The 121896-nt window shown below is 33.8% G+C and overlaps 6 protein-coding genes, 1 long non-coding RNA gene and 3 other non-coding genes across 10 annotated transcripts; 3 read left to right on the forward strand and 7 right to left on the reverse strand.

Annotated features, from left to right (window-relative positions):
- The first annotated feature begins 36475 nt into the window (after nt 1–36475).
- LOC125829603 (monothiol glutaredoxin-S6-like) lies at nt 36476–36850 on the forward strand. Its single transcript, XM_049508809.1, has one exon. The coding sequence runs from the start codon at nt 36524–36526 to the stop codon at nt 36830–36832; it is 309 nt and encodes a 102-aa protein (XP_049364766.1). The 5' UTR covers nt 36476–36523; the 3' UTR covers nt 36833–36850.
- A 6964-nt stretch (nt 36851–43814) lies between these two features.
- Nucleotides 43815–51050, reverse strand: LOC125829539 (4-alpha-glucanotransferase, chloroplastic/amyloplastic). Its single transcript, XM_049508754.1, has 17 exons — nt 50500–51050; nt 49499–49561; nt 48869–48957; nt 48691–48751; nt 48308–48386; nt 47888–48024; nt 47639–47797; nt 47460–47536; nt 47100–47239; nt 46983–47014; nt 46826–46900; nt 46190–46262; nt 46001–46089; nt 45853–45897; nt 45597–45749; nt 44617–44782; nt 43815–44146 (listed from the first exon to the last, which is right to left on the reverse strand). Exons 1-16 carry the CDS (start codon nt 50851–50853, stop codon nt 44678–44680), a joined length of 1731 nt encoding a protein of 576 aa, XP_049364711.1. The 5' UTR covers nt 50854–51050; the 3' UTR covers nt 43815–44146; nt 44617–44677.
- A 7393-nt stretch (nt 51051–58443) lies between these two features.
- LOC125829608 (stress enhanced protein 2, chloroplastic) lies at nt 58444–59986 on the reverse strand. The gene is made up of 2 exons (XM_049508812.1): nt 59629–59986; nt 58444–58911 (listed from the first exon to the last, which is right to left on the reverse strand). Exons 1-2 carry the CDS (start codon nt 59941–59943, stop codon nt 58639–58641), a joined length of 588 nt encoding a protein of 195 aa, XP_049364769.1. The 5' UTR covers nt 59944–59986; the 3' UTR covers nt 58444–58638.
- Nucleotides 59987–61782: 1796 nt separating this feature from the next.
- LOC125829609 (uncharacterized) lies at nt 61783–75459 on the reverse strand. The gene is made up of 4 exons (XR_007443103.1): nt 75423–75459; nt 64802–64837; nt 64521–64546; nt 61783–61894 (listed from the first exon to the last, which is right to left on the reverse strand). It is a non-coding gene; the product is annotated as an uncharacterized LOC125829609 (long non-coding RNA).
- Nucleotides 75460–84391: 8932 nt separating this feature from the next.
- On the forward strand, nt 84392–84552 carry LOC125829618 (U1 spliceosomal RNA). The gene has a single exon (XR_007443104.1). It is a non-coding gene; the product is annotated as a U1 spliceosomal RNA (small nuclear RNA).
- Nucleotides 84553–87984: 3432 nt separating this feature from the next.
- LOC125829564 (F-box protein At1g30790-like) lies at nt 87985–89082 on the reverse strand. Its single transcript, XM_049508778.1, has one exon. The coding sequence runs from the start codon at nt 89080–89082 to the stop codon at nt 87985–87987; it is 1098 nt and encodes a 365-aa protein (XP_049364735.1).
- Nucleotides 89083–101981: 12899 nt separating this feature from the next.
- Nucleotides 101982–102053, reverse strand: TRNAD-GUC (transfer RNA aspartic acid (anticodon GUC)). Its single transcript has one exon. It is a non-coding gene; the product is annotated as a tRNA-Asp (tRNA).
- Nucleotides 102054–105185: 3132 nt separating this feature from the next.
- TRNAD-GUC (transfer RNA aspartic acid (anticodon GUC)) lies at nt 105186–105257 on the forward strand. Its single transcript has one exon. It is a non-coding gene; the product is annotated as a tRNA-Asp (tRNA).
- A 6851-nt stretch (nt 105258–112108) lies between these two features.
- Nucleotides 112109–112978, reverse strand: LOC125829606 (protein MIZU-KUSSEI 1). Its single transcript, XM_049508811.1, has one exon. It carries the CDS (start codon nt 112813–112815, stop codon nt 112114–112116), a length of 702 nt encoding a protein of 233 aa, XP_049364768.1. The 5' UTR covers nt 112816–112978; the 3' UTR covers nt 112109–112113.
- A 1210-nt stretch (nt 112979–114188) lies between these two features.
- LOC125829565 (uncharacterized) lies at nt 114189–116150 on the reverse strand. Its single transcript, XM_049508779.1, has 3 exons — nt 115439–116150; nt 114524–115383; nt 114189–114464 (listed from the first exon to the last, which is right to left on the reverse strand). The coding sequence occupies exons 1-3, from the start codon at nt 116148–116150 to the stop codon at nt 114189–114191; spliced, it is 1848 nt and encodes a 615-aa protein (XP_049364736.1).
- Nucleotides 116151–121896: the final 5746 nt, after the last annotated feature.

The raw sequence follows: 121896 nt of genomic DNA on the forward strand, positions 1-121896 counted from the left end.
ATTCTTTCTGCAAGGGGTGGCATATGTACCGTTGTGCTCCAAGAGTCTGCAACGGGTGTTGGCATTGCGACATATGATGTGTGTATTTGTTTTAGCTTAGACATACTTACTTTTTTTTTTGCCTTTATGTTGAGGCATGTGTGGTAGTTTATGCTTAGTTAGTTTATGACTCTATTTATATGTTTTTGTCTTCTCACTAGATTTTGTTGGCTATGTGATCTAGAAATTTGACTTTTGGCATTTATTTAAATGTATATTGATATGACAATTGCTTTTGACTTGAGAGAAACAAAACGATAGAGTACATCCTTTTAGATGTACTCTCCCATTTATATGTCTATTACCTTTAAAGAATCGGCATTTTCTTAACTACTATTTTTCAAATCAAAGTTTAATTCTAAAGAGAAATGATCAAAAACACATTGAAAGTATCATTGTTTTTATGATTACGATTTTCTTAGCTAAACAATCATGTCTTTTTCTTTTCTACCTAAACTATCACTAATTATGTATGCCACAAGGACATGTTTTATCACTCTTTGTCAATATTCTTATAGTATATCATGACTCAGCCTAGTGGATGTTGATGTTTTAGTCTCAATGTTAGCATTTAGATTCAGACTTGAATCATTACATATTAACTAAATACATTGCATGTTTAATAAAATAAGGTAGTTCAGTCAAATTATGTACCATCAGTTCAATTTAGGATTTTTCTTGACAAACTCATTTGCAGTTATAAGATTTCAATTTTATAATTTTTTAATTTTAAAACGGTTATTTCAATTATTAATAATTGTGTTCTAGACTTAATATGCTATTTCAGCAAAATCTAATGAATTTGGCCGACCCATATGGACTTCAAGCTCCACTTCTAATGATAGCCAGTTAGAGGCGGGCATGCCAATCACGTGGTCTAAATATCTTATTTTAGTTTCTCAACCCCTAGTCCTTTTTTTCTCTTTAAATTGTTTTAGTCATAAGTATATTGAATGTATTTGAAGGGAAACGAAACACAATAAAACCTTTAACAGATGGTGTTAAGCCCATATTGCAACAAATTGACTTAGTTGATGCTTCATTTTCCTTTTTTTTTGTTTCTCTTTCTGCACTGATTGACAAATACTTTTCTTCCTTTATATGCACCCTAGTATTTTAATTTGAGATACATGAATTAGTAGTAGTTAGGTGATAAATTTTGGGTGTATTCGATCATGTTACTCTATGAAGGATTACTCTAAAAATTTCTGTAGGTAGTTTTTATTATTGAACTTATTTGGAACGAGTTATGATATCAATTGATTTTGCTTGTTTTGGTGGTTCTAACTTATATACTATGCACAAGTAGTTAGATGTATATCTATTGGAAATGTTGTGAAGTTACGTATGTATATTAATGCTTGAATTTTGTAAAGGTGATAACCGAGTGTACATTAATTGTCTTCTAGCCTACTTATTTTGCATTGCTCATCTAGTATGCATATCTTTTGTTATTTGTATGCAGGGTCAGTTTTTCATCATCTCATTATCAGGGCCAGTCATGTTGTCAGAAAGTAGTAGAACATGTGACCTTAACGTGATGCTATCTAGGCCAGATCATATTCTTTTCGGGGGTTACGTTACTGGAAAGCTCACAGCTGCAAAACTTGTAGCCTTGGGATGTTCTTACCCTTATTTTTGAGTGTTTATTGTGGACTTGCTAACGTTTTTCAGTTCACTATCAGGTGGTTGTGAGTAGCCCCATTCCGGAAAAGAAAAAGCCCGAGTCTAAGGGTGATGATGATGCTCCCAAGGGTATTCAACTCGTTGATCCCCCACAAGTGTGTAGGCAATTGAATGCACATCAAGGGGCATATACTTCTACTCCTCTCAACAACGAATGTGTTGTTCAAGTCGGGTTTTCTTATTGTCCCTTTCAAGACATTTCTTCTAAAGTGTGGCTTATGAGCCAGATTGAGAAATTCATTGCCTTTGAGGTTTGAAGTTTGTGATTATGAGTTGAGGAATGCATTGTATTGATGTCTGTTGCATTTGAAAATTTATAGATTTTATATCTTAAAATGAGATGTTTAGAAAGACTAGAATTAATTGAGAAATTAATAGAAGTAGTTTATTTGTATTGATTACAATGGTAATGAATGTTGTGTTTGAAATTGTGTATTACACTGAAAGAGAAATTCTCTCCACCCTCTAGAACCTAACAGATGGCCACATCTTTAGCTTTTTCATCACACCCTCCTAAACCCCAGATGGGGATGCTATGGAATTGGATACAATAACCTCTACTAGGACATCACCTTCCTTCAAGGAAGCGCTAAACTCCCCTGTTCCTCAGAACGACTTAAGGGGGAAATTGACACCGGAGGAAGTTTCCGCACGGATGAATATCTGTACAAATGAGGTTTAAAGACAAATACAACAAGGGGACCCCAGTGAGAATGGACTAGATGGCATCTCGCTATCCAGCGAGGAAAAAATCAGAATATACCAACCCTGGGCTTTCTCTACTATAATCAAACTACTGGGGAAGAGAGTACCCCACCATTACCTCCATAGCCGCCTAAAAGCATTATGGAAAATATCCGACGAAATAGTCCTAATTGACCTAGGATATGACTACTACATAGTCTAATTCCTTAAGGAGGACAACTTGATCAGAGCACTCCAAGAAGGCCTCTGGTTCATCAACGGGTACTTTATATCAACGAAACGTTGTCAACCTAACTTTGTAGCATCGGAAGCCATAGAAACTTACTCCTAAGTATGGGTAAGACTACCCGAGCTCCCTACAGAGTACAATGATCATACCATTCTAGCGAAGATTGGAAATAAGATCGGTAGGCTGGTTACAACAGATGTACGTACATCGGCAACCCTTCGTGGTAGATATGCACGAATTTGTGTAGAGCTACCAGTGGAGAACCGGTGAGATCACATATCCACATAGGTAATCTAAAGCAGAACATCATTTATGAAGGGAAAGGCATCTTATGCCTCAGGTGTGGGAGAGTTGAGCACACCTCAAATGTTTGTGACTATTCTAAGCAAAACAAGATGGACAAGGTCACAACAACCAGTAGAAAACTAGAACAATCCGAGATAAAAAAGCCCACTGGGGGAGTTACTAATAAAGAAACTTCAACAGAGACTCTTTGGCAAACAGTTTCCTTCAAGAAGAGGACGTCACATATACATGGAACAAAAGTTGAAGGTAATTCAGACAAAAGTGAGCAAAAATTCTTCAACTACAAATAAAGCAGGTATCCCAGTCAAATTGTTTGACGCCAAAACAGGTAAGTATCTCGATTCCCAAGTTTTTATATATAAAAGTAAAGATGCCAAAGTGGGACTGGGATCTACATTAGGTCAAAAGGGAGACATTACCTCAGGAAACCAAGCTGACAATCCCAAAAACTAGTAAGAGGAAATAGTACAATCTTTGACCCCACAGATATCGTCATGAGTGACGCAATAATTACAAATAATAATAGTAACAATAATAAAAATCCTAAGGCGGCAATTTTAACTAATAATAGGAACCCATATTTGACCCCTAAATCTCTAAAAGGTAACCTAGCCCCTACCCCTGCTTACCCCTTAACCCATTCATTAAATGAATCCGTAGTTCCCCACCCCCAAGTCTGGAAAGCGTACAAGGGAAGCCTCTCTGCACTAAACCAACGCCAAGTATTTTAGAAGCTCCAATGGATTGTGTACACGTGGATAAATCAAACACCACTTTTTTAGAAAACAAATTTCCAGTTGTATTCAAGACAACCGAGATGGATTTAATAAATATTGCAAACGATATTATTTTTCTCTCCAGTTCACAAACTAACCTTCCAAATTTGGATACTAAAATAGAGGATATTGGTACCGATATTTCTAGTACCATTAACTCCAATCCACTAAATAGATTGCATATTCCTATAGATTTCATAAGTATAGAACTTCCCATTAAAAGCAATAATGCCAAGACTTCCCTTTTTCTCATAAACTCGACGACAAGCTGCAATAAGACAAACTCTCCAAACCAGCTTCCAAACTCACTTCCAAACAATGTCGAACAACCACCAAAACTCCACCAATGCGAACTAGAGTCACCCTCTGAACAATACTCCAATTTACGCTACTCTTGCTCCCCTACCAAACACAGTACCATCTTCTTGGTTGGAACTAATTCTATAGGGTCACTCTCTTTCTTTCAATATGGTGATCGAAGGGAGAGAAGTGGCCATTGTAGTTAGGCGAAGGAATGAGGTTGGCTATGGAAGCCTACAATACCCATGTGTGGATAGCATAAATACTCCAAACTCCAACTCTCTATCAATATCCCCAAACTCATATGTTCCACATTCTAACTTGGGAAAGGCTAATCCTCCAACCTATGAAGCAGAACCAAGCCGAGATGCCATTCATACCCCCGACCATGTCAAACTTAGGGATGGATCCTCTCTTCAATCCTCTGCACTTGTTCCAACAGGGAGCTCCTCCACTAGTGTTGGTGCCAATGGGATTGATGGAAAACTCAAACCAGGGTCCAACCAATGTAGCTTCGACGTCTCAAGTACCAAACATCACCCCACTACCTCAAATAGTTCAATTACAAATTGCGAACTCGTAAGAATTGGGGAGGCCCTAGAGCTAATGAAGGAAACAAGAACGGAAATAGTAGTTCTAATACAAATAAAAATAATGGTTTAAAAAGAAAAATTCGAAAAGAAACTAATCCTTATTTGTCATCTGAATCTCTTAAAAAGCTCGCTAGACATCAGACCACCAATAAACTCATAGTTAGGGAACTATGTGCTAGTTATGAATCCAACGTTGAGGAAAATAGGAGAGCAGTTTGTCTCGAGGAGGACACTGCCATTAATGGTTCCACCCAACATGAAAAGATCAATGAATTTAATAATATGGAACTGTAGAGGGGTAATGGTCCAGATTTTAGGAGGAACTTTCGCTCCTTATTAGATTGGCATAAGCATCATTTAGTCACTCTATTAGAAACCAAAATGAAAAACCATAGAAGTTTGTTAGAAGACTTCCCATTCACTAGAATGATCGAAGTCCCGGCAGTAGGTAACTTAGGAGGCATTGTGGTTCTATGGGATTACGACATCTTGGAGTTGGTTGAAATTACTACTACTACGTTTGAAGTCCATGCCATCATCAAGGTACACAATTTAAATATTACTTTGTTGTTTATCGTTATTTATGCTAGCACACATAGGTATATGCGTAAAATTCTTTGGAATAACTTGCGTAGTATAAAGAATAACTATAATGGTAAATGGCTAATAGAGGGTGAATTTAATGAACTTCACAATTTGGAAAAAAAAGGTGGAAATCATCTCATGAAGCCTCCAATCATTCTTGTTGGAGAGATGCGATACAGGAAGAAATCAATGCCCAGGAAAAAAATAATAAGACTTAGTCTCATTGCCTGCAGGGAAAGAAGCCATTGGCTACAAGTGGATTTACAAGATCAAGCATAAAGCCATCGGACTTTCAAGAAATCATCAACCATTGTGAACTCATAGACATGGGTTTTAAAGGGAGCCGATATGACTGGTTGAACAAAAGATTTAAAAATAAAAAAACTCTTATATTTGAGCGCCTAGATAGATTTATAGTAAATAATGATTGGTTATTGTGCTATCCTAATGCGCAGGTACAAAACTTACCCATGACTCATTCTGACCATTGCCCATTGCTATTGTCTTTATCCAATAACTACAACAACACTAGGCCTAGACCTTTTAGACTAGAAACAATGTGGACGTCTCACACAGATTTCATAGTAATCGTCGACCAAGCGTGGCTTAAAAATGATACCTTGTTGGGAGCGCTTTGTCAATAATATATCGTGAGTTTACGGTATTTCTAATACATTTCACTTACAAGTTGTGGGTGTCTAGGGTTTTATTTGTATTTTTTCATGTGTTTTTATCATATTTTACATGAAAGATGTTCAGGCGCGGAATTAAAAAGACAGCTGACAGAATTGCAGAAAAGGGTATCTACGGAACGTAGATCCAATGACGCTCCGTAGATGGTAGTCGTAGATCAGTAGCCAAGGCATGAGGGCAAATCAGGGAAATCTGACCAAGTGTGGAACCACGGTGCCCATTGACAGTCCATAATTGATCTACGGACCAAATGTTGATCCATAGATTGATACTGCGAGGGTTCCAGTACCTGATTTTTGAAGATTCAAAGTGTGGAGCTACGGAAGAGGATTGACAGATCGTAGATCGATCTACGGTCCGTACTGCAGTTCCGTCGTTTGCTTTAGAAAAGTTGATTTTTGGAAGTTGAAATATTTTCTAAGTCCTGGCTGACGGAAGGGACTCATGGACCGTAGATCCATTGACGGTCTGCGAGCCAGTCTCGTGGAATGAAGACGCGTGCCTGTAACAAACTTTCCTTATTTTGTTTCCCTTTTTATTTAGGACTTGTTTTCTATAAATAGGGCATGTAAACCTCGTTTTTGGGGGTGAGACATTATTATTCTATTCTAGTTCTTGACTTGGGAGATGAACTTGCAACTTTAGCAATTATTAATTTCCTTAGATCATTTTGAAGATTTTGGAGTTGCAATTCAAGTTGAATTGCTGGGTTTATTACTCTTGTTGCGTAAGTTTATAATTCTTCCATCTAAAACAATGAATTGTAGTCATATGATTATGGATAACTAAACTCCACAACTAGGGTATCCGTGTTCCCCACAAGCTCATAAAGCAGTAATCCTAATAATAGCAATCCTTTCTTAGTGTATTCCATGCAAAGTGATAAGTTAGGTATCTCTAAATCCTTAGTCCGGTCCTTGGACATGTGCACCTCGACTTATGTCAAAAGCCTAAGTTGAGGGTGGCTAATGTAAAAGGTAACTTCAATCTTGGCCCTGACCCGATATTGGGTATTGTGCACCTCGATCAATGAAAAGTCCATAAGTTGAGGGTGGCTATGAAAGAGGAAACTGAAAGAAAAATGGGTATGAAAAGAGTTTGATGTTAAGAAAAGAGAGGAATGGATGTGACTTGTTGAAAACTAAAAAAAAAACATAAAACGCAAGAAAGAAAAAAAGTGAAAAATAGAGATATCTAACTTATCACTTTGCATGTAATACACTAAGAAAGGATTGTTGTTATTAGGATTACTGCGTTATGAGCTTGTGGGGAACACGGATACCCTAGTTATTTCACTCATCTTGATAACAACCCAAAATTGACTTTTGATTACTGATTATTTATTGAATTCTTACAATTTGTTCTACAAAACCCCCCTTTTTTTATTACTTGTTTTCGGAAGTAATTAGACTAATTGAATATAATTGTTGGTTAAAGTAAAGTCGAAACCATTTTCCTCGTGGGATCGACCCCAACCCACAAGTTGGGTTCTTTACTTGATAACGATTGCTTATGCTTCTTTAGGGAGGTGTAATTTGAGCATGTCAAATTTTGGCTCCGCTGTCGGGGAAATTTAGATTTTAGATTTATTTTAACTACATTATTGAACATTAGTCAAATATTTCCTAATTTTACTTTTTCTCTTTGTTTTCGTCTCTCTCAGGTTCTGACTCTAGTGTATGCCAACTACACGGAGCCAGGGTGAACCACTTACTCCTTACGATCCAGAGTTGAATCGCACTTTGCGAAGAATGAACAATCCAGGAGATCCAGTTAATCCTAACGGAGGAAATCTTGGTGATGCAGTTGAGTTACACCAACCGAGGGTAGTTGGTAGGGACAATCAGATTCCGGCTGACAATCAATTGGAAGATGCATTGAGGGTGCAAGATCCACCAAGCCCACGACAACATGACCACTATCGGGGCAACATCAATATAGCAGACTTAGATGGACCTATTGTTCTACCTCCTCTACCTCCAGGGCACACATTTGTAGTGACTAGCAGCTTGATGCAAATGCTTACAGCAAAGGGCTAATTCTCAGGATTGCCATCCGAGGACCCACATGCACACTTAGCCAAGCTAAGGATGGTTTGCAAAAGCTGTGTAGGTAGACCAGATTTGGATATGGATGCCATCGGATTACAAGTTTTCCCTCTATCACTGACAGGCGATGCTACAGTATGGTTCACTGAGCTTCCTTATAACTCAATCTTTACATGGGACCAACTGATGAATGTGTTCAGAGCAAGGTACTATCCAGTGTCCAAGAAGCTAAATCACAAAGATAGGGTCAACAATTTTGTAGCATAACCTGGAGATTCTGTGAGTAGCTCTTGGGACAGATTCACTGCCTTCGTAAGAGGTGTCCCAAATCACCGTATTGATGAAGGAATATTTCTATCGAGGTCAGGATAATAATAATAAAGCAGTGCTTGATACTATCGCAGGAGGTCCATATGGAGAGTGCACATATGCATAGATTTTTAAAAAACTGGAGAAGATATCGCGCAATAATAAAGCATGGACTATTAGGAGGTCAGATACTGGTAGAAACACATTTGCCCTTCAGAATACAAACACCCAGTTTGCGGATGAGATTCGTGAGGAGATGGCGCAGATAAGGACCGAGTTGGGGTTGGTATTGAAGCATGTGAGTGGAGGTGCAGAGAAGGTAAATGTTGTGAATTACTTGACTAGAACGCCACCACCAGATGAAGAGTGTTACTATGGAGAGGATTCTTATGCAGTGAATAATCAGACGAGGGATTTCCGACCAAATGCCCAAGGATCCAACGTGGAAAATTGGCACCAAGGTCAAGGAAACCAAGGTCGAAACTATGGAAATTACAACCGAGAGGGTCAATATGTCCGGGATGGGAACTTCAATCGTGACAACAACTACAACAGGAACACTTATGGCAACAGAAACGATCGGGTTGGACCTTATGTTCCCCCTCAAAATCGGGAATTTGGTACTAGGGAAGCTGGAGGCAATGTGGCATGTATTGATTATATGATGCAGAAGATAATGAGAAGGTTTGATGCAACTGATTAGAATGTGAAAGAGATGAGAAACGATTTGTCTGGTATTAGTCAAAAGGTTGATGCCAATGCAGTGTCAATAAAGCACCTAGAGCAGCAAATGGCCCAGTTGTGTACTACAGTGAACCCACGCCAACCTGGTACTCTTCCTAGCAATACCATTCAGAATCCAAAGAATAACGGTCATTGTATGGCAGTTACTACTCGAGGGGGTAAGCAAACCATAGATTCACCTAGGCCGTCTGTGGTGGAAGTTGAGATTAGAAAAGAAGACGATGTGATAGAGTTTAGAGAAGAGTCTAAGAATGTGACAGAGAAAGAAGCGGAGATATCTCAGAAAGTGGTACCCATACTTAGACCTTCACCACCCTTTCCACAGAGGTTAGTGAAGAAGACTGAAGATGGTAAATATCGCAGGTTTATTACTATGTTGAGGCAGTTTTCTATCAAAGGAAAAGCTCTAAAGCAAATGCCTGGGTATGCGAAGCTTATGAAAAATATGGTGACAAAGAAAAGGTATGTGAGTTTTGAATATGATGATAGATTGCAGCATTGTAGCGCTATTGCTACAAGATCTCTGGTACAGAAGAAGGAAGACCCTGGAGCTTTCACGATCCCATGTACTATAGGTTTGTTACACTTCACTAAGGCATTGTGTGATATGGGTGCTAGCATCAACCTCATGTCATTATCTATTTACAAGAAGTTGGGCCAAGGGGACCCAAAGCCCACTGCAATGCGGTTACTAATGGCCGATCGAACTGTGAAGAAGCCCATTGGTGTACTCCATGATGTGCTAGTGAAAGTAGAGTCTTTCATTTTTCCGGAAGATTTCGTGATTCTTGACTGTGAGGTTGATTTTGAGGTTCCCATCATCCTTGGTAGACCATTTCTTGCCACAGGGCGTGCATTGGTTAATATGGAAAAGGGACAGATAAAGTTCAGACTGAACAATGAAGAAGCAACTTTCAATATTTGTAGGTCCATGAAGCAGAGTGGTGAGCTTCAAACAGTATCTGTTATAACTCACAGAGTGGAGAGTGGGACAGAAGTGCAAATTGAATAGCGACTAGGTGCTGAGGCATTAGCAACAGTTATGATGAATTTCGATAGTGATGGTATTGAAGAGTATGATGAGTTGTTAGTCGCACTCGATAAGTGTGACTATCGGTCAAAACCAAAGAAGTATGAGTTAGACATGAAGATTTGCGAGTCCCCACCCGCAAGACCATCTATTGTGGAGGCACCGAAATTAGAGCTTAAGGCTCTACCATCGCATTTGAGGTATGTATACTTAGGTAGAGAAAATACTTTGCCGGTCATCATTGCGGTAGATTTGAATGCGAGACAAGTTGAGTGCTTAGTTACTGTGTTAAAGAGGTTCAAGTGAGCTATTGGGTGGACTATTGCGGATATTATTGGGATTCCTCCCGGTATTTTCTCTCATAAAATTCAACTCATGCCCAATCATAAGCCTAGTATCGAGCACCAAAGAAGATTAAATCCACCTATGCAAGAGGTAGTTAAAAAGGCAATCATCAAGTGGCTGGATGCGGGAGTTATTTACCTTATTGCAGATAGTAGTTGGGTATGTCCTGTGCAGTGCATGCCTAAAAGGGTGGTATTACTGTGGTTCCAAATGAAAGAAATGATCTTGTTCCAATGAGGCTCGTTACTGGATGGAGAGTTTGTATGGATTACCGAAAGTTGATATGTTGATAGAAAAGGACCATTTTCCTATGTCGTTCATAGACCAGATGTTGGATAGACTTGTAAGAAAGGGTTGGTATTGTTTTCTTGATGGGTATTCAGGCTACAATCAAATTTCTATAGCTCCAGAAGACCAAAAGAAGACCACTTTCACTTTCCCTTATGGGACTTTTGCGTTCAAACGGATGCACTTACGATTATATTCGTTTAGTCAACTTATTTTCAAGGCAAGTAAGTAAGGGGGGAAGGAGGAGGGGGGATTGTGTAACAAATAACTGATGGTTGTTAAGTAACAAGTGAGCAGGATTCAAACTTTGGTTGTTATCAATGATAGAAAGTAACTAGGGTGTATGTGTTCCCCATAAGCTCATAACGCGGTAATCCTAACAATAGCAATCTATCCTAATGTATCACATGCAAAGTGGTAAGTTATGTATCTCTAAATCCTTAGTCCGGCAAATAGAGAATTTCACCCCGCACCTTGGTCCGGCTACGTGTGTATAATTTACTAACCCTTACCTTTACCTCATATTAGACATCACATCGATGTATGGCTTAGTTTTCACCCTTGCACCAATTGACACTAGACTATTAGATAGTATCACACTAGATAAATGTTGATAATTATTTTCTTATTAACTACCTCCTTGGTCCGGTAAGTAGCAACAAGGCGAGTACTAACGTTGCGCACCGTTAAAAAAACTTCTAGACGAAAGAATTATCAATGCATGCTTCAACACTATTCAAAAATTACTTAGTTGTTATTCATACTTTGTAAATCGCTCATGGTTCCCACAACCCTAGTTATGGATTTAGTTACCCATGCTAGCAAGAACACAATTCATATTATTAGAAGAAGAATTCATGAACTTACGTAATGAGTAGAAGAAATCCAAAAAACCAACTTGAATTTCAAAGTTAAAATCTTCAAAACGAACTTAGGAAATCAAGAATTGCTAGAATTGCAAGTTAATCTCCAAAGCCAAAAACTAGATCTAAAGTAATAGTGTCCAACCCCTAAAAATGATGTTTACATGCCCTATATTTAGAAAAACATGTCCCAAATAAAAAGGAAACGAAATAAGGAAATAAAGTTTTTAGACGCGGTTTCGATCTACGACACTGACCTACGGACTGTGGCCTGACCTACGGTCCATAGATCCCTTCTGTGGTTTGGTACTTAGGCAATTTTCCAAAACTCAAAATCTCCAACTCTCAGTAACAATCGACGGATCAACAGGACGGACCTTGGTTCGATCCACGGTCCATAGATCCTCCTCCGTAGCTCCATACTTAAACTTTTGAAATCATGTACTAGAACCATCTTCTCTGAATCATTTGACGGAACTGCAGGACGGCCCGTAGGTCGACCTACGGTCCGTCATTTGTAATCGTGGTTCCACACTTGGTCAAGAATTCCCTGATTTTGCTTCAATCCTTGCCTATCCATCTACGCCTACCACCTATGGAACATGACTGGATCTACGGTCCGTAGGTCACATCTGTAAATGCCCTTTTCTGCCCAATTCTTCAGTTGTGTCTCTCTACTTCGACATCCGAACTTATATCCAGCAAACATGATAAAAACACATTAATACCAATACAAAATGGCTCAAAACACACACAAATCTAAAGTGAAATGTATTAAAAATATCGTAAATTCACGGTATATCAACACCCTCAAATTAAATTTGTTGTTTGTCCTCAAGCGACACACTAAGACTCTAAACGACACTTGTGTAGAAGCATACATTAAAGCTCGAGCAATCACATGGCTTTCTATCCCAACTCTCTTTTCTAGTGCAAATCGTTTTTCTTAGACTCAACAAGCTAACTCATGCGGATCAAAATATGACAAAGATCGACCAATAGACACATAACATATATTTTTTTCACAATCACAAAGGTACCAACTTTTCGACAATGTAACTCGTGCCCTTACTTCAAATGAAATCATTTTTCACATAATGAATCTGATTTTGAGTACAAGGATTCCTTCAACACTCACGCTCAGAAGTAACTTCAAGTACATTTAGTGCTCAATACCATAGGCTTGCCCTTATTTTCACTACTTAGACTCTCCAAACTAGTTGCTAGGATCACTATAGGACTTTCTTAGCATGTAATGTAGGCTCAGGGCCAGGTGTGGTACATTTGGGTACTTTTTAGTGACTTTCTGCCCTCCTTGACATTACATTGGCTTTTTTACCTTTTCCTTGACCTACTTTTTGCAACTTTTCATCCCTTTTTCTTTCTTTTCTCTTTTCAACCAAGGATGCGACTTTTGACTTTGTGACACTTGTTTAACTTTTCTTTTTCAATTTCTTCTTTTTCTTTCACTTTATTTTGCTTTCTTTCTTTTCACACTTCCACTTATCTCATTCTTTTGACTTTTTCACACAAAGTCACATCCTATTTCTTAGTTTTTCACTTTTCAACACTAAACTCTTTTCATACCTTTTTTTTCATTTGGTTTCATCTATCATAGTCACCCTCAACACATGCATTTTGCATTAGTTGAAGTGCACAATGTCCGATGTTGGACTAGGGGGAAGATCAAGGTCACTTTTGACTTAGCCACCCTCAACTTAGGCTTTCAACCTAAGTCAAAGTGCACATGTCCAAGGAGGGACCAGGGCCAAGACAATTTTAAGGGAAGGTGAGTTAGGTGAATCAAAAGAAATAGTCAATTTTAGGCTCAAATATTTGGATCAAAAGGGAACAATGCTACCATTTGGTTAGATCATTTTAGGCATAAGTGGATTAATTTGAACAATGGTCATGATCACTTCCCAATTTCTAGCCTAAATTATCCTAGCAGGACCAACGGGGCAAGTTCTAGATTGGCACAAAACTGTCTGAACATTCAACTATCCTCACACACTCTTGGCACCTTGTTTCATTACCAGATTATCAGATTACCCAGTTCAAGTTTTTAGCTTAAGTCATGGGGTCACATCGATTCTTATCATGTCACATTCAGAGCAAACACATTCAACTCATTCTAGCCTATAGATTTTAGCACATATCACAATTTTTTTTGGATGGGTATCATTTTCTTCTTTCATGCTCATGCCATCATGCTTTTATTCTTTCTCATGCTCCCACACATACAATCATAACAAATACCGGCTCAATAGAAATAAAAACAGTCTCTTGGGGTAAAAGAACACATGCAAGAAAACCACAAGAGAGGACTATGAGTTGGGTTACTCAAACTTCACCTTATCACTCATAATCTGTTTACCCCACCCCCAACAAAATAAAGTGCTATTGTCCTTAAAGCACACAAAAATAAGCAATAAAGAGTAGGGTGAAGGTGAATGAAACTTGTGGTGCAAATACACCGAAAAACTCAACAAGCGGGTGGGTTCGATTTCTCGGAGCCCACTGGATCAACATGGGGAACACCATCAGTAGCGCTCCCATCTATCATCACAGCACCATCAATAGTGCTCACATCATGGGGAACGCCATCAGTAACGCTCCCATCTATCATCTAAGCACCATTAGTAGTGCTCACATCATCTCTCACAGCAGCAACAACCCCAGTAGCGGGAATAGAACTCGAGGCCCCAATGGCACCTTCACGCACCCTCTGCCGGCGCAACTCCTCAACCACAATAGAAGCTCTCCTAGCCTGCGTAGTCTGCTGGCGCTCCCTCTTATTTGCCCTCGCATCCTCAGTGGAATCAGAAGTGTAGCACTACTAAAAAAATGTCAAAAAAGATGGCCAAAAGTGACAGACTGCGTTGCTTTTTTTGTCAAAATCGACGGAAAAGTGACACAGTCACCTCCGTCGCTTTTTAGCCCGACGTTTTTCAAAAATCGACGGTCGCTTGTTGACTTCTTTTTTTTGAATTTTTTTAACAAAAGCGACGAACTCCATCGCTTCATTTTAATTTTAATTTTTTTAATTTCTAAAAAGCGACGCAGTCCGTCACTTTTTGGGAAATTTTATTTTTGAAAATCCCAGAAAAGCGATGGACCAAAGGACCCTGTCCGTCGCTTTTCTGAAAATTTTATTTTTGAAAATCCCTAAAAAGCAACGGACAAAACCATGTTGTCCGTCGCTTTTCTGAGATTTAAAAAAAAAAAAAAAACCCAAAACAGCGATGGATAAAACCACGCTGTCCGTCGCTTTTCTAGGACTTTTAAAAAAATAAAACCCTAAAAAGCGACGGACAAAACCACGTTGTCCGTCACTTTTCCTGCAATATTTTTGAAAGCAAAACCTAGCAGTTTCTGCTGCCCACCTGCAAATGCAATTCAATTCAATTCTACACTATTCAGCCCAATTAAACACACACAATTATAAACAATCTAAACAAAACATAAAACAACAAACTTAAAATAACATTAAAAAGTATCTAAATCACAAATTAAAGACTTATAAAGTCTTTCAAATTTCGTTTTAAAATTACAAAAAGTTCATAAATGTCTAGAGATCTAAACTAGGGAGTGGATTATACATAATCATCATCATCACTCTCGTCGTCGGTGTCATCGGGAGCCGAAGTAGAAGGTCGACGAGCAAGGTTCATCACTTGTTCTTTGATTTTCTGAACGGTCTCACTCATGCTTTCTTGTTCAGCTACTCTTCTCCGCCGAATCTGCCAGTGCTGCTGTAAGCTTAGTTATTTGAGCCGACATAGCAGCAATCTGAACACCGTCAAATGTCTCGGCTTGACGTGACGATTCACTCCTTCTAAGCCTAACTAGAGGCGTCTTACATCTTTTCGAGAGCCTAGACAATAGACTCTACCCTTGTGTGTCCCTCCTACCACTTTTTCTTTCCAAATCTGGGTGGAAAGTTCAGGTGTCAATTGGATCGAACTACCTAAATTCGTTGCGACGTACTGATGAAAGTCATTCTGCAAATTAAATATAAAAATTGACATCAGTAAATATACATATCATAAATATATTCACTATTAATATATATTATTCATATTAAATAACTTACAAAAGTTCGTTCAGCCCTTTCCTCCACCCACACATGATCTCATTTTCTTTCTTCGTGACATGAGTCTTCTTGAAAACCTCTGGTTCAATGGGAGTGCGTCCCAATTCTTTTTCCTATAAATAAAAATTGAAATTTATAACAATATATATGAATCAACTAATTATTTATTTAAAAGTTTGAATTAGAACTTACCACCAACTAAACCACATTATTTATTTTAACTTATTTAAACAACTTAACAAATTTTTAACTTGAACTAGTTTAGTTTTGAATTAATTCCAACAACTAAATCCACCAACAAAACCACATTATTTAATTTAGCTTATTTAAACAACTTAACAACTTTATAACTTTAACTAGTTTAATATTGACTTAATTCTAACAACTAAATCCACCAACTAAATCACATTATTTATTTTAACTTATTTAAACAACATAACAACTTTAACTAGTTTAGTTTTGACTTAATACAACAACTAAATCCACCAACTAAACCACATTATTTATTTTAACTTATTTAAACAACTTTTTAACTTGAACTAGTTTAGTTTTGTATTAATTCCAACAACTAAATACATCAACAAAACCACATTATTTAATTTAACTTATTTAAACAACTTTATAACTTTAACTAGTTTAGTATTGACTTAATTCCAACAACTAAATCCACCAACTAAATCACATTATTTATTTTAACTTATTTAAACAACATAACAACTTTAACTAGTTTAGTTTTGACTTAATACAACAACTAAATCCACCAACTAAACCACATTATTTATTTTAACTTATTTAAGCAACTTCACAACTTTTAACTTTGAACTAGTTTAGTTTTGAATTAATTCCAACAACTAAATCCATCAACAAAACCACATTATTTAATTTAACTTATTTAAACAACTTTATAACTTTAACAACTTAACAACTTTTTAAAGCTAAGTGTCAACACTAGATGGACACAAATCGATCTTGCAAGAAAATCAATTTTGTCATCAATAGGATCAACTAGTGTTGGTACTTATGCTTAACAAACAATTGATGGACACAAAAAAATTATCACAAAATTAAAGCTAAGTATTAATACTAGATGGACACAAACACATCATTGAAAACAATTGTACTTGAACTTAAGAAATTTAGAAGCACCAACCTTATCTCCAACTTTGATGAAAGAAGCAATATAGTCTTGTATCAGCTTTTTTAGATGTTAAGCTTCCTCAGTTGCCTAGCACGAAAAGTTCTTAAATTAGTTAAATATAAACTTCAAATCCAAGAATATTAGTTTTATATATATAAATATATATATATTCAAGTTTTAATAAGTTCAAGTTTCAATTCAAGTTCATATCTAATTTCAAAACTTAATTAGTTATATATTCAAGCTAATTAGTTCCAAGTTCAAGTTCTAATTTCAAGTTCATATTCCTAATTAAGTTCAATTTATAGTAAATTCAAGTTATAATTAATTATAAGTTCTAATTAAGTTGTAATTCAAATCCCTAAAATTCCAAATTCAAACTAGCTAGCTAGTGTCCCAAATTCAAACTATTAATTAGGCCTAAAATATCAAATATAATTCAAACTATTAGTCCTTAATTCCAAATTCAAACTAGTCTTAAAATCACAAATTGAAAGTACTCCTAGAATTCAAAAATCAAACTATAGTGCTAAAATTCCAAATTCAAACTATTAGTAGTCCTAAAATCTCAATAATAATTCAAACTAGTCCTAAATTTAAAATTCAAACTAGTCTTAAAATCACAAATTCAAACTAGTCCTAAAATCCCAAAATCTAACTAGTGTTAAAATCCTAAATTCAAACAACTCCTTAAATACCCTAGTTCAATCTAATCTTACAATTCAAAAATCAAACTAATTAACTCAAGAAATACCAAATTTCAAACAAATCCTAAGATACCCTAATTCAAACTAACCCCAACATTAAAATTTTCACAGAATATGCAATAATTTTCTCGGAATATGCAATAATGATGTAACGAGATCAAACAGAACATTAAAGCTCAAATTCTCGAAATATTCATCTCATAATTGCCAGAGATGTAATGAAAACTTAAAAAAAACTTTTAGATTAAAACTTACTAAGACGGATCTGTTGAGATTCGTCTTTAAACTCAAATTTCTTCGAAGATGAGAGGAATGGAGATGTGAGGATCTCGCTCGTTCGTTGTTGCTGGTGCGCTGCTGTTTCGCCGGTAGCTCGTCGGAGTTGGCTCTCGCGTTCGTTGATGTTGGTTGTAGATGATGTTGCTCTCCTCGTCGGCTGCAGATATCATTTTCTTCCTTTTCTCTATGTCTAGTTAAAACCCCAATTCTTGGGGTGTGATTTTGTGAATATGGGTTAAATTTATTGTTGGGTGTTGCTTATTATTGGTATATTCGTTGTTTAAATGTGATTTAGTTTAGTAGTTGTGTTTGAACTTAATGAGATTGTAGTTGCAAATACGATTTCATCTTTGTGTTTTTTGCTTGCTCGAGAGAGAGGTTTTAAAACTAAGACTACTAAATCGATAGCCGGTGGTTATTGGGTCGTCATGAGTTCAGCTCAAGAGAATGAATCCTAGGCCCTCTCCCATAGTTTCAGCTCGAGAGAGTGAATGGGCTAAGGTGGAGGATGTGCTTAAAAGCGGCAACTCGATGTTCGAGAGAAACCAAGTTGATTCGGGATAAGTTTCTCAAGAGAGAATTTACCCCCACTAAAGTCTAGCCTAGTTACAAATATTCAGCGATGTACTATCAATAGCATTTACCCGATAGTGTCTTTTATCCCATAATTCTATCACATCCCAAGAATCCCGTCTCCCTATCTCGTGTCCTTATATTTTTGTCATTTTTGTTGATTAGTTAATACAAACCCCCCTTCATAATTGACATTCGTGTCACCCCTTATATTTATTATGTTCGTATTCGATAATGTTTATAGCTATGACTGATTAGAACTAAATTTTATTTTTTTATTAATTCTCGAAACCACTTCATGTGGGAACGATCCCAACCCTCGGTTGGGTTATATCTCTACACGCGATCATTGGCACTTGAACCAAAGTAGTGTCCTGATACGTGAAGTCAAAATGACGTCGTTGCCGCGGAGTGGTGTTATTTGAGAATTAGTAGTGTAATATAAAAACTGTTCTTCTTAGTTATAGTTCTACTTACTTAATTTTTATCTTGTATTTTGCTTGTTTGAGCTTTGAAACATAGGAGGTGAGTATGTCAAGCAGTACTCATAAGCAAATGGAGTTTTCTCCATTAGAAGTAATGATGTTCAAGAATTGCATTCTAACCTTCAAACAATTGGAAGGTGAACAGATTCATGAGGCATGGGCAAGGTTTTAATCGCTTCTGATTTGATGCCCCACTCATGAAATTTCCGATATAGTCCTCCTAGACTGCTTCGACAGAAGTCTTGGTCCCGAAAATAAAGCATTGGCTGACCAACTCATTTCGGGTGGTATTACATAGCAGCCCTATGCGATAGCAGCCTACCTGCTTGATCACATAGCTGAAGCAAACCAAGAAGTAGAGAAGGACTTCATGTTGGCCGCACTGATGAGTCAAATGGATGAGTTGGCCAAAAAGATAGTGGAGATTAAAGTCCAATGCAAAAGGAAGGACAGATACGTCCCCCCTCATGAGCGAAGAAAGCCCAAGGACAATGAGGGTAAATGTGTTGAGGGAATGCTCTCAATCATTCTCAACAAGGTAAGTGAGCATGATATGGTGCTGGAAGAATGAAGGAGAACATCGAAGAGATGAAACAAATGACTGGTTCTCATTCCATATCCATTCAGCTGCTCGAGAACCTTACGGGTCATATGATGCCTCATCTCCATCAGGCACAAAGCAGGGGGTTGCCAAGTGATATTCTGTCTAAACCCACAAGTGAAGTTTAGGTGTTAACTCGCGTCGTGCCACGACGTTAACTAATGCGTTATTTGGGAGGCAACTCAAATCCCTTTAATGCTTTAATTTTATTTTAGAAATAATAGTGTTTTGATTTTGCAGGTTGAAGTGTGGATAGTGATTGAAAAGTGTATGTTGGCGATAATAAGTCCAGTCGACAAATCACCGAAGAGGTCGACGACGCCGATCCAGACCGCCGTTAGACTCAAGAAACTCTCACATCAGAGTCTGTAACAATCGGCGAGCACAAGAAATTAGTGTGAATCGCCGACTAGGTCGGTGAACCTGATGTAAACCGCCGTTTTGACCCTCACTTTAACTGAAGGTCCTGTAAAGCTCGGCGAGGTAACTATCGATTTGGCGTGTCACCGAATTCTCTCTCGAGTGCAAACTGGATGGTTATTAATAGCTAAAGGTTTTAATGTCTCAAGCTCTTCACCTCTCCTCGATTTCAAACTTCGCAAACTCACACCTAGTAAGTATTTTCAATATTTTTGCATTCCGAGTATTTTGATCATTGATTTGTGCTTGAAGTTGGATTACATCGCCGCCTAGCTCTTCAAATATCATTTTACTCGGCAAATAAGATTGGTCTTCTGAACCCCAAACTTATTTTATTTGTTCTTGTAGGAAAATAAACTTATCGTATTGCCGTATGCTGGGCCTCTCTGATAAGATTTGATTGTACAAATGCATATTTTTAATTTGAATCCCGTATGCTTGCACGTTGAAGTGATTTAAATGTTATGTGGGTGTGCGTGCATGTTGTCTAGATTGGCAGAACCGGGAGAAATCTGAGTATCCTGAGATGATAGGTGTTATGGGTCCTAACTTATTTTAACTTGTGCATGCTCTGATTTTGTTTTCGGGGGTTGCAGGGTTAAATTCGAGAAGTTGGGTTGAGAAAAGGTACGTTAGGCCGTTTGGCGAGCTAGGTCGAGCTCGTCGAACTACTCGGCAGTTTGCCTAATGTGCCCATCTCACCTTTAAATTCATGTTATATATGTCGTTGGTTTCTGTAACTTTTGGCAAGATGCCTGAGGTCGCCAAAAGCACTCGGTGACTCACCGAAAGTATTCTTAATCGCCCTTTGTCTACACTCCTGAACCCTTGTTGCATTTTAACTTTCGGCAGACAAACCCTTGCTCACTGAAAGTAGTCGTCGATTCGCCGAAAGGTCTTTCCCATCGCCCATTTGTAATAATATTTAAGCTAATCCAGTCGGCGAGCCCAACCTAGCTCGCCAAAGCGATTTGGCGACTCGCCGATTAATTCAGCGAGTCTTTCTGCATCTATGTTTACATGAATTTGATTTAGTCTGTCTAACTTTCCCCACTAAGATTGCAGACATGTCTAGGTCTAAAGTTGCTGGGAGAAACATGCCACGCCTCGAGAAAGCAAAGGGAATTACACTGAATGAGGATGAAGATACGTCGAAAGGCAAAGCTACAAAACTACCCACAACTACCGGGAAAGGCAAGGTCAAGAGGACCACTTTTTTCAGAAAGACCATTACCCTAGACCCTAATTTTCCTTCATATGCCCGGGGATTCTGCAGGGCGGCGCATGTCTTTCTAGCAGACTCACACTAAACAGAACTTGGTGAATCTAGTACTGTTGTTCCTCCTGAGGTGACCTCAGGCACTGATGCCCAAGCTCAGGTGAGGCATCAGGAACTGATCCCTAGACAGACAGAGCGACTTTGTAGACAGGACCCCCTTTTTACCTCCCTCTCTGTCACTCTTTATTTTAAATTATGGATATTATGTTAGTTGCATTTGAGGAAAAATATTTTTATTTGTGATGGGGTGAGGCCCACCTTTTGTGAATATTGATGTTCGTGTTTTGATGATCTATTTGGGCTTTGTGCTTAATATTATGTTATCCACTACTTTTTGTGGAAGGTTTGAGCTTGTGGCTCCTTGTTTTTAATTGAAAATATTTTTTGACCCTTCTGAAAAAAATTTGCCACCTCTTGTATGTATTGAATGTGGTTGTCTTCAGTAAATTTAAATCTCGGTTCTGATCAATATCGATGACTCAAATAGTGCTCATAATCGAACGAACATGAATGTGTGGATAAAATGAAACCAAATGAAGTTGCATAGACAATATGTGAACTCTTTGCATCTCGTTGTAACTAGTCAGTTATCAAATCGAGTCTCTTGTGATGATCGTTGCACACTAGCAAAAGTGTGGAGTCTTGTTTGACTTTGGTGGCAATGCCTTGTGTGATGAGCTTACTGTGAACCATGCATGATAACACCTAGAATTTGCCCCGCTAGTTCGGTCGACTAAGTAAGGCTATCTCTTGATATGATCTTAGGCAACTTCGAAGAGTGTGAGCCAATTTGACATATACCTCTTTTGTGGCCTACCTTATGAGTGTGTGAACCTCTTTTGAACACCCCTTGAGCCTTACCTTTCTTTAGAAGAAACCTTGATGAAAACATGACCTTTCTTAAAATCCACTACCTATAATCCTCGTGATTAGTGGTTGATTAAATAGCCAACTTAGGCTAAAAACCTAAGTTGGGGGTGTGGTGAAAAGAGAAGGCAAGTTAAGAAGTGCTAGAGAAGTATACTTTAACCTATGATTTTGAGAAAAATGGAACCCCCTCCATATAAAAAAAAGAGAGAAGGGAAAGAAAAGAAAGAAAAAGAAAAAGAATGAAAAAGTTGTGGAATAAAGTACAAAAGAAATAGGGTTTCCGAACAATCCATGGAAAGTGAATAATGGGATGACTTCTGAGCACTAAAGAAAATGATGAGAGAAGAGGAAATGAAGTGTTGTGACCACCACATTTCATGAGTATGGAAATCACTGAGCCTAAATGACCATACATTTGCACTCAGCCTCATTACAAGCCTTGAAAAGACCTTTTTGATCTTGAGTGAGCTGAAACAATTGTTGATTGGAAAATACGGGAAAACCTATGAGTGAAAGCATGCATTGTGTTCTTCTTTATGAGTGTGAGCGTTGCATTTGATTTCGGAACTTTAAATTGTTAAACCATTATGTGTGAATATGGAATCATTCTTTTGTGTGAGGGAATTTGATTTCCTTTGTTGAGCTTGAACTTGCATTTAAAGCAAGTATAGTGAGCTTAAGAATTTTTGATAATGATGTGTCACAACTTGAATCTTTGAATATACAACTGATCCTTGCATGAGTAATTTGAGCCTTGTTGTGTACATATTTCAGATCATAGAGGTCGGGCATCAGTTGAAGAACTTTCTCCCTACCTTCCACCGATAAAACTACTCTTGCAAAGTCATTCGTATAACCTTCCTTCAAGTCGAATAGATTATATGAAAATGATTGAGTCTTGCGTAGCACTATTTGAGACATCCTTTTTGAACTGCTGAACTTGAGTTTTACTTGAGGACAAGCAAAAGTTAAGTTGGGGGTGTTGATGAATCCACAATTTGGACTCATTTAGGGCTATATTTTGATAGAATTAGTGTCCTCAAATGCATATTTTGTCTCAATAACTGATGTAAACCCTTAAGTTTCAGGTATTTGGAGTTTGAGGCAAAGCATAGACACTACTTGGCAAAAAGGAACAAAACGGTTGAAAAGACAAAGAAAACAATGCCTGAGTATCGCCTAATGCATTCGACGAGTCGCCGAGAGGCCTTAACCTCGGCCAAAGTTCCAGTGTGCTGAGCCCTGAAGGAAAAGATCAAGTCGACGATGAAAAGGAGTAGTCGGCGTGTCACCGAACAGTTCTGCGAAGCAGTACTATATCGCCCAATGATTCAGAACGCGAAAATATTGAAGGCAAAAGCTGAAAGGCAATGAACCAAACCAAAGGGCGGATCGCCGAGTGCATCGGCAATCTAGACTAACTGCGTCGAGTGATCCTTTGCAGCACACTTTTTTATAACTATAAATACTAGTTTGAATTTTTATTTTAGTATGCAATTTCAGATACAACATTTCATTTTTCTAAGTTTTCAAGTAGAGAATATTTTGCTTAGCTTTTGAAGATTTGAAGACTTCCAATTCCAAGAAATTGGAAGTGGGTGTTGAAGATTCTTCATCTTAGACTCGTTTAAAGTGAATATAAATCATACTCAGTTGATGTTACTTCGATTTGGTATCATTCTTTTCCTTTTCTCTATGTCTAGTTAAAACCCCAATTCTTGGGGTGTGATTTTGTAAATATGGGTTAAATTTACTGTTGGGTGTTGCTTATTGTTGGTATATTCGATGTTTAAATGTGATTTAATTTAGTAGTTGTGTTTGAACTTAATGATATTGTAGTTGCAAATACGATTTCATCTTAGTGTTTTTGGCTTGCTCGAGAGAGAAGTTTTAAAACTAAGACTACTAAATTGATAGTCGGTGGTTATTACGTCGTTGTGGGTTCAGCTCGAGAGAGTGAATCCTAGTCCCTCTCCCATAGTTTCAGCTCAAGAGGGTGAATGGGCTAAGGTGGAGGCCGTGCTTAAAAGCGACAACTCGGTGTTCGAGAAAAACCGAGTTGATTCGAGCTAAGTTTCTCGAGAGAGAATTTACCCCCATTAAAGTCTAGCCTAGTTACAGATATTCAATGATGTACTATCAATAGCATTTACCCGGTAGTGTCTTTTATCCCATATTTCTATCATATCCCAAGAATTTTGTCTCTCTATCTCGTGTCCTTATATTTTTGTCATTTTTGTTGATTAGTTAATACAAACCCTCCTTGATAATTGACATTCGTGTCACCCCTTAAGTTTATTATGTTTGTATTCTATAATGTTTATAGCTATGACTGATTAGAACAAAATTTTACTTTTCTATTAATTCTCGAAACCACTCCCTGTGGGAACGATCTCAACCCTTGGTTGGGTTATATCACTACATGCGATCGTGGGAATTTGAACCGACGTAGTGTCCTGATACGTGAAGTCAGCACCCAATACATGTTCATCTGGAAAAGCATCATTAATTTCTGCCCTATCACCTAGCTTGAGCATAGCTTCTTCCTCCAATCTGGACATGTGATCGGCAACCTGATTTTATGTCCCCTTTCTATCTTTCACCACAAAGTCTAACTCTTGCAGCAACAACACCTATCTAATCAACCTCGATTTTGCATCTTTCGTAGCCATAAAATACATCAATGCAGAATGGTCAGTTTGCACTATGACCTTAGTACCAATCAAGTAGGATCAAAATTTCTCGAATGCGAAAACCACCGCAAGAAGATCATGCTCAATCACTGTATAGTTCTTTTGAGCCACATTTAGAGCATTACTGGCATAGTAAATAGGATGAAGAATCTTCTCTCACCTCTGTCCTAATACCATACCAAGTGCCACTCCACTCATATCACACATTACCTAAAACGGTTGCCCCCAATCTGGTGAATTAATGATAGGTGCGGAAATTAGCTTTTCCTTCAACTCCCCATATGCTCTCAGAAAAGCATCATCAAACTCAAACCTACACTCTTTTTTGAGCAATTTGCACAATGAATGTGAAATTTTGGAGAAATCCTTGGTGAACCTCCTATAGAAACCTACATGCCCAAGAAAACTTCTAACACCTTTAACAGAGATAGGTGGTGGAGGCTTTTCTATTACCTCGACTTTCGCTCTATGAACCTCAATACCCTTCTCATAAATCTGATGAGCCAAAATTATCCTCTATTTCATCATAAAGTGGCATTTTTCCCAATTGAGCACAAGATTGCACTATTCACACTGTTTCAGTACTTCGGCCAAATAGTCTAAACAATGATCAAAAGAGTCACCTACCACAGAGAAATAATCCATAAATACCTCAATAGTGTCCTCCACTATATCAGAAAATATCAACATCATACAACGCTGGAAGGTCGCTGGAGCATTACACAACCCAAATGGCATTCGTTTGAAGGTGAAAGTCCCATAAGGGCAAGTGAAGGTGGTCTTATCTTGGTCTTTCGGAGCTATAGAAATCTGATTGTAGCCCGAGTAACCATCAAGAAAACAATATCAACCCTTACCCGCAAGTCGGTCCAACATCTGATCCATGAACAGCATAGGGAAGTGGTCTTTCTTCTGTCCAAGCATTTAATTTCCAGTAGTCCATGCAGACTCTCTATCCAATCACGGGCCGCATCAGAACAAGCTCATTTTTCAAATTTGGAACCACAGTCATCCCACCTTTCTTGGGCACACACTGAACAGGACAAACCCAATTAATAACTGCAATGGGATAAATAACTCCAGCATCCAACCACTTGATGATTTCTTTTTTCACTATCTCTTGCATAGGAGGATTTAGTCTTCTCTGGTGCTCAATACTAGGCTTGTGATCCTGCATAAGTTGGATTTTATGAGAACAAATGCCAGGAGGGATCCCAATAATGTCCGCAATAGTCCACCCAATAGCCCGCTTGGACCTCTTCAACACGGAAACCAATGCCTTTACTTCTGTCACATTCAAATATGCCGTAATGATGACCGGTAACGTACCATCTCTCCCCAAGAATACATACCTCAAATGTGATGGTAGAGCCTTAAGGTCCAATTTCAGAGCCTCTTCAACAGACGGTCTTGCGGGTGGAGAATCGCGATTCTTCATGTCTAACTCCAATCTCTTTGGTTTTGAACGGAATTCGAACCTATTAAGTGCGTCGACCAATTCATCATAGTCTTCAATACCATCACCCTCAAATTCATCATTACTGTTGCTAGTGCATCAACACCCAACCTCACTTCATGGATCTACAGATGTTGAAAGTTACCTTTTCATTATTCAATTGGAACTTCATCTGCCCTTTCTCCATATCGACTTAGGTACGCCCAGTGGCAAGGAATGGTCTCCCAAGGATAATGGGAAGCTCAAAATCAACCCCACAATCAAGAATCACAAAATCCATCGGAAAGATAAAAGACTTCACTTTCACTAGTACATCGTGGAGCACACCAATTGGCCTCTTCACAGTTCTATCGGCCATGAGCAATCGCATCGCAGTCGGTTTTGGATCCCCTAAACCCAACTTCTTGTAAATAGTCAATGGCATCAGATTAATACTAGCACCCAAATCACACAACGCCTTCGTAAAATGCAGCAACCCCATGGTACAAGGAATAGTGAAGGTATCAAGATCCTCATTCTTCTGCAGAAGGGACCTTGTAGCAATAGCACTACAATGTTGCAACCTACCGTCATCTTTAAAACTCACGGACCTCTTTTTTGTCAGAAAATCTTTCATAAACTTCGCATACCCAAGCAAATCTCCAAAGCTTCTATCAACGGAACATTGATGGAAAGTGTTTCAACATAGCGATAAACTTGCGGTATTTCCCTTCTTCATTCTTCTTGATTAACCTCTGTGGGAATGGAGGTGGAGGTCTAGGCACGGGAACAACCTTTTGAGTTATCTCTACTTCCTTCTCTGTGGCATTCTTGGATTCTCCAATAACCTCAATCTCTTCATCATCATTTTCAACCACATTTTCAACCTCAGACGGCATAGGTGGGTCAATGGTCTGCTTACCCCCTCGAGTAGTGGTTGCCATACAATGCCCATCATTTTTTGGATTTTGAATGGTGTTGCTTGGAAGTGTGCCAGGCTGTCGTGGATTGACTGTAGTGGACAACTAAATCATCTGCTTCTCAAGTTGCTTGATCGACACTACATGGGCATCAACTTTTTGATCGATTCCAGACAAGTCATTTCGTATCTCCTTCACATTCTCATCAGTTGAATCAAACCTCTTCATCATCTTCTGCATCATATCCTCAATACGTGACATACTACCCCTAGCTTCCCTATTACTAGATTCTCGATTGTTAGGAGGAACATATTGCCCAACCCTATCATTTCTATTGCCATAGTTGTTCCGATTGTAGTTATTGTCGCGATTGTAGTTCCCATCCTGGACATAATGACCCTCTCGGTTGTAGTTGTCATAGTTCCGACCTTGGTTTCCTTGACCTTAGCGCCAATTATCCGAATTGGAACCTTGGGCATTTTCTTGGAAACCCCCTGTCTGATCATTCACTACATAAGTATCCTCTTCATAGTAGCACTCCACAATCGGTGGTGGATTTTTATTCAAATAATTCACAGCATATCTCTTTTCGGTACCTCCGCTCACATGCTTCAACACCAACCCAAGTTTTGTCCTCATCTGAGTCATCTCCTCATGAATGTCATCGGTAGATTGACTAGGTGCAGATTGAACTGCAAAAGTGCTTCTTCCAATGTCTTACTTTCGAGTACTCCGTGGTTTATTGTTTCGGGAAATCTTCTCCAATTTCTCAGTGATCTCCTCAAAAGTGCACTCACCATATGATCCTCCTGCGATAGTAGCAAGCACAGTATTACCATTGTCATCCTGGCCTCTGTAGAAATACTTCTTCAATGACTCATCATCAATACGGTGGTTTGGCACACTTCTTATGAAAGCAGTGAACCTGTCCCACGAACTACTCACGGACTCTCCAAGTAGTGCTACGAAGTTGTTGAGTTTATCTTTGTAGTTCAGCTTTTTTGACACTGGGAAGTATTTTTCCATGAACACTTTACGCAATTGATCCCATGTGTGAATTGAGTTATAATGAAGCTCAGTAAACCATACAGCACCATCTCCGGTCAATGATAGAGGGAAGACTCTCAACCCAATGACATCTATGTCTAAATCTGGTCGACCCACGCAACTCTTACAAACACTCCTCAACTTGGCCATGTGCCTATATGGATCCTCTGAAGTCATACCAGAGAACAAACCCCTCGTTGTAAGCATTTGTATCAGACTACTCGTCACCACGAATGTGTTCCCCGGAGGTAGAGGAGGTAGAACAATAGGTCCTTCAAATTCAGCGGTATTGAAGTCGACCCTATAGTTATCACACAGCCTCGATTCTAGTGGATTATGTACCCTCAATTCATCTCCCAATAGATTACCACCTTGATTTTCAACCTTCTCATTATCAACCCTAGGAGGCTTCAACACAACTCCATCACCTAGATTTCCTCCGATAGGATTAGCTGGGACCCCTTGATTATTCATCCTTCGTAAAGTTTTGTTCAATTGTGGGTCGTAAGGAGTTAGTGGTTCACCTTGACTCAGTGTACTTGGCATACACTAGAGTAGGAACCTGAGAGAAACAAAAACAAAAGAAAAAGTAAAATTAGGAAATAATTGACTAAAGTTCAATAATGTAGTTAAATTTAATCTAAAAGCCTTATTCCCCGGAAGCCGCACCAAAATTTGATACGCTCAAATTACACCTCTCTAAAGAAGTATAAGCGATCATTATCAAGTAAAGAACTCAACTTGTAGGTTGGGGTTGATCCCACGGGGAATATGGTTTAGACTTAAACTTAACTTACGATTATATTCGTTTAGTCAACTTATTTTCGAGGAAAGTAAGTAAGGGGGGAGGGAGGGGGAGGGGGGGTTGTGTAACAAATAACTGATGGTTGTTAAGTAACAAGTGAGCAGGATTCAAACTTTGGTTGTGATCAATGAGAGAAAGTAACTAGGGTGTATGTGTTCCCCATAAGCTCATAACGCGGTAATCCTAACAATAGCAATATATCCTAATGTATCACATGCAAAGTGGTAAGTTATGTATCTCTAAATCCTTGGTCCGGCAAATAGAGAATTTCACCCCGCACCTTGGTCCGGCTACGTGTGTATAATTTACTAGCCCTTACCTTTACCTCATATTAGACATCACATCGATGTATGGCTTAGTTTTCACCCTTGCACCAATTGACATTAGACTATTAGATAGTATCACACTAGATAAATGTTGATAATTATTTTCTTATTAACTACCTCCTTGGTCCGGTAAGTAGCAACAAGGCGAGTTCTAACGTTGCGCACCGTTAAAAAAACTTCTAGACGAAAGAATTATCAATGCATGCTTCAACACTATTCAAAAATCACTTAGTTGTTATTCATACTTTGTAAATCGCTCATGGTTCCCACAACCCTAGTTATGGATTTAGTTACCCATGCTAGCAAGAACACAATTCATATTATTAGAAGAAGAATTCATGAACTTACGTAATGAATAGAAGGAATCCAAAAAACCAACTTGAATTTCAAAGTTAAAATCTTCAAAACGAACTTAAGAAATCAAGAATTGCTAGAATTGCAAGTTAATCTCCAAAGCCAAAAACTAGAATTAAAGTAATAGTGTCCAACCCCCTAAAAACGAGGTTTACATGCCCTATAATAGAAAAACATGTCCCAAATAAAAAGGAAACGAAATAAGGAAATAAAGTTTCTGGACGCGGTTTCGATCTACGACACTGACCTACGGACGTGGACTGACCTACGGTCCGTAGGTCCCTTCCGTGGTTTGGAACTTAGCCAATTTTCCAAAACTCAAAATCTCCAACTCTCAGTAACAATCGACAGATCAGCAGGACAGACCGTGGTTCGATCCACGGTCCGTAGATCCTCCTTCGTAGCTCCATACTTAAACTTTCGAAATCAGGTACTTGAACCCCCTTCTCTAAATCATTTGACGGAACTGCAGGACGGCCCATAGGTCGACCTACGATCCGTCATTTGTAACCGTGGTTCCACACTTGGTCAAGATTTTCTATCCATCTACGCCTACCACCTACGGAAGTGATTGGACCTACGGTCCGTAGGTCACGTTCGTAGATGCCCATTTCTGCACAATTCTTCAGGACTATCTCTCTACTTCCACGTCCTAACTTATTTCCTGCAAACATGATAATAACACATTGATACCAATACAAAATGGCTCTAGACAAACACAACTCTTAAGTGAAATGTATTAAAAATACCGTAAATTCATGGTATATCATACAGCACATGCCCAGGACTCATTTCGACCATTGCCCACTGCAATTGTCTTTATCCAATAACTATAACAGCACTAGGCCTAGACCTTTTAGACTAGAAACAATGTGGACGTCTCACCCAGATTTCATAGGAATCGTCGACCAAGCGTGGCTTAAAAATAATAACTTGGTTGGAGCTTTGTCAACTTTTGAAGGTGAAGTAACAAAGTGGGCAAAATCATTTTTTGGTGATATATTTTATAAGAAAAAAAGGCTACTAAAAAGATTACAATGTATCCAAAGCTCTCCAAACTACCCTTACAATAACTTCCTCCTAGACCTAGATAATAGGATGACTTTTGAGTATAACGAGATATTAAAAAGAGAGGAAGATTATTGGAAATTAAGATCCAAAATGACTTGGCTTACTCAAGGCGACGCCAATACTAAATTTTCCACACTGCCACTCTAGACAGACGAAGAAGAAACAAAATTACATCTTTACAAATAGAGGATGGTAGTTGGATCTATAATCAAGAAGACATCTTAGAATATACAACCTCCTACTTCGATGCTCAATTTAGTACTAATCTCAATCAATCCCCTAGGAAGTTTGAAACTAAGGATTGTAGCTTATCCAGAGAAAAACTCTCCCTATTGAGGGATACAGTGAATGAATCCGAAATTACTAATGCAGTCTTTTCTTTCCAGCCGTATAAGGCCCCTGGACCGGATTGTATTCACCCTTTTTTCTACCAAAATATTGGGGGTTAGTTGGACCATATGTAGTAAATTTCTATAAAAAGACTTGGGATGAGGAGCGTATTAATCCAACAGTTAACTCCACCAACGTGAGTCTTATCCCTAAGAGTAAAAATGCTACAAAGCTAAAAGACCTTAGACCCATAAGCTTGTGCAATACTACTTATAAAATAATTACTAAATTTTTTGTTAATCGGCTCAAACCTATCCTAACTAAGATCATAGGTTTGTGACAAGCAAGCTTCTTAAAAATAGGCAGACTACGAACAATGTCATCGTTGTCCAGGAAATTATTAACCACTTCAACAAAATGAAAGGCTGACATGGCAATATGATAATGAAACTAGAACTAAAAGAGGCTTTCGATAGATTAGAATGGACCTTCGTGAATTACACCTTACATTACTTTAATCTCCCTTCTAATATAATCAATCTCATAATGTCTTGTATTTCATCTAGTAGGATTGCTATATTGATAAACGGTACTAAAACTAAATACTTTGAACCAAAAAGAGGAATTAGATAGGGCGGCCCTATGTCGCCCTATATCTTCATACTATGTATGGAAGTACTATCGAGGTATATCAATAATGAGATCCTGCAAAAAGTATGGAAACCAGTACGGATCACAGGAAAAGGACCAGAGTTATCACACCTATTTTTTTGTGGACGACCTAGTTCTCATTGGGAAAGCTAACCTCGACGCGTGCTTGGCTATAAAAAAATACAATGCTAGATTTTTGCAAGATGAGTGGCCAAATTATTAATCACTCTATATCCAAAATTCTTTTCTCTAAAAATTGCAATGACCAGCTAGTACGCCTACTAACGAATACTATGGGAATCCAAAAAAGCAAGAGTTTCGGGAAGTACCTAAGGTTTCCAATCTTTCATAACAAACCTACTACTTGTGACTACCAATTTCTATTAGATAACCTCCAATCCAAGCTCGCTACCTGGAAAACCAAGTTCCTCAACGGGAAGAACCGCCTTAGCTAAGTCATCCCCTGATAATATCCCAACATACATAATGCAACTAGCAAAGCTACCTGCAAACATAACCAAAAGGATCGACCAAATACAACGAAATTTTATTTAGGGAGATTCGGATGTTAAAAGGAAATTGCACCTTATTAGCTGGGATGTAATCACTAGGAGTAAACAAGAAGGGGGCCTAGGGGTGCAAATGTGTAGTATCAAGAATAAGGCCATGCTAGCTCGCCTTGCATGGAGAGTATTTAAAAACCTTAGGGCTTTATGGGCAAATATTATCCTTGACTTATACACCAAGTCTAAGGGCCTAGGGGATAACTCTAACCATAGGAAGAAAATTAGTCTAGTTTGAAAAAACATAAAGAATGGTTGGGAGGAATGCAAGGAATGTCTACATTGGATAGTGGGAAACTGTGACCAAATTAAGTTACGGTCTGATCCATGGATCCCAGACTCTTCGTCCCTAAGGAATCTTCTCAGTGGCCCACTCCCACGCAATGAATCGGATAGATTAGTCAGCAGCATCATAGTAGAAGGGTTGTGGAACTTGGATAATTTACCTTACTCCCTTCCTAAAAGCGTGCAACAAAGAATTAAGCAAATTAATATTCCCAACATCTCAAATCCAGTAGACAAACCTACTTAGGCTGTAAATGCAAACGGGGTCTTCAGTACCTCATCACTATACCACAACATCAAGAATAAAAATAAGCATATATTTCCTTTAACTAAGGAGTTTAATTGGATTTGGAAGCTTCAGTGCCCAAACAAAAGTAAATTCTTCCTTTGGACATGTAACCACGGATGACTGCCGACATGCCAATACCTTAATTCACTTGGGATCGACATCATCCCCACATGTATAATATGTGGGGAGATAGAAACTGACACACACATTTTTGCCAAATGTACCAAAGCTATCCAGTTTTGGGGTGAATTGGGTCTTCTGGAAGATATGCAACCAATTTTAGATGGTAGAGAAGTTGACTGGCTTACCATCATTAGAAATTCTAAGAACTTTTAAATACATAACAACATTGAATGAAAATATGCCTTTCCGTTCTATATTTGGAGCATATGGCTAAACCGAAACCATAATCTATACAATGGGAAAAAGGACTACATATCTACACCATTGAATAAATCTGTAGAGTTCTATTACCTAGGCCTAAAGGAAAAAGCTAAAACCAATGGTAAGCACAAACTAAAATGGCAACCACCAGATGTTGGCTACAAATTAAACACGGATGGCTCATACAATCATAATTTAAAAATGGGGGTGGAGGAGGAGTAATTAGGGATAACAAGGGCTCCCGGATAGCAGGTTTTTCAAAGAAAGTTAATGTGATTAACGCCTTACACTCTGAACTTTTAGCGGTACTAACAGGACTTAAAATGGCCGATAGGATGCGGATCTCGACTATCCAAATAGAGACAGACTTTTCAGACACCTTAAACGCTATATGTAATGGTCATGACTCTTTCACTAACACAATCCTCGAATGCAGGGAGCTAATGCAGAGGATGGGGAACCCAACGATCAGCCATAGCTACAGGGAGCAGAACCAGGTGGCCGGTAGGTTAGCTAAATAAGCAGTAGGATTAACGGAAGAATTAGATTTTGTGGAATGGACAAAGAATCCCCAATTCATTTTGAAGATCGTCAATGAAGACAAGGAGGGAGCAATTTTGAATAGGCAGGATATGCCACTCTTATTATCGGATAGTATGAATTATGTTTGTAACTTAGCAAGTACTCCTTTTGAATGTAATGCTTCAGGCCACCGATCTTGTACGGATGCATAATATATATAAATAAAATAACCTTAAAAAAATGGTGTGTTTGATAATAGTGACGATAATGGAAAAGTTGTTTAATGATCTTGATGCTTTAGTTAGTAGGTAGAAACAAGAGTGTCAGAAATGAAGAGTTTTCATAATGTATTAAGTAAAAGAGGAAGATAGTCAGTGAAATAGGGTTAGGGTTGGATAAATGTTAATAATAATATGGTTCATAAAACAAGTAATTAAGGAGGGTTTTAAGCTCGAAGTAATTATTAAATCAGTGGTTGAGTGAGTGTCATGATTTAGGATACGATTTACTTGGAGTTAGCTCATCACAAAGTAACTAACTAATACAATGAATCGTAACTAACTAAAGGACCAAGTTCATTATGCATCATAACCAACTAATAGACCAAATTCATAATGTGGTGCATTTGAATATATCTATCCTTGTGTTGTGTTTTGAGGAGGTCGGACCCTTTCCCTTTGCCTGCGTAACAATAAATGAAATACATCAGAAATATGACTAATTTTTTTTTTAAAAAAAGCTAGTACAATTGGGGAACTATGCTAATAGCACAGCTATTTGTATTGACTCTATCTAGTTATTATTAATATGGAAAATGGTCTGATATACCCCTCAATTTTATCATCTATAGCTGATATACTGGTTCGGCGTCTTATTATTAAAGTGGTCCATATATACTCTTATTGTTATACAAATGACTCACATATACCATTTTCCTCTAACGGAGGTGAAAAAAATTAATTTAATCTTTTAATTATTTTTTTTGAAAAAAATATAATTCATATGGGCTATATTTGATCTTCCTCACACATTTTTTTTTTACTTTTTTATTTCAACGAGTAATTTAAATTTATTATTTTGATAGTCAAATTTATTTATGTTTCACTAATTTTCTTGTAAAAATTATTAGATGCACCATGTTTTATTTTATTTTTACAAATACAAAAACTAAATTATAAAATAGCCACAAAAAAAAATCAATTTTTTTTCTTTACACTAAAGAATGAAAGAAAAAAAAATAAGAAACTCAAACAATGATAATCAAAGAAGTCAAAAAATAATTTATGTATGAAAAAGATTAAAATATACCTTGAACTTTAATTTCTAGAAGGATCATATATATACCCCTACATTATTTTTTAAAAGTTTGAAGTCAAAAAAATAAATTCAAAACTATTTTTTTCACTTCCATTAAATGAAGGGTATATGTGAGCTCATTTTGCAACGGTAAAAGTATATGTGAGTCATTTGTATAACGGTAAGGGTATATATAAGTCACTTTTATAACGAGGAGTATATCAACTCTAAATGACAAAGTTAAGGAGTATATCAAACCATTTTCCGTTATAATATAATTTTCCAACCAAAAAATGAAGTATACATATGAAAGAACCTCAAATAAAAAATATTTTGTACGAAAACATTTTTGGTCATGTACCAAACATACATTTCAGATGGTAGAATATTAATATGTGGTGAGAACTCTGAGAAGCTAACGTTTTGAAGGGAAAAAACAAAGGAAGAAGCAAAAACGAAAAGAATAAATATACATACAAATCCACTGCATTAGAATTGACATTTGTCCTTCTGACTTTTAGAGAATAGAATTGGAATATAATTATCTTCTTCACTCAACTAGGTGGGAAGCAGCAAATAGATAACGGAAACTCATGAAAGAATACCTATTACTCCTTCCGTTTTATTTTATGTAATGTAGTTTGACTCGATACGAAATTTAAAAGTAAGTCATATAAATTGAGACAGATGAAATATCATGTAGAAAAAAAAAGATACATGATTTACTCACAGGATAGCCAAAATGTTTTGACTTAGATGGGAAAATATTCGTAGTTGGTCTTAATTTTTTTTTTAGAAAAATGATTTTCTTAATGAAGTAGAAAAAATTATTTCAAATTCATTGTCTCATTCCTACCTTTACAACGCTCCCTAACTTGACTATGTCACCCCTTGACCATCTCACCCCCAACAAGAGCTGACAAATGAGTGGTTGGGTTGATTATGGGTGAGTCATGATGGGTTCGATCAATAAAGGAAAAATTATCTAATTAGATAAACATTTCTATCATATTTAATAATTTTTTCTATATTTTGAAATAATTATATATTGTCTTACTATCAACAGATGAACCCTACTTTCCTTAATCCATGTTCTATTCCTAGTTTACCTATGTCCAGTTCCACTAGAAATTTTCATTTACTTAATAGATTATGAAACCACATTAAGAGAACAAAACGTATATATACACTATATCTGTTGATAGATGTCAATACATTTTAAAATATAGTACACAAATCTTATGCTCGAATAATCAATAATCCAGTACAATTATTTGGTACATTTAAAGCAACAAATTAAATCTTTGAGGAATATTTAAAAGATAAACAAAATCCCCCTTTTCTTATCTATACTATCAGGTGACATATCAAGTCATGCCTCTATAGTCTCAAAATCAAGAATAATATGATAGATACCCTTACTTTATTTTACTGTTCAAGACTAATACTCCTATATAACACCATGCAAATTGAGGTCTTAATTTAACTAAACCCTTAAACTACAATAATATTATTTCCACAAGTTCTAAATAAACTATAGTTGCATTATTTTACTATATCAAAAGATGGATATAGTGCATAGATTAGGAGAAGAAAGCCCAGTGGTGATATTTAGCAAGAGTAATTGTTGCATGTCTTACAGTATCGAAACCTTAATTCGTAATTTTGGGGCGAATCCAATGGTGTATAAGCTTGATGAAATTGAAAAAGGCAAGAAGATGGAAAAAGCTTTGATTGAAATGGGTTGCAATCCTAGTACCCCAGCTATATTTATTGGGAAGGAATTTGTTGGTGGTTCTGATGAAGTGATGAGTCTCAATGTTAAAGGCAAGTTGAAGGAATTGCTCATTAAGGCTAATGCTATTTGGGTATAGACTAGAACTATTTATATGACCGACGCTATATATGTTGCTCAGACTCTTCATGAAAAATGTTGTTGCATTAATGTTTGAATCTTTTAAAAATGCACTATTTTTGAAGGATTTGATCTGATACATAGTACTTCGACATTATTAAAGAGTCTGAGCAATATAGGTCTACGTATGTATGACTGCTTACATGCAGCTAGAAATGTACTGTTGTTTTGTTGTTGTTATTTTTTTTTTTCAGTACTATTTGTTGGCTCTCTTTTTTTCCAACTTTTAGTGTACTAAATAATGGGGGAGGTGGAGTGGGGTGTGTGTGTGTGTGTGGGGGGGGGGGGGGGGGGGGGGGGAGGGGCTCCTTAAAAATGATGTGATATATATTGATCAACTAATAAATAATGTTTACATTTACCATGCAAAAATTCCAAAAGGATATTCTTTTTTCCCTTAGAAAGATGTGATAAATACCTAAATAATGTCTACTTTTATCATGCATGATAAACTGAAATATTTCAGATCTTATATTATTCTTAGATACTTTGTAAATATGTAACCTGATATTATTGTTATTTAGTTTTTTAAAAAAAAAATAATAATAAAAGATGAGGATCTCCATTCTTACTACATATCTCTTGTGGAATACAGAGAATCAAGCATTCATTATGTTTAGAAAAAACTCATTATGCAACGTTAGATTTGTCCAACTTTTTTACTTACTATATTTAATTTGTTTATAATTATCTCCATTTAACTTTACATGCAATTGATGAAATGATTATATTCTTAAAAAGAATATAAAGGGCTATATATATCATAATTATTATTCCATTTGTCCCAATTTATGTGATACACTTTCTTTTTTAGTCAGTCCCAAATATTTTTATTATTATTTTAATTTATACCACTAGACAGTGTCTAGCGGCCTTTTATTAATAATATAATTAAAAGAAAACCTCAACAGAGATAAGTACAAGCAAGAGGGGCAAGACCTTGCCAATTCTGATGAGGTACGAAACCTCTACTAATTAACCCACAAGAAGAAAATAAGAGCTAGAGAGAACTAAGTATTATATGATTATCACAGAGTTTATAATACACTATGATGATATTACAAATGGGGATGCTTAAGTAGTACAAAAGTATAAAAGCCATGATGAAATTTGAGTAGTTAAACTCAAACTTTGTACTACAAAAGTATGAACTAAAAAAGATAGATTGCTCTTCTAAAGTAACCTGGAATGTTTTCCTCTTGTCTTCCTCTTCAAATATGTCTAACAATATTTGATAGTTCATCAATTCTTCTTAGATTTATTAGATCTTGTTAAAGTTGTTGACATTGTCATATGATTCTGCTCTCTCAGTCGCATTGGTAGGTGCCTTGGAACAAACTCCTCAATCATCTTACCATCCCAACATTTTTTTCTTCCATGCTTCTTTTTGTAGTTGCGTTGTTGCCTAGGAGAAATATCTTCATCCCTAGCTACATTTGCAAAACAATAATTCAACATATCCTCTTCTTCAGTTTCCTCAAAGGTGTCCTCATCTTTTATGTTAGCAAATCTATTTATGGAGAAAGAACTACTACCAACATCTTGTAGTTGTTTGTTTGTGTTAATGGGCGTATGAGAAGTCAATTTTTTAACATTAGTACTCACTAACGTATCAGGAAGCTCTTTGTCACCAACTGAAAAGTTTTGAACATTAGTACCTATTAAAATCAATTGTCGCCCTATATGTAATGGGGATGAATCATTGGTAATGCCACTACCCTTAGGCACAAAAATTGGTGCATCGAGGCTCAATTTTCTATGAGGTGTGACATGTTCATCCTCTTCTTCCACCCAGTCGACCCATCGACTCTCACTTGTAATACTTTTTTGCCCGCTAGAAGTGATCAAATTATTTGTCGAAGTAACTTGGGAAATTGAAACAATTGGTGGAGCAACCATATTCAACATAGGATCAACATGAGGCTTAATTAGATAGGCTCCTGAAGAACCAATTTGAGCTCCAACGTTAACTGTTACCCCTGTTTTATCAACTATATCAGACTGTCCAAGTTCTTTTATTTGCGCCACAAAAGTAGCAGTTGTGTTAATGGCTACATCTTTAGTCAATAACTTTCCAGAAGTGACTTGCGATGCAACAACAAAAGCCTTTGAATTAGTTGTCTTTTCTTGAAGCTCAATCTTATCATGTATCTGCAGGTTCACTCCCTACCCTTGCGACCCTTGTAGCTGTAACACTTTCTTTTTCAGTAGCATTATAATTTAGTTGCTACCCAACTTCAGTTTGATGTCCAGAATTTTCAAGTTTCGACATTGCAATCGAATTTAGATCAAGCACCTGACCTCCATTCGAACCAACTTGATCTTCACATGAAATTACACATGTATCGCCTACTTGATATCCTTGAACCTTATCTGAAGTTTTCAGAGCATCAGCCAAACTTTTTCAGAGATGTCTAACAATTGAACCTCTGATCCAAGTATCAAAGCCCTCCTGAACCTTTGTCCCAGGCACCAAAAGTCCCTCTTGCACTGACATTTGACCAGCTAATACTAGCCTTGTTTCGCCACTATTTTTAGTAGTTAGGTACTGAGTATACTTTATATTCGGTGTTCTGTTCACATTACTTGCATTATCCATATCATTAGAGACTTTATTTTCAGTTTTTTTTTTTTCTGCATTCAAGAAGTCTGGTGCATTACCCTGCAATTGTTCCAAATTGTTTGTTTTGTCACCTTGCTTCCCGATGTCATCTTGATTACCCTCTCCCCTTTTGTTTTTTTTGGATCATTAATCGGAAATCAGCATCTTCATGACCTTGGTGCTTACAATAGGTACAATGCAAAGGAAGATTAAATAACACAACCTGTTGATAGTGTTCAATGAGCTTATCAGATTGTTCATCCAAAAAAAACATATTTACTCATTTCGAATGTTTGTCCATAAGATCAAGAATGACCTTAATTCTAGCTGTGATAGGTCTTGTCCTATCTTGAGTGGCTTTATCTATGGCTACTGGCTTACCAATAGTTGATGCAATGGATAACAAATGTCTTCGAGCAAAAAGATTTGGTGGCAGATCCGGTAGCGAAACTCATGGCAAAGCTTTTGAAGTTTCTTCTCCTTAGGATTAAAATTTTGTGTCCATGAAAAGTTACGAAACAGATGTTGTTCCCCAATAAATTGAAGATAAGTAGATTGTCACGCCCCGAGCCTACACCCTGGGCGGGACTGGCACTCGAGAGCCATTGTTGGCCCCAAGCGAACCCTTGGTCTGGCTTACTTACTTAGCGGAAGACTTAAATCAATAAAGATAAAATTATGAAATAAACTGGAATGTTATAAAGGAACATTTAACTTAGCCATTAAGGCAAACTCAAGTCTTACCATAAGATAATGACATTGAAAAGGCTAAATAACTAACATCTGACTGTCTATTAAACCTCTAAAAAAATGGGATGGATGTCGGGACAAACCCCATGACATCCTAATGAACTAATAAAATAACTTAAAGCAATAAAAGGAGTCCTCCGAAATGCAAGAAGGCTCACCAACTGACTCTAGAGTGCTCACTGGATCAACGATGCGCTGGATGCCGATCCTAGTTACCTTTGTCTGCATCATAATAAGATGCAGACCAACTGGTATCAGTACATTGAATGTACGAGTATGCGAGTTGGAATGCTAAACACAACATAGGCTTGAAAGAAATCTGAAAAACTTACTTGATTCAACTCAACTCAACATAACTGAACTCATTTCAATATAAAGCAGTCTAAAACAATTGCAATATAAAGAAAAGTTGTTTAAAACATGATGTCAACTCTGTGTGTATGCAAAGATACATATAACTCTGAAATGTATGTAAAAATACAATAAAATGTGTATATAAGAATACAATTACTGTTGTGGGAGTTTCTCTAACCGACAGCCATCACGTAAGAGCTATTGTGATGATACAGTGTTTTGCCTCACGCTGCCAGGGCCGTCATATACCTTGCCGAGGGTATAGAACCTGAACTACTAAGTGGATCCCTAGTCTATGCTAAAAAGCACTAAAGGAATCATCTAAAAAGTATGGCCATTTTCTACCCATGGTGGCTACATGGTTTATGGAGGCTGTGAGTTGTCTGAACTCTCCCCCCATATCGGTGCTCAATACTACTCCCAAAAATATAATATTAGCTCTTATGTTTAAAAGCATACTTCTTTTTGTGATAGTGCTCAAAAACTTAGCTCAAAGGTTATCTTGTAAATCAAAGTTTCCTCTCTTGCTTCATTTAGAAAGCGATTACTCTTTTCTGAAAACTAGCCCGAAGGCTCTTTGGAAATAGAGGTTTCCTTTCTTGTTTAAATGTGAAAACATTTTAAACCATTTGGCAATACATAGTCCCCTAATACTTTTGAAGAAATGAACTTCAATCTTTTCTCTTTACTCTTTACTCAACTTAAACTTTAAGTCTTAAAACAAAGTTAAAAGCATTTGCAAAAGACTTCTTGAAAAGACTCTAAGAACTTCATAGACTTGGCTCTTGACTTTCCTTGAATTTGAATTTTTGGATTCAAGGTTATGATTCATGTTTCTGGATGATTTCTAGATGTTTAGAAGTCATTTAGAGTAGTTAGAATCAATGGAAGGTGTTAGTACACTTTAGAATAACTTAAATAGGCTAAACGACGAAAACTAGTGAAAATCGACGATCTGGGGGCATCCCAGGCGCGCTGCGCCAGCCCCCACTTTCTGGGGCTCCTTTTGGGCGGACTGCAGGCATGCCGCCCCAACCTCTTTGGCGATGTGGGGGCGCGACGCGCCTGGCCCTCCCCAGTTGTGTCTGACATATTTTTCAACTCGTTTTCTGATCATAATCGTTTTAAATCGATTCCTTTTCTCAATACTTTCTTAGATTCAGATACCCAACACATGTACACTAGAATCTAACTCGAAACAACTCTTAACATCGCTAAAACATCTCAAGAAAACCCATCAATCACATGTAAGTTGAAGAATGAAAACAATTCAAGAACACAACTCAAGAACATCAAATTCTAACTCTTTTAGGACGAAAATCGTTGAATTACATGATTGGTGCATGGGTGAATGGACCCAATGCTATGTGATCTCACATACCTTGTAGGGATCACCCCCGACGAAATCCACAAGCTAATCTCGACGAATCTTGAACGCTCTTCTCCTTTCTCCTCTTTTCTCCTTTTTCCAAGCCCTAGCGTGAAATTCACTTTTCTAAAGCTGACTAAAATCTGACGTTACCCCAATTAAACTCCTAAAAATGAATTAATTAAGTTGGGTAAGAAAAAGACCAAAGTATCCTTCCAAAATCCGGATTGGACTTTCCTTATTCGAATAGCCCAACTTCCGAAGGGCATAACTTACTCATATAAACTCGAAATCGCGCAAACTCAGCGGCGTTGGAAAGATCTTTCCTACCATAGCTGGAAGTACCTCTAACTCATCCTGAGCTAGAAGTTATGGCCGTTTGAAGTTGGCCAAAACTCAATTTTTCCTAACTTAAACAAATTTTCCAGATTTTCATTATTTTCAAAAATGACTATTTCCAGTTCTTAGCTTTTTCCTAGCTATTTCAAATTGCGAGATGTTACATAGATAACCAAAGTGTTATGGAAGAACTGAGTAAAAATTTTCATAAAGATCACAATGAATTAAAAGATGTCGTGCTACAAGCGAGCCAATTAAACAACGGCCTTTGATGACCAAATGTTTTGGAATTAATTTTCTCAGTTCGTGTAAGCTTGGTGCACCATAGGAAAGCTTCATAATCACAGCTTGATGAAGTCCCTCTTCAACAACATACTCATCTAATTCCTTAAAAGTAAATCAAACAGTTGATTCCCCGTATATTAATTGAATAGGTTTCAAGATTATTTTGGTCAGTGTCGTAGGAATATAATTCATTAGACACATAGGTATTGTTAAGGTTTGACTCTCCCACTGTTTGAGACCAGGGAGAGGCAGCGGCAGCCATGAGAGGCTTCTAAGTCACCATTCACGAGCAGCCGCAGGGGTTAGGTTTTCAAAATTGATTAGTAAAAAGTTTAACGTTCAAATGTTTATTTTACCCTTCTTAATGAGATAATTTATAGTTAGACAAATATCTATAACTTGTTTTAAACAAGTTTCAAAAGTAAATCTTTCTTTCTTAAACTATGTACCAAATCAAACAACATCACATAAATCAGATAACATTTTGTATTATAATTCATTTACAATCTTGTGTGTGAGATTGGGCCATACAATTATGCAATCACAATCAGGATGAAAGAGTACAGGTATGCCTCATCAGTAAGTTAACACTAATTATTTCTCTCATTTACTTTTGTAGTTTTATCCTTCTCAAAGAAGAAATGTTTATCAAATAGATGATTTGAAAAAAAGATATCTCATTCGAACTAAACATTTAAGGAACTTTTACTAAAATGAGTAATTTATAAAATAACGATTATATAACTTATTAATAGTCACGAGTTCAGAAAAGCTGCACCATTACAAGAGCGATCGGAAACATTTTTTCTTTTGTAAATAAAAGTGTGCTCTCTTGATTAACTTAACATGGCATCACAACAGGTAGATATCCCAAGACCAAATCTCATCATCACTCATCTTTGTCTATGAGCTTGAATTTTTAGATGAAATGATCACACACTTCAATAGTTTTAAAATTTTGAGATAGACAAGAATTATTTAACATAATTTCTTAGAGTAAGCAACTCTAAAGTTCCTTTTATTTTTATTTAATTGAAAGAGAAATGAGTTTACACCATTCTCAGAAAGACATACACTGTCAAATTGACATGTAAAGAATAAATGTAAATATTGCTATGCTATCTGGTAGAACTGGACATAACCTTTTCATATGACTAATATATTCCAGGCCATTATTAGGTCAAGGTTAAAGATACTTAAAATCTAAATGAGTAGCATTCATATATTTCTGGAAGAAAGACAGAACAAGAAGGAATTTTTCGTGTTATTTCGACCAAATAGTAAATACAAAAACATGCATTATTTATTTTTAGGTCAGGTGACATTCAAACTATGAAGTCTTTCTGCATAAATATGGAAAGGCTCTAGCATTTGTAGTTTATACCGGCTAATGTAGAATAATAGAATCCAAAGCACGCGTTTTAGCTTTCCTTGTCTGCTTCCCCAGTGAGCCTAAAGTTCAGAAAATTGAAAATGCAGGCGTTCCTTTGCAGCAATGAGGTGAACTGTGGCAGGAAAACCTTGTTTCGATCATTTATGCTCTCAGCAATTTGTGTCCCAAGCCTGAGAACGTCCTGCAGGTACGAAAATATCATCTTGAGAAACTCAAATATTGCAGGTAGCAGCATTGCCAACAAAGGCGAATCCAAAATTTGAAGTTGATGAATTCCTATAATAATTTCAAGTTAATACTCCTTCCATTCACTTTTACTTGTCAACTATATTAAAAATAAATTCACTTTTACTCTACCATTTTAGTATATCAAGAGAAAAACAATTTCCTTTTCTTGTTTTACCTATTAACTACTCCTTCAAAATCATTTCTCAAGTCAATTAAAGATTATACATCAATTAATATGGATATTGTGGTAAAATATGCATTTCATTAATATTTCTTAAGAATCATTTATGGACAAGTAAAAGTGAATGGACGGAGTATATGATAATAACTAAGTTCACAGTCAAATATTTATAAATATTTTATGAATTTCTTAATATAAATATAGGGTTTGAATAAAAACTATTGGGTTCATGTGAATCGTACCTTACAGCCTAGGTCCTCCCCTGATTCCCAGGGGACATAACATCTTATTCATCATTCATCATCACAACCGCCCATAAGTTGCAAGTATATCTCTTAGCTTTTTTGCTTCTGCATCCAGGTTGTCAAAGCTAGTTGAACTAGGTATCCTCCAACTCCAGTTTCCAAACTGCAATTAGGGGAAAGATAAGAAAACAAAAACGATGTCAGAGAGGATTCAAGAGAAATTGAAATAAGTAAAGGACTCACTTCGTTTGATGTGTTAGATGAAATAATCATATTGGTATAAATTTTGGTTTTGCTTTATCCAGCTTTTGGTTTGTAGTTTGAATATTGCATGGCTAATTCTCATATAATTTAATACACCCAATTGGATTATTATTTTTGAACCTGACGTAACATGGAATAACTATGCATCGATGAAACACCAAAAGATAAAAATACCCTTTATATCTCCTCAAACCCATCATCAACACCCTTTCAACTTTATTAAGTTTTAAGAGATAAACCTACATCTTAACAATTTACCCTATATATTCGTTTCTAGTAGAAAGAACGAAACACCCGATAGTAATTAAGCTATGTATTACAATCTTGCATAACTTGTTTCTATGCCAAACGACTCCCAACATCATATAGTTCCACTACATAGTAACACCAGTATAATGATGTGGTTGCTATATACTATCATAAATTCAGATGATATTGGAAAGGAAAGGAGATTCAACATTGAAGGAAATAGTATTTTGGTCCAAAGCAGAAAATTTCCAAAGCGTCGATAGAATCAGAAGCTACCAGATGCCACAAATTTGCACATAATCAGTTAAGCATCTCTACTTGTCTCAGCTAACCCAACAGCATTGACAGTTAACAGAAGGTTTAGAGTGCTAATCTAAACTCTACCAACGCCCAGCCTATCAGCGAAAACGATCAAGCATTGGTCACTCACTATTCACTCTGTAGAAGCAGATTTATGTCTTTACCTGAGTTGCTGGAATGTTCATTCTGGAATCACTCCCAAGCCCAAGAACATCCTGCATCGGTATAATTGCAATACGGGCTACAGAAGAAACTGCACCTTCGATCAAGCCCCATGATATTTCCTCTTCCTCAATATTTGATAAATACTTTAGTACCTGATACATCAATTTAAGTGAACAACAGATTCATGTTCATTGTCATCTCACGTTATATTTATAGCAACAATAAAACATGGTTTAGTCAATGCATCATACTAACATTGGATTTCTCTTCCTGTGGCAAAGTATCCCACCAACCTCGGATCTAAAACATGCAAACAAAAGAAAATGCTTACAAATTTTGGACAGGGAGTAGTTATGATAGGGAGGGGGGACACAGTAAATCAAGATCAAGCACTGAAGATTACCGTATCATTGTCATGTGTTCCAGTATACACTACTTGGTTCTGCTCATGATTGTGAGGTAAATGAGGGTTTTCAGCGTCACTGCCAAATGCTGAACGACACAGGGAAGAACAAATTTATACCAAGAATGCCAGATAAATTCAACGCTACTTTCTGCACACATTTTATAAGTACGGCAGAGGATATAATACCAAACTGGAGTACAGCCATTCCAGGTGCCTCAATGGACTTTCTTAGCTGAACAACGTCCTCGGTAATTACTCCCTGTCATTTAGCATTCTAGAAATGAGAAGATATAGCAATAAAGCAATAAAACTACATAAACAAATCAAAAATTCCCTTCTACCTATATACTAATCAAACTTAAAGAGTACAAGCTAGTCTCATCAATACATAATTAATTAGAGAAATAGAGAAAAATCTACTAGTATGCTTAGATGAAGCCGAAGGAGAGAAAATAATGATGAAAGATAAATGGCTAAAATATATGTATGCTTGCTTGCACACAAAAACAGGTTTGTTAGATCTGCTGTCAAATTATTGCTTTTGACCAGTACAACCAGAAATTGCCTAACAAATGGGTTGCATGCAATATTTTATTCTACCTTCTATCTTCTCTAAAAGGCATTATCTTTTACTTCCTAAAAGAGAGAGTTATTGGTAGTGTCCAACCATTCGAATGTCTACCAAACTACAAAAGAATGCTCCAGGGGAGACATAAAGAAGATATTTCTTTTTTATTGGTAGGAACCGTTAAGCAGACATCAAGACAACATCAGAAATTTCAGAGAGAAAACATGTTGTATATATGCTCTGCTAAGACATACCAAGTCTTCTGCTATAATATTGATCTTCCCAACAGCTTGTAAGATAGCATCAAACAAAGGTTTTCCAGGTCCCACCTAAGTCATTAAAAAAATAAAACAATGAGATAGTTTTTGAGGTTAAGATTCAAAACATGAAAGAAATATGAAGAGATCTGACCTTCCACCGTCCCAGAATTGCAATTTTTTCCTCTGCAAGTATGGATTATAAAAACTACATGAGTGCCCAATTGATACAAAGTTACATATAAGCCTGTAAAAATCCAACATCCGTTACCAGAAGGAACAGCCCAAAATCCAGCAAATCCTCTAAAGTGATCTATCCTAAATTCATCAAAAAGATCCGTTGCACGTTGAATTCGGCATACCCACCATGAAAATCCATCCTTCTCCATGGCTTTCCAATCATAGAGAGGGCTGTTTAGCAAAAAAAATCACAGTAAGTAGTGGATAGCACAACAATTGACAGTTTATCATTGAACTTAGATATGATCTACCAGTAAACTAAAACGACAAGTGTCCACCAAGTATGTCTTCTAAAAGCAACAACTAGATATGGATACTTCCATACTCAAATATATATTTTTCAGATAAAGGAAATGTTTGTTCAACAATCTAGTGTCCGAATAACACTTACCTGCCCCATAGTTGACCAGTTTCACTAAAGGCGTCTGGAGGAACACCACTAACTATAAGAGGGAAACCTTTCCTATTCTGCCACAGAGATAGATGGTTTATGCAGATCAGAAGGCTTTAAAAGTTAGTGAGGGTAATTCACCCAACTTATTTACCATCAAGGTTCAGGGAGATACTAACCAGCAAAAATTGTTTCTTGTTGGCCCACACATCAGCACTGTGATATCCAACATATATTGGCATGTCTCCCATTATACTGATTCCTTTGGATCGTGCATAGTCACGAACTTTTTTCCATTGTCGTTGGAACAAGAACTGTTGTGCAATGAATATGTCAATCTGTTCCAGGTAACATTAGATCATGTTCAATGTTTGCCCAATTTCAAGGATCCAACTTTGGTCAGCATTCAAATTTTAAAGAGGTCTTACAAAATCCTTTTCACTTTGATAAACTTCTTCTAGAGCTGCAAGATGGCGATTTTTCAATGGTTCAGGCCAATCATACCAGCTAATAGTGTTTACAGAGTTGTCTATGGCAGCAAAATAAGCAGCATCCTCCAGCCAACCTGTATTTTTCTTGAATAAATTATGTTTACCAATAGCAGGTGTTAACAGAACCATTTTTAGCAATTATTAACATGTCCCCACATTTTCGGACTTCTTTTTTCATTTCAAAGTGAATATATCAGCTATTCATAACAAGTGTGTTACAGAGCATTCCTATTCATATACTATCAGCTATTGTCCCTCCTAAATGTGTGATTAAGGAGTTATCATGGTTTGACAGACCATGGTTATCCTTGCTCCTATTGTTCACCTTAATCAAGAAATGAAGTAAGTTTATCTTACTCGAAATATTTGGATCCCGGCGAAAGTTCTCGAGCTGGTCTTTCAGTTCCCCTTCACTGGAGAGAAGCCTCTTTGCTGCCTAAAAATGATTAAGGAAGAAAATTATCATATGAGCAATCAATTCTTGAAGTGAAAAAATTATTTATCTATAATGAAAATGAAAAAGGAGGTGGATAAAGCTCGAGTACAGAAGAACAAAAATTTGATAATGTGAAGCAGACATGTAAGGAAGTCAACGAGAAAAGAGATATTTTTAAACCTCCTTTCTCTTCTCCACACACTCAAAACCTTTCTCTTGAAAGCATTTTCCAACCCTTTTTGGTTGTATAAAGTTCATGTTATATTAAAAGAAAACTAGCAACAAGTATCTCCTCATTGTTTACCTTGGTTATTAAAGGATCTTTTATCTCAGATATAGTCGAGTAATTGACACGATCTGTAGGTCTTCAGAACAATGAAACATACCAAACAATAAAAATAGGATGTCAAGTAATGTTCCATAGAATTTCTCTGTCCAGAAACACTAATGAATTGTAAGGAAAATGTTGTAAAGTGGCTCACAGTGGCTCCGGGAGCTCCTCCTTCTTCAGTAAACCATCATCAACAAGCTCTTCAAGAGAAATCAGAAGTGTGTTTCCACAATTTGCATCCTGAAAGCAACCATTGATAAACTGTCATTTCAATGTTGTAAAGATTAACAATATGGTCGTCTCAAGATCACTACAGCATTAACAAAAAGGTAATGATCTATGTCATTGTCTGTATGAACATTTAATCAAATAAATTCCGTTGCGAAGAGAAGGAACTCAATATAACATGAATCAAAACAACACAAAATCTCAAAATTGTGCCTCATGAAATGTGCATATTCAAGCAGTTCACATTGCAGCAATTTGATCGAAATACACCCTCCGTTTCAATTTATTTGTTTTACTTTCCTTTTAAATCCATTTCAAAAAGAATGACTCTTTCCTTTTTTGGCAACTCTTTAATTTCAACTTTCCACCTGTCATGTTTAAGACCACAAGATTAAGGACGTTATGGTACACTCTACATATCTTTAGTTTAAGACCACAAGATTCAAAAATCTCTTTACTTTCTAAAACTATGTGTCAAGTCAAAACCAGACAAACAAATTGAAGTAAGTTTTTTAAAAGAAAAATCAAGCGTAAAAAGGAAAATTCATGTCACCTGTCCTGAATAAGGTGATCCATCTTCATTGCCTCTCTTTCCAGGCGGTACAAGTGGAAGAACCTGCAAACAAGCGCAGAAAGTCCTGTTGCTTTTTAGATTTTAATTACTCACAAAAAAGTTAGAATCAGCTTTGGTTCCATTGTTTGGATAAAGGGTAAGACTGGATCTTGATCTCCAATTTTAAGAGTAGACTACTATATTCTCGAGTAAAACTTCAAAAGCATACCCACTACATCAATCAAGATATAAATATACAACCACCAATGCCTTTTTGAAGTTCCAGATCAAATAACTTGAGACAACAAGCTTCTCATAACATTCATTACAACTTTAAATAGACAATCAGAAGCAAACAAGAGAGTACAAACTCTAAACAGAAGGTACTTTTTGATCCTTTATTAGTAAGCAAGCTACACTATTCTCCTTGCCAAAAGTCCTTGCAAAATACAAACCAGGCATCGAACTTCCGTAGATTCCAACACCCACCCATATGAGTTGATGAAGTGCAAAACTGAGATGCCAAGATTCCTATTACATGGATGCTAATTTCTATGAAAGAAAAGAACTACACTTGAAATCTTTTTTTTCCTTACTTTTTCTTATGATAAATAAGTACTCACAAATCCTATTTGTGCTAGCTTTTAATTATTCTCAGCATTCTTTTATTATCATATTTGTAGTCTTTCCACTAAAGACATAACCTTTATGTTTCTTGCTACCACAAAAAGAGGTAAGAAACTATTGCCATGGTAGCGTAGGAAAATTATAAGCTAAGTTGTACAGACTCTTCACTTTTGACACCGCAACAGTGTCAGATTTTCAGTGTATTTTTGGAGAATCCAACACAAACATTTTGGAAGAATCTATAGTAACATAGATAAAGATTGTTAAATGAGCTTTATAATGTTTGTGTTATGTTGATCTTATATTACATCATGAAAAGTTATACATTCCCCAAATTTCTTCATGAATCAAAAAAAAAATTAAAACAATTGAACCTGCCAAAGGGAGCAACCAGCAAGATGAAGCCAATCAAGGAACTTAAAAGCCTGAGGGCCAAGGTCACCAATACCATAAGGTCCAGGAAACGACGTCGGATGGAGCAAAATTCCAGCTCTTCTACGATCGTTTGGGTCTCGTTTTGGCAACCAATCAGCATAATCAATCGGAAAATCCTCACCTACAGCAGGAACGGCAGCGGTGCCATTTTGAAAGGAACCTTTCCGATCAAACATGAAAGTGGGTCTAGATAATTTTGGGATAGGAGATTGAAAAGTAGTGTTTTTGGGGAATGGCAATTTGGGAGAAGAGAAAGAAGAAGGTATTAGTGAGAAACAAGTGTGAATTGCCATTGATAATGAGAATAAGTGAAGATTGTTAGTATTTTTCCTTCATATTATTGATTTGGAGGAGAATTTGGATTGAAGAAAATGGGTCGATTTTGAAATTGGGATTGCCGTTTTTGGCTTGAAAATGGAAAGGAACAGAGTGGAGTGGAGTGTGGAGTAGGAAGTTGAGGAAGGTGTTGCGGTGGGGAGACAAGAAGCATGTGATACACCGATTCGGTTTGATTTTATGTATTATTGGCTCAATTTATTAATATTTTAATTTTAAATACACTAAATTAATTTTATGTATTATTGGCTCGATTTATTATTTTTTAGTTTTTTAAATATGCTAAACTAATAATCAAATCAATAAGATATTTTTTATCGATTTGGTTCCTTCATGGTTTGATTTCGGAATCAATAAGAAAATACTTATAAATACATGAAAATCCATAATATTAGTAATACAAAGATTTTAAATGCATGCATTAGTATGGTTAAAAATATAATTGCCCCTCAAAACTTTTTTTTACGTCTTTTTCACCATATTTTGGAGGGTATTCTTATAATAAATCTTTTTTTAAAAAAAAAATATTATAGAATGCTTGCTTTTAATACATCAAATCAAACAATGATTAAAAATTAATCTCTGCTAACTAATACAAACACCACATATCTAAATATTATTTTTGTATACCCTACCAAGCGATCTAAATGGTGTCAGTTTAGGAGTGTGCAAAAATCGAACCGAAAAAATTACTATTGATTTATCATTATTGGGTTATTGGATTAACAAATTCTTAGTGATTTTATAAAAATATATTATTGGGTAAATCGATAATCCATTGACAATGTATAATTTACTACTTTACCCGTACATAATATTAAATATTAATCTCAATATCTTATTAGTTACTATCTTTGTTCTTTAGCCTTCAATTCACACTTTACAGTGACTTTGAGTTCACAACTTCACATAATACAAAATGTTAAAAAATAAAGTAATAACTCTATTCCTTTTAATTTCTCTTTATCTTACACTTATATAATTTTTTTCATGTTAGTTACTCCCTCCGTCCCTTTTTACTTGTCCATATTTCCTTTTTTGGATGTCCCTATTTACTTGTCCATTTTGACAAATCAAGAAAAGACAACAAATTTTTTCCTATTATACCCTTATTTACACTTTTTGAAAAATGTAAAAGTGTATGTTGTTTCCCTCCAATTTATTTCACTTTAATTCAAATAAGTGGTTGTAATTTTGAAGTGAAAGTTGTTATAAGGGTAAAATTATAACTTCACTGTGCTAATCATTGTTGCCTTAATCTGTGTGTCATTTCTAAAGTGGACAACTAAAAAGGGACGGAGGGAGTATTATTATTTTTAATTATTTTATGAATATTTGTAAAGTTACAATATTGTCTTTGTCACATTGAAATACGTGTTCAATTCGAATTGAGATTTACAAGGTGGGTTGAATTTCAATTAGGATTCTTGGAGACTACCCAACTATAAACCTTAGTTCATGCATATATAAAGGGTATTATATTCCCTTAAAAAGGCATCTCGAAAATTCCTTAAAGAGATCGAAATCTCAAAAATTTCATCACAAATTCATCGAATATTCATAAAAAGATAAAGGCATCTCAAATATTCCACAAATTCATGAAATATTTATAAAGAGATCAAATTCAAATTATCTTAATTCGAGAAATATATGCCACTAATACCGCTCGAATCATGAAGATCAAGTCCTTAATTCGAGAGATACGCCACTAACGGCCCTCGAATTATGAAGATCAAGTCTAAACCATCCTAGTTCGAGAAATATGCAACTAACGACCCTCAAATTATGACAATCAAGTTCATATCATCCAAGTTCGGAAAATACGCTACTAACGGCCCTTGAATCATGGATAAATCTTATGAGAGAAGAATCAAGGAAGAAACAAAATTGTACTCACAATCTTGATCAATAAAATTATATTTCTTTATATTTTATTTGTGATTGTAACTTATTTTCTATCACTTTAAAATTTGTTACAAACGATCTTGTCGGCTGTCGCGTCAAATTATTGGAGACATAAATTGAAAAAATATACAAAATAAAACACTAATAATACATAAAAATATGCACTCTACCGAACGGTCCATATGTGTTCTCAAATTAGTAAAACTGTTGCATGTTTATAGTCTTCATTCGTCTAAAACTTTGCAGATTTGTTTGTTTTCCTACGAATTTGTCTGATAGTGGCATTGATTGCTTTCGATAAATATCGACAATTTTTAATAATGGACCTAAGAGAATAACATTATATATTTTTCTAATAAATATCGACAATTTTTAATAATGGACCTAAGAGAATAACATTGTATATTTTTCTATTCAAAAAGTTTGATAGCAATTAGCAAGCAAGCAATTTGTCTCCACTTCTGCGTCTTGTTTTCTCCTTTTATTTGTTAATTGATTTAAGTGTCCGTTTGAATTGACTAATTTTAGGTGTTTTTAAGTCAAAATAACTTTTAAGCAATTTTGAAGTGTTTGGATGAAGTTAAAAAGTGTTTATAAACACTTATTTTAAAGCCAAAATAACAAAAATAAGCCAAAAGTCATAAGTTAGAAATCTTAACTTATGACTTTTGGCTTATAAGTCATAAGCCAAAAGTCAATCCAAACAGGCCCTAGGTCATACAAAGCCTTTCAAAGTTGTTTGTATATTTCATTTGAACACTTCAACTAGGGTGGATACCTATTGAACACTTTTACCCGTTCGAATTAGAACACTTTTTTGACAATCAATTAAAAATGTTGTATGTGTGTAATACATTCGCAGTGACGTGGCAAATTAACGAATTAACGACATACCTGTGGAAATTTGAGGGGAAAAAAAAGAAAAAATATTTTGAAACCATGAACCTTCGATTCGTTCATTGTGTTTCGTCTTTATCTGTGCTAAGCTAAAGGATTTTACTCGTTCACAACTTCAATCATGTATTAATGGAGTATAGAGAGATTCATAATCAACTAATAATTGAGCAGGTTCAAAGCTTCATAAAGGTCAAGGGGTGAAAAAATATGCAACTCCTTTATTCAAACTATCGCCGTCTACTCACCGTCATCATCGTCGTTCCTCTTAAATCAATTATTAATTTTTTTCAGATCTGATTTTAAAAAGACATGATACATTTGGGTTTAGATATTTCTTTTTCAGGAAGAACAAAGAGAGGGAGGGAGGAATAGAGTAGTGATAGTGTGGGTATCCATTTTTTCCGGTGAATAAGATAATGACTGCCAAATTTTTTAAGAAAATGGAGGAAGAAATGTAATGGTGTTCTCCAGATGAAATCGACAATGGTAAGGGAGAGGGAGAAGTGGCTGAACAAAAGAGAGAAGAGAAGGGTAGATGATGGTGTGGGGAGGCGGCGGCAATGGCGGGATGGTGGTGGTGTTGGAAGAGTACGACTATGGAAAAAAGAAGAAGAAAGAGACAAAAGAAAGAGATTAAAAATAAAATAAAAGGAGCTATAATATCCCTCCACACACTCACTATATGTGTATTACACGTTCTTTGCCATGTCAGCGAAAAGTGTCTTATAAATATTTATTTTGAACAATAAAAGTGTTCAATAAGTACAAACATTAATTGAGGTGTTCAAGTGAAATACGCAAACAATTTTAAGGGGCTTCATATGACTTTAAAAAATTATATTTTAATTAAGGCTTAAGTCATCAGTGACCCTTTAAAGTTATTCACATAATTCACTTAGACACCTCAACTAGGACTTGTACATATTGAACACCTAAATTGTTTAAAATATTGCCTATTAAAAACAAAACGATGATATGACAAAATAAGTGTGTATCACTGTTCCTAAGAACGTGAATAGATTCTATTTTTTTTTAAAAAGTTGGTACCTATTTTTTAACAGTTGACATGCATTAACTAAATAATTTAAAAAAAATATTAATTCCACATTAATCTCTTCATAAAAGAAACCTCCACCCACCCCCACATCCATACCATGCACCAGTGGTCATCTTCTTCAATCCACCATTCTAAAGATTTTAAATTTTTAGCCTTTTATTTCGTTCTTTTTTTTCTTCATTTTTTGAAAAAAATAAAAATCTAATTCTGCTAATTTAATATGCGAGAAGAAAATAATTTGAACATTGGAGTTAAAAATTAATCGATATTCATCCATCTTTATTTTCGATCATTCCGATTGAACAAACATCACCACTCATTATACTTATTAGAGATGATATTAAAAAATTCAACATACTTTCGATTTCTCTTCGTCGCAAATTTTAAAATAATTTATTGATGTCCATTTATTTTCACATAAATCTCAAACTGAATAGAGAATAACGGATGATAAGAGAATGAATTTGAGCCAGGAATTTTATTTTTTGTTATGTTCGTTATCAATGGAGAAATTAATGGCGGCCGATGGAGTTCACAGGTAGAAGGAAGAAGCAAGGTCAAAGGGTTAGGTGGGTGTGGGCGTGGGGAATGGGGAGTGGGGGAGATTTTCTTTTATAATTTTTTTGTGATTATTAATTAAAGGCTGGAAAGTATTTTTTATTTTTTAAAATTGAAAAATTATATTTTATTGCTAGATTGGGTTCATGTGCCATGTGTCGTAATTTTATTTGTGATTGTTTTAAGACAACGCATGTGAATTACACGCGTCTCATTTTATGTTCAATAGATACATATTCCTTAATATTAAAGTGTCTAATAGGTAATAGTCCTAGTTAAGGTGTCTAAGTGGATTATACGAACAATTTTAAGGATCGCTAATGACTTAAGCTTTTAATTAAATACATATGACTTGCTCATACTTCTTAAGTATTTTTGCTACACAATATCAGGTCAAATACAATCAATCTTATCTTATATTTTTATTAGGTTAGCTATTTTTTTTTATTCGTCATATCATTTTCATACAAATGAATAGAAAAAAGTTGCAAGGCTTGTAGACACCTAATTTTTGACTGAACATAAGATTTTACACTAATTTGTATTCCTTAAATATTTCTTTTATGTCTAAGTTAGATATTTTGATTTTATCTTATTTTAATAAGTTTATTTTTAAAAGATTTGAAAATAACAAAATATATGTTTATTTTAATTTTAGTTTAATAAATAAGCTAGTATTTCTTAATTATAATTTATTATTAGCTATTCAATTTTATTAGCTTTAAAATATAATTAAATAATATTCTTATTTTATTTTATTATATTATATTATATTATTAAAAAAATAATAATAACTTAACTACCCCACAACTCCCTCACACTGACCACTATACTACCCCACCTCCACGAAAAACACATCCCACAACCATACACACATTCTGCACAACACACACACAAAAAAAAAAAACCCCACTACCCACCCCTATATCCTAAACACAATACCTACACTTCTCAGAATACACACACATATACAAAACGTACAGAAAAAAGAAAAACACAACATCAGCAACACCAAAAAACTACACCAACACACAACACAGCGCACACATACGGAAGACAAAACAAAAAATATACACACTATACACCCTCATATTATATCTTTTCTTTCGCTCACAAACAAAAGTGAGGTCGAGGTTTTCTTTCGTAGTTTCGAGTTCGTGGTTCCTTATTAGGATTGTTTTCTTTTCGTGAATTGAATTTTCGCAAGAGATATCGTTTAATTTTTATTGTATTTTTATTTTTATGATTATATAATACTTGATTCCAATGTTATGAAGTTTGCTCGAAATTTAGGTGTGTTTAATTTTGACACAATAATATTGAAATATTCCCTCTTTATTCTATTGTACATTATTTTTCATTTTGTACCATATGTTGTTATCAATTAAGTACCTCTTGTGTCCAACCAAAATCAATTAAATGTCTAAAAGAATTATTCTAATAGTTTGTTTAGTCAACTTTATTAAAAATGTTTATTTTAGAAAAATTAAAAGAAGACGAGTTGCAAATTTTTACTTTTTATTTTTGTTGGATTTTGTCATAACTTGTAAGTAAACTAAAAATGTAAGTGCATCTATATCGAATTTGAAAATAACTTTTTATTTATTTATTTGTTTAAGATTTTAGACTTTTATTATTTAAATAGTATTCATAAATAGTATAAAATAATTTAGTCACTAATAATACACTTAAGCTTTCTAGCAATAGGTAAGCATTAGGACAGATATATGATCCGTTAAAAATATTTGTTTCGATTAAGAATGTGATTACACATCTTTTTCTTGAGACATTAAAATAAACTCAAGGATGCGGTGACACACCTTGTCTAAAAATATAATTATATTTCATTAACTTAAAATAGCACTTTTAGATAAAGTTAATAAGTGTGATGCAAAGAAGACAGCTATGTCTCTAAACGTCAAGACCAAGAATGCGGTTACGTATCTAGGTCGAGACCAAAGAAAAGTTCAACAATAAAAATATGAGTGAAACTGTAGCATATAAAATAGATCTAAAAAATAGTTAAAATAAGTATAAGTCAATAAAAGCGACCGTGCTAGAACCACGAGACTCGAGAGATGCCTAATACCTTCCCCTCGGTCAACGAAATTCCTTATCCGAATTTCTAGTTCGTAGACCAAATAAAGAGTCATTTCCTTTTGATTAGGGATTAAACAAAAAGTTGACTTGGAACACCATAACTCAATTCCAAGTAGCGACTCTAAAAAAATAAAATAATCTCTTAATCAATACCGTCACTTAAAATGGAAAAACCCTTCTGTTCCAGGTCAGAAAAGGGGTGTGACAAGGCTCATATATACGACCAATAAAATTTCATTTCGCAATTTTTTTTTAACATAATGTAGTTAATCCCCCTGGCTTGCCTTTTGAGTGAAACATTTATGAAATATCCGGGCCGGGTCTTGGGTCCAACAGCCAGATCTTCAAACTCAGCCCCGCTTGCTTGCCCGGAAGAGGAAGTGATCCCCCAACACTAAAAACAAAAATCCCAGAGAGAAGCTGAGAATACAAAATTCCTAAATGAGATAGCAAATAGTTCCTTAGAAAAAATATAAATAAAGAGATACTAAATAAAATAAGAATAAAAATAAATAGATTAATAAATCGCTGAGAGAAGGCGGCCTCTCTCTCGAAAAATGGCCCAATTTCTCTTCTTTCTTTTTGATTTCAGCTTATCAAGAAAATTAGAATATATACTATACTTAACATAATGGGACTTACAATATCTTTTCTCTCAATTTTTTCACCACAAAAAAATAATTCAAAATATAATATTTCTCATCTTTCTACAACATAAGGAAGAAAACATCATTTATGTAAGTGTAGAATGTAAAATGTTGAAATTAAAGAATTGTCAAATTAAAAAGACATTCTTTTTAAATAGATTTTATAAAAAATATAAGATAAACAAATTAAAATAGAGAAGTATATATATAATTAGCTAGTTAATATTCGAAATTGAAATATACAACATCATGTCCCAAAGAGAACAACACATTCTCTCCATAAATCTGAAATAAATAATATACATAAAGTGAAAAATACTTGAATCACAATGAAAGACGATAACAACTTATTCATATTGCCATTTTCACTTGTGGCCTCCTCCTCTTTTGATGGTTTATATATTATTGTACTAAAACTTTCTTTATAATAATAATAATATCTTTTAACTATATGATATCTATTTACAAAATATATATTAACTAACCAAGGTCCTAATGAAACACATTGTACTTGAAACATTAGATAATAAAATCAACTACTTAAGTATATCACTTCCTTTTTTTCCAATATTTGAGGTCTAGATATCATCAGTCCAATCGTCGATGTTGTCGTTTTCATAAAACAAGCCATCGACGATTTGATCGATGAAGGAATCGATGAAGGTGTTGCAACCAAGGGTGAAAATTCGGCCAACACGGGTGCGAGAACTGGAAGACCAAGCAAAAAGAGCAGCACAAGCCACGGCACCAATACAAACCCCAGCAGCTTCAGCTATTCCTTGAAAATCAGTCTTTCTGAATACTGAATTTCCAGTCACAACTTCCATAGACACTGTTGCTGCAAACACAATCTGGAGACAAAAATTAACTAAGAATATTCTACACTTTTATGTGATCTATAAAACTTTTTTTTATAGAGTACATCATTAAGAATTATTTTATTACTAATGCCTTTTAATCGGTTATTGCACCTCATAATTATTTTTCGAGTTAATTACCATATTTGACATGAAAGTAACATGTGTTACCATAAAATTTATATGAATTATTTTTCATTTCAATCCGTTCAAAAAATGATATATTTAAAAATAATTTATAGTCACAAAAATATATTTATTTATGAGTTATTTTATAACACAATTTTTTTTTATAAGAAAATCTAAAACTCGGTATTAAATCAAACTAACACATAAATTTAAAGTAATTCTTTTTTACCCACTACAACAAAAATAACTTATAACAACAATATATATGTTGATTTATAAAGAGTGTTAAAACATTTAACAACATTAGTTAATTGTCATCCGATCTAATATTATCGTTATAGGGTTCGTTTGAAAAAATACTCATATTACCTCTAAAAACATGTTTAGAATAATTCAACTATTTTTTTTGACCTCTCTAGATACTCAAATTCAATATTTTAGAATTAAAGGTGAGAAATGTTATCATACAAGAAAATCTTTCTTATCAAGTGTAAAAGAATAAAAAAAAAAACTTGTTCTAGTTAATATTTTATTTAAGGACATATTATGGAAAAAATCAGAAAATTGAGGAAGTTAAATTACCATGGCAAGTCGACCAGATATAATTTCAAAATCATGACTCTTCTTAGAGCTTTCAATATACTCTGATAGCGTCTCGAAAAAAGGTGAAACGTCATTATCTTCGCCATTAAAACCTCCGTTCTTCGTCTTGATCACTCCGACAGGATCCGACCCGAATGATCTTAAAGTAGTCAATCTAGGCTGCAACATGATTTTCCCATTCTCCTGCCCCGGTTCTGACACTCTCAACTTCTGAACCGGCATAAAACCGGCCGGTTCAGGCTTCTGAGTTTGTGGTTTAAGTTCACAGAAAACCGGTCCAGCTCTCAAGGCCATTGAAGAATCTAAGAGATGATTCCTGAAAAGTGGGAGAGAGAGAAAATGTTTGAGAAAAGTGGGGTTATTTTTAGATGCATGGAATAATATTATGGAGAGTTTTAATTTAACTCAAATGGTCCTATAACTTTGAGGCTCTTCTATTTTGGTCCTTATTGTATTACTGTCGATGAATTATTCAGGTTGGTTTGGTTTTTCATTTAAATTTATGTACTAAATCAAATTAACATAAAGTTGATTTTTGTCGGTTCATTCAATTTTCTCAACAGTTATACTTTGATTGAAAAAGAAATCAATTAAGAAGGTTTTTTTTTCCTTATAATTCGTGTGATTTAGTGCAATATTTGAAGTTTTCAATTGGAGAGACATCTAATGGTTTTCAATTGGAGAGACATCTAATACCATTAGCATAAAATGTATTATTATATATTTTTTAATGGCATTTTCAAGACATTTAAATAAATAAAATCGAAATAATAAAATGTATAACGACATGATCGATCTCCAAAATATTATATTAAAAAGATATATCAAAAAACTCAAGACAGTCCAAATATGAAATAATATATCTTAATATTTCAATTAGTTTTAAATGATATTCCGCTTGGGAATTTTATCAATTGGACTAAAAATTACACATCCCTAAACTTGAGTGGACCATTTTGTAAAAAGAGTCATGTTGAGCAGGGTTGGGTGGGGGAGGGGGGTTGGATTGTGGAGTTAGGTTTTGGTGGTGATTGTGAAGAGTCCACGTCTAAGAAAAGGTATGTCTGGTGTAAGGTGTTGTATAGTTATTGGATGAGAAAAGTAGAGAAGACGTGGATGTTCAATGCTTCTTTAACTTTATTTTCAAATGAGAAAGAATTGTGTGGATCGATAAATGACAAGGACGACTCTATCAGAGAGAAATATTAGATGGTGAAATAACTAAAGGCTAAAAAGAAAGTATTGGTTGGAGAGTATATAGAAACGGGGTCACGGTCACAATTTTCACTAAGGAGATTTAACATAAGTAAATAAATGAATGAGTAATTAAAAAGGATTTGACATTTACTATATAAATATAAAAAATAATTTAGTTATATATAAATTGTATAATTTTTAATTGGCTCTGCCTCTACATTAGATGATGTGCTTTGTTTTTTTTTATCCATATTCGATTAAATTTAAATTTGTATCAAAATATTTTATATATTAAAGAATTCAAATTTCTAATTTCTAATTTCTAATTAAATATAAAATATAGTACTTATCCGTTTACCACAATTCATATTCAATGAATTGCTTTGTTAGCGAAAGTGATTGTGGTTTTGGAATTGCATGGGAATGGGGCTGGGGGAATGTATATGCACCGTGGGACCTTCGAGCCTGGGTGAATAAAGTTTGCGGTGGAGTGACAAATACTCTTTTATCTTTAATTAAGATATTTCAAGTTTGTGTTTCTTTGAATACGGAGTCACCTTTATTAAGGAACTTCAAATTTAATCGGTCTCCAATGTCGCTACTGAACACCGGTGCCAAGTGGGAAAAAGAGTCTTGGTGTCTCGAATGGCTAGTTTTATATTTATATACACTGCTTTTGTTACAAAAATTGGACAATATAATGAAGAAAAAAAATGTTAAAGTATGGAAGAATCGAATTTTCTTTAGAAACAAATACTATAGGTATATAAATTGAGAAAAATGCAAGCAAACTTTTTCAGAATATAACAAACTCAATGTTTATATTTGTAGATTTATTTCAACCACTCCATTTAAGAAAACTTTATTTATAGATTTTTCTTTATTTATTAAATTTCATAATAAGTCAAATTACATAACATAAATCAGGACGATATGAGTAATTAATAATTCAACCAGTCTTAGGAGAAGCTGGTTTCACTGGAGGTGTTGCTGTTTTAGCTCTTGTTTCATGTAACACTGGTCCTTGTGTGTTTCCTGTTTCATTTCCCTGTAATATTTCAAGAAAATGATCTTTATTAGCTACAAAATTATATTGCATGAAAAAAAATGTGTTTTTTTTATCCATACATCTTAGACATATTATTATCAATTTTTATGACATAATTTTACCTTAGCCAATTTATGACATAATTTTACCTTAGATATCAATTTTTATGACATATTATTATTATCAATTTTTATGACATAAGGTACTACTCTACTCTTACCTTAGCCAATTTTTCCAAGTATATCACTCGGGGACGAGTAATGGGCAAATTGGTATCTATTGTAACTACCTATTTTCGTCGTTATGCAAAAGCCAATGGGGAAAGAATTTAGGCCAGAAAACTTTTGATAGTGACTTGAAAATTTCTAACCTAGCCAATCTTGGATGAAATCTAAGTCAGGTGGGGTTAGGGAAATATGGTAATGAATGGGGGGTTTAATTATGAATTTGATCACGTAAGTAGATAACCAAGACATTAAGGAGCCTGTACAACTTTACGGAATTAAATTCGGGCAAGTAGAACTCCTGAAACTGATCATGGTGTGAAAGAGTAGTTTTAGAACATCCCGGTTTGAAGATGTGTTGCGAAATGGGAGCTTGGAACTCAAATTCCAAGTTTTTGTCTCCGTGTAAGCCGTCGGGGCGGGATAAATTCCGCCAGGGCGGGGACGCTGTGGCAGGCCAGTCACGAACTTAAGTCGAAAAAAACTTCAAATTCATTATTTTCTGCAAAACTTCATTCTTGAGAGCTAGGAGACGACCCAGGGAGATTCTCGATAGCTTTCCATGCCTTCTAGTGCAAAAGGTAAGGAAATTACTCCCGTAATCAGTATTTTGATTCCTAGGACTTAGAATCTTGGGTAATTATCGTTGGGAGAGGGTTTTGGCCTGAAGTTGATGGTGGGAAAAGTCCTAGTTGAATATTAGGATCTTGGGATTGTCCTTGGATTGATAGTTTGATTATAATCCGGGTAAATTAGGCCTTGTTTATTGATCCTTACGTTAATTACTTGTGTTTAGACCAAGAACAAGCGGAAAAAATCTGGAAAAGGAAGGCTCAAGTGTCTTAGGAAGATTCAAGCTTGGTTTCGAGGTAGGTAATGATTCGATTTCCTGTTTGTGTGATATATGCAGGATACTTGCTTCATTGTATGCATGTGTGTATGTGAATCGTGCATGTGAATCGAATCTAATGAAATGATTATGTGCGAACAACTACATGTCATTCGCTGCTACTTGACCCTGTGACTATATGTATTATTCATTATAGTGTGGTTGTGATTGTGGTTGTGCTGATTGGATTAAGTGTCACGTTCCGACACATACATTGGATCGGGTGTCACATTCTGACACATACGTTGGATCATGTGTTACGTTTGGACACATACATTGGATCGGGTGTCACGTTTCGACACACTAACAGTTTGGGTATGGGTTCCATGAGAGAACCACTTGTGATTATTATGTTCATGTCTACATGTTATTGATATTGGAAAATTATGTGTTGCTCCTGAAAAGATAATTGAACTATGTAATCTGTATATGTGTGTTTATTGTGTTGTAATTTCCTGCTTGTATTTCGTTTACTGGAGTAGCCGCGTGATCCTACCAGTACACTGTGGTTGTGTACTGATACTGCATTTGCTCGTTCTTTGTTGAGTACAAGGCATATTCAGGCGGCTACTGACATACCTCAGTTAGGAGATCACTGATCGAGACCGAATTCAAGGATGAGCCAGTTCTTCCAGGCTGCCATGGGTCCTTTATTGTTTAGTCCATTCTTATAGTTAGATTTATTCATATGTTTAGTTTCGGGGTTGCACACCCTTTCCTTAGACTTGTTGATTGGTAGAGTTTTGATACAATGACTTTTAGGTTCTAGGGGTTGACTTCCGCAATAGTTTGTTTAATTGTTTATTTAAAACCTTTGGAGTTTATGGGAACTCCGTTTCTATCTATCATTTAAACCTGCTTCAGTATCTTTAAATGTTTAGTTTTTCGTTAAGTTGCTTAGTTGGGTTGTAGTAATAGTTCTCCCACAGGAGGGTTAGTGTGGGTGCCAATCACGGTGGCTGGGTCGTGACAGTATCTTCCCATGTACCCAATGCCTCCAACCTCTATCCCTTGACCATTACAAAATGCATTTGAGATAACATTTTTTTTGGCTGACTTACCAAACACTAGAAATAAGTAAAAAATATACTTGTTTTCCACAAAAATATTTTTCAAAAAAAATATTCTCCTTCAAATCAAGCACACTCTAAATTTCTTATTTTATCTTCAGTAAAATGATTTATTGTCGCATAATTTTTTGTGATCCCTTATAGAGCTAATTCATAACATGAGGGTAATTTTAAACTATACTCTAAAGTTGAATAGTAAATTTTGACCATTTTTCTCTAAAATATTGAGAAATGAGTCCACTCATTACACGTTAGAGATCTATTTGTTTCAAAGATAGATATGAAATAATTTGCTAACGACAAGAGTATATATGAATCAACAATATAACAAATGGTTAAAGTAAACAATTATTTTTTTTTAAAAAAAAAACCATAAAGGAAAATTTAAATCTTTTTCTCTTTTATACAACATATTAGATAAATTGAAGGAGGAGGAAACTTACACCCACACTTTGTTCTGCAACATTACCTGAAATGTTAAGTTGAATTAATACATTAAAATTCAGAGCTATTAAAGGATTTAAGTTATACTTATTCCTCTGTCCTAATTTACACTTAATTTCGAAAGTCAAACTTCTTAATTTTAATATAGAAATTATGTGAAAAGTATTATACAAATCATACAATCCAAAATATTTAAAAACTTGTTTGAAAAATTAAGGTCAAAAGTTTAAAATTCGAGCACTGTCAGATAAATTGAAATGGAGAAAATATGAATTTTTACCATTAACATGTTTTGCACATGAAGTGAGGGATTGACCTTGGAACCTGTTGGACATATCTACAATGGCAATAAATCTCTCCATATTTTTAATTTTGTTTGCCAATGCCTAATATTAAGCTTTATGAATATATAGTTGAATTTTTTTATCCATAAACTATATGATTTTATTTGTGGTAGAGGTTTAGCAATCGCTTTGGATGAGATTTTGTCTACCTAATCAATTTATATTTAATTACTTTCATTTATTATTTTTTTGTAAGAATTATTTTATTGTTTCCCTAACGATGTAAGTTGTTTAGTCATGATACATGCACTGTGGGGTGATTGTACTATTGGGAAAACATAATAATTTATTACCATAACAATAACACTTAGTGAAAATCCATTTATGTCTAAAGAAATTTCAGACATCGCATTTATAAAATTATTTTGAAATAGATAAACTTATAATTTTTACGCATTGCAAGTATGACTCCAAAAAAATAGGCATGTTCACACTTGGATTTTTTTTTTAATTATAAAATTTATGGTATATTTATTGTTGTTATTGATATTCTTTATTATATTTTCTTTTCCTACTTGTTTGATATGCTTACTTGAGAGTTGAGATAATGGTCTATCGAAAACAGTCTCTCTAACCTATAGAGTAGAATAAAGCTGCGTACACATTATCTTCCCCCAATTTCATTATGTATGTTGTTCTTATTGTTATTATGTTTGGGCTTGGCAAGGGAATCCTTGAATAGAGAAACTCACATAAAGATATCATATTTTAAAAAATATTTATCATTTATAGCTATATGATTTTAATACATTTATATAATTCACTTTTAATACATAATATAGATTTTTTACAAAACAAACCTAATACATTTTAAGACACTTATAATACATCTATATTGCATATAAAATTTATTTTTATACATTAAGTAATATATTTATATTATATACATAGTTCTCTTTAATACATAGTACAGTTTTTTGTATCAAATCAAAACAAGTATATATATATATATTTATATATATACTTTTTTTAAAGGATTATTTTTTAAAAGCTATCACCAAGTTAAAAGCATTTGTTACGTCAATATAGATCTAAATAAACCCCAAAAATTCAAATTTCTAAATATTGATTTAGAAATTTGAATTTTTGGGGTTTATTTAGATCTATATTGACGTAACAAATGCTTTTAACTTAAGAAAATCGATACTATTTGATTTAGTTTTGATTTTACTATTTGGTTTGGTTTTGATGTGGTTCTGTGTAAATGGAGCTTGTGTGCTCTGAATACTCCATGAGAAGGCAAAGATCAAATCTCCATTGCTATCTCTGAAGATGCCACCAATCATAGCACTATCATTCTGCATATAGCTTCCATCAATATTGATATATGTTGTAGTTCCCCATCTCTAGTTTCTGCCAAATGACCCGTTGGGATAGCTACCTTAGGTTTTAGCATTTCAATATTGCTACAAATTAAATGGATGACCAGTTTCCAGTATTAATGTTATAGTTTGGGATAGGTAGTTTGGAGAGTAGCTTGGATGTTCCAAATTAAAGGGTACGATATTCCATTTTGTTATGAAACATCTTCCTTTCCTTTGGTCACCAAAAATGCATGTTGTCCATTCCTTCAAAATTTTCCAACATATCATCAGTACCGGAGCCATTTGTAGGAGTTTGTGTACTTTCATTGGCTGAATATCTGTCCGATTATGGTTGAGGTCCTCCAATGGGTTTCCATATATGTTTAATTAGCTGCTTCTCTCCAGTGAAGGTGTGTTCAATCCTATAGCCTAAACAATTTCCATTAGATTGGTGTCCAAAACTAATATAGATGCTAAAGAAAATAATCTAAAATACCTTTTTAAATTTCAAAAGAGATTCTAGTGCTTTCAATATCATTATTTTCTAATTGTGAAATAGTCAAACAACTTTAGATTGTAGAGGCAAAAAAATTGAAATATATGGACAGTCACAAGTATTGAAAAACTAGTTGAATATAAATAACTTTAGAAAAGTGATGAGATCATACATATATGAATGATTGGGATAACTCTTACACTGGATGATGTCTGTCTGTTCCAAATCTACAAAATTCATTTAAAGAATTTCTATTATTTTCAGTAAAGTTTTTCAATTTTTTAGGTATTTAAAAGATGTTTAAATAAAAAAACATACATGTTGGGAGGATTAACAGAGACTTCATTTCTAATAAAATGATTATTACCTTTAGCAGTAGGTGACTCCTTGCCTTCTTTGTTGTAGTATTCTCTGATCGACACAAGAGTTCTCCCCCTAAACTCATTAATCGCCCCTCCTTTTATGAGAAAACAACATGAAATCCAAAACAAAAATGAAGTATCTTAATTACCAAAATAAGAAAAAAAAATTGCGGCAATTGAGAAAACGTCAATCTGATATTTTATGTCCACTTATTTTTTTTATTGCACAAACTTTTTAACTACAAAAAAAATAAAATGAAAGAGCATAATATGATCAATCAATATCAATAAGATGTTATTTGGAAGCAATAAAACAATACCATATTAGTTTCTCTCCAAAAGGGCAAATATAAATAGACACTAAATAATCAGTCAAGTTTGTCACGTTTCACCTAGAATAATAGCTATGATTTAATTTTTTTATAGCAACCGTGCATACAAGAGTTAGATATATATTAAAAGGCCTAGCGATGAATATTTTGTCGCTAATTTGGTCGCAATATTCTTGTTGACACCCAATTTTGTCTCTCCTTTTTTCTAATTTATTTTTTCGCTTCTACTATTTTACATTTATTACTATTACATCATAATTATTACTTTAGCTTTTATTATTTTTATGATTATCATCTTTCTATTATCATTTTCATTATTTTAAAATTATATATTTTATTATCAAAACTTTACTACTATTACTTTATTGTCGTTTTCTTTAAAATAGATTGTTGTTAGTCATTATTTTATTTCAAGTTTCTTACTTGCTAAAACTTTTTGTACTAGTTATTAATTAGAACCCCAAAAGAATTAATTAAAGAAAGGGGAAAAGGTCATGCAGATTTGGGATAACTCTGTGATGAGATCATACATGAATGATTGGGATAACTCTTACACTGGATGAGGTCTGTCTGTTCCAAATCTACAAAATTCATTTAAGGAATTTCTATTATTTTTCAGTAAAGTTTTTCAATTTTTTAGGTATAAAAAGATGTTTAAATAAAAAAAACATACATGTTGGGGGGATTAACAGAGACTTCATTTCTAATAAAAAAATCTAATAAAATGATTATACCTTTAGTAGTAGGTGACTCCTTGCCTTCTTTGTTGTAGTATTCTCTGATCGACACAAGAGTTCTCCCCCTAAACTCAATAATCGCCCCTCCTTTTATGAGAAAACAACATGAAATCCAAAACAAAAAATGAAGTATCTTAATTACCAAAATAAGAAAAAAAAAAATTGCGGCAATTGAGAAAACGTCAATCTGATATTTTATGTCCACTTAATTTTTTTATTGTACAAACTTTTTAACCACAAAAAAAATAAAATGAAAGAGCATAATATGATCAATCAATATCAATAAGATGTTATTTGGAAGCAATAAAACAATACCATATTAGTTTCTCTCCAAAAGGGCAAATATAAATAGACACTAAATAATCAGTCAAGTTTGTCACGTTTCACCTAGAATAATAGCTATGATTTAATTTTTTTTATAGCAACCGTGAATACAAGAGTTAGATATATATTAAAAGGCCTAGCGATGAATATTTCGTCGCTAATTTGGTCGCAATATTCTTGTTAGACACCCAATTTTGTCTCTCCTTTTCTCTAATTTATTTTTTCGCTTCTACTATTTTACATTTATTACTATTACATCATAATTATTACTTTAGCTTTTATTATTTTTATGATTATCATCTTTCTATTATCATTTTCATTATTTTAAAATTATATATTTTATTATCAAAACTTTACTACTATTACTTTATTGTCGTTTTCTTTAAAATAGATTGTTGTTAGTCATTATTTTATTTCAAGTTTCTTACTTGCTAAAACTTTTTGTACCAGTTATTAATTAGAACCCCAAAAGAATTAATTAAAGAAAGGGGAAAAGGTTATCAGATTTATACCCAATTATTAGCCCAATTGCCAAAGCAGTCCAAGGTTCTTTCTCACTATTATTCTAGGGTTTTATTCTCACTACATGTCCCTGTCTCCTCTCTTTTCCTCTTTTAAGCAAAGTTCCAATATGGTGCAACCATGGACATCTTTCCTCACTCCATTTTGAGCTAAGGTTTGTCCTTTTTTCAGACGTCCAAAGAAGACCTTCTTGTTCCGTGTTTCAAAATGAAGCAACTTTCTTCAAATTTCAAATAAATCTCACTATTTTGGGTGATTATCTGAAGCCATATCTCTGTCAAATTCGACAAAAATCAAACGACTCTTTGGACTCAATTTTAATGGATCTTAAAGGATGTGTCACGACTCAGGGGTACCCCCTAGACGTAACATGGCATACTTGACCCCGAAGGGTCTCATATAAGCCCTTAGCATCATAACATAGGTAATAGAAACAAAATACGGAACAATTTAAAACTTTTACAATTGAAGTCATATTTCATACAAGCAAGCGGAAGTCTTTACTAAAACCTTTGTCTCAAACCATCTAACATAACTCTTGAATAAAACTCTTGGGACGCAGCCCATACAAAGTCTAAAAAGATAAAGAAATGACATAAAGGAAATAAGGGTTTGTCCTCGAAACTATGAGGACTCACCAATTCTTCAACTCTTCTAGATCCTTGGAAACCTAGCCTTCAAAGCAACTCAATCTCCTCAACTCTACATTTGATTAGAATGTAGGCAATATGCGTTAGTACAAAATGTACCAAGTATGAAAGCTAGCACAACATCATAAGAGCATCTCAAAATGGTTAGTCAACATAAGACATAAGCATAAGAGATAATAACATAGTCATAACATAATCATCATAGTCATAGCATGGTCTCCAACATAAGCCTCATATAAACATAAGTCAACATAAGACATAGTTAATGAGCATAGGAGACAACTCATAATCATATAAGCATAATAGACTCTTGGTCATTTTTACCATAAGGGTACTATACTCCTAAGTAACCTCAAGACACACTTGTGCAATGCATGAAAGACATCCATACTACCCTTCACACTAAGCGTAGCCTTGAAGTCATCTTAGTCATACTCACCCTCCTTTTGGTCTTACTATTAGCTTACTTCCTATAGACAGGGGAACTACCACCTTAGTCAATCATATCTTGGAAGGAAACTATGGCAACAACCCAAGCTAAGTCATACTACTTAAGGGAACCCTTCACAACTAGCCTCAAGTCATACTTGTGCCATGTATGGATAGCATCCCATACTACTTCCCACACAAAGTACTCCTTTAGACTATCATAAATGTTCACTAATTGAGGACTAATCCCTCTATTCTATATACCTCTTCAAGGCTACCAAGGAATAACCCCCTAATAGGCTAGACCATGCTATCATCTTACTAAGATAACTAGGTTAAGCTAAGCTAACTACCTTGGAAGACACACTATCATGCAAGTCCAAGCTACCCTAGGAAAGGTACAAGTGTCCTATCCTAGCTACCATGAAATAGTCTTAAACCAACTAAGTCATGCTACCCTTACAAGTATACCATAGTACAATGCAAGCTATCCTTAGGAGAGTATGATTCTCAATCTTAAGCTATCCTTAGGAGAGTATGAGTCCTCAATCCCAAGCTATATACTATGACTAACCTAATTCAAGCTACCCTTGACATGCATCTTACAATGCAAGGTCAAGCTATCCTTAGGAGAGTATGGATCCTCAATCTTAAGCTACCTTTAGGAGAGTATAAGTCATCTATCCCAAAGCTACTATGAAATGGTCTTGGCCAAACCAAGTCAAGCTACCATGAAGGTATCCTAACAATGCTAGTTCAAGCTACCCATATGAGAGTGTAAATCCTCAATCCTAGGCTACCATGACTACTACTAACTCATGCTACCATGACATGCATTCTACAATGCTAAGTTAAGCTATCCCTTACGAGAGTATAGATCCTTCATCCCAAGCTATCAACCTTGGTCTTATCCTAATAAGCCAAGCTATACATGAAGGGAACATATGTCACAACTTCAAGTCCAAAAACTGCTAGGACCTACGGACCCCCACCTACGGACCGTAGGTAGGGTGACGGATGGTGTTGCACCGTCGTGGTTTGCACCTGAGGCTAAGGACTTGCAGGCCAACCCCAGCCTTGATCCACGACCCCAAACTACGGGGCGTGGATCCACCTATGGCCAGTAGGTGGCCAGGCGTAGGTTGTTGCCAAAAAATAGCTTTTTGGGCTGTCTTGAGGTCCTCCTCAAGGACCCCTTGGGGGGTCGTACCTTGACACCCTAACCCTTAAACCCCTATTATAAGTACGAAAATCATTTTTACAATCTCTAATCTTCATACGACACTCCAAACCTCTTACAAAAGGCACTAGAACCCATTAGCTAGTTCAACTCACTAAATTCCGGGGTGTTACAGGATGCCTCATTCCTTTCCATTAGATTAATTGAACATGTACCTAGAATCTCATGTTTAGTAAGATCTTAAAATGGAGTTAAATTTAGACAAAGACTTTAATTAATTTTAGGTGCCCTAATTCACCGTAATAATTAGGTGGCGACTCCTTTACTTAGATAATTAATTTAGGAATCACCAAAATGTGTACACTATTTTGACCTGATTAAAATGGCGTATAACAATTCTAATTAATTATATCGCCATCCATTTATTGCTAATTTTGTAGTTAAATATATGGCGCGTAAAATTGGCGCCAAATTTAGCAACAAATTTGATATTTCGTCACTAGTCCATCACTACATATGATGTTCATTTACTTTTAGTTTTTTTTAGTGACGTAATTGTAAATTTGCAGCTAATCCGTCGTTATTTAGCGACAAAAATTTGTTCGTTGCTAGAATTTGTCGCTAAATATTGATTTTTTTTGTAGTGATACCACATACACGATCAACTGAAGTCGAATGGACATGCAAGACCAACTACAAATCTATTGGAGAAGCAGATGATTTTAAGGCAATAATGGTTATTCAAGAATACAAGAAAAGAAAAAATAATGATGCTGATATTTTTTAAAATATTAAATATGAAGAAAGTCAAATTGATCTTGAATTCGTCTAAAGAGAGATTGAAGTTGACCAAAGATGGCACACACGATTTTGTTGATGCTACATAATTTAGAAAATTGGTTGGGAGTCTAAGATACTTGACTTCTACAAGGCATGATATTACTTATGGAGTTGGATTAAATAGTAGATTTATGGAGTTTTCGTGTCAATCTCACTTGCAAGCCATCAAGAGAATTTTGAGATATATTTAAGGTACACACTCTAATGACATATTTTATTCAAATACTAATGATAGTAATCTTGTTGGATTTACTGATAGTGATTGGGCTAGTGATATGATGCAAAGAAAAAGTACTTCTGGGCTATGCATTTTATTTGGGATCTGGTGTATTTTCATGGTCTTCAAAGAAACAACAAGTTGTTGCTTTATGAACTGCTGAAACAGAGTATATGACTGCAACAAGTAGTGCTACACAAGCATTATGGTTGACAAGGATGCTTCGATTTCTTCAACACAAGCAAGATAGTCCTACAAAAATATTTTGTTATAGCAAGTCTGCAATTGCGTTAACAAAGAATCCAGTTTTTCATGGCCGTAGCAAACCCATTGACATCAAATGACACTTCATTCGTGACTTGGTCCATGATAAAGAGATAATGATTGAATATTGCAAGACCGAAGAACAAGTTGTTGATATTTTCACAAAGCCATTAAAATTGGAGTTGTTCATAAAGTTGAAGAAGAGGCTATGCATGGTCATATTTGTAGATCTTGGTTTAAGAGAGGCTATGTAGGAAATAAACGAAGAGTAGGATTCCTAAGTAGTTTAGAATTCCTTAATAGTTTAGGATTTGTTATTTATGGTATTTACTTTATTTATGTTTAATTAGGATTTGTTATTTATGGTATTTACTTTATTTATGTTTAATTAGGATTTGTTAGTTCTAGTCCTAGTTTACTTTGGTTGTTAGTATTATAAATAGGGGTGTCTTATTACATATATTCAATGTAGTAGAGAGATACATTCAAGTAGTAGAGAGATATACTCAATGTACAAAAATACAAGAGTTATTGAATAAAGTCTCCTACCTACTATTTGTAGATTAATAAGTCTCTTTTATATAACCATTGTTGGGTCTTTTACTTGTGCATATATTATTACCTTGGGTAATTTTATTTCCTTCAGATTTAGATTTGAGTTTTGTGAAAAGTTGTTGGGTCATTTTTATAGAGGTGGTGGATTTGATATTATGAATAACATCAAATGAGGACTTAAATACTGTGTGGAATGAGTAGTTGAAAATTTCATAGTCGAATGAAGAATTATGCATTTAGAATTGAACTTATTATTGTTGAAAAGGATTAGACTGCTATAAGAGCATTCATGTCTACCTTGCTTAAACAAATCAGTTGAGCAAAAACACCTTTGAATATATTTGTTGCCTAAGTTACATGATGTCAGTGTATAAGTTAAATCATTTTCATGTTATTATAGTCTATTTCTGTAGTTGCTAACAAGATCCTGACCATCTTGCTTAATTGTTTTGGTTTCGTATGAAATTTAGTGGCTCTAATGTGACTTGATATTGATAAAGGAGTAAAATTTGCTTCCTTATTTAGTATTGTTTAGAGGATTTTGGGTGTCTTTTTTGTATGTTGTTTTCTCCTTGATATATTTTTTGTATACAATCAACTTTGACCTTGTGATCAATGAAATTGTTACCTAATCAAAAACTCTTGTGCTTTATTGTATTTTCTAACATCCTAAGCTGTGTAACTTGTTTTGATGGGGGCTTCTAAATTCTTGAAAGAATGTATCCAACTAGATCTTTTGATAAAGCCAAATATGTTGGGGCTCTGCAAAACTAGTGATGAGTTTTAACCTTTAAATTTATCAGATACAAGGAATTTATGGGGCATCTGATTATTTCATGGAGGCTGAAAATATCAAACAGAAGATATATAACTGTAAGTTTTTCTAATTTCTTGTACTATTTCGTGAGTACTTATAACCTCCCTCTTTATGTTTTATGTTGCGTTGTAGATGTGAAGTTGCAAGTTAGTATACTTTTCCTCTGCTTAATGTCAATTTTGTTGAAAATTTGAATATTGGTTTAGTGATCTCGCATTTGGTTTTCATATGTTGGATTTGTTGGGTTTTAAAGGTGTGAACAGGAAATGAAGGGTTGTGACTCTCCTGAAGGGTTGTGACTAAGCCGAAGGGTTGTGACCTTTATGAAAGGTTGTGTCCTTTCTAAAGAGTTGTGACCATTTGAAAGGTTGTGCCTTTTCCAAAGTGTTGTGACCTTTCTGAAAGGTTGTCTTCTTTCCAAAGGGTTGTGACCTTTACCCTTTGTTGGCTATAAATTGAGAGGTTTTCTCTCATTTTTCTGCATCGAATTCTTCCCTTCTTTGCATACATTTCTTACAAAACAAAATCGATCGATCGTGTTTGTGTGTGTGATTCGTTGCTGTCATTTTGAGTTCGTTGAAATTATCGAAGTTTGAGGTACCGCTACTTCTTTAATGGTTAATCCGTTTTATCTTGGGAGGAATTAATCTGCAACCTCGGGTACTTGAGGGGATTAAATTTCTTAAGGACACACAGTGGGTTCTGTGGACTCGGATAGTTCTTTGTGTTTTTCTTTTCATCTTTTATTATTTCTGGTTTGCTAATCTGAATACAGGAGATAACAAGATTACAGCCGAATGCAACGTTTGATGAGTCGTCTCACTAGTTCTTGACAATCAGGTATTTAATTGCTTAAAATTTAATTCCTTTACATAAAGTTTGGTTAATACAAGCATCGTTAGGGTGATTCTGCTATGTGTTTTGTCTCTGTTGTGCATTTCCCCCCTCTATTTTATACTTCTTTAATTATTCTGCATTGTTTTTTTGTCTCTGTTATGCAATTTTTTCTTAGCTTTGTAATTTACCTCTCTGTTCTGCTTTTTGCTTTTTGCTTTTTGATCGACTCATATTCGACTCGACTCGATCGTTTGCCACGGAGTTGTGATTGTAGTAAAATTTAAGTTGCCTGCTTTCAGCCTTAGTGATACTAAATTGAATAGCCTCCAAGCTCCGAAAAGATAAATAGAAGGAGGAAACTTACGCCCATACGTAGTTCTGTTGAATTAATACATTATGTTTATGCATAATTTTCAAAGAGTCAAACTTTTTAATTTTAGTTATGAATTCGGATATAGATTTTTCTCACTTTTTAAAAATTAAATTTATATAAAAAATTATGTTAAAAAGCATTATAAATCATAATAATTAACAATTTAAAATATTTAAAAAAATATATGAAAAAGTGTAAAATTTATTTGTCTTGAAATTCAAGCAATGTAGCATAAATTGAGATTGAGAAAATATGAATTTGTACTCTCTAAAAAGTTTTTACCTTCAACATGTTTTGCACATGAAATGGGGGATTGACCTTGGAACCTGTTGGACATATCTACAATGACAATGAATTTCTCCATATTTTCAATTTTGTTTAGCAACGCCTAAGATTACGCTTTAGTTTATGAATATAGAATTGAATTAGATACAAATTTATATATATTGATTAGGTAGGCAAAATCTCATCCAAAGAGATGGCTAAACCTCTCCCACAAATAAAAGCGTATAGTTTATGAATATAAAATTGAAGTGGATACAAATTTTCAACTATATATACGTATATCATATCATCATATATTATTATAAGTGAGAACAAAAAAAGTTATCATATCATCATCATATATTACTTTACTATATAAGAAGAGTGAATAAGCACACGCTTCATTGGCCTATCACAAACATGGCCCACCTACTTTTATACACTCTTCTTTCATTATATTTTATTTTTTTTCCTTTTTAAATAGTACTAAAAAATAAATTTAAAATATTACAAATTCGATCAACTCTCGAAATTTTACGCGAATTGTTAATTAAGACGAAGGGAATAACATATATTATTTGAAAAATTACATTAAGAATACCATAAACCACAATAGTTAACAACTTACAATATTTGAAAAACATATTAACTCTCAAAATTTCACATTGTCACATAAATTGGGACAAATGGAGTAACATATATTATTTGAAATTACGTTAAGAATATTATTAATCACAACTTAAAGTACTTAAAAATAGATAACATATATTATTTGAAAATAATGTAAAAAATATTATAAATCATAACAATTAACAATTTAACGGATATTGTGCCCGTGCTTGCATTTAGAAGTGAGAATGTTTAGGAGCTTAGGGTCAGTCAGTCAATTGACCGATTTGCCCTTCTTCTTCATCTTTCTCTATTTACTACAAAAATAGTACTAAAAATCAATTTAAAATATTTAAAATTTGGTTAATTCTTGAAATTTCACATGTATTGCATAATATAATAGAGTGAGTAACATATATTATTTGAAAATTATATAAATAGTACTAAAATATAGTTTAAAATAGTACTAAAAATTTAATTAACTCTCGAAATTTCATATGTACTGCGTAATTGAGATTGAGTGAGAAATATATATTATTTGAAAAATAGAATAAATATGTGATATTATTAGAAAGAGCTTTAATATATATTTTAAAAATTATTTTGTCTTCCGTATATGATTTTCTGCATATATGTGGAGTTTTAAAATTTTTAACATTTTAATATAGAAATATGATTATTTGAAAATTTTAGTACTTTCTTCATTTAAATTTGTCCTTGTTTTTATTTTAATTTGTTCTAGATTTAAAAATTACATAAAAAGTACTTAAAATCACAATGTAATAATATAAGATATTAAAAAAAACATAATTAAAAATCATAAAAGAAATTTTATTGACTCTTTAATTCCATATTGAAACAAAAGAAGTTTGTTTGAAAATAACATAAAAAGTACCGTAAATTAAAGTAAAATAACAAATAAAAATATTTAAGAATCATATAAGAAATTTAGTTGAGTTTCGTAAAAGTACCTACGTCACATAAAATGGAACAGAAAGAGTAATATATATTATTTGAAAATGATATAAGAAGTGCTATAAATCACAATAAATTAACAACTTCAAAATATATTTAACAAAATCACATACAAAAAATTATATAACTCTCCAAATTTCATCGGTGTCACATAAATTGAAACAAAGAACTACTTCCAATTTATGTTACTTACTTTCCTTTTTAGTCAATCCCAAAAGAATGTCACATTTCTATATTAAGTAGCAATTTGATTATAAAATATTTATTTTACCCTTGATGAAATAATTTACAGTCATATAAATTTATATCATTCATTTTGGATCACAAGTTTTAAAAGTCTTCATTTCTTTTTTAAACTCCGTGGCGAATCAAACTATCTCACATAAAATGAGACGGAGGAAGTAATATATATTGGGCCCGCGCTGGCGCGGGAACCTAATATCTAGTATTACTATAAGTGGGAACAAAAAAAGTCAAATGTTGAAATATCAAAATAATCCTATAAAGTTGAGTTGCTACAATAATATTATTAATAACATATATAGTTAAATAAATAATAAAATATCTATAACTTATTTTACGGTTATTTATTGGGTTTATGATATTTTTTAAATATTAAATGAATAGGCATCAATCATCAATTTTAGTTACCCATGATGACCAAATTATGGAGAGTTTAAAAAGTTGCGAAAATTGTTCTATGTAGACCAAATTCACGTAAATGTATCTTAATGGTCATTCTACTTAAATTGATTTATTCAAAAATATTTATTAAAGTAATAAATGAATAGACATTCTTCATTGTGATATGAAGATACACTAATTTTGAAGTTAATAATACATCTTTAACTTCTTTCAGATTTCATACATTAATTTACTCTTTCATATTAATAGTCATGTTCATAATATCATTAGTATTTTATATTGTTATTTTATAAATAGAGGCATAGTAAAATTTTATTACAAAATTCATAATCAAATCAATATTTATATCATCATAATATATATTATATTAATTTATATTGTATTTAATTTTATTTTATCATCATATATTATGAAGTGTGAAGCTCCAACCTTCAGAGTTGGATTACCATTTTGCTCCTCTACTAAATCAAAATAAAATTAATATTTTAATTACATCATGGTGGAATATGAAGTCCAACAACTACACTTGATTTTTTTTAGGAAAAATTACAAAAGTATATTACTTAAGACTTTAATTAACAAAATATCAATGTACTTCTATTTAATTACAAACATAGTTTTTAAATTACATACATAGCAAATTAATTGATTTTCATTTTTAAGTTTATTTATTTTTTCAAATTTTTCTCTCTCATGCTTTTTTATTACGTGCATTTAATGTGAAGTATAATTAGGATATTAAATTTTTCCAATATTATCTCTCCTATTATAGTCCCATATCTACACGTTTCATTGATTATTATTGGGATCATATTTATTTTCTTCCTTTTTTGATATAACTTTTTATGTTACCAATAAAGTTGATGTAGCCATAGTTGAGTTATAGTTTCTAGGAAATTTCCTTCCCAAACGTCTAAACTCTCCGTATTCTTCATTTTCAATGTTTCATGTTGGTATACATTATCAGAATATCATTGTTGGATATTATGTTTATTTTGGAGTTTAACTACCTCTATTTGGTTCATTATGTTGGTTAATTTTTTGTGAGAACTTATTGTGAGTTTGGTTTATAATAGAACATTTCAATAAAAATGTGTGTTTTGGTATATATAATATAACTATGTGTGAGATTGGTATATAATACCAACATGTCAGACACTATATACCAACATTATTACATGTTTTAACGTAAGTAGTAGTTGAAAGATTCGATGTATGATGTTGACATGTAATACCAACATTTTATTCAAAATAGAATCCTTTACTTTAAGTAGTGGTTTCATATTCAATGTTTCATGAAGGTATAAATTACCAGAATATCAACCATTATATACACCAATTTTTACTATAATTTTAGTTTACACAACTATACCAATTGTGTATGTGCTGGGTATTTATAGTACAACTATTATTTTTAACATTTTTAGCATTATTATACATAATTTCTTACGTTAATGATGTCTAATATAAACCACACTTTTCACTTTAACTAGCTTTAAGTGTAGTCAATGTTTCAGGCTAGTATATTATACCAGAATATCATCTAGTATATACCCCTCACTTATTACCAATATTTGTGCCAATTTTACCAGAAGTACACCAAATCGGTACGTGATAGCCAATATCTACATCCATTTTTGTTAACATTTTTCAGTACTACTCCAAAATCATACCAAAAAATTTACGCTAATGATGTGTATTAATTTTGGTTCCAAACAAAAAAATATTTACTCTTAAGTAATGTTTTCAATTCAATTTTTATCAATATTTGTGTTATTTCACAATAAGCACACCAATTGTGCTACATTTTTTTTTGTATGTTACACTAACATTCACTCATTAGTTACAGCACAAATTTTTTGAACATGTTGCATTTATTTAAGTCACCTAGAACGCAACACTGTAGGACAAACACGATAATACCAAACTTGTATGCCAAACATGAGAATATCAAAGATATGTCAATTAAATCATCAATAATACAAATAAACTAATCAAGAGTAACCAAATTGGATAAAAGTGCATTTATCAGTCTTAAAAAAATTCAGAACTGTTGGAAGAAAACATCAACAATAATAATTGAAATACAACAATGTTAATTCTGATAAGCAAATTTGGGGCAAGTCCTTTTGTTATGCCCTGATGTACCACATTTATTACAAGTGACTTTATTCCTCTTGTATTTTTCTTCGTTGAATCCCTTCTTACGATCGTTGCTTGGTGGTCTGCCTGGTTGTTTCCTTGTAATAACCCATATCATTATAAATCTTCATTGGTGGAGATGGTCCACTCACGACATATTTTAGTTCTAAATGAAATATTGTTGTGTCCACAACTAATTGGAAAACAATAGTAGTAATTAAGTCTTCATGTTTTGTGTTTGCATCATATATTACTCCTTCAATATCGTAATCAACATATCTACCTGTTTTAGATCAAAACATATTTGAAGTCAATCTCAACAATCAGCCTGGTCAATTCAATGTATTAAAATAACATAGCCTGGTTTAAAGAGTTCTCTCCAATAATTATTCAATATATGTACCACAAAATTCATAAATTACACTATTAAGTTATTTTTTGAGTTATCCAAATGATCTACCAAGCAGAATAAATATGAACACCATCATTATTTACCAAAAACACCACTATGAAAAACACCATAAAAATTAGAATCTAAGCAAACTGGCAGACCATTATGTTTAGTAAATAAAAACGATCAATTACACCAAATAACTTACCAATCTAAAATATTCAAACAAATAGAATTAATATGACACCATCATTATGTACCGAAAAAACAACAAACTGAATGACACCAATTAAAAACTATCATTTTCACCCAATAACTTAACAATCCAAACTATCTACCTAAATATAATCAGTATGCACACCATCATTAACATTCTGAATGACACCTTAAAAATAAAAAAAATACACCACACGGTACGGCCAACATGTTCAATATTTAAAAACAATTATTTAAGCAATTTACTAACCATAAGCACTAAAACTACTTTCTATTCTTAACCTACAGACCCTAGAAAACAAACAACAAGAAAAAAATTCCCCCAAAAAAAACTCGAAATTGCTGAACAACAACAACAAAAACCATTAATTAAAAGATTCAAAATTACACCATTTTTAACGTCGTTTGTTAGATTGTAACAAAAAAAAATCATATCCAACATAACGATCATGATTTTCCACGTAGAAAAATCACTTTAAAAAACACTAATCAAATATTGATTTATCAATATTACCTGATGCTTCCCAACGTCCTTTATGGTGAATTAGGATTGAATAATTGTTGGAATCCATGATTGAAGTGTGTTCATAATGAGTAGTAAGAGATTTTTGTTTTTGTTAAGAAACCTTTTATTGTTAGGAGAGAATATATATAACCAATCTAAGCAAATAGTGGAAGGTAAAAAATTTGAGAAAAAAAGGGGAACGACGTAAATCATGGAGCACTCATCTAACGTGTTTTTTATAATTTTTTTTTTTTATTATTATTAAAACATAACTTTGAAAAAAAACTAATGCTATTTAGGTGGAAAAAAAATGGTTGCTATATAGTCGTAATTATGATACTTAATATGTATACTTAAGTTTTTTGCCCTTTTTTTTAGTCATGACATTATAATTATAATTGATTAGGTTATATTCAATTAAACTAGAAGACAAAATAATGTATGAAACTCTTTCAATTCGGTGACTCTTTGAATTTTGAAACCAAAATAAAATTTATGTTTCATGATTCAATGTGCTCCATTAATAAATTTTGTTAGGTGAAAAGACAACCAAATATTACTTTAAATACCAGTAAATTGCTCCCTAGATTATCATATTCTTTTCTTTTCTATCATCTGTTACCTAGATAATTATATAGATACATGTCGTCAACAAGCTAACCGAGGAGAAGAACAGATAGCTTCATTCTAAAATTAAAAAGAGAAGCTTTCTTACAATATAGTTCAAGCTAAGTGTCTAGCTTAGAAGTATAAGATATGACCTATATATTCCTTTTAGATCTTTTTTATGTTAGCTTATGTTTTAAGTTTTTCTTTTCCATTTTAAAGTTAAGGTATGATTGTCCAAAATAAATTTGGTATGCAACCCATATTTTTATGTAATTCCGTATCATTTTGTATTTGTTATGAAATTTTTTTTCTTTGTTTTTGTGTTATTATTCTTTTATGTGCTATTTAATTGACAAAACTTCTATTTAATACATGATGAGTTTTATAATACTTGAATAGTTTATGCAATATGTTTTTTTTAATACATGTAATTTAAATAAAGATTGCTAAAAGATTATTACTTTGAATGAAAGATTTTGATTGTGTTATTTTATCGTCTATCTAACATAGTGTTGCGAACACACACATTTATTGTTCATTTTCACCCCTTTTGTTTCATTTTTTATTTTTCTACAATTTATTCAATAGGAGATTTAACAATTCAATTTTCAAATAATAATGAGAGTTACATTTACATTTATGCAACACTAAGCCTAATAGTTTTCTTAAACATAAGCATTCTATATTAACGGTAGCTTTCTATAGTGTTAAAATTCAAATGCTTGGTATGCTGACAATTTTGCTTTTGGATATTTTTGTTGTTTCTTTATGAATTACTTCGACCCTTAATTGTTACCTACTAAAAACAATTCCTCAAATTAAAATAATGTAAATTAAAAATATTATGAGAATGGAGTAATTAAGCTTTATTTTGTTTAGATTTTAGTAATATAAGTCAACAAGATCAATCTATTAAAAGTGGAAAGAATCTTAAGTCAAAAGTTGAATTACTAAAATGTCAAGTATATTTATCATTTTATTTATTTATAAAAATTAATTGTCAATTAAATTTAATTGGAAAGACCTTTCAACAACCTTTAGACATGTACAATTCGATATGAACTTTTATTTACAAGTTTAATATGTGTCATGCATTTATTTTCTTCATATATATAATAATCCTTAGGTAAAGTTACACATTATGATTCTCCTTTTATAGATTTAAAAAAAAAAATTTAAAAATATATATGAGACTAAAAACATAATTACACCAAAGGTATTTTTAGTTGGTTAGAAGGTAATATAAACATATGTTTCTATTTCTCTACTCCTTTGTGCTCGAGTGTTGGTAATTAAAAATGTTATTTTTGCCAAATCAATAGGTAAAGAAGAGATTGTACATTATATCAAAAGAAACAAGGTCCAATAACTTTGCTAATTAAAGGCGAAATTAGAAATCAAAGTAAGAAAACTAAGAATTTCTTTGGTGGAGTATTTCTTTCGAGCTCGCGAAGTAGGATTAAGAACATTCTTCTACTGGTTTCACTTTCTTCCAATTGACCTCTTCTTGCTTCAATTTTACTTGGTTTCTTCAAATATCTCCTAAGTCGACTCTCCATTTCATTTTCCTGTGAATATGAAGAAAACCACATTGAAAATGCCAATTCAAAATCAAATGAGCTCCGAACACCGGGTGGGAAACCAAAATAAAAAAACATTCTATTGAAACTTGTTAGGGTTTTGCCCTGATTTTTATACCTTATTTGAAGTTTATTTTTTCCTAAAAGAAAAGACAAAACATTACCATAATTGTTTTTACTTTTCATGATTTCTTATTTGGTTTATTCTTTCCTTAGAGGGAAAGTCTGGAATCTTATAAATTGAAGATCCATATTCTCATAACAAGCACACAATAGTTTCCACAATGTAGACGTTTAAGAGTTTAGTTTATGGGGAGATTTATTCTCTCAATAGTTTTAATATTTTTCTTTTATATTAGTTTTCATATAATAATATTATGTTTTTTGTATAAGTTTTTGTCGTCTGATTTATCAACCATATGATTTGTAATTGTAAGTTTTCGCATGACGCCCTAATCACTTTTGAACCAAACAAAACTGAGATATACTACTTTGATAACACTGGCCATTATATGAGATCCAGCTAAGTTACTATATGTAAAGTAGTATTGTATGTGCTTGTAGAAGTGCAAAATTTGTTTTCCTTCTCCTTAGGTTTTTAGAATGCCAAAATTTTACTTTGTGACTTAGGAACCAATAATGTACCTGTGTTTTTAGCTTTACAAGGAAAAAGTTCAGTTAGGGATTTTAAGAAGTGTAATAGATATTTAGATACTTTAGAAAGTTTTTATGCTTAAACAAATTATAGCTTGTGACTTAAAGTTTCTCTTCTGATATGTTGGAAATATAAAAGCATTTTATCATTTTTCCCTTGTATATTTCTGCAAGAAATGTTAAAATCTGTAGTTATTTGTCTTCCATAAAAACTAAATACACCAATTTGGAAAAATATAAGGATGAATATGCTGATATTTTTCTTTTTCTTCGTCTTTATTCTCCTGTTTTCTAAATTATAAATGTCATACTTTACTTTTCAAGGTCAAGTTGAACCATTTTGAAGATTAAAAACATGTAGATTACGAGTTTTTTTTAAGAAAAATACCAAGTAGGTTGTTTTAAATTATCAATGTGTGGTACTATGTAGCGATGAAGAATGATACTTTATTCAAATATTACATTCATCAAAATAATAGGATACAATACATTATCGAAATATATATAGCTACCATTCAAACAAAGTGTAATTAAGTACTTGGTCAATCAAAGATACAATCCGTTAAATAGAAAGAAAAAAAAGAAGAGAAACTGATTAGAATGATATATCTCTCATGAATTATGTCCCACATCGTCATTTAAGAGAAAGCGGAGTAAAAGCTGTAGTATAAGTAATGGGCCGAGCAGATCGGAAAACATACTTACCTGGACGAGGTCAATGGGCGATCAATAAGACCCATGGCCTAGGCTTGTGACCTCCATTGCACTTTGGAGGGGTGCCTGCCTAAGGTCGGCTCAAGTGGTCGAGCCTACGTCATAATTTGTTGCTGAGGGGGCCTGCGTTCGCTCGGCCCCTGCCCAATACTAAGACCAAAATTTGTTTGGCCCATCTGAATTTACAAATAAGCCCTTCAGCTTCATATGAGTCCGCCCCAGATAGTGAATAGTTTCAGCCTAAACTTATCCTGTATACCATCACATCACTACATCAAAAATGATTGATGTAATATGTCTTTTTTAACAGCAATTAACACTTTTTATATATGTCTCTAAAACCTTTAGCACGTTGGATTTAATGACTCTTAACTAATGAGGGTAAAAACTTTAACACTCTTTATTATTGTGTCTATTTATTGTCGCTAAAGCTAAAAGTTATTTTTGTTATAATGCATGACACCTATTTTCTTTAGGAGGAGTTAAAAGATTAATAAATAAAAGGGTTAAAAAGTGGGAAGAAAGAAAAAATATTATTCAAAATGATGGGACGATATATTAGCAGGCAATAGGTCCCATTCAACTTAGAAATTGCACTCAAAGAAGTTTACCTATAAAACGCATAGGTCACAGGCGATTTACTAAGTATATCGAATAGATTTGGTTTATTTTGAGGGTAGGTTAAAAATAATCTCATAAATATGTATTATATAATTTTTATCCTTTATGTTTATCAAAAGATAACACTTTTTGTATTTAGCAAATATTTAACAATTTATAAAGTACTTTTTCAAATTAGTTTGTTACAACCTAAAAATCGAGGTCATGATGGCATACACCCCTAGAAAATCCCCAAAATAGTGTGTAAGCTGAAAGAATTACACATGCGAGACTCTCGAAAGGAGGTCAGGCCACAAACGATAGAAAAACAACAAGGAATATCTCAAAACCCTGTAGCATAAGTATAAAGAACATCTAATACATTTCTAGAATCTGAAATACATTTCAAGTCTTCGAAAGGAAAGTTAAAGACTTTAAATGATAAATGGAAACTAATGGCGATCCAAAAAGCAGGATCTCACCACAACTTTGAAAGAGAGAATTTTGCTAGATCAAACCAACTGCACCGAGACTCACCTTGACTAGGATCTGCAATCCACATGTACTCAATAGATTAGGTTGACTCAATATAAAGAACTAAACAAACTTAAAAATAAACTCTGAATGCTTCCACCTACATGTGAAAAAGTCCCATAACCGATTTATATAGAACGACGTGAATAAAGTAAACACATAAGAGGACAAATAATAGTTAGATCAGCACACAACCAAGTTACAAAACCTAACAAGACTGGCCAATGTGATGCAATGAGATGATGACATGATGGGATGATGTGATGGTACCAAGGTCGTAGCACAACATGTCGTATATAACTTACCGAACATTTAATTCCAGAAAAGGACTCATAGGGGACTCGCAGTCCATCTACCAATCTCATAATCTCAATATCTCATCAACTTGCCACCTAACTCGTGGTTACAGATATAAGTAGATGTCATATTTTCTTTCTAAAAAAGATAATATTTCCCTACTTTCTCATATCTCCATAACTCATGATATGCTGCATGAGGATGAATGCATCACAACACATACAACACAAAGGCTTAATCAGTTTATCAAGCATTTCAAATAGTATTAAGTTTTCAAACTTAACAGGTCAAGAAACATTTCTCAAATGATAGGGATAGTGGAGAAAATCATTTCAAACCAACTTTTTCCATTTAGAAAAACATTTTATTCATTTTAAGATGGTTCAAAAATCAACTCAATCCCCTAATTCGGGCATCACCACATCATTATAAAGATAGGTCACACAACCTCTTGCTCGGCCAATACTCACATAGCACAAACTTCCCACAACAATTAATAGCATCACACAAGTCTCCACACATGTCAAAAATCACGAATAGGCATTATACGAATTAAAACAGGGAGGTCAACACTTACCAACTTCTAAAACACATACTACAACTCATTTCACATTTGACTTCCTAAGAACGGGTTAATTGCTCATCTTTGTCTAAAAGAGGAATAACCAAACCTACCTCAAACCGAAACTTCACTCAAACAATTCTATTGGAGCAATTTCTCAACCACACAATCACTGGAACGATCCTCAATCATCAAAAATGGAAAGAGTTCATCAAAAGGAGTCCAATGATACCCATATTGATAGAATTTGAAGCCGGCAGTAAAATAGCCCAAAAATAACTTCGGAAATTAAAAGGGTAAAATTAGTTTTTTAGTTGAAAATCAAGTTCTACAAGCCAAGAGGAATTCGTGGTTGAGTCCATTGAAAACAAGCTAGAAACGAGCTCCAAATCATGAAAATACCAAATTCAAACTTAAGGGAACCCCAAAACTCACACTGAAATCATGATTTAAAGATATGTTCGGAAGGTAAAATTTGAGGAAATTGATAAAGACACTTACCTAAGTAAATCTCCTCAAGAAACCCCTAAAATATCTCCTCTCCTAAGCTCCCAACTGAGTGAAAAATGGTGGAAGATGAAATATGGGATAAATTTCTGAATATGGACCAAGTGTTGTGAACACGGACCAAGTGCTGCAAACACGGCCTAGTAGGCCACTCAGGGTCGCGAACGCGGGAACATCTCCGTGATCGTGGAGCTCTTTTTACACTCGAATGCGACCATTCCACCCGCGAACGCGATGCCCAGGCACTTTCCTCCCACGAACGCGCTAAGGGACCCGTGACCAGACACCAGAAAATAGTAAAAAGGCTCAAGTCCAAGTCTCCGTCGGACTCTGAAAATTATTCAGAATTCGATAAAAATAAATTGGACATGCTACCCTACTAAAATCGACATTTCAGACTCAATGAAATCGTCAAATTTTTGAAAAGAGGTCAAATTATTGAATTACCCTCCCAGACCACTCTTAAGGCTTAAAACTCAACTTCTCACCCAAACGCCCAAAACTTAATCCAAGGCCTCGGAAACCTTACAACCCACTCTTCTAGCTCAAACTCAACGTTTCAGACACGATGAAACTGATGGAATTCCCATCCGACACTCGAAATTCAAAATGTTGACCGAAGTCAATTCTATCTTGAATTCTCAACTCAAGAGAGGTCAAATCACCAAAAACACACTCGATCACCTCGGGGAGCACACCAACCATTCCCGAAATACAAACTAAGCATACAAACTCGATCTACAGAGGAAGGCTAAAATGGGCATTTCACAAGAAATGGAACATTACATAGTCAAACAGTCCAAAAGTGCTTAGAAATTATTTTGGCTTTAATACACCTAAAATAAGTCAATTCTAGCTCTTAATCATAAATATTAAGAAAGTCACATCGAATCCAAAAATATGTAATATAAATCTTGAACACCCTTAACGAAAGCACTGCATAGCCCTATGAATTGCAATGTAACACAATATGTAAATCCCTCACAGCAGTACTCTGTTCAGGCAATATAGGCTGATGCTAATTAAGGCATGAATAAGGAGAATATAAACACAATTACAGAAGCTCATGAAACGTTTTAATTCAGAAACAAATTGCATATTCTTTCAACTGGAAAGAGGCTTTCATCATAACAATAAATTTCGTTGATCGAACTCTGTTCTGAAAACCCTTGGATTTCAAAATTTCTCCATCTCTTTTCCGTGACATTGTAACATAAACAGATGAATTGACCTGACGCAAACTTGTTGGTGAATAAAATCTCTCTGTCACAAGTTCCGCAAAATGTTAGTCGTTTAAATTCTGGACTTGTCCAATGTTCTGCTGGAATTTCAATCATATGTTTCTCCCATTCTTCTTTTCCTAAAATCCACAGATCAAAATTGCCTTCCAAGTACCAAATTTTCTTATCAAGGATTGCTAATTTCCCATTCACTTTTAATATGTTATAATTATAACTCCCACCTATCATGTGTTCATCTAACGAATTCCATAATGTGATCATTCTGAAATTTTCACTTTTAACATCAAACCCTAATACGAATATATTAGGCTTACTGTAACTCAACATATAGATAACTCCACTAACACAAACTGCATTCTTACCAACAAAATCAGTAATACCTTTAATCTCTCTCCATGATTCTTCATCTCTACCTAAAGTAAAAACCCAATTTCTTGTAGGCTTTGCAAATACGTTAATTGTCATCAACACTTTATACGTCTTTTCTTCTGGATCAAAACCCATTGAACAGAAATACTCAGCACAATCAATTTTAGGACAATCTTTCAAGCGGGGAAGAGATCTTACAACTTTCGTACTAGGATTGCAAATTGCAACACCGTCCACGTTGCGCATCGAGCAGCAAAACAAACCATTAACGCACATTATATAGTTGTAGAAGAGTTTTTCACAAAAATTATCAATATGAAGAGGAGAGACTTTTCCTTCTTCCATTGCCTCTATAGTGTACAACTTTGCACGTTGGCGCACAATGTATTTGATTCTACTCCTACTACGACATTGATGTATATCCACAAAAACTGATTCGCATACCAGAGAATTATAAAATTTGGAAACGGATTTAAAACGCATTAACGACTTGACAGGAAGGGTTGAGAATATATCAAAAATTATATCTCGAGGAATTGATATTATTAGTGCGGTAGGCTCCATCGTCATGCTGAAAGTTTCAAAGAATTTTGGTAAAAGTAAGCAACCCTTTGCCTTTTAATTCTGTTATTTTGCTTTCCTTATCAAAAAAGGAATTCGAAATTTTAATACTTCGTTGATTTTATTTAGGAGACATTCCTATTAGAGTACGTTTTTCTAAATATATATATATATATATATATATATATATATATATATATTGTTATCTAAATAAAAAATAATGATGAGGTTAATTTAAAATAAAAATTAAGTTTTATAATAGTAATATTTTTAGTAGAAATAGGATATATTTAAAAAGAAAAATAAAAAACTAGGCGAATGTGATAATAAGCCAAAAAACAATCGTCATTAGGGATTGAACCCAAGTGACTGGAAGGAATACTTATCACTATACTACAACAACCATGCTATTCAATTGGATGGGCAATATTTAATTGATATACAAAAATGTTGACATAAATATTATTTTCCTTAGTCTTATGATATTTGTCCTTTTCACTTCCCAAATATCAAAAGAAATTTATTATGATAAAAAATGTTATAAAATATTATGGTATGAATATCTACTACACCATGATGTATGTATGACTAATTATCTCTATTACTTTCCTCCATTATGAAGATAACCTCCATCTTTATGACCATTAATCTTGTAACCTTTCACTTCCATAACCTTCTCCATTATATTCATGTTAATGTCATGTTTATAACTAATCTTTTGTTTGCTTCTATGTTAAATTATAAATAAAGGCATACGGAATCATATTGTATAAACTTGAAATTTGGTGAACACTTGAAAGAAAGAAATTATTTTATATTATTCCTCTTGTCTCATATCTTCTAATTGTCTTCCTCTTTATATTGTTCTTTTGTTCTTAAGTTTTACAACATGTTATCAGCATGAATATTCTACCATTGAAAGATTTAAGCAAAGTAAATAAAAGAAGGTAAATTGTGTTTATTTTTCTCTCAGGAACAAGGTAAATTATTGTGGAATTTATTTTATATTTTACTTGTGAACAAGGTGAATGATTAATATTATTGTTATTTTTTCACCTATGACTATATATACTTTCTTTTGTATGTGAAACTTATTTTATATTTTATTTATGATTATACTCACTATTTTGGTTATTACATAAGCTTTTAATTTAATTTAATTTAATTTATTTTTGTGTGTGAAATATTTTGGGTTCACATGGAAATTGAAAAGGAGGTGGTGGTAGTGAGCAGTTTTATTTTAGTGTAATTGGAATTATTATTTTCTTAGTGTGCTATTGATTCTTTGATTCATAACTATTATTCACTAGCTTAATTATTGTGCACCAAACATAGTATAATATAATGCTATATGTAACTCTCTGCCTTGACAAGTTAAGATATTAGTACATACTTTGTTGAGAATATTTTTATTGTGTTTCTTTTGTTCTATATTTATTTGTGCATGTTAATCACAAAGTGGCAATATTTTTTTAAGGCTCAATGGTCAGTCCTATTATATTTGGCTTATTATGTCATTGATTGAGGGTAAAACGAAGGATTCAAGTCTTATCGCACCAAGAGGGTAATACATCGGGTGAGAGTCCTAGGGCATCATGATAATAAAATATTGGGTTGGGTCCCAACAAATAATGACCTAAAATGTCTTCTTATGGGTAAGATGTTGGGTTCAAGTCCCAACATTATATAATGATGATATAATGATGACTGAGCAAATTGATATGCTTTTGATAAAGTCAAGAAATTTGTCCAATTGATTTGCTCCATTCTCTTATGTGAATGTGGTAGCAAAATATAATGTGTCTGAAAATGACAAGTGGTTAAATGTATGAATATGAGTGTGGTAAAATGTTAATGGTCAATTGTGGTAATTAAAAGGAAGAACATTATGGGTTCTTAAGATGGTCCTTCAAATGTGAAGGTAATTTTTGGCCATCAAAGTGGTATGAAAGGTTATTGGCCACATTGGATTGGTGCAACCCAATTTGAAAGTTTTGCAAATCCTTCATCAAAATAATGAAATACAAAGTGGTAGTACATTGAGTACTTTTAGAGTGATGTTAAGGTGGATCAAATAAATTTGATAATGTCAAAGTATGACTAATAAAAACTTATAGAGCATGTACAAATGGTTATTGTCATTTCTTGAAGAGAATGCGACTTGTGTTCGTATGGATAAAGACATGTTCATGTATGGTTGGATAAATGCCACATCTCACCTCTACAGGAGGTTTGAGATATTAAATTTTTTTTGACATAAATGGTCATTTTGGTCATATACTTTGAGTAATACACAAATATTGTGGTATATTTTATTATGATCTATTGGAGGACGAAAGAAAGAAATAATTATTTTCTATAAAGGTTGTGGTCATGACCAAAAATAAATGTTGTTGTGTGGCAACACAAATTTGTCATTGGTTGTCAAGAAATAAGTCTTGCATGTAATAATTTTAACCATGACAGTAATAATAACTATCTCCTTGAAGGAGATGGTCAACATGAGAATGGTGTTGTTAAATTTGTGGTAGTAGACAAAATAGTTTCGGAAGGACTAATTTGTTACTATCCAGAAAATAAAAATAGTTCATATTATTGAGGTTGTAGTAAGTCTCAAATGAAACTTTTTAAGTTTCGGAGGAATTGAAAAAACTTATTATCTAGAGACTATAAATTATTGAAAGATTAAATATCTTCAGATTACTACAATCAAAGAAAGTTATGAATATTTACATAAAAGGTTACCCGTCTTTCTCTTGTTTGTTGAATAAAAATATGGGCATGATGAAGGAATCACATGCAAAAGTAAACTCGAAGTTTACTAGAATAAATATCAGTTGGCATAATCGATTGGCCATTTCGGTTTAAATGTGATGCAAAAAAATTGAGAATTCACGTGGCTATATGTTTTCAAGATTCTCTTTTGGTGTTTGTTCTCATGACAAAATGATAAGTGTATCAACTATGGTTGGAATGTATCCCCTGGAATTATTTGGAACATATAGAAAGGTGAATATGGGCCCGTTCACCTGCCATATGGACCGTTTACTATTATGATTTTATAGATGCATCTATGGTATGGTCACATGTGCATTTGTATCAACTTACATATTGATTTTTATAGGGTTGTTTGCTCGAATTATTAAATTAAGAGCACATTTTCAAACTATAAAATTATGTTCACAATGATGGTTGGTTTAGCATAAATTGTATGCCTCCAATTATACCTAGACCTTTGATTAAGAAAGCAAATCTCTCAAATGAAATTTAGTATGAGATGAGTTTATTTAACATGTATGCATCAAGCCAACAACGTTCTCCCATCACAATTGGTTCAAGGTCAGGAACCAAATAATTTTCATCTAAAAATTTGATGTGTGGACATATGATTTTATTGCTCCACCACGTACAAAGATGGATCTCCAAGTGAGGTTAGGGGTAAATGTTAGATTTTCTAACATTAGAGGGAGATATGTTTAGCAGATGAAAATTATGTCTGGGATGAATTATCTAGATCCTCGTTAAAAAAAAGTGAACTTGAAGTTCAAGAGATAATTCATTTGCAAAATGTTGCAAATAATTTGCCAGATGTATTTGTTGACCCAATATATTAATTCAGCTGCAAATGTTTCAATAAATAGTCCTTAAAGGACATAGTCTATAGTGCGCCAGAAGAGTGATAGACCAATCGATTCCAATCATAAAGCTCCTTGAGAAAGGAGAGAAGCAAATTATCAAAATGGTCATGATAATGAGGTAAGTGCTTTGAAAGAGCACTACGACATTACACTTCATAAAACCTTGACGAAGGTTCAGGTACCTGAAATGATGAAAAATGAAGAGATCTCAATAAGTTATGTCATATTGGAATCGAGTCAAATGACCGTCGATGGTATCTTTGATATGAAGTAGCACTCAATGCTATAAATGGTTACAAGGATCTTGAATTCAAATCTGTCATATAATGTGGACAGATAAAGATTGGCCAAATAAAATGTACTATTCAAGTATATTTTGTTTCACTTAAAAAGTGATGTTTTTGAACTTATAGTTCATATATCAAAATATAATGTTAGTGTGGTATATATGATTCATTGTACAAAACTATAACCGTAAGTATAAAGTGCAGTTTGTGCCTCGGGACATAAAGAGTTTTGCAAAAGTCCTGACATTATTAAATGTAGATATTTTCTCCAGTGGTAGATGCAATGAGACTTGTTTTAGTCGAGCAATAGATGAAATACTTGAATAGGTATGTCTAACTAGACGATGAAGGTTATATGAAAATTCTTGAAGGATCTAAAAGGTTTTAAAGCAATTCCATTGAGTACTCAATGGTTCTGAAATTGCTTAACACAGAGAAAGAATCTTTTTGATCTCATGAAAATGATTGAAAATTATCATGTATTAGTGCAATTGGTGCACTTACAAATTGCTGATTATGCAAATGCTAGAAGATTATTTGATATACATAATGAAAGTTATGTGAAAAGATTGTCATATTATCATTCCAGTTATGCCAAGAAACTAACAAAGCAAGTGACTCAACACATAGAGGATGTGTTATTTTCTTTAAGAAGAAAAGATGAACTTCAATAAAATTGAAATGATCAATCTCTGAGTAAAAAATGATTTGATTATGTAGATGCAGAATATTTATTTGATCCGCATAAAGCTCAATCGCAAATGAGCTATTTGTTTACACATGGAGTCACAACAATATCTTGGCATTCAAAGAATCAAACATTAGCAACCACTTCTTCTTATCATACATAAATAATATTGATTTATGAAGTAAGTTGGAAAGGTGTTTGGTTGGAATCATGATCTATCACATTCATAAAATATATGATTTTTCTTTGGAAAAGGATATTCCAGCCACCATATACAAAAATAATATATAGCTCAATTGAAGGGAGGATACAATCAAAGGGGATTAGACAAAAGATATTTCACCAAAAAAAATTCACACGTGATCTTCAACAAAATGGTGAGATAGACGTTCAAAGACATGTTCAAGTTATAATCTTGTAAACTTATTCACTAAGGATTGCCAACATCAATATTTGAGAAGTTGTGATATAAGATTGGATGCATCGTCTCCGAGATATCAAGTAAAAATTTTACAAAGGGGAGAAAAATACGTGTTGTACACTTTTCCTTAGCTGTGGTTTTAACCCAATTGGATTTTCGTGGTAAGGTTTTTAACGAGGCTACATTCAAAGCGTATTAAAAGATATGTGTACTCTTTTTCTTCACTACGATTTTCTCCCACAGAATTTTTTCCTAGTAAGGTTTTAATGAGGCACACTATCTATGGACATCCAAGGGGGAGGGAATGTTATAAAATATTATGGTATGGATATCCACTACACTAAGAAGTTACTATGACTAATTATCTCCATTACTTCCCTCATTATGAAGATAACCTCCACCTTTATAACCAATATTCTTGTAACCTTTCACTTTCATAACCTCCTCCATTATATTCATGTTAATGTCATATTTATGACTAATCTTTTGTATTACTCTATATATGTTAAACTATAAATAGAGGCATAAGTGTCATGTCCCGCCACTTCACAGTTCAAATTCGACACCGGAATAAGGGTGAAGAATCTAGAGTTGTGGGGAGGTTAGTAGAACACTCTAGAACTCCTTAGAGAATTTCCAAGAAAGCTCTAGAATTCTCTACAAAATGGGACCAAAGTGTAAATATTATAGGGACTTGCCAAGTAATTTTTAATTACACTTTAGCCCCTAAGTTGTAGTATAAATAGATGGGACATTCATTTGTAAGGCATCCAACAAAGTGTAGCAATCTTCCAAGCTAATACAAAGCTTTCTTCCAAACTTTCCAAATCTTTCTAAGTCTTTCTTTACATTCTCTTAGCGATCTAGCTTTAAAGGGCTTACTTGAGCTAACAAGATCGTGAAAGATTTGTGAGTAAGTTTTTAAGTGCCGCACAGAACATTAGTGAGAACTCTAAGTCCGTGACAACGTGGTATCAGAGCAAAGGTTTGTACTAAGGGAATGGCTAACGAAGGAGACGTAAACACCACTAGCACCACCAACGTACGTCTGGAGAGAGGAAAGAAGAACCGCAAGGGAAAGAAGCACCAAAAGGGTAATGAGGAAATATTGCTCGACCCCACACCAAGAGAGGCACTAACATCTCATCCACCTTTGACCACCAAAGCAAGTGACGATGAACTTGGCGAGGAAGCCATTGACGTCACCGTTGGAAATGAGTGGATCGCAAGGGTTGAAACGACAAGGAAGGTTGTGGAGATATTAGGTCGGCGTTTGAACGTGGCTGATGGCAAGTTCAAGACTCTTGAGGACTTCACCCTTGAGAAGACCGACAACATCCGTAAGGAGTTGGAGGGACGTCAGTGGGCCGAGCTTGAGATGAAGGAGGCTATCACTTCCTTGGAGTGTCGGCTCATCGAGGTGTTGAGCACGATTGAGACCATGAAGGCCGAGATGAAAGCACTCAAAGAGGGCGTGGAAGTTGAAGGATCGTCTTTATCCGATCAAGATAGGGAGGCCAAGGTCGAGGCTCCCAAGACACCTATGTTCAAAGGCAAATGCGACGCGCAAGAGCTAGAGAATTTCCTTTGGCATTTGGAGAATTACTTCAAGTGCACTAGGGTGAAGAGTGATGATAGTAAGATAAACACCGCTGTGTTGTACCTTTCGTAGATGGACGTGCTATGGTGGAGGCGTAAAAAGTTGGAATTAGGGAAGGGACTTTGCACCATCAACACTTAGGAGTAATTCCAAGTAGAGTTCAAAAAGACTTTCTTCCCTAACAATGTCATCTATGACGTGAAGCGCAAGTTTAGGGAGTTGAAGCAAACGGGCAGCATACGCGCATTTGTGAAGGAGTTCACCACCCTCACACTTCGGATTCCTAACCTCATAGATGATGTTATGTTGTTCCACTTCATGGATAGGCAGCAAAATTAGGGCAGGACAGACTTGGAACGCCGACAGGTCAGGACTATCGATGAAGCCATCACGCAGGCCGAAACTTTGACATACTTCAGGCATGAAAAGCCCAACAAAGCCAGTGAGAGGTAGTCATGACCACGGTGGGGAAGATCGTGGCAAAGTCGAGGAGTAGCGGCCACGTCCCAAGAATCATGATACCTATAGGTCCGATGGCAAGAAGTCTGGATGTCATGGCGACACGGAGAAAAAGACAAAGCCTACCAAGAGGAACGATTGCTACATATGCGGTGGGCCGCACGGCTATGCAAGGTGCCTCGAACTGAAGAGCCTTGGTGCTATCCTGCCGGAGGGAAAGGAGAAAGAGGCACATGAGCAAAAACAAGACGCAGAGATGATGAAGTTGACCTTGATAGGAATATGTGGAGCTATTACCAAGTAACCAGGGAAGCCGAAAGAATATGGTGCGCAATATGTTGACATTACGATCAATGGAAGACCCGCTCGTGCTATGGTCGACACGGGTGTAGAGGCCAATATCATGACCAAGATGGCAGCGATAAGGTTGGGGCTGAGTTACAGTTCAAGTAACGTTCAACTCAGGATGATCAATGCACCACCGACTCACGTGAGCGGAGTCGCGCATAGAGTAAGCATCGCGCTAGGCGAGTGGCAAGGTAAGACCAACTTCACTGTCGCTCCTTTAGATCTCTTTGACATAATTCTTGGGCAAGAGTTCTTCTAGCAGTGACACGTTGTGATCGATCCATACCTCCAACAACTCTTAGTCATGAAGCAAGGAGGATCATACATGGTTCCCCTGGTTAAGGCACCGAAAACGGAAGGACAAGTCTGACTAACGGCCGTGCAGCTCGAGATAAGCCTTAAGAAGAAGGAGTCAACATTCGTAGCCACCATTGCAAGTTTGAAAGAAGACAATAGTGCTAAAGGGTCCTTGCCACCATGCACTAGGAAGGAGAACAATATCGTGATGCCAAATAAGCCGCCAATGCGCTTGCCTCATAGGAAGGAGGTAGAACATAAGACCGAGCTAGAAGGGATAAAGAAAATGTTAAAGGAGTTGCATGAGGGCCTTGATAGAGTCAATGGACTAATGGTCGCGCATGCACAAGACTCAGATGCCTATGCAGCGGTGATGTGATGCAGTCGTCGCATCAATAGGTGGGGGAGAGTGTTATGTCCCGCCACTTCATAGTTCAAATTTGGCACCGGAATAAAAGAGAAAAATCTAGAGATGTGGGGAGGTTAGTAGAACACTCTAGAACTCCCTAGAGAATTTTCAAGAAAGCTTTAGAATTTCCTAGAATTTGTAAGAATTCTAGAATGGGACCAAAGTGTGAATATTGTAGGGACTTGCCAAGTAATTTTTAAGTGCACTTTTACCCCTAGGTTGTAGTATAAATAGAAGGGGCATTCATTTGTAAGGCATCCAACAAAGTGTAGCAATCTTCCAAGCTAATACAAAGCCTTCTTCCAAACTTTCCAAATCTTTCTAAGTCTTTCTTTACATTCTCTTAGCGATCTAGCTTCAAAGGGCTTACTTGAGCTTACAAGATCGTGAAAGATTCGTGAATAAGTTGTCAAGTGCCGCACGGAACATTAGTGAGAACTCTAAGTCCGTGACATAAGGGATCATATTGCATACACTTGAAATTTAGTGAACACTTGAAAGAAAGAAAGTTATTTTATATTGTTCCTTTTGTCTTATATCTTCTTGTCTTCCTCTTTATATTGTTCTTTTGTTCTAAAGTTTTACATCAAACATTTTTTTTTTAAAAAGGGGAACTATATTATCATTTTGGAATGGACAAATTTACAACTTATAGTATGTTCCATTCAGCTTACCAACTTATTGTTGGAAATCTTACGGGAAATATCTTTTCACGAACACTTGTTGAAATTCTCATAGCTTGAAGCATGTCAAAGGGCATTGTCCTTAAGGATATTTCACCCGATATAGGTGTATCACTCAAAATTCAATAAGCTTTTCTAGTATAAATTAAAATCAAGAGGCAAAAACTAACAAAGATTCAATAGATAGAAAACTCATCATAATAAAATGGAAAATAATATAAGTTTAGCTTTCTGATTATTCCACTTCTTCCTTCTCAATATTATACCTAAACAAGATTATATATGCATAGGAAAATGAGCTGCCAACGTTTCAAAGGAATAGAAATTAAAGTATAGATATAAATATACACGTTGCAACAGCCATATATCTTTACCAACTTTAATATTGATTTATGATATGATCAAAAAGATATTAGCACTCATTTAATAGAATAGATATAGATAATATATAATATCAATACTTCTTTTGTGAGATATTAGAATCATTTTTTCAACACTTACTAATATATTTTTGGGAAAAAGCTCAAATATGCTCCTCTCTAGTAGTTGATTGTTGAAACGAATTGAAGAATACAATTATAAAAACAACAAGAGAAAAGTTTTCAAATGCATCAACAATTTTTTTCCTTTTGTCTAATTTGCATGCCTCTGTACGTTCTTTAGTTGGCGTTTATATATAGTGTTTGTTGATCTCCATTGTCGTCGCCAGAACCAAGCTTTAGAGTATATATAGTTGAATTCACTCTAGCTCCTTGCTCGGATTTTTGAAAATCTATAACTCAAATGGATCCTTTAGATTTGAAAATCTATAACCCAAAGCTTCTCTTTTTCCCACACACATTCCATAATAGTTTGCATATAGCAACCCTATTCTATTGTGCAACATTCATTATATTTAGTTGTGCAACATCCTCCCACGACTTGTGGTTTACAACACACTTTTGAGCAGTTGTAGCCTCCCCCTCCCCACATATGATAGGAATCTAGATGTGCAAACATTAATTTTCCCCAACATTTTCTCAATTAACGTCTCAACTTACATTTCTCGATCATATGATCGAGAAGACGAACCAACATTGTTACTTTTAGTCATTTGTTGGTCAATATCATTCGCAACTATATTTTTATGCTCATAGACCATAACTCCTTTGATATTCTCGCAAATAATCATGTAACATTGTACAAGTTATGATAATTTTTCACTTGTGTGTCAATATAATATGGTTCATGCCTTGTTTCACTTTTGTGCAATTACACATTTTCAGTGTATTGATTTTGTGCTAAAATTAAACATACTGGAAGTAGTGATTATCAAACATACATCACCAAATTTGGTCTTTTTCATATTAAATTGCTTTAAACATTTTCATATATAGCTGAAAGAGAAGTTTTTTTTTTATTATGAAAAAACAAAAAAGTATTATTACTCTCTCTGTTCTTATTTGTATTCACCAAATCAATTCCTACTTTATCACTTATATTCACCAAATTTAAAGTAATAATAAATTTTATGTTGGTGAGAATAATAAATTTTAAAAGTAATAATGTGATTATTTATTTTATTTACATATGAAATAAATGGTTAGTAGATATAAATGGAAGTGTAGTTATTTTAACAAAATATAAACTATTACAGAAGCTCACGAAACTTTTAATTCATTCAGAAGCACTATTGCAGATTCTTTCAACCGGAAAGACGCTTTCATCATAACTATTTTTAGTTATTAACCGCTACAATACCCTTCTTCCTATTTAACTTCTCCTCCATTAAAATTGACCTCAAAACAAGATTAAATAAAAATTCCACTCTTTTTTAATTGCTCAATTTCATATGCTATAATATTCTGCTCTTCCTGTTGTGTTCATGACCCACCATTTAACTGTTTTTTTAGTTACTATATTCAGTTACTTTATTTATTATTTTTCAGTATTGTTTTAGTTATGTACACTGTAAATTTAACATTTATTTTCTCTTAATTATTAATACAGAAATACACTAAGGCCCGTTTGGCCATGCGATATGGTATCATGATATGGAATCATGAGATGAAATTGAAGTTTTGTTTGGACACGCGATATATAATTTTTGTGTTGTATATTTTCTCACAAAAATAAAAATCTCATAAGTTGTAAAACTATTAAAATAGCCCCAATTGTTTATTCAATCTTATTAAATAAACAAAAATTTATAAAATCGCATAATAAATTATTACAAAGTTATTTGCTCTCCACTTAAGTAATTGTTTCATCTAACTTTAATTTAACTTAAATAATTGTTTCAACTAACTTTAAAAAAAAAGATTGAACATAAATTGTAGTGTACTAGTCTTTAATATAATCCTCCCACATAGTACGGACAATTTCCTCATTTTGAACTTGCATTTCTCGATCATGTGACCGAGAAGACGAACCAGTATTGTTACTTTGAGTCATTTGTTGGCCAATATCATCCACAACTATATTTCATGCTCATAGACCATAAATATTTCATCAGTACTTTGGCATTCTCGCAAATAATTATGTAACACTGCACAAGCTATGACAATTTTCACTTGTGTATCAATATCATAATGGTTCATGCCTTGTTTCAGTATTCTAAATTTATTTTTCCAAGCTCCAAAAGTCCGTTCAATCACATTGCGCAGATTAAACAGTTCTTTGGCATTTTGAGGTTCTCTTTCACTTCCTCGGTAATCTTGCAAATGATAGTGTAGTCCTTTGTATGGAGCTAAAAATCCTTTTGTGTTTCGAAAACGAACATCAACAACATAATATTTATCTATCAACAAACATTTTATAAAGAATTACTAAAAGCATATGTGACGTAAATGAGACAACTTTGTGTAAATAAATAATATTTATTCTAAGGATGTAATTTAAAGTTACCATGTGGCGGAAATGGAAATTGTGACGTTGGTTCTACAAGTGCTCTTCAAGATTTTATGGTTGAGTATAAATAATTATGCATTTAAGCCTATCCAACCTAACTTTCATATCAATTTATTAGAGTAAATGAAGAGAAGACTTTTCACTCCATGTTCAAATAGATATAACTATAGTTGTAATAAATACAAAACGGTAGAAGTAATAAATTAAGTGTTGGAGTAAATGAACAGAACAAATTTATTACTCAACAATCGGTTGGTGTGAGTTAAAGTGACTATATGTTGGTGAGAATAATAAATTTTATGTCGGTGAGAATAATAATTTTTTAAAAGTAATGATGTGATTATAAATTTTATTTACATATGAAATAAATGGTTAGTAGATATAAATGTGGGTTGTTTTAACAAAATATAAACTCATGGATCAATTTTTGTATTAAAATATCTCAAATCATGATATGGAATTCCCATATAATTCCATATCATGATTTTTGGAGAATATGAAATTACATCTCATGATATGGAATCATGAGATGAAATCAGCGTAAAATTACATGTCCAAACGCTGATTCCATCTCACGATACCATATCGTGATATGATATCGCATGGCCAAACACCTAAACGCCTACTAAGCATTGTCTTTGTCTTCAAACTTCTTAATGAAAGCGCGACTTTGAAATTGATATTGTTGTAATGTGGTGAGTTGCACATTTGCAGATAACAACTAAAAAGGAAAACACATGAAAGATGAAGATGTAAATATGATGACGGGTCGTGAACACAATAGGAAGAGAAAGAATATTATAGCAAATGAAATTAAACAGTTAAAAAAGAGTGAAAAATTTTTTTGAATCTTGTTTTGAGGTCAGTTTTAATGGAGGAGAAGTTAAATAGGAAAAAGAAGGGTATTATAGCTGTTGGTAATTAAAAAATGAAGGAAAAAATTAAAAATAAAAATAAAAAATCTGATGTGGCATTTTCTTTTTTAACTTTTCACTCTTAAAGACAGTGTAATCACTTGCTATGTCATGTGGCACGAGAGGGATGTATTTAAGCTTAGTTCATCAAGTATAGGGGTGTTTTTAAGCCTATCAATAGTTTAGGGATGAAACCAATAATTCGTGTCAAGTTTGGGGTGTTTTTAATACTTCTCTCTATATAAAAAAAATAAGCCATAAAAAATAAACGCCGCTGCCGGGGATCGAACCCGGGTCACCCGCGTGACAGGCGGGAATACTTACCACTATACTACAACGACCTTGTTGTTATTTGTGAAGGACATTATCTAATTGTTAGTACAAAGATCTATATTTTCATTAGTATTTTGTTCCTCAGTCTTATAATATTTGTCCCTTTCACTTCCCAAATATCAAAAGAAATTTATTATCATCAACAATTTGTTTTAAAAAGGGGAGCTATATTATCATTTTGGAATGGACAAATTTACAACTTATAGTATGTTCCATTCAACTTACCAACTTATTGTTAGAAACTTATCGAAAACACCTTCTCATGAACACTTGTAGAAATTATAATAGATTGAGGCGTGTCAAAAGGACACTGTCTTTAGGGATATCTCACTCCATATAGGTGTATCTCCTAGGATTCAACATACTCTTTTAATATAAAATTAAGAGTCAGAAACTAACAAAAATTCAATTGAAAGAAAACTCAACACAATAAAATAGGGAAAGCAATATTATAAGTTTAGCTCTCTTGATTTTTCCACTTCTTCCTTCTCAATATTACATAAACAAGATTATATATGCAAAGGAAAATGAGCTGCCAACGTCTCAAAGGGAGAAAATGATCAAAATGATCCTTAATGTATGGCTTTGATTCCATTTGGTCCTTAATGTATGGACTTGATGGAAATGGTCCTTTATGTATCATAAATTGTGATCAATTTGGTCCTTAACTCTAAAATTAATATTTTATTTTATTTTTACCGTCAAAATACACGGAATATGTAAAAGATGCGCTCGTTCAAGACTTTCCTTCCCCTGTTTCCAAAAATTCCAAAATTGCACATCAATTTTTTTTAACCAAAAGGGCAAAATCGCTCCTGACGGAGCGATTTTCTTCTGACAAAATTGACGTTGTTACTCCTTTAAAAAACATAAAAATCGCTGCCGGTCCAAAAAAAAATTCTTTTTTCTTTAAATTGTTGCTGTGAATTATTTTTTTAACAACGCTGCCCCAACAGCGTTTAAAAAATAGAAATAGCTGCTATAGCAGCCATTTTCTTAAAAAAGTTTAAATTTTTTTAAAAAAAAAATTTCCGAGGCGAGGACTGCTTAAAAAATAATGGGAAATCGCTCCACGTGTAGCGATTTTAATTAATTTTTTTTTAAATAATCGCTGCCATTAAAATTTTAGGGTTAAGGACCAAATTGATCACAATTTATGATACATAAAGGACCATTTCCATCAAGTCCATACATTAAGGACCAAATGGAATCAAAGCACATACATTAAGGACCATTTTGATCATTTTCTCTCTCAAAGGAATAGAAATTAAAGCGTAGGAGTGAATGTCATAAAATACATTAAAAACAATTTATTTTGGTTAAAAATAGACGTTGCAACAGCCATATATTTTTACCAACATTAATAGTGATTTATGATATAATCAAAAAGATATGAACACTCATTTATATAATAGAAATAGTTATAGTTAATAATATCAATACTTTATTTTGAGATATTAGAATCATTTTTCCAACACTTATAATAATATATTTTTGGGAAAAAACTCAAATATGCTATCGAACTTTGAGAAAATGGGTCATGTATGTCATGTGTGAACTTTGAGAAAAGACTCATTTATGTGATCCGTTAAAAGTATGGCTCATCTATGTCATTTTAGTTAAGAAATAATGTTATGCGTGGACGTTTTCACAAGAAGATTTATATGCTTGTTTATTTCTGGTGTGCTATGATATATATCTGAAACATCTCATGAGAAATATGTATTCACGCCTTATTTAAGTGGACTTGGCTCCTCACTTAGTTGATTGTTGAAAGGGAATTGAAGAATACAATTATAAAAACAACAAGAGAAAAGTTTTCAAGTGCATCAACAATTTTTCCTTTTTTTCTAATTGACATGCATGCCTCTATAGACTATACGTTATTTAGTTGCATTGGCGTTTATATATAGTTCTGTTGATCTCCATTGTCGTTAGAGTATAGTTGAATGCACTGTGGCTCCTTGCTCAGATTTATGAAAATTAATTACTGATCAAATGGATCCATTAGATTAGAAAAATAGTAGTAAAATTGAAACCTCTCTGGAGGGGGAAAGAAGCTATATATATATGAATCTGAAAAATGTTACATTGATAACAAAATTACAAATCATGTACTCCGTTAGTATGATTGAGGAAAAGATGATTCAACATTATATTGCCTTCGACTTCCAATTCCCCTCTTAAAACTGTTTGGGACACTATTCTCCCTTTTCTTGGTGCTATACAACTTATGCCGAGTGAGGTCACAGATAACGCTGATAATTAATTTGAACCCAAGCTTTAAGGCCTAAATTCTACGTTTATTCAATGGTGGTTCGTAGGATTATCCAAATTTATTTGCACGACAAAACAATGCAGGCTTATTTATGCCTTATGTATATATGATGAGGTGTGCTACAATCTGGATTTTATTAGCAACACTTATTTCATAAAAAAAACTCGTAAATTATCTAATTTTAGCAATCACATGCAATGCAATGCCCTTAGTAGCTAGTCTTAAGTAAGGCGTACAAGCCAGGTGATTCACTACGAAGCAAAGAAAAGGCTGGATCGATGAATAATACCGTAAATAAAATCTCTACAGAATTTGAATGATATGCTTCTCCCATTCTTCATTACCCACAGATATCCATATTTTTCCTATCCAGGATTGCTAATTTGCCATTCACTTTTATTATGCTATAACAACTCCCCATCTTATGATCAAAGGAATTCCAATTCTGAAATTTTCACTGACGTCAAACGCTACGCTACTATGAATATGTAACAATTCAATATATAGATAATTTCACTAACGCAAACTATGTGTCACAACAAAATTAGGGAGTAATACCTTTTTATCGCCTCAACATCTCAATTCGATCTCCTTTCTAAATCCTTTAGCCACTTCGAAATCTATCACTGATTTAGTTAGAACAATCAAAAATCAACTAAATAAAATATATTGTAACTTTGTCCATTCTAAAATGATACAATAAAGTTGCCCCTTTTCAAACAAATTGTTGATGATGATAATTTTCTTTTGATGATTGGGAAGTGAAAAGGAAAAATATTGTAAGACTGAGAAACAAAATATTTATGAAAATAAAGATCTTTGTCGAAACAATTAAATAATGTCCATCACAAATAACAACAAGGTCGTTGTAGTATAGTGGTAAGTATTCCCGCCTGTCACGCGGGTGACCCGGGTTCGATCCCCGGCAGCGGCGATTATTTTTTGGGATATATATTTATTTGGAGTCACTAGCATCTCCAGCCCAAACACTAAATTTGGTGTCAGCACTATTTTTAGTGTAATCAACTTCAATCCACTGCACCAAAAAGAAATATTTTTCTTTCTCTTCATTATTATTTCTTATTTCATTTATATTTTTTTATTTCATAAAACAAATTCTTTCGAAAACATTCACCATAAATAATTCATGGTGAATGTCAATTACTACTTTGTTGAATGTTTATTATTTTCGGTTATTTTTAAGTACATTGTATTATTTGTTTATAAATTTATATGTTTGCATTTTTAATTTTTGTGAAGGTTAATTGTAGTTATATCCAATTATAATTTATAGTAGAATTAACATAAATTTTTTTTTTAAAAAAAAAGTCATATATAGAAAAATTAATTTATAAAAAAGCTAAATTTTATATCTAAAATTAATATTATAAAAATATTACATAAAAAATAATTAAATATACAAGAGATTTAATTAAAACATACAATTTATATAATGTTTAATTAAAAGTGTGTATAGTGAAATAATATTAAAATATTTAAAAAGTAAATTGGTGTGATTAATAGAGTTTACCAAATTTTAAATTTGGTGTTGATCGGAGATGGTCTCAATTCTTTGGTGTAAAATTCGGTAGAAAGTAGCTTTAAATTTATTTAAAATTGTCAACTCAATTCTTTTAAGACATTTGTCTTCGAAAATTAAATACTTATAGGTTATTAGAACAATAAGCAAAAAAAAAAGATTTAATATATGAGAATAAGTAGGAAAATTGTTAGTACTACAGTTTTCATATTTTTATCCTTTCACTATTTGTAATTGGTAAGAACTCCTAATATTTAGTACTCCCCAATTAGTTAAAACAATATCTACGAGTAGAACTTCATTTACAACATTATTAGTTATTTTATTATTGAGAGTAATTGTTTATCTCAATTTATGTGAAAAAATCAATTGTACGATAATTATAACCATTAGATTTTGGATATTATTTTTTAAATCTATAAGCAATTATCGATGAAATTCGTAATTCAATTAAAAATATGAGGGTCTTTAGAAATGTTGATTAAATTTTTTGCCCTTCAATAAAAGTTTCCGCTTTAGACAAAATCGTCTTTTTACCATTTTTTGAAATAGTTATCATTTAATTATTATTCTAATATTTAGGAGTTTGAAATCAACTAAAATTAGAGTTGTTAAATGTTTCCTTATTAATACTATGCAATAAACCATATTTATAAAAGATAAGTAATAATTGCACAGTGAACTCACGTTGGAAAAAATCCTAGCACTTTGAGATCTTTTAGATTTAGGAGTCTTTTCTTATATTTAGTGATTTAAAACTAATCCATCATAATAAGGATTTACAAAGTTTTTATCGAAATAACAATAAAGGAAGAAATTCTACTTACTTTAGGACATAAATTAGTTAATTGATTAATTTTCTTGAATTTGCAATTAAAAATAATTATATATCTACATATTTTTTCTATTTCGAACTGATAAGTGGTAACTAAATATGGCTCTATTCACAAGATTTTTTTAAATTAAAAATTTGACAGTTATTTAATCATAATCACATTTTAAAATAAATTTTAATTGTTTATTAATCAGCAAAAGAAAATATCAAACCTAAACTACTCCTATTTTGCTTATTTTACCAAAATTCTTTTGAAACTTTCCGTCAAAGAAGACATACATGGAGGTAATAGTTTTTGAAATATTCTCATGGCTTCCTGTCAAATCGTTAATGCGTTTTAAATCCATTTCCAAAATTTGTAATTTCCTAGTATCCGAATCAGTTTTCGTGGATATACATCAATGTCATAGTGAAATCAAATTCATTGTGCGTCAAAATTCAGAGTTATACACTGTAGAGACTATAGAAGCAATGGAAGAAGGAAAAGTGTCCCCTCTTCATATTGATAATTTTTGTGAAAAGCTCTTGTACGACCCAATAGGGTGGTGCGTTAATGGTTTGTTTTGCTGCTCGATTGACCACATAGATCGCGTTGTAATTTGCAATCCTAGTACGAAAGCTGTTAGATCTCTTCCCGGCTTGAAAAATGAGTATCTTGAGAATTTCTATGCAAGGTGTTATTCCTATTCAATGGGTTTTGATCCAGAAGAATAGTGTTGATAACATTTAATGGACATAAAAAGCTTGAGAAATTGGGTTTTTACTTTAGGTATAGACGAATCATGGAGAGAGATTAAAAGTAATACTAATTTTACTCTGCCAATTAATAAGAAGAACCCAGTTTGCGTTAGTGGAGTTATCTATATGATGAGGACAAACTATTTGTAATGGCGTTTGAGGTTAAAAGTGAAAAATTCAGAGTCATCAGATTGTGGAATTCCACATGATAGTTGGGAGTTATTATAACATGTTAAAAGTGAATGGCAATTCTGAATGAGAAGCTTTTGTTTTTCGTAGACCATATGGATCTGTGGAAAAGAAGAATGGGAGGAACATTTCATTCAAATTCAAATTCCACCACAACAATGGACAAGACCAGAACGACCAACCTCTTCTGATGGAGAGATTTTATTTACCAAACGTTCCGGGTCATGCAAACTCATCTGTTTCTGTTACAATGTCACGGAAAAGACATGGAAATTTTTTAAAATCCAAGGGCTTTTAAAAAATAGTTGGATTTATGATGAAAGGCTCTTTCCAGTTGAAAGAATATGCAATAGTGCTTGACTTTTGCTTATGGAGTAGTTTATATTTTTGTCTCCTTATTCATGTCTTACTCTGCTCTTCATGAATATTTGAGTAGTCGTTAGATGTTGAACTATGGAGGATGTGATACCAGATCATGTAGATATGTTTGGTGTTGTGAAAATCCGAAGCAAGTAATCCATATTTGAGCTCTGATGTGGTTAACACTCAACAAATTAGATGATTGCATCACTTGTGTTCTGTTTTGGCGCAGCAGATGGCCTCTGTTTTAGCAATACATATTGTGTACATTACAATTCATAGGGCTATATAGAGCTTGCGACAGTTGGGTACAACAAAAAATAATGACATCTATCAAATGGCGAGTTTCAGAGGCATATGCAGGAGGGGGTCACTGGGTTCACATGAACCCATGCTTTCCTCCCGAAATCATATAGTGGTAAGTATTCCCCCTTCATTGATTGAAAAAAGGGGGATGTTGCTCTGAATAGATTAGGGGATTTTGAAAGTGAAATGAGTAAATTTTTTAGAATTCCTCTGCTTTGGTCTGTTCAAATCTTAGTAGAGACATGTCTTAATCATTGTGGAAGAGTGTTTTAGTTTATAACAAAATACAAGTGGAAATGGTCTCTCGACATCCGAAATTATTCATTTACCTTAATAACCAACCTGTTTTTATGTCAAATCTTATATCTCTTTGAAAACATTTTCATGCACCATTGTAATCGGATACAATGGTGGTTCCATAGTTGAAAACCCCGCGGACCACAATGTTGCTCAGAATTACCCTGAAATCAAGTCAGAGCAAGAGTAACTAATTAGTTTTTTTTTTTATATATATAAAAAAAAGGAGGAAATTATGCCTTTGGTCATATGTGGTTTCTTGTACTTCAATTATCGCTTTATCTATGTGTTTTCTTGTACTTCAATGGGGCGCACGACTATATTATTTATTCTTTCGGTAAAAGGAGGATGAACTTGTCTAGTTGTTCAATTTTATACAAGTTTAAGTGTCTACTTGTGCACACCCAAAGTTAAAGGTCATAGTTGTTCAGTAACGTCAAGTTAATGGTCATGTTTATGTATTATTCCTAGTTTTTTATGCAATACATTATTAGAACGTGAAAATATTGCAATTCTTTCTTCTTCTTTTTTGTTACACCCGATATTTGTTACTTGTATTGGCCTCGACAAATTTGTTGTCACGCTATGTAAGACTCATTTAAAGAAAAATGCTTCCCAACAGAATTTGTTTCATAGTCAAGTCTCGAACGAATTCTATTCATCTTCCCACCACAAACCTTGTTGGTTATTGTGTTTCCACATTGATGGATGAATATGTGGCGAATACAATTCTAGATATCATTGCTTCATATTCACCTAAAATGATCACAAGATTCAAAGAGAGTTATATGTAAATCCTAAAAGTGATTGCTATCTTCTTTGTTTATCAGGTAGATTTATGAGGAAATCTTCCTCCCTTCATTTTAAGGTTAATATACATTATATTAGTCCTTTGGTTCTACAAATTTAGGATCAGAGTTGGTTTAAAAAGAGAGAAATTATTTCACAGAATCATTGATTAATCTTCAAGCCAAGGGTGGAGTTAAAAAACTCAATCATCAGAGCTACAAATCATATATGACATGGTATACGGTTTCCTACATGGAAGATCAAGATATTTGGGAGGTCGTTAATGGAAGCAAAGTCAAAATAGGAGAAGAAGAACCGAATGTCACATGGAAAAAATGGAAGATTGAAGTTGGGAAAAAATTATTTTTTCCTCATAAACACCATAGAAGATGACGTTTTGGGACATATATGAGATGCTGGAACTCTAAAGGAAGCTTGGGACATGTTGCTTGGACTATTTTCAATGAAGAATGATACATGACTATAACTTTTAGAAAGTGGGGTATTGTCGATGGCTCAATGTGATATGAACATTGTGAAATACTTTCACAAGGTAAAGTCGATATGTCGTGAAACTTCAAAATTAAAGTCAACAGCTCCAATCAGATAAACCGGGACGAAAAGAATAATCATTCATTGTTGCAGATCTAAATGTAAAAGATTTGTTACTACAGTACAGGGATTGTCAAATTAACCATCACTTGTTGAGTTTGAGAATGTGTTTGTTGGCCAAGAAGTCATGTCAAAGCAAATGAACGGAGTTTCTCTAAAAGGCGGGGAGGAGACACTCTATGTCAACAAAAGCATAGGAAACTCTAAGCAGTACAACACTGATGGATCCAAGAAAAAAAGATATTGATGAGTCAACAAGGAGAAAGAAGCTCTCGTCTAGGGGACAACGACAAGAGGTTTGAAGGGAAGTGCCACAACTGTGGAAAGTAGGGCCATAAAGCGAATGTTTGTTGGTTCAAGCAAAAGCTTGTTAAAAGAAATGTTGTTGCCACCTCTGATCCAAAGTAAAATAGTGAAGATGACTGGGATGTCAAAGCACTCTTTGTTGTAAAACAAGAAGAGTTAGCTCTTGCAGTAACAATCTCTAAACAAATTGACTATTAGAATGACTAGATTCTTAACTCTGGGATGCTCAAGCTAAGCTATTTGACAGGTGACAAAGAGAAGTTGCAAAATTTGTCTGAGTACAAGGGAAGTTATGAGGTGGTGACGGCCGATGACATAAAATTACTGATAACTTACATCGGTAAGATTGTAGTAGTGGTGATATCTTTGGGTCATTTTGTTCTGTTAGTCCGCAAGATATAAGAATAGGAAGAGACAGTGATGAAGGAGCGAAGATTGAATTTCGCATATGTAATATCTACAGAATCCCCATATATAAACAAGACAAGAAAGAACGAGATTGTAGACTTATGACATATGCGGTTGACTTACATTAGCTGCTCTAAATATAGTGACATGATGGAAAAGTCAATATTATATCAAAGAAGAACATGACTGCAGACTTAGCTTATGACATATGTGGTTGAGTTACGTTAGCTACTCTAAACATAATTATGTCATGATGGAAAAGCCAATATGTGCAGGCTGCCAGTATGGTAAAGAACAATACTACTAGAGCATTACGTTTTTATTCCTCAAGAAATAATTTTCGAAACATTTTCATGACTTCCTGACAAGTCTTTAATGCGTTTTCAAATTTTATAATTCTCTAATATCATAATCAGCTTTAATTTCGTGAATATTATATACATCAATGTGGTACAAGTGGAAACAAGTTGTTTCTTTGCAAAATGGGGATATCTACCCTATAGATGGAAAGGAAGGAGGAAAAGCTACCTTTCATAATTTCAGTGATCATCTCTACTTCTCCAAGCATATAATAGTTTGTTTTGTTGCACGGTGACATACCTCGTTGCAATTTGGAATCCTAGTACAAGAGTAATAAGATATCTTCCAAAACTCGAGGAGTTTGATGAAATAAACTATCGCGCATTGTAGAAAATGGAGTTTACATTGATGGATTCCCGAACAGAGTTTGATTAATGACATTTATAGATATGATGAAAGCCTCTTCCCAGTTGAAAAATATGCATAAATATGCAAATGCCAAGCCTAACTTGTCCTTGTGCCAATACAAAAAAGTATGCCTTTGAGTAGAAACACCACATAAACAAGAAAAAAAAGGTTTTATATATATTCACATCGTAGGATGGATAAGATTGATTCATCTTTGGATGCGAGCTAGGATAAAAAAATATCCTATTAGGGCACTTTCCCTTGAATGAACCTTATATGGCACAAATTCAGATTAATCGAAACTCCAATGCCTTTTCAACTTACCAAAACATAAACCTACAAGTACATACCTTGAATTTAGTGCGCACTCAATCTAATTCTAGTTGTCGCTCAAGCAACTGTGGAAGCAGACTTCGTGAAAAGAATTGATATGGCTCTAACCTTAAAAAAAAGGAAGAATTAACAATTTGGAGGTTATAAAGTCCTAACAAACAAAAATCATCAAAATTTAAATGAATAAGTATTGATCAACAAACCAAAACATGAAAATTGTAGAAAAATAATAATCTAAAATTAGATAATCCTAAGAACCTTTCAATGCTTTAAATCTGTACACCAAATTCATCAATAATTTCCCCACCTACAAAGATACAAATTAATATATCTACAACACTAACAAGTCATTTTACAATAACTGTATATTCATATCCTCACAAAGAAAATACTCAATTCAGGTTCACTTTTTCCATCCGGGCTCAACATATATAAAGTTTCTGAGTCTTTTGATCCCACTACTCTTTCAAAATGTGCCCTCATATACGCCATTTCATCGTCCACGTCGGGCTTTGGGGGCAGGACGCCTGCCCCCATCGACACCGCCTTAAGTACCTCCATAAGATGGAGATCTTCTTCCGTGGCATCTCTCTTTGCACAATATCCACTTTTTTTCCCATTTACAAACATAGTCCAACATGGCTCATCTAGAAGTTTCATTTTCTCCTTATTATTTATATTGTCAGGTCTTTTCTCGCATTCCAATGCGATTCGCACCATCCCAAGGCTCATTTCCTTTTGCAAGGTGTTTGTTTGCATGGCTAGGTCAATTACCAGAGTAGGCAGAGTTCCTGGATTTTCTTGAATGGAAAGGCTAACACGACCTTTTCTATACCCAAACAACGTGCCGGATACACCGACTTTAGTTTCGGGTAAACGGCCACCGGGGAGAGAAGGGAGTTTACATACGGGTGTAATAATAGGGAAAGACCGGAACACATTACGAAAGGCTCTAAAGATTTTTACGGGACGTTTTTTATTATTTTTCGAGGAAGGCTTTACGAGGGATAAAGGAGTTGTGGGTGGAGTTGGTGGTGGTGGTGGTGATGGTGTTGATTGTGGCTCTTCCATTGCTGGTTAATTAATCCACCTTTTTAAAAAAAAAATTAAGGTCGAAGATTTAGAACCAGCAATGGAAGAATTGCCATTAAAGAGAGATAATTAAGGTTGTTTGAATCGAAATTAGGTAAATTGTATAGAGGAAGAAAATGAGATAGATATAATTTGTGTATCAATAAATTTGATGTTATGAAAATGATATTTGACTTGAGTTTACTTTTTTATGATCCATAGTATTCGGTACCTGAATTTGTGGAGTTAGATAGAATATTAATGATTACATATTTTTTATTGGATATAGATTATAGAAGATTAACAGGAAAAAAATATGCAAAATAAATGTATATCTAATATTTTTGTTGGATTTATAGATATAAATTGGTGCTGTGACAAAAGGCAAACGTGGACAAATACAAAAAAAATAAAAATGAGAAAATAAAGAACATCAAATTTTAACGTGAAAAACTCTTTGAAGCAAAGGTAAACATAAGAAAATATCGAGATTCAAATAGCTTCACTATAACAACTATTCTTGTATAAAAAAAAAAAGAGCCTTTCTCGAATTATTATAACGGGAAAAGTAGTAGAACAAGCACAAATAATAGCATTGAGACAGAGTGAATTGGAGTCCTTTAAAGTTATTGCTTTAAGAAATCTTCCAAAGACTAATACCAATGACATGGAACAATATAGTCTCTTGAGCTTCTCAATTTATACTAGACTAGATATTAGCATGAGTTCAATATATATTACTTATTTTGTTTCAATTTATGTAACTGATTAAATTTAGAGTCAATCAATTCTTCTGATATACTTTCTAAATATTTTAAGTTCAACATATTGTTTGATTTTCGGTTTCTTAAAAATAATTTCATCGCTAACCACTCTCTTCGTCTTTTCTTCGGTTTGATTAGGGCTTCTCATTTTCGCGTTATCAAGTCATTTGGTTGGTGGAATCACTCTGAGTTTGACTTGTTTCGTGCAGTCCTAAGGGAATGTGGCCAGTGGCGGATCCAGGATTTAAAGGTTATGGGTGCTCACTTCCTTTAACATAAACATGTTAGCAATCACATAGTGTAAGCGTATACTAACTCAAACTCTTTAATAAAAAAAAGTAAAAAAAATAAAACAACGATTAATATTATCATCATAAAAAACAACCACTAGTTATAAGTCACAATGACCTACTAGTAATATTATCATTACAAAAAGAGACTTCTAGTCTTAAAGTCATAATTTTGCTTGATGACTTTTCATATGTTGAAAACGATAAATAATAGCATCATTGCTTACATTTGTGAATATCTTACGCTCTACATAGCAAACTAAGCAACCATTCAAAAATTCATCACCAATACTATTATGAAGTTCATTTTTAATGTACTTCATGGATGAGAAAGCTCGTTCCACAAAAGCAGAGCAACAGGAAGAATGAGAGTCAACTTGATAAGCAAATAAACAAGTGGCCAAATTTGATGCAAATCTGACTTGACCAATACTTTAGCAAGATCACTAATTCCCTTCAAGTTGAAGAACCTCTTGTCAGAACCACGAACATAAACTATAAAGCTATCAAGCTGAAAATTGAGATCCCGAAGCTTGTTGATGTCAAACTCATTCATATAATATTCAGCCAACCTCATTATCTTGCCCTTATCAAACTACCAAATGAATTAACTGGATTCAAACTAGCCATACCGAGAAGTAAGTCAATACTCACAGCATCAAAACGATTATTAAGCTCTTGAAGATGCAAATCAATAACAACATAAAATATTTCAACACGTAAATGATGAGAATATGTAACATCAAGAGCTTTACGCTTTGACTTCCCAGGAAAGTAGCTAGCATCCATCTCCGGAATGACTATATCATGTTTATCATAAAAAGAAGAGACATCATCCATTAATGATTCGAATTCATTATCCCTCATATTTTGTAATCTTTGCTTTGTAAGAGCAAGAAATCCCATAGCATTGACAATATTTTGATCCATCCTTTGTAATGAGGAGTTCAATTCATTTGTCATCATAAGAATTTTCCACATCAAGTGCAGCATAAAGGCAAAATCATATTTCTTAATCGCATCCACAAGAGTTTTAGCAAGAAGTCTATCAGTATAGTTTGGACACTCACATCCAGTAAATTCAAGCACATGAATAACTGATGGAAATAGAACAATAAGATTATCTAATGTTCTATAATGAGAACCCCAATGAGTATCACCTGGCCGTTGAAGCCCACGTTCTTGATTTAATCCTCGCCCAATATGCACTTCCCCTGATATAAGCAACTCCTCTAACTGTTCAGCTTGGTGTTTCCGAAGTAAATCCCTGCGCTTAAAAGATGCTCCAACAATATTTAACACATTAGTAACTAAACAAAAAAAGTCATCTACATTTGAATCCTTCTTTGCAAGAGCCACTAGTGTTAACTGCAATTGGTGGGCAAAATAGTGAATGTAATATGCCGATGGAGTGTCATTCAAAATCAAAGTTTTAAGACCATTTAGATGTCCTTGCATATTGCTAGCTCCATCATAACCTTGCCCACGTATTTGGGATGGACTTAATGAGTGATCTGAAAGAAAAAAGTATATTGCTTCCTTTAATGAACAAGCAGATGTATCACTAACATGAATAATACCAACAAAATCGCTCTATCACTTCTCCTTCTTTGTTAACATATCTCAAAACAAGTGTCATTTGCTCCTTGTGTGATACATCCTTTGATTCATCGACTAGTATCCCAAAATAATCCCCATCTAAATCTTCAAGAATAGATTTGATTGTTTTCTTAGCACAAGAATCAACAATATCCTTTTGAATACTTGGAGAACACATCATTTCATTTTTTGGAGCTTTTTCTAAAATAATGCTTCCAACATCTTCATTAATATCTCCATACCATTGCAAAAGTTCAAGAAAAATACCTCTATTTGAAGAAGATCGACTCTCATCATGTCCATGGAATGATAATCCTAATTTCAAGAGAAATCTTGTCACATCAACTGAAGCACTCAAGCGACGCCGAGACTCACTTTTTTCTTTCTTGGACTTTTTATCAAAGGAAATGCGTATTGACTGTGATTGATTCATCAAATCAAGCATCTTATTGAAACACTTGTTGTGGATGCTATTTATATCTCCAACATGAGCTCTAAATCTTTCAGTAGCTTTGTTCCAAGCTCTATAGCCAGTCTTTGTGAAAGCAGCATCAACCACATATCCACAACTTTCACATTCATTTTTAAACAAGTAGCAACACAAACAAAATGCAGCATCTTTTGTTATGCTATACTCCAACCACTTACGACCATTAAACCAATCAGGAAAAAATTGCCGCATTTCCTTCCCAAACTTAGTTTTAGGAAATTTATGATCCTTAGGTTAGCAAGGCTTTTTAAGAATATAATATCTCCTAATATCATCACGTATATTAGGATTATATTCTGCAATGGGCTTTATAATTTTCGGATCAGCTTCAGGAGATTCTAAATCAACATCTGAAATAAATGTTTTCCTTTGAATTTTTGGAGCTATGGTTGAAGCGGTAGATGGATGAGTAGAGCTAGAACTTGGATGCCCAATTTTCGATCTTGTGACATACTTATCCATCTCAATTTACAAAGATAAATTTCTGCAAAAAAATCAATTTTATCATAGAATTAATTCACATAATTCAATTAATTTTTATTGAAATCTATAACTTTCTATCAACAACCCAAACATCAATTAATATATCTATTTGATCTTTCAACACCACAAGCAATAATTAGCAATATATGAGTCAATGAGCACAAAATTTTCAATTGCACAATTTGTTATTTGTATACATCCTAAAATTTAATTTTTGAATCAAGTAAGTTGGTAAGAAAAAAAATTATTTCAAAAGTATTCAAAAAAATATATTTTTAATCACAAAACACTAAATATGTGAGACTCTAAAGTCTAAATCTATTTATCAAGTAACAAAAAAAGTATGTGGAATCTATTTTAAGAATTAAGACTTAAAGAGTACTAGCCATAAGCAATGAAAATCTCAAAACCTAATTTCCCTAACCCTTTTTTTTCATTATCTAACTTTAATCAAACATCAAATCTTATTACCTTGCTTTTGTATTTTGATTTTGAAAAGAAAAAAGCTTGAAGTTTGTTGTTGGGCTGACTGCTTTTTCTTTGAAACAAGAAGAAGAAGAAGAAGAATGATTTCCTTGTTTTGTTAAAAGAAAAAATCCCATAAAAGTGGATAGTGGAAAATGTTTTAAAGCATAGAAAAAATGGAAAGGGCCCAGAGTCCAGACGTTCTTGTTCTGTCCTTTTCTTTGTTTCCTTTTTATTTGGGCTTGTTTGGCCCAATTTTTGTACAGAATTATTTAAATAAAAAGGAGCTTTGAGCTCCGAATTTAGACCAAAAAAAAAAGAAGTTAAAAATAAAAAAGAAAGAAAAAGTTAGTCACCCTAAACTAATTAAAAAACGCGCGTTATTTTTCAGTTGTTAACCAGTGCACCCACGACTGCTATTGTTCTATGGGTGCTTTTTTTTTTTTTTTTTAATAACGTATTTATCATATTTTCTATATATATATATATATATATATACAAATTTTTTTCCGGAGTCAATGGGTGCTCGAGCACCCAAAATTGACTTCATGGGTCTGCCCCTGAATGTGGCAAGCGTAGGGCTGTTTTTCTGGCTCCTTGTGCCCTAGATCAGGATCTAGGGCATGAATGATAAATGTATTATTGTTTTTGGCCCTATTTTATGTTTTATTTTCTGTGAGTAGTGAGGAAAGACAATGAAGAGTATGGAAAATCTCTGTAATAAGAAGGTAAGTAGTCCGTTTTTTATTCAGTGTATCTGTGATGGTTCTGTCATATATCTAGTTAAACTATTCCATATATTTGTATTTTCTATTAAATAAAGATGAGTGGTTTATTGTCATGTATCTACGCATGTTAGTCAATATATATTTGAGTTCTTTCTGTCATGCTCTAGTGTGTTTCCTTCAGTGTATCTGAGATGATTCTGTCATATATCTGGTCATATTTCAACGAGATCATTGTAGATCACACTTTATGAAATTACGGCAATCACAAATTTATCGTCGGTATAGTTAGCAATAATAAAGACACAGCGAAGCAAAAGCACACATTTATCTATTCAAATTTCATTGAAAAGAATAAATATTGAGTAGTCATATACATACACATAACAAGTTTCAAATACATGTATCTAGTACATAATTAATCCATCTAAGTCATTAAGTATGTGTTGAATACAGGTATGTGTAAAATATTTGACTGTTCATAATTTAAAAACACAAAAAATACATCTAATGAAATTAGGTGCATGAATCAAATACTTACTTTAGATACATTAGTAAAAGAGCATGTATATACTTTTATTAGAATATTCAACGAAGTAACAACAAACTAGAGTGTGTGATACATAGTGTTTTCTAAACATGAAAAATTGAAAAGAAAAATCTTGAAATTTAGAAAAATAAATTCAAATTTATGGGGAAAAAATTGCTCACTTTGTTGTTGCTCGAAAATAAATGGAAGAAATTAGAACTTTTTTTTATTCTTTTAGAAGTTGTTAAATTAGATATACTCAAAAGTTGCTAAAAGATTGATTTCCTCCTTAAATTAAGCATTTTGATTATCATCCTTAATTAAACACACGTTTTAGTCTGTGTCCAGCTTAAATTAAATGTACATCAAATATATGTATTTGAATGCGACAAATATATATACGACATACCTATTTTGATAGAAAATGCAATATTAAAAGCTAACGTAAATAAAAAATAAGTTAATTCTAAACTAATGAGATTTGTGGTGTTTATCTTTAAAAAAAAAAACCAAACAAATGCATATTGAACCGAAAAGGCTAGAATAAAAGAAGATGATGGATCAACATGACTAGGAAAAGCTCAATTATTTTGCTTGACACAAAGATAAAAAGCAATACATATGCTGATCATTTTGTTCAATAATGGAAGGTACACATATAAAGTAGCTAGATACATATAATTTCCTTAAAGCACATAAATCATAAAATATCGAAAACACTCTTATTTGAAAACAAACATATCGTTCAAGAGTTGTTATCGTAGCTAGCCTCTTATATATGAGTGACTTTAGATAAATATGTAACACTCTAATTATCATAAAAAGTGAAATGGTCTGGTGGACCGCTATACTTGTATCGATTTGTATTTTGGATCCTTTTACTTACTTCTTTGTCATTTGGACCCTTGAATTCAATAAAACACAATTTATCTAACCCTTCTGACCATTGACCAAATTTATGTGTCTTTAAGATGGCTGAGTTGGTTAAAGTGTGTGACTTCACACACCTTAAGGTGAGTGAGTATTATATTTTAGTTTTAAAAATATTAGTAAAGAATAAAATAATAAAAAAATTAATTAAAAAGTTTCCATTTTCTTCACCCACTCCACCTTCATTTGCAGCCATCTCCATGCCCGACCCCTTCTTTTTCTTTCCATACTCTTGTCATCATCTTTAAGAGATCTTGGCATTGAAACCTCCTTGAGTCCATTGATTCGCTAGCAGAGGGAGAGGTCGATGGTGGTGGTGTTGGTCGGAGACAACGGGTTCGTTGTAGAGTGAGAGAGACGGTGCTAGTAAGTGGAGGGGAGAATGAGGCGGGTGAGGGTTAATTTGGAGGATCTACTTACGACAACGAAGAGATTTTTGGCCAGATCTGGTGGTGCTGAGATTGGTAGTTTTGTGATGGTTGAAGGAGGAGAAAGGGAAAATAGGGAGAATGTACGGAGGAGACAGAAAAACTAACAGGCTAACTAGAACAACAAAAATAATTTTGACAACATGAAAAGAACATCTTCGGCGACTATCAGCATTTGAATTTGGCTTGTTCTTCTCCAACAAAGCTTCTTGAGGGCTATATACATCATTTGACTGATGACAAAGATCAACCTAAAAACAAAGGAGAAGAAGAAATGCAGCAAGGAAAAGATTTTGGGGAAAGTGTAAAGGAGTTAAACAAATGTGTAAATGTGAACTGATGAATTAGACTTACAATTGTATATTATACAGTGTAGTTAGTTATATGATAAAGTCCAATTAGTTAGTTAGTAGGGGCAAATCAGTAAATTGGTTAGAGTGTTAGTTGGTATGTTGAGTCGGTTAGCATTGTATATATAGCAATGCATATCACACATTCTGTACGCAATTGAATTCATTCTGAAGTAAATGTTCTCCATGATAAGATTCAATTACATTGTTAGTTCTTACATATTCTCTCATCTTTCCTCTCTAGATCTGAAAACTTAACATGGTATCAGAGCAATTCGAGCTTGTGATTTTGTGAATTCTTTGTTTCCTTTCCTTTCTTCTTTCTTTTTCTTCCATGGATACCTCTGGTAGCCCTGCAGGAGCTCAGATGGACACTTCCATGGCTGTTAACCCCATTAATCATATGCATCCTTTGTATTTACATCCATTAGATGGGCCAGGATCTCTTAATATAGGCATCTAGTTCACTTGTATTGATAATTACACATTGTGGAGTAAAGCTATGCAGTTGGCTTTGCTTGGGAAGAACAATATTGGATTCATCGACGGAATAATTAAGCGAGATCGAATTACTGGAATTTTAGCTCGATTGTGGGATCGATGCAATGCAATCGTGGTTTCCTGGATTATGTGTAATGTAAACAGAGATTTGCATAGTGGAGTGCTTTTCTGTTCCGATACACACTTGATCTAGGAAGATTTGAAAGAGAGGTTCAATAAGGTAAATAACTTTAGAATTTTTTAGCTACATAAGGAGATTTATACTCTTGCTCAGGGAGTTTCTTTTGTTTCAGTTTACTACTCTAGACTTAAGGATCTATGGGATGAATATGATTCAATTATGCCCCCTCCCTCCTGCAATTGTCCTAAGTCTAGAGATTTTTTTGAACATTTTCAATACCAAAGGATGTTGCAGTTCCTTATGGGACTCAATGACAACTACAGTCCGACCAGAAGTCAAATTTTGTTGATGCCACACCTACCTAATGTCAATCAGGCTTTTGCCATGATAAACCAGGATGAGAGTCAAAAAATAGTTGTAGGTTCAAGCAAGGTACCTCTTGAAAATATGACTCCAACTGCCATGTTTACTTCAAAGTCTACTCCTGGTAATCAGAAATTTAAGAAGCCATATAATCCCAACGCCTTTTGTGACTTTTGCCATATGAAAGGTCATTTTAGAACTGAATACCACAAGTTTTTGAAATGTGATTTTTGCCATAAGACTGGACATATCAAGGTTAACTGTTTTCGACTAATTGGCTATCCATCTGACTACAAAGGCAAAATGGAGAATGTTGTGGCTGGAAATTATGTCTACAATGCAAGTTCACAGAGTTCAGGGGTTCATGCTGCAGAATCTCAATATTCAGGAGCTCATTTCCAACAGTATTACACTCCAGCACCTTCCTTTTATCATCCTCCAGAACAATTTCCTCCAAATCAACCTGCTAACCAGCAATGCTTAGTTCCAATGCCCATGTTCACTCCAGGACAACACCAAAAGCTTCTTCAACTCCTAGATCAAACTTCTGTTCCTGCACATAGTGGGATTGCTAATATGGCAGGCACATCTATCACTCCTACCAATGATGTCATGAAATGAATAATAGACACAGGTGTTTCTCACTATATGGTCAGTGATCCTAGACATTTACATCATGAAGGATTGTTAGAAAATGCAGGTCAAGTTCAATTACCTACAGGTGCATCAGCTACTGTGTCACATATTGGGGAATGTCACATTGAAGGAGGTGATATTCTTAGAAAAGTCCTATGTGTACCAACTTTTAAGTTCAATCTCATGTCAGTTTCCCAAGTGACACAATATTTGAACTGTTGTGTTACATTTTTTTCCAAATCATTGTGTTTTTCAGGACCTCTCATCTAGGAAGGTGAATGTGATTGGTAAGAAAGAGGATGGACTCTACATTTTGTGTTCTTTGAATGATGACAAGGACACCACCTCACTGAGATGTTTAACAATAAAACATGGTGTTTATGCTATTGCTTGTTTATAGCATAAGA

Source organism: Solanum verrucosum, unplaced genomic scaffold, assembly GCF_900185275.1.
Source record: "Solanum verrucosum unplaced genomic scaffold, falcon-dt-bn FXZP01000031.1, whole genome shotgun sequence".
NCBI lineage: Eukaryota > Viridiplantae > Streptophyta > Magnoliopsida > Solanales > Solanaceae > Solanum > Solanum verrucosum.

Excerpts from the sequence above, each read along its gene's own strand:
- LOC125829606 (XM_049508811.1), bottom strand. The coding sequence starts at position 112,815 with ATGGAAGAGCCACAATCAACACCATCACCACCACCACCACCAACTCCA.
- LOC125829565 (XM_049508779.1), bottom strand. The coding sequence starts at position 116,150 with ATGCGGCAATTTTTTCCTGATTGGTTTAATGGTCGTAAGTGGTTGGAG. Across the intron at positions 115,384-115,438 it reads ATTTTGTTGGTATTATTCAT|ATCACTCATTAAGTCCATCC; the intron begins GTTAGTGATACA and ends TTTTTCTTTCAG. Across the intron at positions 114,465-114,523 it reads TTAATAATCGTTTTGATGCT|TTTGATAAGGGCAAGATAAT; the intron begins GTGAGTATTGAC and ends TTCATTTGGTAG.
- LOC125829539 (XM_049508754.1), bottom strand. The coding sequence starts at position 50,853 with ATGGCAATTCACACTTGTTTCTCACTAATACCTTCTTCTTTCTCTTCT. Across the intron at positions 46,901-46,982 it reads CAATTCTGGGACGGTGGAAG|GTGGGACCTGGAAAACCTTT; the intron begins GTCAGATCTCTT and ends TTAATGACTTAG. Across the intron at positions 44,783-45,596 it reads TGAACATTCCAGCAACTCAG|TTTGGAAACTGGAGTTGGAG; the intron begins GTAAAGACATAA and ends CCCTAATTGCAG.
- LOC125829608 (XM_049508812.1), bottom strand. The coding sequence starts at position 59,943 with ATGGCCTTGAGAGCTGGACCGGTTTTCTGTGAACTTAAACCACAAACT. Across the intron at positions 58,912-59,628 it reads TATCTGGTCGACTTGCCATG|ATTGTGTTTGCAGCAACAGT; the intron begins GTAATTTAACTT and ends TTTTGTCTCCAG.
- LOC125829603 (XM_049508809.1), top strand. The coding sequence starts at position 36,524 with ATGGATATAGTGCATAGATTAGGAGAAGAAAGCCCAGTGGTGATATTT.
- LOC125829564 (XM_049508778.1), bottom strand. The coding sequence starts at position 89,082 with ATGGAGCCTACCGCACTAATAATATCAATTCCTCGAGATATAATTTTT.